This window comes from Microtus pennsylvanicus, chromosome 1, assembly GCF_037038515.1.
Source record: "Microtus pennsylvanicus isolate mMicPen1 chromosome 1, mMicPen1.hap1, whole genome shotgun sequence".
NCBI classification, from domain to species: Eukaryota; Metazoa; Chordata; class Mammalia; order Rodentia; family Cricetidae; genus Microtus; species Microtus pennsylvanicus.
In genome coordinates this window covers 152,021,285-152,165,463 of record NC_134579.1, presented here as the reverse complement: position 1 = coordinate 152,165,463, position 144,179 = coordinate 152,021,285, and the positions used below count along the sequence as shown (strand labels likewise).

General features: G+C 40.4%; 4 protein-coding genes and 1 pseudogene across 16 annotated transcripts in view; all 5 read left to right on the top strand.

Moving 5' to 3' along the window:
• LOC142832090 (leukocyte immunoglobulin-like receptor subfamily A member 5) overlaps nucleotides 1-6,754 on the top strand; it is a 7,513-nt gene extending 759 nt beyond the window's left edge. For both annotated transcript variants that reach the window (XM_075942426.1, XM_075942427.1), the window contains 3 exons: nucleotides 174-479; nucleotides 5,338-5,388; nucleotides 5,516-6,754. In XM_075942426.1, coding sequence (XP_075798541.1) covers nucleotides 174-479; nucleotides 5,338-5,388; nucleotides 5,516-5,691 — 533 coding nt within the window. In that variant the 3' untranslated portion in view covers nucleotides 5,692-6,754. The remainder of the gene's footprint in view (nucleotides 1-173; nucleotides 480-5,337; nucleotides 5,389-5,515) is intronic.
• Nucleotides 6,755-39,031: 32,277 nt separating this feature from the next.
• On the top strand, nucleotides 39,032-44,350 carry LOC142832016 (leukocyte immunoglobulin-like receptor subfamily A member 5). 5 transcript variants are annotated; one of them, XM_075942420.1, is made up of 7 exons: nucleotides 39,033-39,174; nucleotides 39,344-39,379; nucleotides 39,565-39,849; nucleotides 39,988-40,293; nucleotides 42,214-42,341; nucleotides 43,162-43,212; nucleotides 43,351-43,470. In XM_075942420.1, exons 1-6 carry the CDS (start codon nucleotides 39,141-39,143, stop codon nucleotides 43,210-43,212), a joined length of 840 nt encoding a protein of 279 aa, XP_075798535.1. In that variant the 5' UTR covers nucleotides 39,033-39,140; the 3' UTR covers nucleotides 43,351-43,470. The 5 variants fall into 5 exon arrangements, with proteins under 5 accessions (XP_075798537.1, XP_075798535.1, XP_075798538.1 ...); XM_075942422.1 differs by lacking the exon at nucleotides 39,344-39,379 and having other exon boundaries at nucleotides 39,032-39,174; XM_075942421.1 differs by lacking the exon at nucleotides 42,214-42,341 and having other exon boundaries at nucleotides 39,039-39,174; nucleotides 43,351-44,350.
• Nucleotides 44,351-81,230: 36,880 nt separating this feature from the next.
• Nucleotides 81,231-101,526, top strand: LOC142831816 (leukocyte immunoglobulin-like receptor subfamily A member 6). Of its 6 annotated transcripts, XM_075942226.1 has the most exons (10): nucleotides 81,232-81,413; nucleotides 81,564-81,599; nucleotides 81,781-82,065; nucleotides 82,187-82,489; nucleotides 82,800-83,084; nucleotides 83,225-83,524; nucleotides 83,849-84,136; nucleotides 84,273-84,575; nucleotides 87,395-87,445; nucleotides 87,584-88,381. In XM_075942226.1, the coding sequence occupies exons 1-10, from the start codon at nucleotides 81,380-81,382 to the stop codon at nucleotides 87,700-87,702; spliced, it is 2,004 nt and encodes a 667-aa protein (XP_075798341.1). In that variant the 5' UTR covers nucleotides 81,232-81,379; the 3' UTR covers nucleotides 87,703-88,381. The 6 variants fall into 6 exon arrangements, with proteins under 6 accessions (XP_075798372.1, XP_075798341.1, XP_075798357.1 ...); XM_075942257.1 differs by lacking the exon at nucleotides 83,225-83,524 and having other exon boundaries at nucleotides 81,231-81,413; XM_075942242.1 differs by lacking the exons at nucleotides 87,395-87,445; nucleotides 87,584-88,381 and adding an exon at nucleotides 101,483-101,526.
• On the top strand, nucleotides 84,586-85,801 carry LOC142837566 (leukocyte immunoglobulin-like receptor subfamily A member 4 pseudogene; annotated as a pseudogene).
• A 5,728-nt stretch (nucleotides 101,527-107,254) lies between the features above and the next one.
• Nucleotides 107,255-116,044, top strand: LOC142831787 (leukocyte immunoglobulin-like receptor subfamily B member 3A). 3 transcript variants are annotated; one of them, XM_075942187.1, is made up of 15 exons: nucleotides 107,255-107,473; nucleotides 107,562-107,659; nucleotides 107,841-108,125; nucleotides 108,247-108,549; nucleotides 108,860-109,144; nucleotides 109,285-109,584; nucleotides 109,908-110,195; nucleotides 110,332-110,634; nucleotides 111,365-111,667; nucleotides 113,223-113,342; nucleotides 113,651-113,717; nucleotides 113,792-113,829; nucleotides 114,034-114,086; nucleotides 115,441-115,596; nucleotides 115,672-116,044. In XM_075942187.1, the coding sequence occupies exons 2-15, from the start codon at nucleotides 107,581-107,583 to the stop codon at nucleotides 115,780-115,782; spliced, it is 2,691 nt and encodes an 896-aa protein (XP_075798302.1). In that variant the 5' UTR covers nucleotides 107,255-107,473; nucleotides 107,562-107,580; the 3' UTR covers nucleotides 115,783-116,044. The 3 variants fall into 3 exon arrangements, with proteins under 3 accessions (XP_075798302.1, XP_075798318.1, XP_075798310.1); XM_075942203.1 differs by lacking the exon at nucleotides 111,365-111,667 and having other exon boundaries at nucleotides 107,262-107,473; nucleotides 107,624-107,659; XM_075942195.1 differs by lacking the exons at nucleotides 107,255-107,473; nucleotides 111,365-111,667 and having other exon boundaries at nucleotides 107,566-107,659.
• The last annotated feature ends 28,135 nt before the right edge of the window (nucleotides 116,045-144,179 follow it).

The window sequence follows — 144,179 nt, the reverse complement described above, 5'->3', positions numbered from 1 at the left end:
ATTGAAGATTTACCAGAGCACAGTAACCTTCCTGCAGCTGGTGGTGTCACAGAAGGTTATATTTAGGACCTCCAGTTTCAGGCTCTAATCATAGGAAAAGAGTGTTCCCCTCACACCTCACATCTTACTGTGAGACTGTAAGTCCATTAACATATTCTCTCTATCTCTTCTAGGACATACCTACAGCAAACCCAAATTGTCAGCCCTTGACAGCCATGTTGTGAATGCAGGAGGGAATGTGACCCTTCAATGTATCTCATGGCAGAGATATGATGGGTTTATTTTGATCAAGGAAGGAGAACCCAAGTTCTCCAGAACCCTGGACTCACAGTATATTTTCACTGGGCATTTACAAGCTATGTTTTCTTTGGGTCCTATGACCTCCAGGAATACGGGGATATTCAGATGTTATGGCTTCTACAAAAGAGATCCACAAAAGTGGTCTATGCCTAGTGACCCCCTGGAAGTACACATATCAGGTGAGTCAACTCCATCAATGAATCATTTATCGAGACCCTAAACTATATGCCAGGAGTCCTGCTGTCAAGGGAATGGTTTGCTAAGCAGTGTTTCTGACTCCCAAGTAAGATTACCAGAGTGTTAAGTTCAGTAGCACTTCAAGGGAAGAATGGGAGTTGGCAGATTATTTGGCAAAACCACCTCAACCCCAATGTCACATTCCTCAAGATCTGGCTAGGAGTCGCTGTCTTCTGTGAGAACCTTACCCTGTTGTATTCCTTGGGCATTATCAATGATGGAACTATTCTATTCTTTGAAGCAAGATGGGAATTCTCCCAGTGCCTTGTCCTCCAGTCCTCTGTTGGTTTCTCTTAGGTTGATTTCTTCAGAATCTTTTAGCTTCCCCAAAGGGGCTATTACAGAAACTCAGGGTCACATGTCCATTTCCCCAAGTTGTCTGCTCCAGTTACTTACTGGACTTCTTGCCTGCAGACTGAGAGCTCACCACGTCTAACCAGGAACCCAAATCCTACACATACTTTGTGGAGAGAGCCGAAGTGGATACAGCTGTTGTAATGGATGTGACTTTCAGGAAGCAAGAGATGAAGAAAGGGGATGAAATAAAAGAAATAGGTCACAGAAAATAAAGAGACAAAATATTCGTATTTCAGTCATGATTATATCTCAGTTCAGAATAAGGGCAAACCCTCCCCCACTCTCCACCAGGAGAACTCTTTGTCACAATCCTGATCTCAGAAAATCAAATAATACTGCTCTGCTAATCACAGAACTTGAATAGTTCTCTCCTTATGTTGAAATACCCACATGTCTAAGACCCCCAAACATAGCTCAGTCTGACCAGACAGAATTCTCTGTGAGTGCTGTGCACTCTAGACCTGCATATGTTATGAGTCTCAAGGATCTTCTTCATATATCACATTACACACTAGCGACCGATGGTTCTTAAAGTCTCTGACTTAAGTTTCTGAACTTAAAGGTCCACTTATTGTCTATCCCAGAGAACTCTTAGACTGGCAGGAAATGAGAAGTCCTAGGGAATCAGCAACAGGGGATATCCACCATACACCACTTCAATGCCTCCTTGGGTGTTTCTACTCTATTATCTTTGTTATACATGCATATTGTTTCTCTTTTTCAGAAATTTATAATGTGAACTTTTTTTATTGATTTTTGTTGAGCTCTACATTTTTCTCTCCTCCCCTCCCTACCTCCCCAATCCCTTAAACCCTCCCCATGGTTCCCATGCTCTCAATTTACTCAGAAGATCTTGTCTTTTTCTACTTCTCATGTAGATTAGATCTATGTAAGTTTCTCTTATTGTCCTCATTGTTGTGATTGTGATTTGTGGGCTGGTTTTCTTTGCTTTAGGTCTAAAAACCACTTATGAGTGAGTACCTGTGATAATTGTCTTTCTGAGTCTGGGTTACCTCATTCAAAATGATGTTTCCAGGTCCATAAATTTACCTGCAAAATTGAAGATGTTATTTTTTTCTGCTCTGTAATACTCCGTTTTGTAAATGTACCACATTTTCCTTATCCATTCTTTTATTGAAGGGCATTTAGGTTGTTTTCAGGTTCTGGATATGACAAACAATGCTGCTATGAACATAGTTGAGCACATGTCCTTGTGGTATGATTGAGCATCCTTTGGATATATACCCAAAAGTGGTATTTCTGGGTCTTGAGGAAGTTTGTTTCCTAATTTTTTGAGAAATCACCACACTGACATCCAAAAGAGCTGTACCAGCTTTCATTCCCACCAGCAATGCAGAAGTGTTCCCTTTTCCCACAACTTCTCCAGCACAACTTGTCATCAGTGATTTTGATCTTGGCCATTCTTATGGTGTAAGATGGAATCTCAGGGCTTGTTTTGAATTGCATTTCTCTGATGCCTAAGGATGTTGAACATTTCCTTAAGTATCTTTTAGCCATTTTAGATTCCTCTGTTGTGAGTTCTCTGTTTACATCTGTACTCCATTTTTTTTGGATTATTTGTTCTTTTGATGACCAATTTTATGAGTTCTTTGTATATTTTCAATTTTAGACTTCTGTGTGATGTGGGCATAGTGAAGGTCTTTTCCAGTTCTGTAGGCTATTGTTTTGTAAATGTGAACTTTTTTAATAACTTTGAAATTTTTTCCAAAACAGGAAAAAACAAGATATAATTTATTTCTACCATTTCCACAACAGTAAGCTCCTCTTTGAAGGCTTTTCCTACCCAGGAAATTGACAAGCCCATTGGAATTCATTGTTACAGAAGAGTGAATAAGAAGCCCTGAACACATAAAAATAACATTATATAGACCAAATACACTTTTGTATAAATGTGTGTATTTGTTTGTTTTGTTTGTGTGTGAACAACTAAAGAAAAAGAGGCCATGAATTTGAAAGAAAGTAAAGAGGGGTACATGATAAATTTGAAAGGAAGAAAGAGAAGAAACAAAAGATATAGCTGTATTATGATCTCAATTTCTTTTGTTAAAAAGGCTACACTAAACCCAGATTTAGATAGTAATTAATTGCTGACCGTCCAGATAGTTCAGATTGTTATGTCTCCTCCCACCATCAGAGATATGAGTTGGCTACTATTCTCTGACCAGTATTAAAGTCCAAAGATTTTGATCCTTTTTTAAAACTAGTTGCAGATTCTGAGGGCAGAGTCTAGTTCCATTCGCTAACCCAACTAACATAGAATTATCTACTTAGCAAACCAATGGCCCAGCCAAGTACAAATTAGTCTTGGAAATTTTTTTTAAAGGGGGGAGGGTTGGAAAAATGGCTCAGCAGTTTAGAACACTTGATGTTCTTCCAGAGACCCACATGGTAACTTATAACCATCCATGAATCCAGTTCCAGGAGATTTAACATTCACTTCTGGACTTTCTGGGCACCAGGTATTCATGTGGTATACATACATACAGGCAAGGTATTTATATACATAAAATGAAAAAAATATTTTGAAGAGGATGTAAAGTTGGGAGAGGATTGAGGGATTTAGGAGCAGTAATGGGAGGTGAAGGTGATCCAAATATACTGTATGCATGAAAAAAACCAAAATGTATGTATGCAGGACATTCTCAAAAAGATATAATGTATGTATACAAGGTTATAATTTTCTGGCCTTTCCTGTAAGTACCCTGTCCCTTTAAGAGACAAGCTCCACCATTCCCAATCTCTCTCTTCCCCAGGCAAGCTGGCCTCCACTGTCTTCTGTTTCTCTTCACTCCTTCACTTCTTCTGAAGAGGCAGCTTTCTGTCTCTCTTATTTTCCTCCTCTTCCCCCCTCTCTCTGTCCTTCTAATACTGTCTCTTTCTCTCTGCTTGCTGCCATACTCCATGTTTTCTAATCCCCTCCCAATACTCACTAAATAAACCCTACATATCCCTGCAAAAAACTATTGCATATGTTATCTAGCAACATAAGATTGCATAGTACAGTATGGATAAAATTAAAAGTAACTCAAGAATTTTGGTTTTGTCCAGTTGTAGCTTGGTTAATAGACTATTTACCTATAGATTTACAACAGTATAGTTTAACTCTACTAGAATGTTAGTATCACGGGATCAGGTGGATGTAAATTCAAATTGTTCATTCTATGCTGTCCTTAAAAACAGTGTTAAACTTCTAAAGAAACATACAAAATATGTTCCTTTCAGTTAACACCCAGGTTGAATGAAGCATATATGTAATCCCAACATTTAGGAGGCCGAGGCATGAGAACTACAAATTTAGATCAAGCTTGGGTTATAAAGGAAAATCCTAAGCTTATGATTATACTAATAGCTGTATTGCATTATAGAAATTTTACTCATTATCTCAGAGTGAAGTTATAAATTAAAAACAATCAAATGTATTAAGTGACACTAAATAGTACATTCAAGGGCCATACAAAGGAAATATGTGTTTTTTTTTTATCATTCTAGGGAATTTATTAACTCTAGGTTCCTTTTCTTTCTTTCTCCATGCAATGTTTCCTTTAGGAGAAAGTAAGTTATATATGCATGTGCTACTAGACAGTGGTGACATCTTTGTACTAAGAGCAGGAGTCTGATGTCTCTCAAAGCCTCTGTCAATACTATCTTTTCTTAAGTCAGGTGAGCCCTTAACAAGTATCCTGATGGGAAAGACAAGATAACTCTATGAGCTCTTCTTCATTTGAAGTAAATTTTTCATTTTAGTTAAGTGTCCTTTCAACAAACAACTTTGTCTTCTGGGCTAATGCATGCCTAGCATGTGTTTGGGAACATGACTATCTTCAAAGATCTCTCAATGTGTTGTTTGTAGTTCTTCATGGAACATAGATACTTTTCTGCTAAATGGGAAGGATTATTGCCTTACAAATTATCAGATGAAAAATCTATATGTATGCTTTTAATATTAACAAAATTATCTTACACAGAGAAAAAACTAATGTTTAAGCAAGTTTTTTGTTGTTAATTTTTTAATTTTTTTTACATTTGGATTGATTTTTATTGATCTCTACATTTTTCTCTGCTCCCTTTCTTGTCTCTCCCCTCCCATTCAACCCTATTCCTAGATCCCCATGCTTCCAATTTACTCAGGAGATCTTGTCTTTTTCTACTTCCCATGTAGATCATATCTATTTATGTCTCTCTTAGTGTCCTCATTGTTGTCTAAGTTCTCTGAGATTGTGATTTGTAGGTTGGTTTTCTTTGTTTATGTTTAAAAACCACTTATGAGTGAGGACATGTGATAATTGTCTTTCTGGGTCTGGGTTACCTCATTTGAAATGATGTTTTCTAGCTCCATTCATCTGCCTGCAAATTTCAAGATGTCATTATTTTTTCTGCTGTGTTGTACTCTATTGTGTAAACGTACCATATTTTCTTTCTTAGAAGCAGTTGAGCCCCTCAGGCTATCACCAAACATATCCGACCCAAAGACAGGTGAGTAAGAAGAAATCTTAGCAAGAGGACTCAATACAGAAGATGAAGTCCTGTCCAGGGGAAGCAGTCTTCTGGGGTGATTTAATCTGCCCTGACCTCTATGATTCCTTTTTCCTACAATCTCCAGTCTCACAGCCCCAGGATTACACAAAGGAGAATCTCATCAGGATTGGGGTATCTGTCTTGGTCCTTGTACTCCTTGGCATTCTTCTGTATGAAGATCAGCACAGCCAAAGACGGATCCAATCCACAGCCAGTAGAGAAAATAGTGCATCTGTCAAGGTGGCAGAGACCTCAGAATAAGTCCAAGGATTTCAGATAGTTCTGTGAGAAAATCTGGAGCATTCAGTGTGAAACCATTTCAGGTTCCAGGGAGCAAATGTACTTTGAAAGTATGGAAACATCTGGATATTGTGGTGGAGAAGCAAATCATGATGTTATTTCCTCACTGGTATCAGCGGTCCTCAACCTGTGGGTTGCAACCCCGTTGGAAGTCACATGTCAGATATCCAACATACCAGACATTTATATTATAAATCATAGTAGTAGCAAAATTATAATTATGAAGTATCAAAGACAATAATTTTTTGGTTGGGGGACATCAGAATGTGAGGAACTGTGTTCACAGCATTACAAAGGTGGAGAACCACTCACTTAGATGTATACTTAGCTGACTATCTCTCTTTCCATCTCCAGTGATTCAGGGGAGGGATAACCCTGTCCCATGAGTTAGGCTTGGGTCCTCACCTTTGTGAATCTTCTGTTTTCCTCACTCTCATGTAATATTTTCATTTATTATATGCTACCGTATTTTCCACCTGCATCATGAGTCTTCATCTTCTCTACTGAGAACAAAGATCTTGGCTGAAATAGCAAAACCAATGCCCAAAAATCAGATTCCAAAATGGAAAACAAGGTCTGAATGCATGTGGTGACCCAGCACTGTCTCTTGAACCACAACTTTCAACACCTGCTCTTTGTGTGGTTTTCTAGAAATGTGAAGGTGTGCAATCAACACACTTGTGTTTGAAGGAACTCTCTGGTGGAGTACTGCTCACATGGCTTAGAAAATATAATTTTCTTTTTTTTTGTTTTTCAAGACAAAGTTTTCTCTGTGTAACAAGCCTGGCTATTATAGAACTTGCTTTGTAGACCAAAATGACCTCAAACTCACTCAGATCTACCAGTCTCTGCCTCCCAAGTGAAAATATAATTTTATTAATAACAAACAAGAAGAGACCACGAATTTGAGAGAATGTGGGGACACATAGAAGGAATTAGAGGGAAAAGAGCGAGGGGTAAAAATGATGTAAATACAGTACTTATATAATAGATTTGGAAAAAAATTAAATAACTCTTCTCACAATCCTGGTCTAACTCATTTGGCCTTGTCTACTTACTGCATCTAATTACAGCAGCAACTTTACAGAAAACTTCACAACATCAACTGAAGATTATTTATTTGAGTTTAGAACTGATGAATGAAAGAGATGTATTTTTAAATTTTAAATTTCATTAGTTACTTCTAGTATTTATAAAAGCAGCTGCATGTACATGAACCAATTCTGTAAAACCTTCCTATAAGTGCTGAGTAGTTCCACAAAGTCATTTCTGCGTTCCTAATATAATCTTTAATTTACATACTGCCCTTGCTGCAATAGTTAGGGCTTCAAGTACAAAGCTGAACAATATATGGAAAGAAGACATATTGCCATCTTCCTCCTGATTTAAAATGAGATTTTGGGTCAAAATTGTTAAATATAATGATTTTTATTGTTTCTATTGATTTTATTGAGCTATACATTTTTCTCTGTTCCCTTCCCAGCCTCTCCCAGCCTCTTCAACCCTCTTTCAAAGTCCCCATGATCCTAATTGACTCAGGAGATCTGGTCTTTTTCTACTTCCCATGTCAATTAAATCTATGTCTGTCTGTCTTAGGGTCTTCATTATTGTCTAGGTTCTCTGGGATTATGATTTGTAGGCTTGTCTTCTCTGCTTTATGTTTAAAATCACTATTAGTGAGTACATATGATAGTTGTCTTTCTGGGTCTGTGTTACCTCACCCAAAACGATGTTTTCTTGATCCATCCATTTGCCTGCAAATTTCAAGATGTTTTTACTTTTTTTCTGCTGTGTAGAACTCCATTATTTAAATGTACCACATTTTTCTTATCCATTTTTCTGGCTATGACAAACAATGCTGCTATGAACATAGTTGAACACATGTCCTTGTGGCATGATTGAGCATCCTTTGGATATATCCCCAAAAGTGGTATTGCTGGGTCTTGAGCAAGGTTGTTTCCTAATTTTCTGAGAAATTGTGATACTGATATCCAAAGTGTTTGTACCAGCTTGCATTCCCATGAGCAATGCACGAGGGTTCCCTATACCTTACAACCTCTCCAGCATAAGTTGTCATCGATATTTTTGATCTTGGGCATTCTTACAGGTGTAAGATAGAAACTCAGAGTTGTTTTGATTTGCATTTCTCTGATGACTAAGGATGTTGAGCATTTTTTTAAGTGTCTTTCAGCCATTTCAGATTCCTCTGTTGAGAGTTCTCTGTTTAGGTCTGTACTCCATTTTTATTGGATTATTGGCTCTTTTTTATTTTTATTGCTTTGTAAATAATACCATTTAAAATTTCCACTTCCTTCCCTCCTCCCATTTCCCTCCCTCTTCCCTTCTCCCCTCTCCCACTCCAGTCCTAAGAGAGGGCAGGGTACCCTGCCCTGTGGAAAGTCCAAGCCCCCCCACCAAAGTCTAGGAAGGTGTGCATCCAAACAGGCTATGCTCCCACAAAGCCAGTACATGCAGTAGAGACAAATCCCAGTGCCATTATTATTGGCTTCTCTGTCAGCCCACATTGTCAGCCACATTCAGAGAGTCTGATTTGATTACATGCTTGTTCAGTACCAGTCCAGCTGGCTTTGGTGAGCTTCCATTAGATCAGACACACTGTCCCAGAGGGTGAACCAACTCCTCGAGGTCCTGACTTCTTGGGTCATCTTCTCACTCCTTCTGCTCTTCAACTGGACTTTGGAAGCTCAGTCCAGTGCTCCAGTGTTGGCCTCTGCCTCTATCTCCATCCTTCACCAGATGAAGGTTCTGTGGTGATATTCGAGATATTCATCAGTGTGACTATGGGACAAGGCCAGTTCAGGCACCCTCTCCTCTGCTGCCCAAGGACCTAGCTGGGAACATCCCATGGACACCTGGGAACACCTCTAGAGCCAAGTCTCTTGCCAACCCTAAAATGGCTCCCTTAATTAAGATATATTCTTCCCTGCTCCCATATCTGCCCTTCTTCCATCTCAACCATCCCACTCCTCCAAGCTCTTCCCAATCCTCCCTTCTCCCTTCCCTCTCACCCTCTCATTTTACCCTACCCCAACCCAACTCTCACCCCCATGCTCCTAACTTTTCCTGGTGATCTTGTCTGCTTCCAATTTCCAGGAGGATCTACATATGTTTTTCTTTGTGTTCACCTTATTATTTAGCTTCTCTAGGATCATAAATTATAGGCTCAATGTCCTTTGTTTAGGGCTAGAATCCACTAGTGAGTGAGTACATATCATATTAATATTTTTGGGTCTATCTAACTCAGGAAGTATTTTCTAGTTTCATCCATTTGGGTGCAAAATTCAAAATGTCATTGTTTTTTTTTTTTTACCTCTGAGTAGTATTCTAATGTGTAGATGTGCCACACTTTCTTTATACATTCTTCCATTGAGGGGCATCTAGGTTGTTTCCAAGTTCTGGCTATTACAAATAATTCTGCTATGAACATAGTTGAACAAATGGTTTTGTTTGGGCATCTCTTGGGCATATTTACAAGAGTAGTATTGCTGGATCTTGAGATAGGTTGACTCCCAGTTTCCTTAGAAACTGTCACACTTATTTCCAAAGTGGTTGCACAAGTTTGCATTCCCACCAGAAATGGATGACTGTTCCCCTTACTCCACATCCTTTCCAAGATAAAACATATATAAGTAAAACATATATAGATCTTCCTGGAAATTTGAAGCAGGTCAAATGGTTACTAAGTTCACAACAAAGAGTGTTAGTCTATTAGTCCAAAAGGAACATCTGGGCTGAGGCTACAGCTTAGGTAGAACATTTTATTAGCATGCAAGAGGCTCTGGGTTCAAAGGAGAGAATATCCCACCATTTATTCTCAGGCCAAGGAAATCAGATACCCATGAGAAGATGGTACTGTGACATACTGGGGATGACTGGTTATAGGTATATGTGCAATGAAGGGAGTGGAGTGTTGTTGGTACTAATAGATTGTGGGACTACCTCTTTTGGAATGGATCTAGTAAAAAGTTTGGGGTATACTGAGTTGTGTACATTTTCTTTTATACTCAACATATCCAAATGATACACATAGAGAAATAGAAGTTATCGATATAGAATATGAAGTTACTGATATCAGTACAAAGATACATGATGTTGTTTTTTTGTTTTTTTTTGTTTATTTTTATTGAGCTCTACATTTTTTTCTGCTCCCCTCCCTGCCTCTGCCTTCCCCCTTCAACCCTCTCCAAAGGTCACCATGCTCCCTATTTACTCAGGAGATCTTGTCTTTTTATACTTCCCATGTAGATTAGATTCATGTAAGTCCCTCTTAGTGTCCTCATTATTGTATAAGTTCTCTTGGATTGTTCTTTGTAGGCTAGTTTTCTTTGCTTTATGTTTAAACATCACCTATGAGTGAGTACATGTGATAATTGTCTTCTGTGTCTGGGTTACCTCACTTAAAATAATGTTTTCTAGTTCCATCCATTTTCCTGCAAATTTCAAGATGTCATTATTTTTTTCTGCTGTGTAGTACTCCATTGTGTAAATGCACCACTTTTTCCATATCTATTCTTTGGTCGAGGGGCATTTATGTTGTTTCCAGGTTCTGGTTATGGCATATAATACTGTTATGTATATAGTTGATCACATGTCCTTGTGGCACGATTGAGCATCCTTTGGATATATACCCAAAAGTGGTATTTTTGGGTCTTGAGGAAGGTTGTTTCCTAATTTTCTGAGAAATCACCACACTGACATCCAAAGTGGTTGTACCAGCTTTCATTCCCATCAGCAACGCAGAAGTGTTCTCTTTTCCCCACAACCTATCTAGCAAAAGTTGTCATTAGAGTTTTGATCTTGGGCATTCTTACAGGTGTAAGATAGAATCTCAGAGTTGTTTTTATTTGCACTTCTCTGATGCCTAAGGATGTTGAACATTTCCTTAAGTGTTTTTCACCCATTCTAGCTTCCTCTGTTGAGAGTTCTGTTTAGGCCTGTACTCCATTTTTAATTGGACTATATGTTCTTTTGATGACCCATTTCTTGAGTTCTTTTTATATTTTGGATATCAGACCACTGTCTGATATGGGAATGGTGAAGATCTTTTCCCATTCTGTAGGCTATTGTTTTGTCTTGTTGATCGTGTCCTTTGCTTTGTAGAAGCTTTTCAGTTTCCAGAAGTCTTTTGTAAAAATTTATTTTATTAATATTTCTACCTCCTCCCCACCTCCCAATTCTCTCCCCCTCCCCCCTCCCCTCCTCGTACCTCTCCAGTCCGAAGAGCAGTCAGGGTTCCCTGCCCTGTGGGAAGTCCAAAATCCTCCCCCCTCCATCCAGGTCTAGGAAGGTGCGCATCCAAACAGACTAGGCTCCCACAAAGCCAGTACATGCATTAGGATCAAAACCCAGTGCCATTGTTCTTGGCTTCTCAGTCAGCCCTCATTGTCCGCCATGTTCAGAGAGTCCGGTTTGATCCCTTATTTTTTCAGTCCCAGTCCAGCTGGCCTTGGTGAGCTCCCAATAGATCAGCCCCACTGTCACAGTGGGTGGGTGCACCCCTCACAGTCCTGACTTCCTTGCTCATGTTCTCCCTCCTTCTGCTCCTCATTTGGACCTTGGGAGCTCAGTCCAGTGCTCCAATGTGGGTCACTGTCTCTATCTCCATCCATCTCCAAATGAAGGTTCTATGGTGATATGCAAGATATTCATCAGTATGGGTTTAGGATTGGGCCATTTCAGGCTCCCTCTCTCAGCTATCCAAGGAACTAGCTGGGAACACCTCTATGGACACCTGGGAACCCCTCTAGAGTCAAGTCTCCTGTCAACCCTAAAATGGCTCCCTTAATAAACATATATACTTCCCTGCTCCTATATCCACCCTTCCTCCATCCCAACCATCCCATTCCCCCAAGTTCTTCCCATCCTCCCCTTCTCACTTTTCTCTCCCCATCTCCCCTTATCCCCATTCCACCCCCACCACCAAGTTCCCAATTTTTGTCCGGCTATCTTGTCTACTTCTAATATCCAGGAGGATACCTACATGTTTTTCTTTGGGTTCACCTTCTTATTTAGCTTCTCTAGGATTGTGAATTATAGGCTCAATGTCCTTTGTTTATGGCTAGAAACTACTTATGAGTGAGTACATACCATGTTCATCTTTTTGGGTCTGGTTTACCTCACTCAGGATGGTGTTTTCTATTTCCATCCATTTGCATGCAAAATTCAAGATGTCATTGTTTTTTTACCGCTAAGTAGTACTCTAACATGTATATATTCCACACTTTCTTCATCCATTCTTCCATGGAAGGGAATCTAGGTTGTTTCCAGGTACTGGCTATTACAAATAATGCTGCTATGAACATAGGGATTTAGGACTGAACCTCTGGGTTCCTTGCAAGGATCTATTCCCAAGCTATCCTCCGGGTTCAGTCAAGCTTTTTGGTCCTCAGAGATACAAAAGTGACTATCTAATGTGAGGAGACATCAAGGTCTCACTAGTACCATGTATATAAAAAGAGATGCCCCAATCTCCAGCATAAACAGACTCCATTGGATGTTAGGAACTAGATTTTGTTCCTCTATCAAATATCAAATGACAATTGAGGGTTATATGCTGTTATTATGAAAATCTTGATTTATCAGGGCACAGTGACCTTCCTGCAGCTGGTGGTATCACAGAAGGTTATGTTTAGAATCTTCAGTGGAGACTCCAAGCATAGGAAAAGAGTGTTCCCCTCACATCTCACATCTTACTGTGAGACTGTAAGTCCATTAACATATTCTCTCTATCTCTTCTAGGACATACCTACAGCAAACCCAGATTGTCAGCCCTTGACAGTGAATGCAGGAGGGAATGTAACCCTTCAATGTATCTCATGGCAGAGATATGATGGGTTTATTTTGATCAAGGAAGGAGAACCCAAGTTCTCCAGAACCCTGGACTCACAGTATATTTTCACTGGGCATTTACAAGCTATGTTTTCTTTGGGTCCTATGACCTCCAGGAATATGGGGATATTCAGATGTTATGGCTTCTACAAAAGAGATCCACAAAAGTGGTCTATGCCTAGTGACCCCCTGGAAGTACACATATCAGGTGAGTCAACTCCATCAATGAATCATTTATCGAGACCCTAAACTATATGCCAGGAGTCCTGCTGTCAAGGGAATGGTTTGCTAAGCAGTGTTTCTGACTCCCAAGTAAGATTACCAGAGTGTTAAGTTCAGTAGCACTTCAAGGGAAGAATGGGAGTTGGCAGATTATTTGGCAAAACCACCTCAACCCCAATGTCACATTCCTCAAGATCTGACTAGCAGTCGCTGTCTTCTGTGAGAACCTTACCCTCTTGTATTCCTTGGGCATTATCAATGATGGAACCATTCTATTCCTTGAAGCAAGATGGGAATTCTCCCAGTGCCTTGTCCTCCAGTCCTCTGTTGCTTTTTATTAGGTTGATTTCTTCAGAATCTTTTAGCTTCCCCATAGGGGCTATTACAGAAACTCAGGGTCACATGTCCATTTCCCCAAGTTGTCTGCTCCAGTTACTTACTGGACTTCTTGCCTGCAGACTGAGAGCTCACCACGTCTAACCAGAAACCCAAATTTTTCACATACTTTGTTGAGAGAGCCGAAGTGGATACAGCTGTTGTAATGTATGTGACTTTCAGGAAGCAAAAGAGATGGAGACAGGGAATGGAATAAAAGAAATAGGTCACAGAAAATAAAGAGACAAAATATTCGTATTTCAGTCATGATTATATCTCAGTTCAGAATAAGGGCAAACCCTCCCCCACTCTCCACCAGAAGAACTCTTTGTCACAATCCTGATCTCAGAAAATCAAATAATACTGCTCTGCTAATCACAGAACTTGAATAGTTCTCTCCTTATGTTGAAATACCCACATGTCTAAGACCCCCAAACATAGCTCAGTCTGACCAGACAGAATTCTCTGTGAGTGCTGTGCACTCTAGACCTGCATATGTTATGAGTCTCAAGGATCTTCTTCATATATCACATTACACACTAGTGACCCATGGTTCTTACAGTCTCTGACCTAACATTTCTGAACTTAACTGTTCACTTATTGTCTATCCCAGAGAACTTTTAGCCTGGAAGGAAATGAGAGGGCTTACAGAATCAGCAACAGGGATATCCACCATACCCCACTTCAATGCCTCCTTGGGTGTTTCTACTCTACGTTTTACTTGCATATTGTTTCTCTTTTTTTAGAAATTTATAAATGTGAGCTTTTTTTTGATAACTTTGAAAGCAGTAAAAAACAAGAAATATTTTTTGTCTAACACTTCCACAACAGTAAGCTCCTCCTTGAGGGCTTTTTCCTTCTCAGGAAATTGAGAGGCTGTTGGAATGTCTTCTTACAGAAGAGCAAATCAAAAAGCCCTGAACATCTAAAAAGAACATTATATAGACCTAATGGTTTATATATATGTGTGTGTGTGTGTGTGTGTGTGCATTTATGTATTTTGTGTTTGTGTGTGAACATCTGAAGAAAAATAGGTCATGATTTGAAAGAGAGTAAAGAGTTATACATAGACAATTTGAAAGAAAAAAAGGGAAGGTAGAAAGGATATAGCTATATTATGGCCTCAAAATTTTTTTAACAAGCCTACACTAAGCCTAGATTTAGAGAGTAATCTATTACTGACTTTCCAGATAGTTCAGATTGTCTTGTCTCCTCCCAGCATAAGAGATATGAACTGGCTACTATTCTCTGACCAGTATTATAGTCCAGAAATTTTGATCCTTTTTAAAAAGTAGTTGCAGATTCTGAGGGCACAGTCTAGCTCCAATAATCTCTAACCCTACTGACATAGAACTATCTACCTAGCAAAAACTATTGGCCCTGCCATGTACAAATTAGTCTTGGTGAATTTTTTTTGAAAGAGGTGAAGATTGAAAAGATGGCTCAGCATTTTAGAACACAGGATGCTCTTCCAGAGACCTAGGTTTAATTCTCAACACCGACATGGTGACTTATAACCATCCATGACTCCAGTTCCAGAATATTCAACATCCACTTCTGTACTTTATGGGTACCAGGCATTCATGTGGTGCACATACATATATACATACATACATACATACATACATACATACATACTGATAAGACATTTGTATACATAAATTAGAAAATATTTTGAAGAGGATGCGAAGTTGGGAGGGGATTGAGGGTGGATCTGGGATTTAGGAGAAATAATGGGAGGTGAAGGTGATCCAAATATATTGTATGCATGCATGACATTCTGAAAAAACAAAATGTATGTCTGCAGGGCCTTCTCAAAAACAAAGTATACTGTATGTATGCAAGACATTATCTAAAAACAAGATATATTGTATGTAAGCAAGGTTATAATTTTCTTAGCCTTCCCTATCAGTACTCTGTCCTTTTAAGGGACAAGCTGCACCCATTCACAATCTCTCCCTTCCCCAGGTAAGCTGGCCTCCACTGTCTTCTGTTTCTCTTCACCCCCATTCTTCTGAAGAGGCAGCTTTCTGTCTCTTACCCCTTCCCTTATTTTTCTCCTCTCCCCCCTCTGTCCTTATTACTGTCTTTCTATCTCCTTGCCCTCATACTCCTTATCCTCCATTCCCTTTCCAATACTCACTAAATAAACTCTCCATACCACTGCAAAAAACTATTGGCCTAGCAAAATAGGATTATATAGTACAATATGGGTTAATTCAGAAGTAACTCAAGAAGTTTCGTTTTGTTCACTTGTGGCTAGATTAATAGACTATTTACCTGCAGATTTATGACAGTATATGAGAGGGGAACTTGATCTTCAGAAGCTCTCATTTCTGTTCTTTGAACTAAAGTAAGTGAAACTTCTAGAGATAGAGAATATTTTACTTAAAAAAATGACAGAATCAGGATTCACTTCAAAGGAAATTTCCACACAATGACAATTTGATGGACCATTTTATTATTGACTAATGAATGTGTTCAAATGAGGCTTGCATTTTTCTGCTATTAATTTTTCTACAAATAACTACCTGGTGTAGGAGGTCTTCTGTCTATGTGTTTCTTTTATTGGTTAATGAATAAAGAAACTACCTTGGCCTGTTGATAGGACAGAGTAGAACTAGGTGGGGAAAACTATACTGAATGCTGGGAGAAAGAAAGCAGAGTCAAGAAAAGCTATGTAATCCTGCCAAAACTTTATCTTTTAAGTCACAGCCTCATGGCAATACACAGATTAATGAAGATGGGTTAATTTAATATATAAATTAAATAGAAATGTGCTTAAGCTATTGGTCAAACAGTATTGAAATTAATATTGTTTCTGTGTGATTACTTCAGGGCTGAGAAGCCGGGAATAAACAAGTGGCTTTCCTACTATAACCACCTTCTCAGAGAAATCCAAGGATAAAAAGATAAATTTTTTTCCTTTCCTTATCACACAATTAATTTTTAGTTGACTTAATATATAATACAGAACACAGATTGGTCATTTCTTAAAGGTTTTTTTTAAAAAATAAATTGATAATATATTTTTTAACTACCTTTTCTCATGTTACCTACCAATCCCAGTTCCCACTCCCTCCCCTCCTCTACCACCCTCCACATTTCACCCAACCACTCTTCCTATCGACTCTTCAAAGAGGGTAAGGTTTCCCATGGGAAGTCAACAAAGTCCAGCACATTGCTTTGAGGCAGGACCAAGGCGCTCCCCACTACATCTAGGTTGATCAAGGTATCCCTCCAAAGAGAATAGCTTCCAAAACGTTAGCACAAGCAGTAGGGATGAATCCTGGTCTCACTGCCAGTGACCCCAGTTTTCCCCAAGCATACAACTGTCACCCACATTCAGAGGTCCTAGTTTGATCCTATGCTGGTTCCCAGCTGTCAGGTCAGAATTAGCTCAGGTAAGCTGAATCAGTGGATATCCCCATCATGGTCCTGACCTTTTTCTTCATATTATCATTCCTCCTTCTCTTCGACTGAATTTTGGGAACTCAACTCAGTGTTCTACTGTGAATCTTTGCATCTGCTTCCGTCAGTTGCTGGATCAAGGTTTTATGATGACATTTAAGATAGTCATCAATCTGAGTACAGGGCACGGCCAGTGCAGGCACCCTTTCTACAATTGCTTAGAGTCTTAGCTGGGGTCATTCTTGTAGAAATTTGTGAATTTTTCTAGTGTCTGGTTTCTTGCTAGCCCCATAATGGGTCCCTCAATTAAGATATCTCTTTTATTGCTCTCATCTCTGTCCTTGCCCTATCTTGACCATCCTTTCCCCCCAAGTGCTCCTTTCCCTTTCTTTTTCCCCTTCTCCTCCCCTTTCATCCTTCCTTCTCCCCCAACTTCCACTTTTTCAATGTTCTCAGGAGATCTTATCTACTTCCCCTTCCTAGGGAGATTCATATGTGCTTTTCTTATGACCTCATTACCTAGATTCTCTGAGTTCATGAACTATAGGCTTGTTATCCTTTCCTTTATGTCTAATATTCACTTACTAGTGAGTACATACTGTGCTATCTTTCTGGGTCTGGGTTTCTTCACTCAGGATGGTCTTTTTTAGTTCCATCCATTTGCATGCAAATTTCAAAATGTCATTTTTTTTTTTACCACTGAGTAGTACTCAATTGTATAAATGCACCACATTTTCTTTATCCATTCTTCAGTTGAGGGGCATCTAGGTTGTGTCCAGGTTCTCACTATTATGAACAATGCTGTTTTGAACATGAGCAAATGTCCTATAGTATGATTGACCATTCTTTGGGCATATTTCCAAATATATTGTTGGTCTTGAGGTAGGTTGATACCCAGTTTTCATCATCCTATACTCCATACTGGGCAGAGATCAAGCAGGCTTCATTAATTCTGAAGTGGGAGAAGTTTCTTTTTTTTTTCATTCTTAGCTCTTAGGAGTAATGTAAACTTTCTTCCAAAGTAACTTATACTTAATTTCTGACCAAATAGGGAGCAGTGGAATTGTAGAATTTATTAAGAAAACCACAGGAACTCTGCCATAGCAGAAAAAGGATCTTTAAGAAATTTTGTGATGAGAAAATTATGCAAGAAATAACATGAAGCACAAGAGAGAGGCTCAGGTCTCCTAAGTACTTCATGCATCCTACCTCTTTTGCTTGTTTATCAGGAGCATCTGAGATGATCAACTCATCAGAAGTCAAGATAGGTGATTAATGGGAGTTCTTCATTAGGGGATGGATGCAGAAAATTAAGATTTTCTCATCCAATGGAGTCAGGTGCTGAGGGGGGATATCCACTCTTCTGGGAGTGACCTTGGTCTACCCTGACTTATTCATAAACAATCTCCAGCTTTGCAACCCAAGCATCATACAGTGGACAACTTCATCCGGATGGCTATGATTAGCTTACTCCTCCTGCTGTTTGGGATTCTGCAGCTAAAGACTTAGTACAGCCAGAGATGGATCTTACACACACCTGGGAGATAAACAGAAGAGACAACAGCATCCTTTTTGGAGGCAGAAGTGCTCCTGGAGGGAAGATTCTAGCCTAAGTCCATCCTGGGTCGGAGCTTCATAGCGTGTGTCTGCCCGGGAGCGAGGCATGGTGTCTCTCTGAAGGCGTCTGCTCCTGAGAGGAGAACTGTTGAGTCTGACCTCACTTCCTCTTCCTCCCAGCGTTTTGTTCTGTTTACTCCTCCCACCTATCTCCTAACCAATGAGAGCCAAGCAGTTTCTTTTAATTTAACCAATGACCTTCCTCCATCATTTCCCCTTTTTCGGTTTAAACAAAAAAAGGCTTTAACTTTAATATAGCAAAATTACATATAACAAAACAGTTATCAAGTAAAAGTTACATCAGAAACATTTATACATATAACAAAATTGACCGTAAATCTCTATAAATAAAGCAAAACTATACTAATGCAAATTATTCATACCTATATCATTTCCCCCTTTAAATGTAAAAGAACTTATAAACCATATTTGGGAACATGGGCGCAGTTTTTTCTCTCCAAACTGCTTCCTGCTGAATGGGGGTGTCATTAATTAGGTCTTTCATGTTATAACCTGTGTGCCAGGGTCATCTCAGTTGGCAGTTGAGCAAAGCAATTTTCTGAAGATGTTCACAGCAACCCTTCAGGAGGACGTGGTCCATCATACCAAATCAGAATAGAAGAAATGAACAGGGTCTCATCCTCTGTGAAAACAAAATAAGAAACTCCTTTCCAAAGCATCATGTCCTTAGATCCAAATTTCAAAATCGTAATACCCTTATATCCGTTCTGGTTCCACTTGGCAGCCCATATAATGAAATGTCTCTCTGTACTTAGCTCCTTCACTGTCAAAAAATTTAAAGAAAACACAATGTACATAATCCAGACTTTCTGTGAATTTTCCATTTTTACGTAGCTTATTTTTACTCTATCACTTTACTTTATTCTGTCTCTTTAAAGACTTTACCCTTTTTTTTAGCATTAACTTTATTTTCTATATTCTTTTTCTTCTCTCTCCCAAGCCTACGTACATTCATCCAACAGTGTGACTCATTTAGTGGTCTGAATCTGTCCTATTGTGAATCTGCAATTTTTTACTATCCAGGAGCACTTTTGATTTGTGCCTTTAAATCACTAGGCGCTTAAGAATCTAAGCTGTGACATTCCTAGGTTAACTTTTTGCTTTTTGAGCGTATATCTTTGACCTGTAGACCAGGCTGCCTTTGAACTCTCAGACATCTGCCTGTCTCTGCCTTTCAGGCATTGGGATTGAAGGTGTTTGCTACTACACCTTGAACTCACAGAGATCTGTTAGTCTCTGCCTTCTAGGCACTGGGATTAAAGGCGTGTGCTACCACGCCTTGAAGTCACAGAGGTTTACTTTAAGAATTTTAACTTTTAGTCTGCATATATTTTTAACACACTTTAAACCATTCAGAAATTTTCTCTGTCTTTGAATCTCTCTTTACTGTATATCTCTCTTTTTCTGACCACATGAGTCTTTAATTTACCAAGCAATCTCAGTAAGACTAAAGGTATGGCTTTGCCAGCTAGAGCCAGTTCATTCCTTAGCTTTCCAGCCTCATGGCGGATATACAGGCTGCAGCCATTTTTATAGCCACACCTCTATGGCGTTTCAAGGTCCCTGCCAGCCAGCGAGCTACAACAGACAACACTCAAGTCCTCTCTCAGTAGCCGGCCCTCCTGCCTCAAACAGTCAGAGTTTGCCCTGGCAGGATGGCCCAGAAAGCCAGCATTTTTAAACGTGCAGCTTTTTTCCTGCTCCAGCTGAAAACCAAAAAGCATGCGTTCAGCTTTTCATCAACACCATTTAAGTGTTTCGTGGCAGGACCTTTTAATGAGCTGCAGGGTTTTGCAGCTAAAGCTGAGTCAGGAAGCCTCTCTTAGATGAGGCGCTTGCTTGCCTCTAGCAAGCAAAGCAGACCCAAGAAATTGCCATAAGAAACATGCTTTACTCTGTTCTTTTCCAAGCTTTCTCAGGCTTTCTGTGGACTCAGTTAGCCACACGTCTGGGCATCATTTGTAGTAATATGGGTGGCGGGGCTGCGTCCCCAACACCCCAGCCGCCTGCCCGGCTAGCTTATGCCCCAAAATGATTACACAGACACTGTATTCATTTAAACACTGTTTTGCTCATTTCTACCTGGCCTCTTCTAGGCTAACTCTCGCACCTGGACTAGCCCATTTCTTATCATCTGTATAGCACCGGTCTTACCGGAAAGATTCTAGCCTAAGTCCATCCTGGGTCGGAGCTTCATAGCGTGCGTCTTCCCTGGAGCAGGTAGCATGGCGTCTCTCCCTGAGGTGTCTGCTCCTGAGAGGAGAGCTGTCGAGTCTGACTTCACTTCCTCTTCCTCCCAGCGTTTTGTTCTGTTTACTCCTCCCACCTATCTCCTAACCAATGAGAGCCAAGCAGTTTCTTTTAATTTAACCAATGACCTTCCTCCATCAAACATGTGAATAAATCATCATTGAATCCCTTTGATATAGTCACTGTATCAGGGACTGGATAAATAGTTCAGTTCTTAAGAGACCTCAGGTTCAATTTATAGCATCCATATGTCATCTCACAACTCCAGATCCATAATTTAACATCTTCTGGCCTCCATGGATGTGAACATTCATACAGACAAAATATCCATACAGACACAAACAAAAAATAAAATAGGATAAATTATCTCACTGCTTAATTCTATTAATTCTATAAAACTACTTTGCAAAATAGTTTAGAATGTCTATGTAGAAAATCATGCAACAAACAAAATTGACAGCTGTAGACACACCTGACTCAGAACAGATGTGTTCTGAGTATGTGAACCTTAATTTCCTGGTCTTACTTAATTAACTGGGACTTTAAGAACAAGAGTGAATTTTCCTGGAGAGATTGGGCATTGTTGTGTTTTCCCTAATTTAATGTAGAAGCTCTCATTTCTCACCACCAAATATAATGCTAATTTTAGATTTCCTTAATATGAGGTTATTCAATGGAGAAAGTTCTCTATATTTAGTTTACCATGAGAGTTTATCATATACAGATTTGGGGCATTGGCAACTGTTCTTTCTTTATCTCCCTTCATTCCTTAATTATGTTTATTTCTGTTTTTACTTGTTGCAATGGTGGGTGATATTGATGGGCTTTTGCGTTATTGACCCAGCTTTATATAATGATAAACTTTGTTCATTAACGATGTATTAATATTTTCGCACATCATTGGATTAAATTTTCATGACTTACAATAGAATATGCCATAATATGGTTGTATTTGGGAATATTTAACATTATGTAAACATCATAAAATATCACGTGGATACAGTTGTACAGGTGATGTGATCCTGTGGGACCTCCATCTTATGTGTGGTCTGTCATTTTCTGGGATTTTGTTATGTATTGTATAAATGATATTTATTGAGGACTTTTTACTTATGTTTATGGGATATATTCTTTTTTTGAGACAGTGTTTCTTTGTGTAACTTTGATTGTCCTGGTACTTAGTCTGAAGACCAGGCTGGCCTTGAATTCATAGAGACCCACCTGCCTTTGCTTCCTGAATGCTGAGATTAAAGGCATGTGCCACCACTACCCAGCATCATTTTGTTTTGTTATCATGTGTTAGTCTGGGTTTAGTGTTAAATGATGAAGGCCTCACATGGGTTATGTTACATGTATTACTTTTAGCACAGGAGTGCCCAGTTATCTTCTCAGACTTTCTTCTAGCATTTGGCTACATCTTTTCCAAATTGGACAGGCTGGTTGGAACCTTTTATGTACTCTCACAAAAGATATTCCTAATCCTATCCTGATTTTATCAGAGGCTGGAAGATCATACCTTCATCCTGTGGAAAGAAGGTCAAGGCCATGAATTCTAATAGACTCTGTGAATCACAGAGTTTTGAACAAGCAGGGTTGATGTAAAGGATTCCACAAAGCATCCACTCAGCCCAGAAATTGTGGTCTTCATCACTCACTATACAATCAGAATGTATCTCAAGAAATCCAAGCTGTGAGGAAGGAGGAACCTTATTGTTTCTGTCTTAGGGAGAAAATAAGATCATCTTTTTTTCTTTACATTTTATTTATTTATTTTTATTATTTAATTAAAAATTTCCACCTCCTCCCCTCCTCCCATTTCCCTTCCACTCCCCCTATCCCCCTTCCCCTCCCTCTCCAGTCCAAAGAGCAGTTGGGGTTCCCTGCCCTGTGGAAAGTCCAAGGTCCTCCCCCCTCCATCCAGGACTAGGAAGGTGAGCATCCAAACGGACTAGGCTCCCACAAAGTCATTACATGCAGTAGGATCAAAACCCAGTGCCATTGTCCTTGGCTTCTCAGTCAGCCCTCCTTGTCAGCCATGCTCAGCGAGTCCGGTTTGATCACATGCTCCATCATCCAGCTGGCCTTGGTGAGCTTCCATTAGATCAGCCCCACAGTCTCAGTGGGTGGGCACACCCCTCGCGGTCCTAACTTCCTTGCTCATGTTCTTTACATTTTTTAAAATTTATTTTTAAAACAATCTTTTCTCATTTTATGTAGCAAACCCAGTTTCTTTTCTATCTCCTCCTTCAACTCCCCCCACCTTCCACCCACCCCACCACCCATCCACTCCTTAGAGAGGATGGGACTTCCCATGGGGAGTCAACAAATTCTGGCACATCACTTTGAGGCAAAACTAAGTCCCCCCATATTTAGATTGAGCAAGGTATCCCTTCAAAGAGAATGGGCTTCAAAAAGCCAGTTCAAGAATTAGGAATAAATCCTGGTCCAACTGCCAGTTGCCCCACAGACCGCTCCAACAATACAACTGTCATCCACATTCAGAGGACCTGGTTTGGACCTTTGCAGGTTCCCCTGCTGTCAGTCAGGACTCAATGAACTCTCATTAGCCCAGGTCAGCTGTTTCTGTGGATATCCCCATCATGGTCTTGACCCCTTTGCTCACATTATCGCTCCTCTCTCTCTTCAACTGGACTTTGGGAGCTCAGCCTAGTGCCAGTTCTGGATTTCTACATCTGCTTCCAACAGTTGTTGGATGAAGTTTCTATGATGACAATTAAGATAGTCTTGAATATGGTTACAAGGGAAGGCCAGTTCAGCTACTCTCTACACTATCACTTAGGGTCTTACCTGGGATCATCCTGTAGTTTTGTGGGAATTTTCCTAGTTCCAAGTTTCTTTCTAGCCCCATAATGGTCCTCTCAATCAAGATATCACTGTTTTTGTTCTCCATCACTGTCCTTCCCTCATCTCGGCCATCCTATTCTCTCAAGTTCTCCACCCCTTCCCTTCTCCCCTTTTCTTCCCCTTCTGCCGTCCACTCTTATTCCCCACTCCCAATTTTTTCAGGAATTCTTATCTATTTCACCTTCCCAGATCAATCGATTTATACCTCTCTTAGGATGCTCCTCGCTACCTAGCTTCTCTGGGGTCATGGATAATACGCTCATTATCCTTTGCTTTATGTCCACTTATGAGTGAGTACATACTGTGTTTGTTTTCTGTGTCTTGGTTACTTCACTAAGGATGTTTTTTATTTTTATTGTTTTGTAGTTCCACCCATTTGCCTGCAAATTCCAAGATGTCACTGTTTTTTTTCCCCGCTGAGTAGTACTCCATTGTATAAATGTACCACATTTTCTTTATCCATTATTTGGTTGAGGGGAATCAAGGTTGTTTCCAGGTTCTGGTTATTAAGGATAACACTGCTATGAACATAGCTGAGCAAATGCCTTTGTAGTATAAGGCTGCATCCTTTGGGTTTATGCTTAAGAGTGATATTGCTGGGTCTTGAGGTAGATTGAGTCCCAATTTTCTGAGAAACTGCCATACTGTTTTCCAAAAAAATGGCAGATGAAATCTCAATTCTGAACATCTATGCTTCAAATACAAGAGTACCCACATGTGTAAAAAAATCTTTAGTAAAATTTAAATCAAACATCAAACCCCACACACTAATAGTAGGAGACTTCAACGCCCCACTCTCTGCTATTGACAGGTCAACAAGACAAGCAACTTAAAAGAGACATAAGAGAACTAACAGATGTCATGACTCAATGGACTTAACAGACATCTATAGAACATTTTACCCAAACACAAAAGAATATACCTTCTTCTCAGTACCTCATGGAACCTTCTCTAATTGACAACATACTTGGTAACAAAGCAAACCTAAACAGATACAAATATATTTAACTAACTCACTTTATCTTATCAAATCACCATGGCTTAAAGTTAGACTTCAACTACAATACTAATTGCAGAAGCCTACAAACTCATAGAAATTGAGCAATGCTCAATTGATTCACCCCTGGGTCAAGGAAGAAATAAAGAAAGAAAGACTTCCTAGATTTTAATGAAAATAAATGCACAACATACCCAAACCTATGGGACACTATAAAAGCAGTGTTAAGAGGAAAGTTCATAGCACTAAGCACCTACATAAAGATAATGAAGAAAGCTCACACTAGTGACTTAACAGCATACCTGAAAGCTCTAGAACGAAAAGAAGGAGACTCACCCAGGAGGACTAGATGACATGAAATAATCAAATTAAGGACTGAAATAAATAAAATAGAAATAAAAATCAATACAAAGAATCAATGAAACAAAAAACTGGTTCTTTGAGAAAATTATCAAGAGAGACAAACTGTTATCCATACTAACCAAAAACCAGAGAGAAAGTATCAAAATTAACAAAATCAGAAGTGAAATAGGGGACATAATAAGATCATCTTAACTTTACTGACCTCTGACATTCCTTAGTAATTCAGAGACTGCCTTGAGAGGAGGGATCGGGAACACAGAAAGTGAACCAAGAGACAAAGGGATTGATGGAGAAGAAATAACTAGGAAAGTACACTAGTGGTTTTTTTTTTTACTTTTTATTTACTTTTTGTGAGTTTCACCTCATGTATCTTGGTCCCATTCATCTCCCCATCCCTTCATATCTGCCCTCTACATTTGTGACACCACCTTCACCAAAAATAAAATAAAATTTAAGAGAAAAGAAAAAAAGAGCAAGAGAGAGAGAGACAGAGAGAGAGACAGAGACAGAGAGAGAAGTCTCATCAAGGAGCTGTAATGTGACACAATGACTCACACTGTATATCCTTTAGTCCATATATCTTTGCTTGCAAATGTTCATTACAAGGAGACATTGGTTTGGTTTAGGCTTATTGTTTCTATCACACTATGCACACTTGTCCTTCACTGGGACTCTTCTTGGTTATCATATTGTTGTCCTGTGTTGTGGAGATTCTGAAGCTTTGTATCTGCAGGACCACCCCCTTCATGCACCTCAGAATATCATAGATGTGGTGAACATTGGGGTTGGCCAACTCATAGCTGTGATTCTGGTCCTGGGTAGTTGCAAGGTTGGTCAGGCTGGCAGATCTTCCCCATCCTCACCACCAGGGTGGCTTCTCCAGAAAAGCCCTTGCTAGTTCACCTTATGATGCAAGGAACATGAGGAAGTGCTGATTCTCTAGGTTCCACACCTCCAGGGCTGGCTCGTCCACATCTGCACCAATAGAGCCATATCTACAGTGTTGCCTATATAAGGTGGAGGGTCTGCTCTTCTGAGTGCTATAACTGTTGAGGAGCAGTGACAGCTCTCATTTACTCATTACTTCAAGGCCAGTTCTCCCTCTTGCCACAGGCAGTGAGGGGGGCACATCTGCCCCTTTCCCACACCACCATATGGCGGATGAGCGGTGGGGCTACATCTTCCACATTCACATTCTGTCAGTTCTACCGCCATCTCCTCTGGCCAGCTCTACTGTGCTGCCAGGTGTGGTGTAGGGATGGCTCTCTTGAGTGGCAGCTGATGAGCAGCTGGGTCAACTTCCCCTTTGCTGCAGTTTGCATGGGGGGAAGGGGAAGCCTGGCTTGCCTCTTACACCCGAGTTAGGCAATTCTGTATGCAGGACCAGAGAAGAGGAAGTTGCTATTGCAGAAGTTTCCACATGGTTCTCACAGTGAGTTGCATGGGATGGACCGGGGTAATATGTGTTCATGAGTCTCAGCGGAAAGATCTGTTTTTCTCCTGTTTTATGCTTTGGTTTCTCTGCTCTGAGAAGTTGCTGAAGTATTAACATGAAGCCAGAAAAATATAATTTTATACAACAAAGCACTGTTAAATATTGAACTCTGGGTGGGTTTTGAAATGTGCTCAATGAAAGACTGGAACACAAATTATCACTTATTGGGTGAGGAGATTCCTATGATGTATACAGGCTAGATAGATCAACAGAGGCAGAAAGCAGCATCTGAGAAGCATGTTCAATGGAAGTGAATGTGGAATTTGCATGTGGTTCTCTTGAGAATGGTGGCAATGTTCAGACTAGAGATGGATAGTTTTCTGAATGTACACTTCCCTATGTCCAGTATCCTTACATTCTGTAAGTCTTTGCCTTTCTTCCAAGGATTCACTATTGCTTCTCATGTACCCTTGTAGGGGTGGGGGGCACGGATATAGGACATCAGTGAGCCATTCTCACCATATTGGGTGTTGTAGTTTGGGTCCTTTTTTGAGGAATTAGAATACCAAATTAAAGTCTTTCATAACATTGGATTGGCTGACCTTCCCTCTAACACTGAAATAAAGTGTATCATTATCATAGTCTGAGGGAGGAAGAATGGGGGCTTTTACCTGAACATTGATAAATGCTCTTCCCATAGCTTAACGAAAACCAGTGAATATCCTCCAGTGAGCGTTAGTGCCTTGGTGTCATGAGATGTTGAGAACCATGACACAAATATAGAAGATGGCAATTGATAATTCAGATGTCAACCCACCAGATGTATAATTGTGTGGTGGAGAGAACCTCATTTAAGCAAGGCTTATGACACCACTGACTATGGGAACTTACTGCTTCTGTCTGTAAATTCACATGTTCACAAACAACTGTGGAATTTCTCCATACTGTGACTTTTCATGTAATTTGTACATATAATCTCACAGTTACAACTCAATCTACAGGCACATATATCTATGGATAGTTACAAAGATGACTTCTCATTAGTTTGTATAATTGCTTCATAACCAGATCTATAACCACAAGCACTGTTGGACCCTTAGGCCCTTTTTTTTATCACTGGCTCAAACTGGCATAAAGAAAACAATTTCTTCTCAATTCTAAGATAAGCAAAATACAATTAATTGATTGAAAACCTCAAGAGCAAATTAAAAGTAGATTGAATGTCTCTATGAACAGACTGCAAGTCAGACTTTCACAGATTATGCTCAAGGACAGAGGTGCAGGTGTCTTATTTGTTGAATCAAAGTCTTTTAGACACAGAAGTGGCCTGAAAGTGCTGTGCCAGTTTTTCCAGCCAGGCCTGGATGATAACAGAGACCAGCAGCTAGTCCCTACTCAATTCCTTAGCAATTAACACATGGCACAAACTTCTAACCTCATTATGATACAAAATTCAACGCTCAGCTAACTAACTGTTTATGCTTAAGTCCTAAAATTTATATGGAGGACAAGAATAACAACACCTAATTAGCCAAGTCCAGAGAGATTTACATGGGAAAAGTTTCACAGATAGCCAGGGGTACAAAAGATGGTCTGGCCACACAGCCTTGATAGTCAGGGCTACAAAAAATGATCTTAACTCACAACTGTGAGTGAACAAGTTACAAGCTTCTGCCCTTGTGCTCAGGGGCTGCATGCAGAATAAGGAAATTCATTTTTAGGTTTGGGATGCCTTCAATTCCACTGCCCATGGAAGTTGCCAAACACCATGTCCCCACTTATGTGTGGTTGTGATAAATGGCTCTGCTCATTATTGTTGCTTCAAGGAATGCATTGTGATCCTGAGAAGAAGTTTATGTAACCTTTTTTATTAAAAGAAGTTTGTTGTTCTTTTTATATGTATATAAAAGCCAGGTAAACAAGGAAGTTAGAGAGAATTGGAACAAGAGAATTGGAGCTATAGAATTGGAACCAGAGAACAAGAACTGGGAGTAAAAAGAGCATGGCTCTCAGATAGTGTATGTCTTTTTCCTTTAGCTAGAAAATTTTCTTCATCCCTCAGTGTTCTGAAGGTATTCTGTTCTGAAGTTTGTGTGCAGTTCTGGGAGCTGGGCATCTGGCCTGTAGTGTCAGATGAGGAGCTGTGGTCTAGAGAACAGATGGACTGCGGATAGAAATATAGTGAGGAGGTTTAAACGCACAGGGTAAAGAGGAGAGGTTCTCCTTTATAACAGAGTCAGAGGAAAAAAAATAGCTTAGTTGTTTATCACTACTTTGGGGAGCAGTCTCCATCAGCACATTAACCTAAGCCATGATATATATATATATGTGACTTTTCAATTGAAATTCATGTGTGCTAACCATGTGACACTTTCTTGTTCAATTTTTAAATCATCAAAACTTTATTTAAACTAATATTATTATTTATCAATAAGCAAGTACAACTTAAGAAAAAATTATCTTCATTATAATAAACGGGTAAAAATTCCCAGTAGAACAGGATGTTTCCATGAAATAAACACATTACGTTGCAGGCAGGCAGTGGGGATCTCCCCACTCCCATTCATATCATGACAGATACTAGAACAAGATGGCAGCAACAAATATATAAGGGCCACAGCAGAAGCAAAAGGCATTCTGGAGTCTGTGGTCTCAGGGCCTTGCCTATGTGGTATTCATTCATTAGGGATTTTCCTCCTGGTTGGTGGATTGACACCTTGAACTTCAATTGTCAGTTGCAGTTCCTCTGACATGGCCACTGGCATTTGTTGTGCAGTTCAGAGTGATCAGTCATGGTATCATTTACAAACAAGACAAAAACAGACTTGGTTGTTTGTGTGTGTGTAGCATAATAATCAAAGATTTGAAGAAGTGTAGCTGGGAGATGTTGGAAGAAGAAAAGGGAGGAGAAAGTGATGTAATTCTATCTCAATTAAATATGCATTTCACAAAATTTAAAGCAAGAGAAGGGGACTCTCTTTTGTGACCAGAAGAAATAAATAAAAAGCAAGTAAAAATTGCATTCAGTTCAGGAAGTAGGTGATCTCTCCTCAGTGATCCAGCTAGGACTTGTGAACATCTTTTCAACAGGAAAGAAGTAGAGGAAACCCCTCAGCTCCCCATACTTTCAGTTTCATTTTTAGGGATCAATTTCATACAATGTTACTCTGAAATATCTCTGTCATTTGATCATTGGCACAATCAAGACAGTGTGACTCAAGATGTTCTATGGTTACCATCACTTCAATCACCTCTTGTTCTATACTAGGCCTCTGTCCTCACTGAATCCCATTCCATTCACTGGTTTAGAGCCTTTTATGAAAACCTTTTCTGGTCCTCATGATCCACAATGCTGATTTCTTTTACAGGACTCCATTTTCCTGAAATATTTCAAGACTTCTCATCTTGAAATCCATAGCCAATTGAGTTAACCTTTCCCACAATAAACCCTGTTTATTGCCACAAGGCAAGTGATTTACCATGTCTTCCTGCTATACACACCACAATTTATGAATATATTTATGCCTCTTGAAGGTATATTCTGGAGCTAATTGGAGATTAAAAGCATCATTCTCACATCCTCAATGAGATAAGGGAAAAGAATCTCTTGACCTGCTCAACCATAAATATGTCCAGATATATTATGTTTTGAACACAGAAATCCACACACCGTGTAGAATGGTTATGCACATTGTATTTGTGTTCAGACTACTACAGAAGTTTTATCAGTTCTATTGTTGTTGTACTGTCAGCACCCACCTACAGAATCAGCATTGTGGATCATGAGGACCAGAAAGGGTTTTCATAAGGTTATATTCTTTGTGTAGCAACATGTGTGTATTTTCCATTGTTCAGAGATTTCTCATGTATGGAAAGATGCACTGCAGAATAAATTAATTGTTAAAGATTGTGAGAGCCAGAGGGGCCAAGGATACCACAAGAAAACCATAAAATAAACTGTCCTGCATTCACAGGGACTCACAGAGATCAAATAGTTCACCAGAGAGCTTGCATGAGACTGACCTATGTTCTCAGCAAATAAGTTACAGTAGTGTAGATTAGTCTTCTTGAATGCCCTTAACACTAGGAACAGGGGCTGTCTCTGACTCTGTTACTTGATTCTGGGGTCTTTTCCTCCAACTGGGTTGCCTCATTTAGCCTCAATAGCAGAAGAGGTGCCAAGTCTTACTGCAACCTGTTATACATGGCTGACTGCCATCTTCTGAAGAGAAAGGAAGAGGAGTGGCAGTAATTTAATTACTACAATTTCTGCGTGATTATTTCTGGTGTAAGCTAGTGAGGTGGCCAGGATGAAAAGCAGGCCCCCTCGCTCCTGTTACAGATTGGTATAGAAATGAAAAGGGGGACATACCAACAAACACAGAGGCAATTTATAGAATCATTAGGTCTTACTACAAAAGCCTGTACGCCACCAAATTGGAAAATGTCAAAGAAATGGACAATTTTTAAGATAGATACCACATACCAAAATTAAATCAAGACTAGGTGAACAATTTAAATAGACCTATAAGTTGCAAGGAAATAGAAGCTGTCATCAAAAACCTCCGAACAGAAAACCCCAGGGACAAATGGTTTTATGGCAGAATTCTACCAGAACTTCCAAGAAGAGCTAATATCTATACTTCACAATGTGTTCCACAAAATAGAAATGGGAGGGTTATTACCAAACTCTTTTTATGAAGCTAGTTACCCTGATAACAAAACTGCACAAAGATTAAATCAAGAAAGAGAATTACAGACCAATCTCACTCATGAACATTGATACAACAATTCTCAATATAATACTGGCAAACAGAATTCAAGAACACATAAAAATCATCCATTATGATCAAGTAGTCTTTATCCAGAGATGCAGGGCTGGTTCAACATACAAAAATCTATCAATTTGATCCATCACATAAATAAAATGAAAGAAAAAATCCATATGATCATTACATTAGATGCCAAAAAAGCATTTGACAAAATTCAACATCTCTTCATGATAAAGGTATTGGAGAGATTAGGGATACAAGGATCATATCTATATATAATAAAAGCAATACACAAAAAGCTGACAGCCAACATCAAATTAAATGGAGAGAAACTCAAAGCAAATCCATTAAAATCAGGAAAAAGGCTGTCTACTCTCTCACTCTCTCTCTATCTCTTCAATATAGTGCTTGCAGTTCTAGCAATACCAATAAGAGAACATAAGGAGATTAAGGGGATTCAAATAAGAAAGGAAGAAGTCAAACTTTCATCATTTGCAGAAGATATGTGTACATGACCCCAAAAATTCTACCAGAGAACTCCTATAGCCGATAAATACCTTCAGTGATGTGGCAGGTTACAAGATCAACTCAAAAAAATCAGTAGCCCTCCTATACACAGAGGATAAAGAAGCTAAGAGAAAAATGAGAGAAACATCACGTTTCATGATAGCCACAAATATATAAATCTGACCACAGTGAACCTTATAGAAGAGAAAATGAGAAGAAGTCTGCAACACATGGGCATAGGAGACCACTTCCTATATAGAACCTCAGTAGCACAGACAATAAGAGCAACAATGAATAAATGGGACCTCCTGAAACTGAGAAGCTTCTGTAATGTATAGGACACTGTCATTAAGACAAAAAGGCAACCTACTGAATGGGATAAGATATTACCAACCCCACATCAGACAAAGGTCTGATCTCCAAAATATATAAAGAACTCAAGAAACTAGACATTAAAACTCTAATTAACCCAATTTAAAAATGGGGTACTGAACTTAACAGAGAATTTTCAACAGAAGGAGTTCAAATGGCCAAAAGACACTTAATGCCATGCTCAACCTCTTTAGGAATCAGGGAAATGCAAATCAAAATACCTTTGAGATACCATCTTACACCTGTCAATATGGCTAAAATCAAAACAATGATAGCCTATGTTGGAGAGGTTGTGGAGTACGGGAAACAGTTATCCATTTCTGGTGGGAATGCAAACTTGTGCAACCACTTTGGAAATCAGTGTGGGGGTTTCTCAGGAAACTGGGAGTTGACCTACCTCAGGATCCAGCAATTCCACTCTTAGGAATATACCCAAGAGATTCCCAAACATACTACAAAAACATTTGTTCAACTATGTTCATACCAGCATTATTTGTAATAGCCAGAACCTGGAAACAACCTAGGTGCCCCTCAATAGAAGAATGGATAAAGAAGATGTGGCAATATACACTTTAGAGTTCTACTTAGTGGTTAAAAAAAAACAATGACATCTTGAAATTTGCATGCAAATGGATGGAAATAGAAAACACTTTACTGAGATAACCCAGACCCAAAAAGATGAATATGGTATGTACTCACTCATAAGTGGATTCTAGCCATAAATAAAGGACATTGAGCATATAGTTAATGATTCTAGAGAAGCTAAATAAGAAGGTGAACCCAAAGAAAAGCATATAGGTATCTTCCTGGATATTGGAATTAGACAAGATGTCCCATAGCCATGCTGATAGAGACAGAGACTCACATTGGAGCATTGGACTGAGATCCCAAGGTCCAGATGAAGAGCAGAAGCAGGGAGAACATGAGCAAGGAAGTCAGGACTGCGAGGGGTGCATCCACCCACAGAGACAGTGGGACTGATCTAATGGGAGCTCACCGAGGCCAGCTGGACTGGGTCTGAATGAGCATGCGATCAAACCAGACTCTCTGGATGTGGCTAACAATGACGGTGGACTGAGAAGCCAATGATAATGACACTGGATTTTGATTCTACTGCATGTATTGGCTTTTTTGGAGCCTAGTCTCTTTGGATGCACACCTTTCTAGGATGGAGGGGGGCCTTGGACTACCCACAAGGCAGGGCACCCTGACTTCTCTTATGAAGGGAGAGGGAGGGTGAGTGGGGGGAGTGGAAGGAAAATGGGAGGATGGGAGGAGGTGGAAATTTTAAATAAATAAAAACAATAAATAAATAAAATAAAATTTAAAATAATAAAGTATATTGGGGTAACACTAACCAAGAAAGTTTAAGTTTTTGAAGAAAGAAATGGAAGAGTATACCAGAAAATGGAAATATCTCCTATGCTCTATGATAGGAAGTATCAACATAGTAAAAATGTCAGTCCCACCAATGGCAGTCTATAGATTCAATGCTATCTCCTTCAAATTCCCAACATAAATTCTTCACAGACCTTGAGAGAACAATAATCAACTTTATATTGAAAAAAAAAACAGGATAGCCAAAACAATCCTATACAATAAAGGAACTTCTAGAGGCATTACCATTCATGACATCAAGCTATCTTACAGAGCTACACTAATGAAAACAGTTTGGTATTGGCATAAAAACAGAGACATTGACCAATGAAATTGAATTGAAGACCTGGATATTAATCCAGACACTTATGAACACCTAATTTTTGACAAAGAAGCTAAAATTATAAATGTAAAACAGAAAGCATCTTCAACAAATGGTGCTGGCATAACTGGATGTGAACCTGTAGAAGAATGAAAATAGATCCATATCTATCACCATGCACAAAACTCAAGTCCAAATGGATTAAAGTTCTCAATATCAATCTGAACACACTGACCCTGATAGAAGAGAAAGTGGGAAATAGTCTACAACATATGGGCACAGGAGACCACTTCCTATGAATTACTCCTGTAGCACAGACAATAAGGGCAACAATAAATAAATGCCACCTCATGAAACTGAGAAGCTTCTTTGAAGCAAAGGACACTGTCAATATGACAAAAAGGCAACCTATGAAATAGGAGACAATCTTTACCAGCCCCTCATCAGACAAAGAACTGATCTCCAAAATATATATAGAACTCAAGAAATTAGACATTAAAATTCTAAATAGCTCAATTAAAAACTAGGTTACTGAACTAAACATAGAATTCTCAACAGAAGAATTTCAAATGGTCAAAATATACTTAAGGACATGTTCAACTTCTTTAGCAAACTTGTGCAAACACTTTGGAAATCAGTGTGGTGGTTTCTCAGAAAATTGGGAGTAAATCTACCTCAGGATTCAGCAATACCTCTCTTGGGAATATACCCAAAAGATGCTCAAGCATACTACAAAAGTATTTATTCAACTATGCTCATAGTAGCATTATTTGTAATAGTCAGAACCTGGAAACAATCTAGATGCCCCTCAATGGAAGAATGGATAAAGGTGTGGCATATCTACACATTAGATTACTACTCAATGGTAAAAAACAATGACATCTTGAAATTTGCATGCAAATGGATAGAACTAGAAAACACTATCCTGTGTGAGATAAGTGAGACCCAAAAATATGAATATGGTATGTACTCACTCATTAGTAGATACTAGCCATAAACAAAGGCTATTGAACCTATAGTTCATGATCCTAAAGAAATTAAGCAATAAGGTGATCCCAACGAAAAACATATATAGATCCACCTGGAAAATTGAAGCAGACAAGATTGCCTGACAAAATTTGGAAGCATGGGGGCACGGGTTTGAGGGAAGGGGAGAAGGAGAAGATGAGGGGAGAAGGGGAAGAGGAAGGGAGAAGGGAAGGGTTGAGGAGAGCTTAAGAAAATGGGATACTTGAGAACAGTATTCTGGGAAGAAGGCAGCACTTTCCAGAGTCCTGCCTAGATTACAGAAGAAGCAAGATGTGACCTACCCCCACTGAAAAAGATACCAAGCCATGTCGCTAACATAGACTAGAATAATGGGCTAATATGAGTTATAAGAGCTAGTAAGGAGCCTGAGCTAATGGGCCAATCAGTTTATAATTAATACAGATCTCTGTGTAATTTCTTTGGGGGTTACCTGCTGTGGGAACTGGGTAGGACAGAAACCTCAACCAGCAAGCCACCATGTTACATAATGGCGTCCCCGTGGATAACTGTACCCACAGAAGGCCTAAGAAATCTTGGGGAAGAATAGAGTAAAGCATGTTGTCTTGGTAGCAGCAATTTCTCGGGTCTGCTCTGCTTGTTAGAGGCAAGCAAGTGCTCTCATTTAAGAGAGGCTTCCTGACTCAGCTTTAGCTGCAAAACCCTGCAGTTCTTTAAAGAGGTCCTGCCACAAAACACTCAAATGGTATTTAATTAAATGGTATTGACAAATAGCTGACCACATGCTTTTTGCATTTTAGCTGTAGTAGGAAAAAAGCCATGCTGTTTTAAAATGCCAGCTTTCTGGGCCATCCTGCCAGGGAAACCTCTGACTCTTTCAGGCAGGCAGTCTGACTACAGAGCATTTGAATGTGGTTTGTGAGCAGAATGCTGCAGCTTGCTTGCTGGCAGGGACCTTGAAACACCATAGAGTTGTGGCAATAAACATGGCTCCAGCTGGTACCTCCACCATGAGCTTGGAATCTCACAAAGGTAAGGAATGGGCTGGGTCCAGCCATCAAAGCCACAGCTTTAATCCTATTCATATTCCTTAGTAAATTAAAGACTCATGTGGTCAGAAAAAGAGAAAGATATACAGTAAAGATAGATTCAAAGATGAAGGAAACCTCTAAATGGTTTAATGTGTGTTTAAAAATATATGCAGGCTAAAGGTTAAAGTCCTTAAAATAAGAAAGAAAGAAAGAAAGAAAGAAAGAAAGAAAGAAAGAAAGAAAGAAAGAGAGTATTTGGGTGTGGTTGTACACACCTTTAATCTCTGTGAGGCAGAGAGACCTCTGCAAGTTCAAGATATGGCACTCAAGTTCTCCCTCCAACAACAAATTTTCTAAAAAGAGCATGTGAATTTTTCACTAGGGGAAGTATAAAAACCACAGCTTCCTTGGATTGTTTCAAGTCTTTCGTTAATCAGTATTCTCTTGTGAGTTTCAGAACTGATAGGATGGGGTTAATACCATAGTTCCTGTCTTAGTAGTTGTTCGGTTGGAAGTTATAATTTCTTCCTGGCTTACTAGTGAGATATTATTTCTTTATGAGGGAATTTCTAAGGATCTCAGAGTTGAATCTGAACTTTACAGTTATGCCCTGCTAGGATGGTATGCATATCAGGGCCAGAGAAGTTTATAATTTCCCTCTGGAGACAGAGTTTGATCATTGAGTATCCAGATCTTAAGATGATGCTGAGCTTGGTCATAATAATTTTTCCTAGTAAGGGAACAGGGAATGAGGCACAATTAGAAATCAGGAAATAAGAGTTTAATAATATTTTTAAGCTAAAAGAAAAATAAGGTAACATCTCTGCCTTCCACTCCATTGACAGTTGTGAAACCAGAGGGGATGACCATCTGCAAAAACAGTTAACAATGAGTACTCTTCCCTGAATCAATTCCATAGGAAATTGAATTTGCTTGCTTGTGATTGCCAGAGTTACCCAGAGTTCCTTAGGGGTGAGGATGATGTTCTCGAGGCCTTCATCATCATCCTTTTAGTCCATTGCCATCAGGTTTAGTAGTTACCTGGTTCCATTGGAACTTGAGGGTTACCTTTGACCCTCTTATTGTTAAACATTGAGACTCTCATTTCCCAGACTATTGCAATTTCTAGATTCAAGGACCCCAGTACTCTGTTTCTTTGGTGATATAATCTGTGATATTTCTCATCTAGCTACAGAGAAATTTTCTCAAACTTGGATCAAATATATGAAACATCTTATTGATTATATTAGTTACTTTTCTACTTCTGTGAAAAAACTCCATGGCAAAGGAAGCTTATAGAAGTACACATTTAATTTCAGAGGGTTGAAAGGCAAAAGCATGGTGGCAGGAACAACTGAGAGCTCACATCTTGACCTGCAAGCAGGAAGAAGAAAGAGAACACTGGCGATGGCATGAGTTTTTGGAATTTCAAAGCCTGCTCCCAGTAACATGCCTCTTCCAACAAAGTTGTAACTCATTGTCTTTCTCAAACAGTTCAACCCATTGGAGACCAAGTATTTAAATATGTGAGCCTATGGGGCCCATTATCATTTAAAGCAGCATATTGATTATCCTTCTTTTATTTATCATGCACACACTGAATCATGTTACTTGGATGGGTATATCAATTTCCAGGAATTTATCCTTATAATGAATCATCACCCTTAGGGACAGGTGCAATCTCTTCTCTAACTCTAACTTCGAGAGTAGCACAACACAAGGGTCAGTTGGAGGATGTTGTAAAGCCACAGTCAACACCAAGAAAGAGGCCATGCATTATGGGACAACTCCATTTAACCAAAGTATTTATGTTTTACAAGGCTGGAGACATCAGGCATCTAAAGGAGAGAATCTAAAGGGGGCCCAGTCTGAAATAATCAACCTCACCCTGCTCTTCTCTCACATAGAATGCCTGTTTTGGGGAAAGTCAGGCCAAAAACTGCAATTTATTCTACATTGTAAGTCATCATGGCTCTCTATTCTGTCCATTTATGCTTGCAGTGGCCTGTAGAATGAGTTCTGGTACTATTTCCAAAAAAAAAATAATAAAAGTCATTGGTTTAAAGAAGAGTTCCAATTTCTGCTTGGCATGGGGGTACTCCAAGACTCTTGACTCTGGAATCCCAAGTGATTTTCATTGGAGGTATTCCTTTTCCTGGCTCCCCAGCATTCCACAGCTCTTTCTCACTGAAAAAAAAATGGAGTTGCTCATGGTTTCGTTCCTGGATTATAGATTGTTTGGCCTCTGCTTTGAAAGAACTTTCTGTTCTGTTTTGTTTTCTTTCACAACCCAAATGCTGTCTCATTCAGTGGTGCCTTTCGGCTCAATTCAGCTTAGTTTAGTTCAGTTCAGGTCAGTCATACTTAGTTATTTAATGTACTGTGGTGTCTCATTTATTTCAGAGCTCTGTTAGAATGGATAACATGAGCTCTACTTTAGTCAAAAAGTCCTCATGGATGTTCTGAAAAAGGGTTGTGATGATGTTTATAACCCTCTGAAAAGAAATTGAAGCAGTATTATAACCAATCCAGGCTTCTTTATGTTTTGGGCTCCAGGAGAAATGATCAATTACTGTGCTCTATATTATAATGCCATTTTACAACTAGAGTTGGTTTCCAAGGCTTGGGGAAAAGGGAAATATATTAAGCCTACACAGCAAACTCTATTTTCCTACCTTTCAACATTTGCTTAAAGACATTTCTTCTAAGCACTTGCATATTCTACCTCGTTTGTGCCAAATGGGTGGTATCTGAATTACTGCAATTGTTTTATGTCTCCAGTTGTCTCTAAAATGGGATGAGTCAAGACTTCATTTGCCTCAGAATTCCTGAAAAAAGAAAGATAAACAACAGAAAGCCTGTCCTTAGAACCTCTCCTATACCACCTGGATACTTAAAAATTGTCCTTAAAGGGTTGTCTTTGTTCTCACAACCTTGACATCCGTCGTTTGCTCCACCTCTCATACTAGTATTATAGATCCCATAGCAACAAGCAGACAACAGGAAGTGGAGACAAACCACATGGTGAATCAGCATGACTTCAGATAAAATTGTTTAGAGACAAGGGACATGAGGCATTCAAAGTAAGCTCAAGTTATCCATGGTGGAACATGCTTGCGATTTCAAACAATGACACACTGTATTACAGGCAGTGCAGATCTCCCCATGTCCACTCACACCATGCTAGATACAAGAGAGACAGAGAGCTGCAGCAAACATGTAAAGGCATAGCAGAGGATTCTGGGGTCTGCGGTCCCGTGGCCTTGCCTAAATGAGATTGGCACATCAGAGGATTTCCTTCTGGTGGGCTGACATCTGAACTTCAATTGCAACTTGCTGCTCCCCTGGCATGGTCAATGACAGTTCTTGTCCTCAGTGTGATAAGTGAAGTTGGGGTAGATATCATCTCTATAAAAAAGTACTAGAGAGCCTGAAACCAACACAAGGCATAGTACTGGGGAAATGAAAGCCAGTTGCGTGGGAAGATACTTCCTTTTCCTGTGGTGCTGAAGAAATGGCCATCATGTGATGGGGAGTACTGGATTCCCTAGGCCACACCTTGCATTGCTTGTCCATATGGCCAGACACTTCAGCCCTGCTGCTAAGCACAGCTGTGTAGCCACAAGAAGGAGATGCCATGACTATTGCCTTCACTGCCCTGCTCTATCTTGGTGAGATATCAATACTGGACAGGGATACTGTGATCTGGTGGTGGTGGTGAACATGCCTCAAAGCTAGACCCTGATTCATCAGGAAACCCTAGTGGTGCAGGAACTTCTGGAGAGGGGAGGATCTTCTCTGATTTGAGGGGCAAAGGTCACACAGAAAATTCTCTTTCAGGACTGAGCCTGATCCCCATGACCTATGTAGCAGCAGGTGAGTGCGGCTAATGACGCTTCTTCTCCTGTAGATCAGGAGCAAACCCTTGACCAGGGGTTGGGGGAGGGAAATAAAGAATTACAGATGTGAACTACTCCTGGTGCATTCTCAGAGGTTTTTGGGACTGAGGGATGAGATTAGGGTGTCTATGCCCTGTGATCAAGCTGCTGATTTCTCTGCAGAAATTATGGGCAAACCCACACTTAGAGCTCAGCCAGGCTCCGTGATGACCAGAGGCATGCAATTGACCATTTCATGTGAGGGAACCTCGAGCGCTCAGGAATATTATCTCTATAAAGAGGGCAGTCCAGATCCCTGGCGACGACAGAGCCCTCTGGAGCATGGGAACAAGGCCGAGTTCTTCTTCCCGTCTTTTCATCCGAACGAAGCAGGGAGATATCGTTGTTACTATAGGACCCACACTGGCTGGTCAGAACGCAGTGACTTTCTGGACTTGATGGTGACAGGTAAGTGAAAACCCAGTTTCTTCATTCCAAGGTTCTGTCCTCAGGAGAGTATCTTTCCTTTGCTTTGAAAAGTCCCAATTCTGGAGGGTAAATCCCAAGGTGCTGGTTCTTTTAACAGGATGCCATCTTCTTCTCTAGGATTCTACAGAAAACCCAGTCTATCAGCCCGGCCCAGCCCAGTGGTGAGATTTGGAAAAAATGTAACTCTCGAGTGTATCTCACAGCTTGGATATGATGGGTTTTCTTTGACTAAGGAAGAACAGCAGAAAATCTCTTGGACCCTAGACTCACAGTACATATACTCTAAAAACAATGTCCGGGCACTGTTCTCTGTGGGTCCTCTGACCTCCGGACATAGGAGGACATTCAGATGCTATGGCTATTACTTGGATAAACCCCAGGTGTGGTCAGAACCCAGTGATCCTTTGGAGCTCCTGGTCTCAGGTGAGGAAGCCCAGCTTGTGTACTGAAAGATAGTTCATCCGACAAAATACCTAGGGATCTGGGACTCTGAAAATCCCATTGACACAAAGAATGAAGACAATAGGACCCAAGATAATGAAACTGAAGGAGGGTACTGAGAGTGAAACATGAGTTGCCTAGAAGACGGGTGGGTCTTTCTGTCACTCCAGTGTTCCTTCTGCTATTCAAGGATCAGCGCAATGATCTCCATATAATCATGTAATAAGTAGATAAATATGTATATGATAGTTGTATGTTATATGCATTATATATAATTTTATATAACTGTAAATTCAGATACTCATTGGAGAGAAAACATGGTATTTATCTTTCTATTTTCTATTTATGCTGTTTAATATATTGATTTCCATTTGCAGCCAGGTTTTAAAAATTTTCCTGCACAAATAATTTTTCCTTCAAATAAATAAATCTAAAATTGCATGGTTACAATAAACTTATTCATATACAAATATAATATTATTTTGTTATGTTCACATGTATTTATAATTACAGAAATCCATCTACAATTTTATATGGTTATGTATATATATATATGAATATATATATAAATGTTGTTGATTGCCTTGGCGGGCTACTTAGTCTAGGGTTAGTAGCCCGCCTGGCAGTTCAGTTATTCCAGGGTCACGGAGAGGCACTACCTGGAAGATATGGGCTAGGAGACAGGAAGAAGGCCATGCAAAGTTTGTCAAAGCCTCTGTTTATTAGGGACAAGATACAACCTTTTATAGGGCAAGGAGTTGGGGGATGGGCACAGGGTTCTGGGCTCCTGCCGCGTGGTTCACGTTGGTCACATGGTCCGAGTTGGTCACATAGGCAGGAGGTTATCTTCGGTCAGGTCACTGTAGGCCTGGAAGTCACAACTAGGAGATGACACACCTAGTTCTCTAGATAGTTTGGAATGCGGGGTGGGTTCCGCTAACAGATAGCTCTCATTAACAATTTGGGTGTGGGGTAGGCTTTGATTCCTAACACAATTAGGGGTGTGGGGTTCTCTGCAGACTCCCCAGGGTGATGGTTCCTGTAATGATTTTAGGAGGAAATTGGCTCCTGACAGATCCCCCTTTCTTTTATAAAGACAGGCAGCTATTAAGTGAAGGGCATCAGGTCAGAGTCCAACCAAGGTGTCAGATCTAAAGGAGAAGGGACTGGGACAAGGAGAGACCCTCCTCTCGAATGGTGAAGCAATTTACCTCTCCTGGGAACAGAGGGGTGCCTTATGATTCTTAGGTCGAGTGGGGACCAGATCTTTATCCCCCTTACCCGTCCTAGGATTCCCAGTATCCTGTCTTAGGTTGGGGGATTTCCTGCCACAAGTCACCCGTCCTTGGAGCTCCTCAAATGAAAGGTATCTAGCGAGATTTAAAGTAAACAGATCACAGTGTTACATTTAAATCATTTCTACCTTTTCCATTCTTCCTCTCACTCTTTCTGTGTTTTTCAAACCCTTTTAACTTTGGCCTCTGATTTTTAACTGTTATTCTTATACACAACACACACAAGCACAAGGACACATAAATGCACATCTTACAGCCTAGCTTGAGATTCTTTTGATTCTTCTATTTTTTCGCCTTGTCTCCAAATGATTTTATCTGAAGACCTCACAGATTCACCATGTGGTTTGTCTCCACTTCCTGTTGTTCACTAGTTGCTATCTGATTTTGTTAGTTTGATTTGACCCCAGGATATACAGAGGAACAAGAGACTATAGAATTTAGGTGGTCAATATTTTGGTCTTCTTTAAGCAACCATACTGAAATTTCATGGGTGTAGCTTCCCTTTCTTGCCTAGAAGTCTCTATTGTGTAGCAGGAATCTTGTTCCTCTGGCTGTTGTAACCTTCCTATCTCTCTTACTCAATGTTCCCTATATTTTATATATACAGTTTGTGTTGTAGGAGTACCCATTTGGACTGGGCACACCAAGCCATCTTATTTCTGTTTTGACCAGTTGTGGATTTTTATAATCATCCTCATCTGTAGAAACAGATGCTTCTTTGATGAGGAGACACAGGTAAACTTACTTGTGGGTATAAGGATAAACACTTAGAATGAAGTCAGAAATCACATTGGTTTAGGAACATGGAAGAATTGGTTTCTAATCTAGAGTCCAAGCCTCTCCAGATATGGGTAAAAGTAATATATTTTACATCCATTTTAGTGTCGTATTCTTTGATGATTTAGCTTACCTACTTATGAGAACATATCTACTTCTACCTACTTATGAGAACATATCTACTTCATGGACATTGTGAGCACATCTTTAAGTTCTTGTGATCTCATTGTTTGTACTATTAATGCTGTGATGATTATAGAATGAGATGTTAAACAGAAGCATCATGGGAACTGGGTGACTTGAATGCAGGCAGAGAACTCAGACTGTCATTATTTTGTGTAATTCATATTCATGGGACCCTGATGACAAGACATTGTCTGCATCTTGGCATCTCAGCCAGTGAGTGAGTACAAACTAATTTCCAGGGGAATAAGCTTCCAGGATTCTATACTACAGCAGAGCTTGGATCATAGGAAGGCCTTCATATTTTAAACTGGGAGGCTGTATTTTTCCATCTTAGCTTTCTGAAAAACAATGCACTTGGTTCCAATGAAGTTCATTGGCCACAAGTTCTAAACTCAGAGCATAGTCAGGCTGAAGAAATCAAGCAAAAGCCCAGGAGAAAGCCTGCTATAGCAGAGAAATGGTTTGTTCCAGTTCTTTATTATATTTTGTGATGAGTATAATATGCATTTCTAAGGAATAGTAATACACATCTTTGCAAAAATAATCAGTTCTCTTGAGCACTTCATACGTTGATCATGCCTTTGTTTCTCAGAAGTGCCTGAGACCACCAGCCAACCACAAAACATGTCAGAAGCCACAATAGGTGAGTAAGGAAAATTTTGGTTTGGGCATGGATACAGAAGGTCAAATTGTATACACAGGAGGGAGCTACTCAGAGTGAAAATACAATTACATTCTGGTGGCTTTGTTTGTTCCTCACCTGTTTGTCCACAATCTCCAGTCTCACAGCCTCAAGATCACACAGTGGAGAATATCATTCGGATGGGTGTTTCTGGTTTGATTCTCACACTACTCGGGATTTTGCTGTTTGAAGCTTGCTACAGCAGGAGAAGACCTTGATTGCATCTTAGATGTGAAGACAAGAGATGGCCACAGGCTTGCATTGTTATTATCTGAAAAATAAATTTGTGGATCTTAGGGTTTTTTATAAGAAAATTCAATGTTTAATATTGGGAATCACTTGTGAGAAAAGATCCAGGAATCAAATGTGTTTTGGATGTAGGAAAGCACCTAACTATTGAGTTGGAGAGCTCTTCCAACATCACATTAAGGCTTGCATCCTCTACCTTGCCGTGGACTTTGAGAATTTTTTCTCTCCTTCCCTTTCACAGGGGAACTTATTGTTCCATTAGTGAAGTTTGGTCCTGAACTTTGTATATCTTCTCCTTTCTCAAGTTTCTTGTCATATTTTATTATAAATTATCATATTTCCTATTATGAGCATCTGCTTTTGTGGATGTTTTTGTACTAGGAACAAGGAATTTGACTCAATAACAACAACAAAAATATTAATGAACACAATTCAGATTCCCAAATGCTAAAATAACTGAATATAAATGATGCTCCCAAATTCTGTACTCTCCCTTAGGTATTTTACTATGCACATTCATTGTGAGGTTTTTGTTAATTTATAAAAAATTACTGTCTAGTGTTTAAAGGAACTATGAGTGGGACACTGTTCATACGGATTCAAAAATATCATTTTTTTAAATGTTGCTCTGTGACTTTTGCTGATTGATATGTATAATCCTTTGCGTGGATACCTTGTATTCCTGTATTCCAAGGTCAGTCAGATCCATGAAGGGAGCAACAAGGAGCAGTGAAAACAGCAGACATGACCTTTGCCCTCTTTGCCTATTTCTGTGTGAGGAGACAGAACACCACCAAATGCTGATAAATTTTTGCATTCTCACAATAAAAGATATTTGTTTAGTCCTCAATTGATTATTGATATATTTGAGGTCCATATGTACTATCAAAGAGGGCACACATGTTTTATGCATCCCAGCTGTTTTGTTAAGGTCAATTTATACATTTCATTGTTAACTATGTGAAAACTGGAGTATGGGGCTGTGGAGATGCAGAGACCAATGGAGATAAAACTAAGATACTGTTAGGAAGGAGATGGTGAACATGAGGACTTAAAATGATCTAGTCAGCCCAGAGGTATAGAGAGTCTGGACAGACCTTCATGGCTCCTGAACTTTTAATATGTTTCTTATGCATTATCTTCATTAAGATGATTGATGCGGGAAGTCACATTTTAACTGTGGTAGGAACTATTTTGGGGACAAGGAGATACTGGTGTGTATAAAATGAAGATGTGAACTCAGCACCAGCATGTATTCATTCATCCTTCTCTGCTTCTTGTATGTAGATATAAAGCTTCTGGATGCTTCAAGGTTCTGTAGACTTTGTTTCTCTTTTAATCAACTGTACCCTGCAGCTATGAGCTGCATAAGTATTTTCTGCATTAAGCTGCTTCCACTTCTGATGTTTTTATTTTTATTTATTTTTTTTAAATGGGAGGCTGATGTTTTTATTTTATCACAGTAGCAGAAAATGTAACAAAGAGAGATCTTTGATCCCCTCACTTAACAGTATTTGCGTGTTGACCACTCAGGGTTATGCTTGTTTTGTACAGAAAACCACACTTACTATGAGCACATTCCTACACTGTGACATGTGTTCAGGAGATGGTATTTGACAGCACTACTCTTCTTCCCTCATCTGTCTTCTTTAGCATTCCCTGAACCATGGAGAGGGGGATACAGATGTGCTGATTAGGTCAAAGCATTCCATGGTCACTCATTTTCCACACATTTACAAGTTACAAGTTTGTACTATCAATTTATTATTGACAATTGCATACAAAAATTCTGACTAATACTGAGCCCAGTACTAATCTGTTCATATAAATATAACTAATGCAGTATGACACCATGTGAATTTAACAAAATTAAAGTAGAAGATTCCACACGAGGGTGTAAAATTCTTCCTGCCATGGATTTTTGACCCAGTGTTATAATACAATACATAGATGCTATTCTGTTGAACATACCTCATATAACATAAGAAAACAGTCATGTAGCATGATTAATAAAAACCTAGAGATATAAATTAGCATCCAACCTGAAGGTCAGAAAAACAAAACAGCCAGCCACAGCTTTTACCTCTACCTCAGCCTGAAATGATGATCCTTCCTCCAGGAATCTTAGAATGAAACTGTGTGTAAGAGCTGTCTTCTCCTGTTTTATATTCCTTCCTAGTGCTAGGATTAAAGGTGTGCACCATTACCACATGTTTTCTATGGCAAACTAGTGTGGCTACTGGGAATAAAGGTGTGTGTCACCACTGCCTGGTCTGTAAGTCTGATCAGTATGGCTATTTTACTCTCTGAACTTCAGGCAAGCTTTATTTATTTTTTCTTTTTTAAATTAATTATATTTATTTGTTTACTTATTTTTTATCTTTATTATTTTTCCCCTCCTCCCTTCCCCTCCTGCTTCCCCACTCACCCTCCTCCCTCACCCTCCCTCCTTAAGAAAGGGTAGGGAATCCTGCCCTGTGCGAAGTCCAAGGTCCTCTCCTCAACATCCAGGCCTAGGAAGCTGTACATCGAAATAGATCAGGGTCCCAAAAAGCCAGTACATGCAGTAGAAACAAGTCCCAGTGCCTTTACCAATGGCTTCTCAGGCAGTCCCCATTGTCAGCCACTTTCAAAGAGTCCGGTTTGATCACATTCTCGTTCAGTCCCAGTCCAGGTGGATTTGATGAGTTTCCATTAGGACAGGCAATCTGCCTCAGCAGGTGGACCAATCCCTCGTGGTCCAGACTTCCTTGCTCATCTTCTCCCTCCTTCTGCTCTTCAACTGGACCTTTGGAGGTCAGTCCATTGCTCTGATTAGGGTCTCTGTCTCTATCTCCATCCGTCGCTGGACAAAGGTTCTATGGTGATATTCGAGATAATCAAGGCAAGGACAGTACAGGCTTCCTCTCCTCTGCTGCCCAAAGATCTAGCTGTGGACATCCCTGTGGACACCTGGGATCCCCTCTAGAGCCAATCTCTTGCCAACCTTAAAATGGCAAGATATTTTCTTCTCTGCTCCTATATCTGCCCCTCCGCAATCTCCACCCTTCCACTCCCCCAAGCTCTCTCCAGTCTTTCCCTTTTCCCTCTCTCTCCTCCTTTCCCCTTCCCCCAGGCCCACTCCCACCCATACCCCACCCTCATGCTCCAAAGTTTTGCCCAGCAATCTTATTTTCTTCCAATTTCCAGGAGAATTTATATATGTTTTTCTTTGGTCCACTTTGTTATTTGGCTTCTCAAGGCTTGTGAACTATAGGCTTATTGTCCTTTGTTTATGGCTAGAGTCCACTCATGAGTGAGTACATACCATATACATCCTTTTGTCTGGGTTATCTCACTCAGTAAAGTGTTTTCTATTTTTATCCATTTGCATGCAAAATTTAAGATGTCATCGTTTTTTTTTTTTTTTTTTTTTTTTTACAGCTCAATAGTACTCTAATGTATATATATTCCACAACTTCTTTATCCATTTTTCCATTAAGTGGCATCTAGGTTGTTTCCAGGTTCTGTCTATTACAAATAATGCTGCTATGAACATAGTTGAGAAAATGCTTTTATAGTATGATTGGGCATCTTTTGGGTATATTCCCAAGAGTGGAATTGCTAGATCCTGAGGTAGGTTGATTCCCAGTTTCCTGAAAAATCGCCACACTGATTTCCAAAGTGGTTGTACAAGTTTGCATTCCCACCCACAGTGGATGAGTGTTCCCCTTACTTGACATCCTCTCCAGCATAGGCTATCATTGGTGTTTTTGATTTTAGCCATTCTGACAGGTATAAGGTGGTATCTCAAAGTTGTTTTGATTTGCATTTCCCTGATCGCTAAGGAGGTTGAACATGACCTTAAGTGTCTTTTGGCTATTTGAACTCCTTCTGTTGAGAATTCTCTGTTCGGTACAGTACCCCATCTTTTAATTGGGGTAATTAGAATTTTAAAGTCTAGTTTCTTGAGTTCTCTATATATTTTGAGGATCAGGCATTTGTCTGATGTGGGGTTGGCGAAAATCTTCTCCCATTCAGTAGGATGTCTTTTTGTCTAAATGACTGTGTCTCTTGCTTCACAGAAGCTTCTCAGTTTCAGGAGGTCCCATTTAATCACTGTTGCTCTCATAGTCTGTACTACTGGGGTTATATGTAGGAAGTGGTCTGTGCCCATCTATTGTAGTCTACTTCCCACTTTCTCTTCTATCAGGTTCAGTTAGGTCGGATTTATATTGAGATCTTTAATCCATTTGTACTTGAGTTTTGTGCATGGTGATAGATATGGATTTATTTTCATTCTTCTACATGTTGACATCCAGTTATGCCAGCACCATCTGTTGGAGATTCTTTCTTTCTTCCATTGTATAATTTTAGCTCCTTTATCAAAAATGAGGTGTTCATAGGTTTGTGGGTTAAAATCCGGGTCTTCTACTCTATTCCATTGATCGACTGCTTTGTTTTTATGCCAATACCAAGCTGTTTTCATTACTGTAGCTCTGTAATAGAGTTTGAAGTCAGGAATGGTAATGACTTCAGAAGTTTCTTTTTTTTTCACTTTTTTTTTATTGAGAAAAGGAAAAAAAAGTATCCACTTCCTCCAGCCTCCCATTTCCCTCCCCCTCCTCCCACCCTTCTCCCCCTCCCGCAAAATCCTCTCTCCCTCCCTCTCCAGTCCATAGAGCAGTCAGGGTTCCCTTCCCTGTGGAAAGTCCAAGGTCCGCCCCCCCCCTTCGGTCCATGTCTAGGAAAGTGAACAACCAAACTGGCTAGGCTCCCACAAAGCTAGAACATGAAGTAGGGTCAAAACAGCGTGCCAATGTCAGCCTTCATTGTTCGCCATGTTCAGAGAGTCCGGTTTTATCCCATGCTTTTTCAGTCACAGTCCAGCTGGCCTTGGTGAGCTCCCAGTAGATCAGCTCCACTGTCTCACTGGGTGGGTGCACCCCTCATGGTCCCGACTTCCTTGCTCATCTTCTCCTTCCTTCCACTCTTCATTGGGACCTTGGGAGCTCAGACCAGTGCTCCAGTGTGGGTCTCTGTCTCTATCTCCATCCATCACCAGATGAAGGTTCTATGGTGGTATGCAAAATATTCGTCAGTATTGCTATAGGATAGGGTCATTTCAGGTTGCCTATCCTCAGCTGCCCAAGGGACTAACTGCAGACATCACCATGGGCTCCTGGGAGCCCCTCTAGGGTCAAGTCTCTTGCCAATCCAAAGTGGCTCCCTTAACTAAGAATTGTGGTTCCTTGCTCCCCTATCCAACCTTCCTTTATCCCAATCCTCCTGTTTCCCCAAGTTCCCCCCTCCTTCCCTTCTAACTTTTCTTTCCCTATCTCCCCTTACCCCCATCCCACCCCACCCGCAAGATCCCAATTTTCTCCCTGGCAATTTTGTCTACTTCCCATAGCCAAGAGGATAACTATATGTTTTTCCTTGGGCTCACCTTCTTATTTAGTTTCTTTAGGTTCACCAACTGTAGACTCAGTGACCCTTATTTATTGCTAGAAACCAATTATGAGTGAGTACATCCCATGTTCATCTTTTTGGGTCTGGGATACCTCACTCAGGATAGTGTTTTCTTTTCTTTTTTTTATTGAGAAAAGGAAGAAAAAAAACAAGTTTCCACCTCCTCCCAGCCTCCCATTTCCCTCCCACTCCTCCCACCCTTCTCCCCCTCCTCCCACCCATGTCCTCGTCCTCCCACTCCTCTCCCCCTTCCTCTCCAGTCCAAAGAGCAGTCAGGGTTCCCTGCCCCATGGTAAGTCCTAGGTCCTCCCGCCTCTGTCCATATCTAGGAAGGTGAACATCCAAACTGGCTAGGCTCCCACAAAGCCAGCACATTGCATAGAATCAAAACCCCATGCCATTGTCCTTGGCTTCTCATCAGCCCTCATTGTTCGCCATGTTCAGAGAGTCCAGTTTTAACCGATGCTTTTTCAGTCACAGTCCAGCTGGCCTTGGTGAGCTCCCAGTAGATCAGCTCCACTGTCTCAGTGGGTGGGTGCACCCCTCGTGGTCCTGATTCTTTGCTCATGTTCTCCCTCCTTCTGCTCCTCATTGGGACCTTGGGAGCTCAGTCCAGTGCTCCAGTGTGGGTCCCTGTCTCTATCTCCATCCATCACCAGATGAAGGTTCTATGATGATATGCAAGATATTCGTCAGTATTGCTAGGGTCATTTCAGGTTCCCTATACTCAGCTGCCCATGGAACTAACTGGGGACCTCGGCTGGGGCTCCTGGGAGCCACTCTAGGTTCAAGTCTCTTGCCAACCCTAAGATGGGTCCCTTAACTAAGAATTGTGCTTCCGTGCTCCCTTATCCAACCTTCCTTTATCCCAATCCTCCTTTTTCCCCAAGTTCGCCCCATCCTCCCCTTCTCCCTTTCCTCTCCCCTTCTCCCCTTACCCCCATCCCACCACACTCCCAAGATCCCAATTTTCTCCCCGGCAATTTTGTCTACTTCCCATAGCCAAGAGGGTAATTATATGTTTTTCCTTGGGTTCACCTTCTTACTTAGCTTCTTTAGGATCACCAATTATAGACTCTGTGTCCCTTATTTATGGCTAGAAACCAATTATGAGTGAGGACACCCCATATTCATCTTTTTGGGTCTGGGTTACCTCACTCAGAATAGTGTTTTCTATTTCCATCCATTTGCATGCAAAATTCAAGAAGTCATGGTTTTTTACCGCAGTGAAGTACACTAATATGTAGATATTCCACACTTTCTTCATCCATTCTTCCATTGAGGGGCTTATAGGTTGTTTCCAGGTTCTGGCTATTACAAATAATGCTGCTATGAACATGGTTGAACAAATGCTCTTGTCATATGATAGGGCATCTCTTGGGTATATTCCCAGGAGTAGTATTGCTGGGTCCAGGGGTAGGTTGATCCCGAATTTCCTGAGAAACCGAAACACTGATTTCCAAAGTGGTTGCACAAGATTGCATTCCTACCAGCAATGGATGAGGGTACCCCTTCCTCCACAGCCTCTCCAGCAAAGGCTATCCTTGGTTTTTTGACTTTAGCCATTCTGACAGGTGTAAGATGATATCTCAAAGTTGTTTTGATTTGCATTTCCCTGATCGCTAAGGAGGTTGAGCATGACCTTAAGTGTCTTTTGGATATTTGAACTTCCTCTGTTGAGAATTCTCTGTTCAGTTCAGTGCCCCATTTTTTTTATTTCTTTTTTTTTATTGATAAAAGAAGAATAAAGAAAAAAAACAAATTTCCACCTCCTCCCAGCCTCCTCTTTCCCTCCCCCTCCTCCCACTTTTCTCCCCCTCCTCCCATCCCTTCCCTTCTCCCCACTCCTCTCCCCCTCCCTCTCCAGTCCAAAGAGCAGTCAGGGTTCCCTACCCTGTGGTAAGTCCTAGGTACTCCTCCCTCCGTCCATATCTAGGAAGGTGAACATCCAAACTGGCTAGGCTCCCACCAAGCCAGCAGATTGCTTTAGGATCAAAACTGCGTGCCATTGTCCTTGGCGTCTCATCAGCCCTCATTGTTCGTCATGATCAGAGAGTTCAGTTTTATCCCATGGTTTTTTTGGTAATAGTCCAGCTGGCCTTGGTGAGCTCCCAGTAGATCAGCTCCACTGTCTCAGTGGGTGGGTGTACCCCTCGTGGTCCCGACTTCTTTGCTCATGTTCTCCCTCCTTCTGCTCCTCATTGGGACCTTGGGAGCTCAGTCCAGTGCTCCAGTGTGGGTCTCTGTCTCTATCTCCATCCCTGGCCAGATGAAAGTTCTAAGATGATATGCATGATATTCGTCAGTATTGCGCTAGGGTGGGGTCATTTCAGGCTCCCTATCCTCAGCTGCCCAAGGAACTAACTGGGGACCTCAGCTTGAGCACCTGGGAGCCCCTCTAGGGTCAATTCTCCTGCCCACCCTAAAGTGGGTCCCTTAACTAAGAATTGTTGTTCCGTGCTCCCCTATCCAACCTTCCTTTATCCATATCCTCCTGTTTCCCCAAGTCCCCCCTCCTTCCCTTCTACCTATTCTCTCCCCATCTCCCCTTACCCCCTTCCCACCCCACCCCCAAGATCCCACTTTTCTCCCCGGCAATTCTACTTCCCTTATCCAAGAGGATAACGATATGTTTTTCCTTGGGTTCACCTTCTTACTTAGCTTCTTTAGGTTCGCCAATTGTAGATTCTGTGACCCCTATTTATGGCTAGAAACCAATTATGAGTGAGTACATCCCATGTTCTTCTTTTTGGGTCTGGGATACCTCACTCAGGATAGTGTTTTCTATTTCCATCCATTTGCATGCAAAATTCGAGAAGTCATTGTTTTTTACCGCAGTGTAGTACTCTAGTGTGTATATATTCCATACTTTCTTCATCCATTCTTCCGTTGAAGGGCATCTAGGTTGTTTCCAGGTTCTGGCTATTACAAATAATACTGCTATGAACATAGTTGAACAAATGCTTTTGACATGTGATAGAGCATCTCTTGGGTAAATTCCCAAGAGTGGTATTGCTGGGTCCAGGGGTAGGTTGATCCCGAATTTCCTGAGAAACCGAAACACTGACTTCCACAGTGGTTGCACAAGATTGCATTCCCACCAGCAATGGATGAGGGTACCCCTTCCTCCACAGCCTCTCCAGCAAAGGCTATCCTTGGTGTTTTTGACTTTAGCCATTCTGACAGGTGTAAGATGGTATCTCAAAGTTGTTTTGATTTGCATTTCCCTGATTGCTAAGGAAGTTGAGCACGACCTTAAGTATCTTTTGGCCATTTGAAGTTCTTCTGTTTAGAATTCTCTGTTCAGTTCAGTTCCCCATTTTTTAATTGGGTTAATTAGCATTTTAAAGTCTAATTTCTTGAGTTCTCTATATATTTTGGAGATCAGACCTTTGTCTGTTGCGGGGTTGGTGAAGATCTTCTCCCAGTCAGTAGGTTGCCTTTGTGTCTTAGTGACAGTGTCCTTTGCTTTACAGAAGCTTCTCAGTTTTAGTAGGTCCCATTTATTCAATGTTGCCCGTAATGCCTATGCTTCTGGGGTTATACCTAAGAAGCGATCACCTGTGCCCATCTATTGTAGGGTATTTCCCACTTTCTCTTCTATCAGGTTCAGTGTTTTCGGGCTGATAATGAGGTCTTTAATCCATTTGGACTTGAGTTTTTTGCATGGTGATAGATATGGGTCTATTTTCATTCTTCTACAGGTTGCCATCCAGTTGTGCCAGCACCATTTGTTGAAGATGCTTTCTTTCTTCCATTGTATACTTTTATCTCCTTTATCGAAAATGAGGTGTTCATAGGTTTGTGGGTTAAAATCCGGGTCCATTGGTCGACTTCTCTGTTTTTATGCCAGTACCACCCTGTTTTCATTACTGTAGCTCTGTAATAGAGTTTGAAGTCAGGGATGGTAATGCCTCCAGAAGATCCTTTATTGTATAGGATTGTTTTGGCTATCCGGGGTTTTTTGTTTTTCCATATAAAGTTGATTATTGTCCAGTGCCCCATTTTTTAATTGGGTTAATTAGCATTTTAAAGTCTAGTTTCTTGAGTTCTCTATATATTTTGGAGATCAGACCTTTGTCTGTTGCGGGATTGGTGAAGATCTTCTCCCAGTCAGTAGGTTGCCTTTTTGTCTTGGTGACAGTGTCCTTTGCTTTACAGAAGCTTCTCAGTTTTAGTAGGTCCCATTTATTCAATGTTGCCCTTAATGTCTGTGCTGCTGGGGTTATACATAGGAAGTGATCTCCTGTGCCCATCCGTTGTAGGGTACTTCCCACTTTCTCTTCTATCAGGTTTAGTGTGTTCGGGCTGATATTGAGGTCTTTAATTCATTTGGACTTGAGTTTTGTGCATGGTGATAGATATGGGTCTATTTTCATTCTTCCACAGGTTGACATCCAGTTGTACCAGCACCATTTGTTGAAGATGCTTTCTTTCTTCCATTGTATACTTTTGGCTCCTTTATCAAAAATGAGGTGTTCATAGTTTTGTGTGTTAAAATTCGAGTGTTCTATATGATTCCATTGGTCGACTTCTCTGTTTTTATGCCAGTACCACCCTGTTTTCATTACTGTAGCTCTGTAATAGAGTTTGAAGTCAGGGATGGTAATGCCTCCAGAAGATCCTTTATTGTATAGGATTGTTTTGGCTATCCGGGGATTTTTGTTTTTCCATATAAAGTTGATTTTTGTCCTCTCAAGATCTGTGAAGAATTTTGATGGGACCTTGATGGGGATTACATTGAATCTATAAATTGCCTTTGGTAGAATTGCCATTTTTACTATGTTGATCCTCCCAATCCAAGAGCAAGGGAGGTCCTTCTATTTTCTGTTATACTCTTCAATTTCTTTCTTCAATGCCTTAAAGTTCTTGTCAAATAGATCGTTCACTTCCTTGGTTAGATTTACCCCAAGATATTTATGCTGTTTTTGGCTATCGTGAAAAGCGAAGCTTCTCTGATTTCCCTCTCTGCTTCCCTATAATTTGTGTATAAGAGGGCGACTGATTTTTTGGAGTTGATCTTGTATCCTGCCACATTACTAAAGGTGTTTATCAGCTGTAAAAGTTCTTTGGTGGAGTTTTGGGGGTCGCTTATGTACACTATCATATCATCTGCAAATAACGAAAGTTTTACTTCTTCCTTTCCAATTCGAATCCCCTTGATCCCCTTATGTTGTCTTATTGCTATTGCTAGAACTTCAAACCATTGGGTCCTGGGCTTTTTTTGGTAGGGAGGTTTTTGATAACCTCTCTAATTCTTCGCGACTAACAGGTCTATTTAGATTGTTCACCTGGTCCTGGTTTAACTTTGGTATATGGTATTTATCTAAAAAAGTGTCCATTTCCTTTACATTTTCCAGTTCTGTGGCATATAGCCTTTTGTATTAAGCTCTAATGATTCTCTGAATTTCCTTTGTGTCTGGGGTTATGTCCCCCTTTTCATTTCTGATGTTATTAATTTGCAAATTAACTCCCTGCCATTTGATTAGTTTGGATAGGGGTTTGTCAATTTTGTTGATTTTCTCCAGGAGCCAGCTTTTTGTTTCGTTGATCCTTGTATTGTTTTCTGTGTTTCCATTTTGTTGATTTCAGCCCTCAGTTTGAATATTTCCAGTCTTCTACTCCTTCTAGGTGAGTCTGCTTCTTTTTTTTCTAGAGCTTTCAAGTGGGCTGTTAAGTCTCCAATGTGAGCTTTCTCTCTTTTCTTTAAGTGGGCACTTAGTGCTATAAACTTTCCTCTTAGGACTGCGTTCATAATGTCCCATAAGTTTGAGTTTGTTGTTTCTTTATTTTCATTGAATTCAAGGAAAAATTTAATTTCTTTCTTTATTTCTTCCTTAATCCAGGTATGGTTCAGTAGTTGACTGTTCAGTTTCCATGACTTTGTAGGCTTTCTGGGGGTAGCATTGTTGTTGAATTCTAACTTTAATCCATGGAGATCTGATAAGACACAGGTGGTTACTAATATTTTTTTGTAACTGTGGATGTTTGCTTTTTACCGACTATGTGGTCGATTTTTAAGAAAGTTCCATGAGCTGCAGAGAAGAAGGTATATTCTTTCCTCTTTGGGTGGAATGTTCTATAGATGTCTGTTAATTCCATTTGATTCATTACTTCCATTATTTCTCTGTTAGGTTTCTGTCTGATTGACCTGTCCATTGGTGAGAGAGGAGTGTTGAAGTCTCCTACTATTAGTGTGTGTGGTTTGAGGGCTGCCTTGAGTTTTAGCAATGTTTCTTTTATGTACGTGGGTGCTTTTATATTAGGGGCATAGATGTTGAGGATTGAGACTTCATCCTGATGAACTGTTCCTGTTTTGAGTATAAACTGCCCCTCTTCATCTCTTCTGATTGATTTAAGTTTGAAGTCAACTTTGTTGGAGATTAGTATGGCCACACCTGCTTGTTTCTTAGGTCCATTTGTTTGATAAGCCTTTTCCCAGCCCTTTACTCTGAGTAGGTGCCTGTCTTTGTGGTTGAGGTGTGTTTCTTGTAAACAGCAGAATGTTGAATCCTGTTTCTTTATCCAATCTCTTAGCCTGTGCCTTTTTATAGGTGAGTTGAGTCCATTGACATTAAGTGATATTAATGACCAGTGGTTGTTAACTCCGGTCACTTTTTTAGTCATAGAGTTTGTGTGTTTCCCTTCTTTGAATTGTGTTGATGAAATGTCTCTAGATGTCTGAGTTAGTGTGGTCATTGTTGAACTCCTTGGTTAGTGATTTTCCTTCTATTACTTTCTGTAAAGCTGGATTTGTTGCTGTGTATTGTTTAAATTTGTTTTTATCCTAGAAAATTTTATTTACTCCATTTATAGTGAATGAAAGCTTGGCTGGGTGTAGTAATCTGGTCTTGCATCCATGGTCTCTCAGTTTCTGCAGTACATCTATCCAGGACCTTCTGGCTTTCATGGTTTCCATGGAGAAGTCAGGTGTAAGTCTGATAGGTTTACCTTTATAAGTAACTTGGCCTTTTTCCTTTGCAGCTCTTAATATTCTTTCCTTATTCTGTATGCTTTGTGTTTTGATAATTATATGGTAATGGGATGTTTTTTTTTGATCCATCCTATTCGGTGTTCTGTATGCTTCTTGAATCTTCATAGGTATATCTTTCTTTAGGTTGGGAAAGTTTTCTTCCATAATTTTATTAAATATATTTTCTGGACCATTGAGCTGCACTTCTCCTTCTTCTACTCCAATTATTCTTAGGTTTGGTCTTTTTATTGTGTCTCATATTTCCTGAATGTTTTGTGATGAAAGTTTGTTGGACTTGCTGTTTTCTTTGATCAGTGTGCTTATTTTCTCTATGGTATCTTCAGAATCTGAGATTCTTTCTTCTAACTCTTGTATTCTGATGGTTATGCTTGTTTCTGTAGACTCTGTTTGTTTACTTAAATTTTCCATGTCCAGCCGGCCCTCTGTTTTTGTTTTCCTCTTTGCCTTTATTTCAGTTTTCAAGTCTTGAACTGTTTCCATTATATGTTTGATTGTTTTTTCTTGGTTTCCTAGGGTATTATTCACTGTTTTATTCAATTCTTCAAACTTTCTGTTATATTTCTCATCCATTTCTATAAGGGCGTTTTTTACATACTGTTTAAGGGCATCAATCACTTTCATGAAGTCAATCTTTTTTACTTCTTCTTGATTAAGGTGTTCATGTCCTCCCGTTGTGAGGTCGCTGGTTTCTGGTGGCTTCATGTTGCTTTTCAGCTTGTTGGGCGAATTCTTGCCTCGGCTTCTGCCCGTCTCTTCTTCCAAATGCTCCATTATGGATCTTCTTTTACTGCATCAGGTCTCCTTGCCTACCCAATGCTGGCTCTCTCTAATGTTGGCTCTCCCCAACGCTGGCTCTCCTGGTGCCCCAATGCTGTCTCTCCTGGCGCCTAGAGATCAGGCCTCCGTGCTGATGTGGCAGCTCGCAAACAAAGCGCCTACCCTGCTTGGTGCAGGCAGGCCATAGAAGCAAAGGAACTCCCACCTGCATGGGTGCCCCGAGGATTCGGACCCAGTGCCCAGACAGGATGTGCTGGGTGATGTTATGTGCCGAAAGAGGGCGGTGGGGCCGAAGTGGGGAGGGTTCTGGATGGAAGCTGAGTGGGCTAGGAAGAAAGAGGCGGTATGCCGGGATTAGAGGCCCTGCAGAGAGCCCAAGAAGGATAGGGGGCCAAGGAACCTCTGAGCTCCCTGTCCCAGGCTGGCGCCAGGCAGGGCCAGAAACTCACCCCAATGCTGTCTCTCCTGGCGCCGAGAGCTCATGCCTCCGTGCTGATGGAGCAGCTTGCAAACAAAGCACCTACACTGCTTGGTGCAGGCAGGCCATAGAAGCAAAGGAACTCCCACCCGCTTGGGGGCCCCGAGGATTTGGACCCAGTGCCCAGACAGGCTGGGCTGGGTGATGTTATGTGACAAAAGAGGAAGATAGTGTTTTCTATTTCCATCCATTTGCATGCAAAGTTCGAGAATTCATTGTTTTTTACCGCAGCGAAGGACTCTAATGTGTATATATTCCATACTTTCTTCATCCATTTTTCCATTGAAGGGCATCTAGGTTGTTTCCAGGTTCTGGCTATTACAAATAATACTGCTATGAACATAGTTGAACAAATGCTTTTGTCATATGATAGGGCATCTCTTGGGTATATTCCCAAGAGTGGTATTGCTGGGTCCAGGGGTAGGTTGATCCCGAATTTCCTGAGAAACCAAAACACTGATTTCCAAAGTGGTTGCACAAGATTGCATTCCCACCAGCAATGGATGAGGGTACCCCTTCCTCCACAACTTCTCCAGCAAATGCTATCCTTGGTGTTTTTGACTTTAGCCATTCTGACAGGTTTAAGATGATATCTCAAAGTTGTTTTGATTTGTATTTTTCTGATTGCTAAGGAAGTTGAGCATGACCTTAAGTGTCTTTTGGCCATTTGAACTTCTTCTGTTGAGAATTCTCTGTTCAGTTCAGTGCCCCATTTTTTAATTGGGTTAATTAGCATTTTAAAGTCTAGTATCTTGAGTTCTCTATATATTTTGGAGATCAGACCTTTGTCAGTTGCGGGATTGGTGAAGATCTTCTCCCAGTCAGTAGGGTGCCTTTTTGTCTTGGTGACAGTGTCCTTTGCTTTACAGAAGCTTCTCAGTTTTAGTAGGTCCCATTTATTCAATGTTGCCCTTAATGTCTGTGCTGCTGGGGTTATACATAGGAAGTGATCTCCTGTGCCCATCCATTGTAGGGTACTTCCCACTTTCTCTTCTATCAGGTTTAGTGTGTTCGGGCTTATATTGAGGTCTTTAATTCATTTGGACTTGAGTTTTGTGCATGGTGATAGATATGGGTCTATTTTCATTCTTCTACAGGTTGACATCCAGTTGTACCAGCACCATTTGTTGAAGATGCTTTCTTTCTTCCATTGTATACTTTTGGCTCCTTTATCAAAAATGAGGTGTTCATAGGTTTGTGGGTTAAAATTCGAGTGTTTCATACGATTCCATTGGTCGACTTCTCTGTTTTTATGCCAGTACCACACTGTTTTCATCACTGTAGCTCTGTAATAGAGTTTGAAGTCAGGGATGGTAATGCCTCCAGAAGATCCTTTATTGTATAGGATTGTTTTGGCTATCCTGGGTTTTTTGTTTTTCCATATAAAGTTGATTTTTGTCCTCTCAAGATTGTGAAGAATTTTGATGGGATCTTGATGGGGATTGCATTGAATCTATAAATTGCCTTTGGTAGAATTGCCATTTTTACTATTTTGTTTATTTTATTTTATTTTTTTAATTAATTAATTAATTTATTTATTAAGGATTTCTGCCTCCCCCCCATCCACCTCCCATTTCCCTCCCCCTCCCCCGATCAAGTCACTCTCCCTCATCTGCTCGAAGAGCAATCAGGGTTCCCTACCTGTGGGAAGCCCAAGGACCACCCACCTCTATCAAGGTCTCCAAAGGTGAGCATCCAAACTGCCTAGATCGCAATAGAGTCCCTTAAACAACATGTAAAAAATGCCCTTATAGAAATGGATGAGAAGTATAACAAAAAGTTTGAAGAAATGAGTAAATATGTACATGATACCCTGGGAAATCAAGATAAAACGATCAAACAGGTAATGGAAACAGTTCAAGAATTGAAAACTGAAATGAAGGCAAGGAAGAAAATACAAACTGAGGACCAGCCGGATATGGAAAATCTAGGTCAACTAGCAGAGTCTACAGAAACAAGCATAATCAATAGAATACAAGAGATAGAAGAAAGAATCTCAGATGCTGAGGACACCATAGAGAAAATAAACGAACAGATCAAAGAAAACAGCAAAGCCAACAAATTCTCAACACAAAACATTTTTACTATTTTGACCCTCCAAATCCAAGAGCAAGGGAGGTTCATCCATTTTCTGTTATCTTCTTCAATTTCTTTCTTCAATGCCTTAAAGTTCTTGTCAAATAGATCTTTCACATCCTTGGTTAGATTTATCCCAAGATATTTTATGCTGTTTGTGGCTATCGTGAATGGTGAAGCTTCTCTGATTTTCCTATCTGCTTCCCTATACTTTGTGTATAAGAGGGCGACTGATTTTTTGGAGTTGATCTTGTATCCTGCCACATTACTAAAGGTGTTTATCAGCTGTAAAAGTTCTTTGGTGGAGTTTTGGGGGTCACTTATGTACACTATCATATCATCTGCATATAACGAAAGTTTCACTTCTTCCTTTCCAATTCGAATCCCCTTGATCCCCTTATGTTGTCTTATTGCTATTGCTAGAACTTCAAGCACTATATTGAAGAGGTATGGCGAGAGTGGACAGCCTTGTCGTGTTCCTGAGTTAAGCGGGATGGCTTTGAGTTTCTCTCCATTTAATTTGATGTTAGCTGTCGACTTGCTGTATATAGCTTTTATTATATTTCGGTATGACCCTTGTATCCCTTATCTCTCCAATACTTTTATCATAAAGGGATGTTGAATTTTGTCAAATGCTTTTTCAGCATCTAATGAAATGATCATATGGTTTTTTCTTTCAGTTTATTTATATGCTGGATCATATTTGATAGATTTTCGTATGTTGAATCAGCCCTGCATCTCAGGAATGAAGCCTACTTGATCATAATGGATAATTTTTCGGATGTGTTCTTGGATTCGGTTTGCCAGTATTTTGTTGAGGATTTTTGCGTCGATGTTCATGAGTGAGATTGGCCTGTAATTTTATTTCCTGGTTGTGTCTTTGTGTGGTTTTGGTATCAGAGTAACTGTAGTTTCATAAAAGTAATTTGGTAATGACCCTTCTGTTTTGTATATTGTGGAATACATTGAGGAGTATAGGTATTAGGTCTTCTTGGAAGTTCTGGTAGAATTCTGCATTGAAACCATCTGGTCCTGGGCTTTTTTTGGTAGGGATGTTTTTGATAACCTCTTCTAATTCTTCGTGACCAACAGGTCTATTTAGATTGTTCACCTGGTCCTGGTTTAACTTTGGTATATGGTATTTATCTAAAAATTGTCCATTTCTTTTACATTTCCCATTTTTGTGTTATACAGGCTTTTCTAGTAAGATCTAATGATTCTCTGAATTTCCTCTGTGTCTGGGGTTATGTCCCCTTTTCATTTCTGATGTTTTTTATTTGCGTGTTCTCTCTCTGCCATTTGATTAGTTTGGCTAGGGGTTTATCAATCTTGTTGATTTTCTCCAAGAACCAGCTTTTTGTTTCATTGATTCTTTGGATTGTTTTCTGTGTTTCTATTTTGTTGATTTCAGCACACAGTTTGATTATTTCCAGTCTTCTACTCCTCCTAGGTGATTCTGCTTCTTTTTTTTCAAAGCTTTCAGGTGGGCTGTTAAGTCTCCAATATGTGCTTTCTCTGTTTTCTTTAAGTGGGCACTTAGTGCTATGAACTTTCCTCTTAGGACTGATTTCATAGTGTCCCATAAGTTCGAGTATGTTGTTTCTTTATTTTCATTGAATTCAAGGAAGACTTTAATTTCTTTCTTTATTTCTTCCTTAATCCAGGTATGGTTCAGTAGTTGACTGTTCAGTTTCCATGAGTTTGTAGGCTTTCTGGAGGTAGCATTGTTGTTGAATTCTAACTTTAATCCATGGTGATCTGATAAGACACAGGTGGTTACTAATATTTTTTTCTATCTGTGTAAGTTAGCTTTGCTACCGAGTATGTGGTCAATTTTCGAGAAGGTTCCATGAGCTGCAGAGAAGAAGGTATATTCTTTCCTCTTTGAGTGGAATGTTCTATAGATGTCTGTTAAGTCCATTTGCTTGATTACCTCCATTAATTCTCTAATTTCTCTGTTAGGTTTCTGTCTGATTGACCTGTCCATTGGTGAGAGAGGAGTGTTGAAGTCTCCTACTATTTGTGTGTGCGGTTTGATGGTTGCCTTGAGTTTTAGTAATGTTTCTTTTAGGTAAGTGGGTGTTTTTATATTAGGGGCATAGATATTCAGGACTGAGATCTCATCCTGATTAATTGTTCCTGTTATGAGTATAAAATGTCCCTCTCCATCTCTTCTGATTGATTTAAGTTTGAAGTCAACTTTGTTAGAAATTAGTATGGCCACACCTGCTTGTTTCTTAGGTCCATTTGCTTGATAAGCCTTTTCCCAGCCCTTTACTCTGAGTAGGTGCCTGTCTTTGTGGTTGAGGTGTGTTTCTTGTAAACAGCAGAATGTTGGATCCTGTTTTCGTTTCCAATCTCTTAGCCTGTGCCTTTTTATAGTTGAGTTGTGCCCATTAACATTAAGTGATATTAATGACCAGTGGTTGTTAACTCCGGTCACTTTTTTAGTAGTAGGGTTTGTGTGTTTCCCTTCTTTGAGTTGTGCTGGTGAAGGGTCTCTAGATGTCTGAGTTATTGTGGTCATTGTTGGACTCCTTGGTTTGTGATTTTCCTTCTATTATTTTCTGTAAGGCTGCATTTGTGGCTACATATTATTTAAATTTGTTTTTATCCTGGAAAATTTTGTTTTTTCCATTTATAGTGAATGAAAGCCTGGCTGGATATAGTAGTCTGAGCTTGCATCCATGGCCTCTTAGTTTTTGCAGTACATCTATCCAGGACCTTCTGGCTTTCATGGTTTCCATAGAGAAGTCAGGTTTAAGTCTGATAGGTTTACCTTTATAAGTAACCTGGCCTTTTTCCTTTGCAGCTCTTAATATTCTTTCTTTATTCTCTATATTTTTGTTTTTATTATTATATGGTAATGGGATTTTTTTTTGATCCAGCCTATTTGGTGTTTTGTATGCTTCTTGAACCTTCATAGGTACATCTTTCTTCAGGTTGGGAAAGTTTTCTTCTATAATTTTATTAAATATATTTTCTGGACCGTTGAGCTGCACTTTTTCTCCTTCTTCTACTCTAATTATTCTTAGGTTTGGTCTTTTTATTGTGTCCCATATTTCCTGAATGTTTTTTGATGAGAGTTTGTTGGACTTGCTGTTTTCTTTGATCAGTGCGTTTATTTTCCCTATGTTATCTTCAGAATCTGAGATTCTTTCTTCTATCTCTTGTATTCTGCTGGTTTTCTTTTTTTCTGTAGTCTCTATTCATTTACCTAGATTTTCCATGTCCAGCTGGTCCTCTGTTTGTGTTTTCTTCTTTGCCTCCATTTCAGTTTTCAAGTCATGAACTGTTTCCATTATCTGCTTGATTGTTTTTCCTTGGTTTCCTAGGGTATCATTCACTGATTTACTCAATTCCTCAAACTTTCTGTTATACTTCTCATCCATTTCTATAAGGGCATTTTTATATGCTGTTTAAGGGCTTCTATCACTTTCATAAAGTCAGTTTTTTCCACTTCTTCTTGATTAAGGTGTTCATGTCCTCCTGTTGTGAGGTCACTGGGTTCTGGTGGTTTCTCGTTGTTTTTCGATTGTTGGGTGAATTCTTGCCTTGGCGCCTGCCCATCTTTTCCTCTGAATGCTCCCCTATGGATCTTCTTTTACAGGATCAGGTCTTCTTGCCCACTGATGTACCTTCCCAGTGATGTCACTCTTCAGTGGTGTTTTTCCAGGTATCCAGATCGGATCTCTGTGCTGCTTGGGTAGCTCGCAAACAAAGGCCCACCCTGCGTGCTGCAGGCAGGTTATGGAGACAAAGGAACTACCGCCCTCCCCTTTGCCCTCCCGATTTGGGTTCGGTCCTAGCTCCTGAGCATGCTGAGCTGGGAAGTGCCATGCCACCAAAAAAGGGAGGGAGGGAGACAGAGGGTGGTGGGATCTGGATCTAAGCTGGATGGGATGGGAAGAGAGAGGAGTTATTGGGCAGTATAGCCCCTGCAGGATGACCAGGAAGTGTAGGAGGGATGAGGAACGTCTGATTTCCCTGTTTCCGGCTGCCGCAGCACTCACTCACCAAAATGATGTGTCTCCTGGTGCCCAGATCGAAACTCCATACTGCTTGGGTAGGTCGCAATCAAAGGACCCACCCTACTTGCTGCAGGCAGGCTATGGAGACAGAGGAACTACTGCCCTCCCCTTTGCCCTCCCAATTTGGGTTAGGTCCCAGCGCCCAAGCCCAGAACTTTCTTTATTGTAGGATTGTTTTGGCTATCCTGTTTTTTTTTTATTTTTCTATATAATGTTGATTATTGTTCTCTCAAGGTCTGTGAAGAATTTTATTGGGATTTTGATGGGATTACATTGAATCTATAGATTGCTTTTGGTAGAAAAATGCCATTTTTACTTGTTGATTCTACCAATACAAGAGCATGGGCCATCTATCCATTTTCTGGTATCTGCTTCAATTTCTTTCTTCAAATCCTTAAAGTTCTTGTCAAATAGATCTTTCACTTCCTTGGTTAGTGTTTCCCCAAGATACTTTATGCTAGTTGTGGCTATTGTAAAAGGCGAAGTTTCTCTGATTTCCCTCTCTGCTTCACTCTTCTTTGTTATAATTGGGCTACTGATTTTCTTTTTGAGTTGATATTGTATCCTGCCACATCACTGAAGGTATTTATCAGCTGTAGGAGTTCTTTAGTAGAGTTTTCGGGGTCACTGATGTACACTTTCTTATCATCTGCAAATAACGAAAGTTTGACTTCTTTCTTTCTGATATTAGTATAGCCTTAGCCACTTATTTCTTAAGTCCATTTTATTAGAAAGCCTTTTCCCAACCCTTTACTCTGAGGTAATTTCTGTCTTTGTGGTTGAGGTGTATTTCTTGTAAACAACAGAATATTGGATCCTGTTTTCGTATCTGTTCTCTTATCCTGTGCCTTTTTATAGTTGAATTGAGTCAATTGATATTAAGTGATATTAAAGACCAGTAGTTGTTAACTCTGGTTGTTTTTTTTTTGGTGGTAGTGTTTGTGTGTTTCCCTTCTTTGAGTTGTGCTGGTGGAGGGTTGTCCAATGTCTGTGTTTTTGTGGGTGTTGTCATCTTCCTTGGGTTTTGGTTCTTCTTCTAGTAATTTCTGTAAGGCTGGGTTTGTGGCTACGTATTGTTTAAGTCTGTTTTTGTCCTGGAATATCTTGTTTTCTCAATTGATAGTGAAAGAAAGCTTGGCTGAGTATAGCAGTCTGGGCTTGCATCCATGGTCTTTTAGTGTCTGTATCACATCTATAAGATCTTCTGGCTTTCATGGTTTCCATAGAAAAGTCAGGTGTAATTGTGATAGGTTTACCTTTATATATTACTTGGCTCTTTTTTTGCATCTCTTAATATTCTTTCTTTATTCTGTATGTTTTGTGTTTTGATTATTTTATGGTGAGGGGATATTTTTTTGGTCTAGTCTATTTTGTATTCTGTAAGCTTCTTGTACCTTTGAGTAGTACTCTAATGTGTAGATGTGCCACACCTTTATCCATTCTTCCATTGAGGGGCATCTATGTTGTTTCCAGGTTCTGACTATTATAAATAATGCTGCTATGAACATAGTTGAATAAATACTTTTGTAGTATGCTTGAGCATCTTTTGGGTATATTCCCAAGAGTGGTATTGCTGGATCCTGAGGTAAGTTGATTCCCAGTTTTCTGAGAAACGGAGACATTGTTTCCAAAGTGGTTGCATAAATTTCCATTCCCACCAGCATTGTATGATTGTTCCCCTTGCTCCACATCTTCTCCATCATAAACTAGCATTAGTGTTTTTGATCTTAGCCATTCTGACAGGAGTAAGATGGTATCTCAGAGTTGTTTTATTTGCATTTCCCTAATAGCTAAGGAAGTTGAACATGTCCTTAAGTATCTTTTGGCCCTTCTTTTGAGAATTCTCTGTTAGGTTCAGTAAACTACTTTTTAATTGGGTTATTTAAAATTTTATGTTAAATTTCTTGAATTTTTAATATATTTTGGAGATCAGACCTTTTTCTGATGTGGGGTTGGTAAAGATTTTTTCTCATTCAGTAAGCTGCCTTTTTGTCTTATTGACTGTGTCCTTTCCTTTACAGAAGATTTCAGTTTCAGGAGGTCCCACTTGTTAATTATTGCTCTTATTGTCTGTGCTACTGGGGATATATTTAGCAAGTAGTCTATTGTACCTATGCATTGAAGGTTACTTCCCACTTTCTCCACTATCAGGTTCAGTGTGGTTGGATTTATATTGAGAACTTTAATCCATTTGGACTTGAGTTTTGTGCATGGTGACAGAAATGTATCTATCTTCATTCTTCTATAGGATGATGTCCAGTTATGCCAGCACCATTTGTTGAAGATGCTTTTTCTCCCCCATTGTATCTTTTTTGCTTCTTTGTCAGAAATCAGATGTTCATAGGTTTGTGGATTAATATTCAGGTCTTCAATTCAATTCCACCGGTCAGCATCTCTGTTTTTATGCCAATATCAAGCTGTTTTCATTACTGTAGCTCTGTAATAGAACTTGATGTCAGGGACGGTAATGCCTCCAGCAGCTCCTTTAATGTACAGGATTGTTTTGGCTATCCTGGGCTTTTTGTTTTTCCATATGAAGTTGAGTATTGTTCTTTCAAGGTCTGTGAAGAATTGTGTTGTAATTGCATTGTGAAGATTTTGATTGGAATTGCATTAAATCTATAGATTGCCTTCAGTAAGAATGCCATTTTTACTATGTTGATTCTTCCTATCCAAGAGCATGGGCAATCTTTCCATTTTCTGGTATCTTCTAAGACTTCACATTTTTGTGAAATAGGTCTTTTCCATCCTTTTTTAGTGTTACCCCAAGATACTTTATGCTATTTGTGGCTGTCATGAAAGGTGATTTTTCTCTGATTTCCCTCTCTGCTTCTTTATCTGAAGCTGAAAAAGCTTTTGACAAAATATAACATCCCTTCATGATAAAGGCCTTGGAGTGAGGAGGGATACAAGGAACATAACTGAACATAATAAAGGTAATATACAGCAACCCAACAGCCAACATCAAACTAAATGGAGAGCAATTTCCAGTGATTCCACTGAAATCAGGAACAAGAGATGGTTGTACACTCCCTCCATATCTATTCAATATAGTTTGTGAGGTCCTAGCTAGAGCAATAAGACACCAAAAGGAGATAAAGGGGATACAAATCAGAAAAGAAGAAATCAAACTCTCACTGTTTATTGATAATATGATAGTTTACAGAAGTGATCCCAAAAATTCTATTAAAAAACTTCTACAAGCTAGCTCTGTGGAAGCCGGGCAGGACCAAAAGCAGGCCCGCTCCCCTTTCACAACAGAGTGGAGCTCCAACATGGTAACAAACTCCACGTAAAACCTGAGAGCTTAATTTTATACACAGAAAAAAACAGAGTTTAACACAGCTTTTTTCTGTTTGCTAGGGCGTGCTGTAGAGAGATTTTCTGATACAGCAAAAGCAACAGAAAAAAAGCCACACCATTTTAAGACGTGGCTTCCTGGGCCCTGCCAGCGATGCAGTCTCTGGCTATGGAACACTTCTGGGCCCAGATGTTTGTGAGCCCACTCGGGGCTGGGAATAAAGTAGCTGAGTCATATCCACCGCTCAGCTCTTCCTGCCTGAGTAGGCAGCTGGATCAGGTCTACTAGAAAGTGGCAGTTTTGAGATACCAGTTTCTGGGCTCTGCCACCATTGTGATCTTTGTCTGGCTCCTGTGGGAGACAGAGCTTTTGAATGGAACATTTGGTATAAAGTGCTACTATTTGTTTAATGACAACTAGACTCACTGTGTGCCTAAAAAGGGGTCATTGCATGCTGTGGCTCAGAGGCACAAGCAGCTCCTCCACGCTAGCGGTGCAATGTGCAAGGCTGAGAGGCACAAGTGGCTCCACCATGTTGGACTGGGTGAGGCAAGCCCACAATACCTGTTTTTGACCTAGGAATGTCACAGCTTAGATTCTTTTTTTTTTTACAACAGATGGCTCTTTTATTTATTTATTTTTTTAATTAATTTATTTATTAAGGATTTCTGCCTCCTCCCCTCCACTGCCTCCCATTTCCCTCCCCCTCCCCCGATCAAGTCCCCTCCCTCATCAGCTTGAAGAGCAATCAGGGTTCCCTGACCTGTGGGAAGTCCAAGGACCGCCCACCTCCATCCAGGTATCGGGAACTCACCAAGGCCAGCTGGCTTGGGTCTGAAAAAGCATGGGATAAAACCGGACTTGCTGAACATAGCAGACAATGAGGACTACTGAGAACTCAAGAACAATGGTAATGGGTTTTGGATACTACTGCATGTACTGGCTTTGGGGAAGCCTAGGCAGTTTGGATGCTCGCCTCACAACTGAGATTCTTAAGCACTTAGTGATTTAAAGGTGCAAATCAAAAATGTTTCTGGACAGTAAAAAAAATTACAGATTCACAATAGGACAGATTCAGATATAAAATACCTCTAAATGGGTCACAATGTTGGATGAGTGTATGTAGGCTTGGGAGAGAGAAGAAGAAGAATATAAAGAATAAAGTTAATGCCTTAAAAAAGGATAAAGTCTTTAAAGAGACAGAATAAAGTAAAGCGATAGAGTAAAAATAGGCCATGTAAAAATGGAAAATTCACAGAGGGTCTGGATGATGTATTTTATTGTGTTTTCTTTAAAACTTTTGTCTGTGAAGGAGTTAAGTACAAAAAAAAATTCATTAAATGGGCTGCTAAGCTGAACATGCATATATGTTCTAAAAGTATCCTTTTTTATTCTTTTTTTTATTGAGAAAAGGAAAAAAAAGTTTCAGCCTCCTCCCAGCCTCCCATTTCCCTCCCCCTCCTCCCACCCTTCTTCTCCTCCCCTCACTCCTCTGCCCCTCCCTCTCCAGTCCAAAGAGCAGTCAGGGTTCCCTGCCCTGTGGAAAGTCCAAGGTCCTCCCCCCTCCGTCCATGTCTAGGAAGTTGAACATCCAAACTGCCTAGGCTCCCACAAAGCCAGCACATTACGTAGGATCAAAACCCGGTACCATTGTCCTTGGCTTCTGATCAGCCCTCCTTGCTCGCCATGGTCAGAGAGTCCGGTTTTATCCCATGCTTTTTCAGTCATAGTCCAGCTGGCCTTGGTAAACTCCCAATAGATCAGCCCCACTGTCTCAGTGGGTGGGTGCACCCCTCGTGGTCCTGACTTCTTTGCTCATCTTCTCCCTCCTTCCACTCCTCATTGGGACCTCGGGAGCTCAGTCCAGTGCTCCAGCGTGGGTCTCTGTCTCTATCTCCATCCATCACCAGATGAAGGTTCTATGATGATATGCAAGATATTCGTCAGTATTGTTATAAGATAGGGTCATTTCAGTTTCCCTATCCTCAGCTGTCCAAGGAACTAACTGGGGACATTGCCTTGGGCTCCTGGGAGCCACTCTAGGTTCAAGTCTCTTGCCAGCCCTAAAGTGGCTCCCTTAACTAAGAATTATGCTTCCGTGCTCCCCTATCCAACCTTCCTTTATCCCAATCATCCTGTTTCCCCAAGTTGCCCCCATCCTCCACTTCTCACTTTTCTCTCCCCATCTCCCTTACCCCCATCCCACCCCACCCCCAAGTTTCCAATTTTCTCCCCGGCAATTTTGTCTACTTCCCATAGGCAAGAGGATAACTATATGTTTTTCCTTGGGTTCACCTTCTTATTTAGCTTCTTTAGGTTCATCAATTACAGACTCCGTGACCCTTATTTATGGCTAGAAACCAATTATGAGTGAGTACATCCCATGTTCATCTTTTTGGGTCTGGGATACCTCACTCGGAATAGTGTTTTCTATTTCCATCCATTTGCATACAAAATTCGAGAATTCATTGTTTTTTACCGCAGCGTAGTACTCTAATGTGTATATATTCCACACTTTCTTTATTCATTCTTCCATTGAAGGACATCTAGGTTGTTTCCAGGTTCTGGCTATTACAAATAATACTGCTATGAACATAGTTGAACAAATGCTTTTGCCATATGATAGGGCATCTCTTGGGTATATTCCCAGGAGTGGTATTGCTGGGTCCAGGGGTAGGTTGATCCCGAATTTCCTGAGAAACCGAAACACTGATTTCCAAAGTGGTTGCACAAGATTGCATTCCCACCAGCAATGGATGAGGGTACCCCTTCCTCCGCTGCCTCTCCAGCAAAGGCTATCCTTGGTGTTTTTGACTAGCCATTCTGACAGGTGTAAGATGATATCTCAAAGTTGTTTTGATTTGCATTTCCCTGATCGCTAAGGAGGTTGAGCATGACCTTAGGTGTCTTTTGGCCATTTGAACTTCTTCTGTTGATAATTCTCTGTTCAGTTCAGTGCCCCATTTTTTAATGGGTTAATTAGCATTTTAAAGTCTAGTTTCTTGAGTTCTCTATATATTTTGGAGATCATACCTTTGTCAGTTGCGGGGTTGGTAAAGATCTTCTCCGAGTCAGTAGGTTGCCTTTTTGTCTTGGTGACAGTGTCCTTTGCTTTACAGAAGCTACTCACTCATAATTGGTGTCTAGCCATAAATAAGGGTCACGGAGTCTACAATTGGTGAACCTAAAGAAGCTAAGTAAGAAGGTGAACCCAAGGAAAAACATATAGTTATCCTTTGGCTATGGGAAGTAGACAAAATTGCTGGGAAGAAAATTGGGATCTTGGGGGTGGTGTGGGGTGAGGGTAAGGGGAGATGGGGAGAAAAAAGGGAGAAGCGGAGGATGGGGGGAACTTGGGGGAAAAGGATGATTGGGATAAAGGAAGGCTGGATAGGGGAGCATGGAAGCACAATTCTTAGTTAAGGGTGCCACCTTAGGGCTGGCAAGAGACTTGAACCTAGAGTGGCTCCCAGGAGCCCAAGGCGATGTCCCCAGTTAGTTCCTTGGGCAGATGAGGATAGGGAACATGGAACGACCCTATCCTATAGCAATACTGACGAATATCTTGCATATCACCATAGAACCTTCATCTGGTGATGGATGGAGATAGAGACAGAGACCCACACTGGAACACTGGAGTGAGCTGCTAAGGTCCCAATAAGGAGCGGAAGGAGGGAGAAGATGAGCAAGGAAGTCAGGACCATGAGGGGTACACCCACCCACTGAGACAGTGAGGCTGATCTATTGGGAGCTCACCAAGGCCAGCTGTACTGGGACTGAAAAAGCATGGGATAAAACCGGACTCTCTGAACATGGCGAACAATGAGGGCTGATGAGAAGCCAAGGACAATGGCATGGGGTTTTGATCCTACTTCATGTTCTGGTTTTGTGGGAGCCTAGCCACGTTGGATGTTTACCTTCCTAGACATGGACGGAGGGGGCAGGACTTGGACTTTCCACAGGGCAGGGAACCCTGACTGCTCTTTGGACTGGAGAGTGAGGGGGAGAGACATGGGGGGAGGGGGAAAAGGATGGGAGGAGGGGCAGGGGAATGGGAACCTGGGAAGAGCGGGAAACTTTTTTTTTAAATTCGTTTTTATCCTGGAATATTTTGTTTTCTCCATTGATAGTGAATGAAAGCTTATAATTTTACTAAATATATTTTCTGGACCGTTGAGCTGCACTTCTTCCCCTTCTTCTACTCCTATTATTCTTAGGTTTGGTCTTTTTATTGTGTCCCATATATCTGAATGTTTTGTGATGAGAGTTTGTTGGACTTGCTGATTTCTTTGATCAGTGCGTTTATTTTCTCTATGGTATCTTCAGAATCTGAGATTCTTTCTTCTATCTCTTGTATTCTGCTGGTTATGCTTGTTTCTGTAGTCTCTATTCATTTACCTAGATTTTCCATGTCCTGCCAGTCCTCTGTTTGTGTTTTCTTCTTTGCCTCCATTTCAGTTTTCAAATCTTGAACTGTTTCCATTATCTCTTTTATTCTTTTTCCTTGGTTTCTTAGGGTATCATTCACTGATTTATTCAAATTTTCAAACTTTCTGTTATATTTCTCATCCATTTCTATAAGGGCATTTTTTACATGTTGTTTAAGGGTGTCAATCACTTTCATAAAGTCAATTTTTTTCTGCTTCTTCTTGATTAAGGTGTTCATGTCCTCCTGTTGTGAGGTTGCTGAGTTTTGGTGGTTTCATGTTGTTTTTCAGATTGTTGCGTGAATTCTTACATTGGTGCCTGCCCATCTCTTCCTCCGAATGCTCCCCTATGGCTCTTCTTTTACATGATCAAGTCTCCTTGCCTCCTGATGTACCTTCCCAGTGATGGCACTCCCCAGTGATGGCTTTCCTGGTGCTCCAGTGATGTCTCTCCTGGTGCTGAGATCAGATTTCTGTGCTGGTTGGGTAGCTCGTAAATAAAGCTCCTACCTTTCTTGCTGCAGGCAGGACATTGAAACAAATAAACTCCTGCCCATCTGGTCACCCTCAGGATTCGGCCCCAGGGCCCAGACAGGCTAAGCTGGGTGATGTTATGTGCCCAAAGATGGAAGGGAGGCAGAAGGGGGGAGGGTTGTGGATGCAAGCTGGGTGGAATAGGAAGAGAGAGGCAGTATGCGGGGAGTATAGGCCCTGCAGGAAGCCCAGGAAGTATAGGGGGGATGAGGAACTTCTGAATTTCGTATCCCATGCTGCTGTTGAGGGCCCGAAACTCACCCCAATGATGAAACTTTTCAACTTTTATATGTTATTTTATCTGATTTTGATAGCAAGGAAAACTGAAAACTATAACTATCTTGTCTTCAATCTTCATGAGAACTCAAAAAGAAGAAAATATTACCTGAGTAAATAAAAAGTTTAGGACAAAGAACTCCAAAATTATAGTAACAGTTGAGATATCTGGCTTCATAGACAGTCACCCCCAAGATCCCTTTACAATATTGGGGCATCTATCCTCAGCTGATGGGTTTAGAATATCTGATAGACTTTTCTGTGAAGCAGGAAGTATGAAGGACCATCCTATCTTGTATTGACAAATTTTGGCAGTTGCCTTCTTTCGTGTCATGCTTGTCCAATTTGGATAGCATACTGTCAGCAGAGGAGACAATGGCTTTCTTACCCAGTGGATATCTTGTTACAATAAAACCCAAACTCTATATGTAGGTTCTTCAATGTTCTTCATCCTTTTTTGAAGTAAACTGGTACTTCCAGGAGCAGACATGTCTCACTGTCATGAAAAGCCTTAGGGTATTAAAATATCTTAAATCCCATACTCTGTAGATTTATGAAGTGTTTGAAGACCAACTATTCATCTAAAATATGTCTTTTTTAACTTTAAGACATATTTAATATAACTACGAGTCTGATTATTATATATGGTTAACTATTAACCTGTATTTATCAATTATACATTACATTATTAAATGTTTGGCATAGGTACAATACCTTAAAGAAGAGTAGAAATATTTACCCTACAGAGCAAGGTGACTCTCAATTTGTTTCAATATATAAAAGTAAATATCAATGTAACATAGTTGAGACTAGTATTTGCTTTTTAGTCTGACTGTATATTCAATCATTTACCCCTTTATCCTATTATTATATACTGCCTTTTTTGTTTTTAGAAAGAATCATTAAATACACCTCCCTTGAATAGTTCCTTACCTTACCATGACCAGTAGCAATTTACATCCAACCCCCGAAATGATGAGAAACATTCACAAATCACTGAATACTGTAGAAAGTTTTACAGCTTATGGTTACTTGCCTACTGTGGTGTTGGGTCTTATACTATATGTCTGATACAGAGCCTGCATCTACCCCATCTTTCCCTTGCCACTTTTTCGGGTAGCTGAATTCAATCTCTGTTCTCTGTTCAAGAAGAGAATTCTGATTTGTACCTTGGGAGCTCAGACAAGTGCTCCAATGTGGGTCTCTGTCTCTATCTCCATCCATTGCCAGATGAAAGTTCTATGGTGACATGCAAGATATTCATTAGAATGGCTATAGGATCGGGCCATTTCAGGCTTTCTCTCCTCAGCTGCCCAAGGACCTAGTTGGGTACATCTCTCTGGACCCCTGAAAACCCCTCTAGAGTCAAGGCTCTTGCCAACCCTAAAATGGCACCCATAATTAAGATATATACTTCCCTGCTCCCATATCCATCCTTCCTTTATCCCAACCATCCCATTCTTTCAAGCTCTCCCCATTCTCCCCTTTTCACTTTTCTCTCCCCATCTCCCCTTACCCCCATCCCACCCCACTCCCAAGTTCCCAATTTTTGCCCAGCAATCTTGTCTACTTCCAATATCCAGGAGGATAACTGTATGTTTTTCTTTGGGTTCACCTTCTTATTTAGCTTCTCTAGGATCGCAAATTATAGGCTCAATGTCCTTTATTTATGGCTAAAAACCAATTATGAGTGAGAGAACATAAGCAAGGAAGTCAAGACCGCGAGGGGGGCACCCACCCACTGAGACAGTGGGGCTGATCTAACAGGAGCTCACCAAGGCCAGGTGGACTGGGACTGCAAAAGCGTGGGATAAAACCGGACTCTCTGAACATAGAGGACAATGAGGGCTGCTAAGAAGCCAAGGACAATGGCACTGGGTTTTGATCCTACTGCATGTACTGGCTTTGTGGGAGCCTAACCTGTTTGGATGCTCACCTTCCTGGACCTGGATGGAGGTTGGAGGACCTTGGACTTTCCACAGGGCAGGGAACCCTGACTGCTCTTTGGACTAGAAAGGGAGGGGGAGGGGAGTGGGACATGGGGAGTGATAGGAGGGAAAAGGGAGGTGGGGAGGAGGCAGAAATAAAAAAAAAACCCACTAAAAAAATAAAAAAGTATTCAGTGGTGGGAATTTGGACTGTTTTTTTTTTTTATTTTGATTTTTCGAGACAGGGTTTCTCCGTAGCTTTTGGTTCCTGTCCTGGAACTAGCTCTTGTAGACCAGGCTGGCCTCGAGCTCACAGAGATCCGCCTGCCTCTGCCTCCCAAGTGCTGGGATTAAAGGCGTGTGCCACCACTGCCCAGCTCTGTTTTTTTTTTATTGAAAAAAATTTCTGCCTCCTCGCAGCCAGTTTCTAAATAGTTCTTACAGCTTATAATAACCTATTTTACTTATCTATGTCATGTTACATGCTTCAGTTGCCTCTATTCCATTCTGTATCTCTGACTTGTTCTGAGTTTTCTAGAATCTCTATGGCACTCTGCATTATTAGATCGTCTCCCCCTTTCTCCCCCCCCCCCCAGAAATCCTGCCTATCTCTCCTACCTAGCTAACATGGCATAGCCTTTCTTCCATCTTCCAGCTGCAGTGTCCTGTCTGTGTCTAGTGTCTGACTGTTGACTCTGCCTTTCTTCTTCCCAGAATTCTCTCTCTGACTGATGTCCCACCTATACCTCCTGCCAGCTATTGGCCATTCAGCCTTTAACTACACAAATCAAAGCAAAACTTTGTCACACAATGTAAAAATATCCCACAACAAAACTGATACCTACACATGAAAGAACAAACCTGTGGATAAATGTAGGTATTGACCTATTTTAGTGTCAATGTGTGCAGCAGACAGCAATATGAAGCATTTGCAATATCTGTCTACAGAAATATCACAGAACATACATAAATATCAACAGACTTGGAGCCCTGATCCTATCTCAGATATCATGAAGGAAAAACTACCCCTTGTAGATTCTTCCCAAGGGTAGGTAAAGGCACTGAACAATGTTAGCCTCTTTTCTTGAATAAGGAACTGTCTGAATTTTGGGAACCTTCATTTTGGGGAAGTTTTCAGTTTTATTTTTCAGCTCCCTATTGTGACTGTAGGAATGTCTGTGACACTCTCTTGTACCTCAAAACATTCATACAACTGGTTTATTTTAACTAAGGATGATCAGAAGTTCTTTCACAGTCAGAGTTCACAAGATAAACACACTGGATTGTACCTTGCTGAGTTCCAACTGAGTCGAATGACCTCCAGCCAAAGGTTGAGGTTCAGATGCTATGGCTATTACACAAGTAATCCTCAGGTGTGGTCAGAAGAGAGTGACGTTTTGCAACTTCTGATCTCAGGTCAGGGCACCTCAGGCTGTCTAGAATCATATTCTACTAGACACAGGTTTCCACTGGAGACTGTGGTGTGTTATGTGTTTGAGGATTTAGGATTCATGAGTTGGTTGACACAGTATACAAACCATGAGAGTCACTGTATAGAAAATGAGGGGAGGGCATAATAGGAATGGAACCTGGGACAGTCAGGAGAATGATATGTCTTCCCATGACATTATTGGATCTTTTTTATTTTAGGGGTAAAGTTCAACATCAGGAGTGAGTTTGATATTTACTCTGAAACTGTTTGATTGGCCCCACATCTTTCTCTTCTACTTCCTTGTAGGAAGACTCAAGAAACCCACTTTGAAAGCTGAGCCATGATCTGTGATTACCTTAGGGAATAATGTGACAGTTTTGTGTGAGGGGACCAAGGGAATGCAATCAACGTATTTCCTCAATAAAGAAGGAAGCCCAGCACCCTGGGACAGTCAAACTCCAAAAGTTCCTTGTACCAAGGCCATGTTCTCAACAGCATCCATGGAACAGCATCATGCAGGAAAATATCGCTGTTACACTTACAACTCTGCAGGTTGGTCAGAACGCAGTGACATGCTGGAGCTGGTTGTGACAGGTGAGAGGGCACTTCTGTATCCCTGCGAATGCTCACTGTTGTGTCTCCTCCTCACTTCTGAGAAGGGGGAAATGTTTACCTTCTGTTTCCACTTAACAGGCTTCCTCTTCACTCCTAGGAGTCCATTCTATTAATGTCACCCTGTCAGCCATGTTGAGTCCTGTGGTGACCTCAGGAGGGTATGTGACTCGTCAGTGTGTCTCACAACAGGCATATAACAGCTTCATTCTAGTGAAGGATAATGAGAAGTTCTCCAGGCCTGTGCCCTCACATGATACATACCCTAAGCTATCAGGAGCTCGTTTCACAGTGGATCCTGTGACCCACAACCAGAGGTGGAGATTTACATGCTATGGCTTTTACTGGAGTAGTTCCCAGCTGTGGTCAGTTCCTAGTAATGACCTAGAGCTCCTGGTCTCAGGTAAGTAAGCTCCAGCCTTTACTTTGAATATTGCAAGAGACAAGGATCCCAGGAAAGGAGTTCATGTGTGTGGGGTGGGTGATGGAGAGGCAGGACAATTTAATCTAGTGTCATAGAATGTGTGATACAGCTGGATTTGAGGTGCAGACATCTGTCTGGATAATAACAGTGGACCTAATGGGTCAAGGGACAAGGCAGGTCTTTATATGACCTTCCACTGTTATATATCAGCTTAAGTGTCATTTCCAATTGTGACCTTTTGTGTGCAACTGTCTTTAAAAAGATGTTCCTATTTTTCATGCTTCTTTTCAGGGACCCTTCACAAACCCACTATCAGGGCTCTTCCAGGCTCTGTGATCACCTCAGAGAGTCCTGTTACCATCTGGTGTGAGGGAACCCTAGAAAGCATTATGTATGTGATATATAAAGAAGGAAGACCAGAACCCAGTTACACACAAACCCAAATAGACCACAACAATAAGGCACAGTTCTCCATTCCATCAGTGACAAGATTGAATGCAGGGCGATACAACTGTTACTCATACAACTTTGCTGGCTGGACAGAGCGCAGTGAAAATTTTGTTTTCTCCATTGATAGTGAACAAAAGCTTGGCTGGGTATAGTCGTCTGGTCTTGCATCCATGGTCTCTTAGTTTCTGCAGTACATCTATCCAGGACCTTCTGGATTTCATGGTTTCCATAGAGAAGTCAGGTGTAAGTCTGATAGGTTTACCTTTATAAATAACTTGACCTTTTTTTTGCTGCTTCTAATATACTTTCTTTATTCTGTATGCTTTGTGTTTTGATTATTATATGGCGAGGGGATTTTTTTTTTGATCCAGTCTATTCAGTGTTCTGTATGCTTCTTGAACCTTCCTAGGTATATCTTTCTTTAGGTTGGGAAAGTTTTCTTCTATAATTTTATTAAGTATATTTTCTGGACTGTTGAGCTGCACTTCTTCTCCATCTTTTACTCATAATATTCTTAGGTTTGGTCTTTTTTTATTTTTTATTTTTATTGAGAAAAGGAAAAAAAAGTTTCCGCATACTCCCAGCCTCCCATTTCCCTCCCCCTCCTCCCACCCTTCTCCACCTCCCCTACTCCTCTCCCACTCCCTCTTCAGCCCAAAAAGCAGTCTTGGTTCCCTGCTCTGTGGAAAGTCCAAGGTCCTCCTCCCTCTGTCCATGTCTAGGAAGGTGAACATCCAAACTGGCTAGGCTCCCACAAAGCCAGAACATGAAGCAGGGTCAAAACCCCGTACCATTGTCCTTGGCTTCTCATCAGCCCTCCTTGCTCGCCATGTTCAGAGAGTCCAGTTTTATCCCATGCTTTTTCAGTCATAGTCCAGCTGGCCTTGGTAAACTCCCAATAGATCAGCCCCACTGTCTCAGTGGGTGGGTGCACCTCTGGTGGTCCTGACTGCTTTGCTCATCTTCTCCCTCCTTCTGCTCCTCATTGGGACCTTGGGAGCTCAGTCCAGTGTTCCAGTGTGGGTCTCTGTCTCTATCTCCATCCATCAACAGATGAAGGTTCTATGATGATATGCAAGATATTCGTCAGTATTGTTATAAGATAGGGTCATTATAGGTTCCCCATCCTCAGCTGCCCAAGGAACATCTTAAATGAAAAAAATCTTAAATGACACATTATGTAGATTTCTGAAGTGTTTGAAGACCAACTATCCATCTAAAATATATCTTTGTTAACTTTAAGACATATTTAATATGACTACAAGTCTGATTATTATTATATATGGTTAACTATTAACTTATATCTCTTAATTATTCATTACATTTTTAAATGTGTTGCATAGGTACAATACCTTAAAGAAGAGTAGAAATGTATATACAACATAGCAAGGTAATTTTAAATTTCTATTAATATATAAAATTCCATACCAATGTAAAATATTTGAGACTAGTGTTTGCTTTTTAGTCTAAGTGTATATACAGTAATCTACCCTTTTATCCTGTTATTGCCATACACTGCCTTTTTTTTGTTTCAGACAGTGATATTTGAATACACATCACTTACTTAGTTTGCACCCTTACCATGACCAGTAACAATTTACATCCAACCCCCACAATGATGTCAAACATCCACAAACCACTGAAGGAACAGAAACCACCAACCCCCCACCTCTTGGAAATACAGGCATTGTACTCTCTAGATGGCTTCCTATTGTCTGGAGATGATGGATCTTTAGGGATCCCTAAAAAATTAAGATAACGGTCAAGTCCTGAGACAGCTACTAGCTATTGTCTATCCCAGTGTGATGGGGAAGTGTAGGATCTATCTGAAGTATGACTTGTGTTGTCTGTGAAGCTGAACCTTCTTACCTAGCAGATCTGAAGTTGTTCTAGAAGCAGAATTTTGAGGAAACTGCAACAAAGACAGTCTGAAAGGCTGGATTACCTGTGTTACTTCTCTTTTTGGTGTCTTATCTTTTTGTTTTAGAAACACACAAGCCTTAAACCTATCATGAATCTCCATACATGGTGCTGGCTGGCTCAAGCCGTCAGGCAGTGGCCACCTAAAGATCGTAGGAATAAGAAGTGACATCTGGTTCCACGTTTGGTACTTTTTAAAATTTTTTTTGAGAACTATGTGAAAATACCTAGCCCCACAATGGACGCCATTAGTAAGGAGTCTTTCTCTGACTTTTTATCCAGCCTCCCAATAATGACATAAAGACTTTTATCAATTATAAAAAATCAGCATATAGGTTAGGCTTGTTTCTATCTAGTTTGTAGAGCTTAAATTTACCTATTTTATTTATCTATGTCATGTTACATGGTTTAGTTACCTCTTTTCTATTCTGCACCTCTGAATTGCTCTAAGTCTTCTAGAATCTCTATGGCACACTCTGCATGATTACATCTTTCTCTCTTTCTTCTGTCTTCCCCCAGAAATCCTGCCTATCTCTCTTACCTAGCTATCATGGCATAATCTTTCGTCCATCTTCCAGCTCCAGTGTTCTGTCAGTGTCTAGTGTCTGGTGACTCTGCCTTTCTTCTTCCTAGAGTTCTCTCTTTGCCCTGATGTCCTACCTATACCTCCTGCCAGCCCTTGGCCATTAAGCCTTTAATTACACCAATCAAAGAAAACTTTGTAACACAGTGTAAAAATATCCCACAACAAAACTGATACCTACACATGAAACAAAAAACCTGTGAATAAATGTAGGAATTAACCTATTTTAGTGTCAATATGGACCCAGACAACAATACAAAGTATTTGCAGAATGTGTTTACAGATATAGCACAGAGCAACAACAGTCTTGGAGCCCTGACCCTACCTCAGACACCATGAAGGAAATACTACCCCTGCAATGATCCTTCCCAAGGGTAGGTTAAGGCACTGAACAATGTTAGCTTCTTTTCTTGAATAAGGAACTGTCTGCATTTTGGGAACTTTCATTTTGGGGAAGTTAGATTTTGATGACCTTCACAGTTTAGATGCAATGTATTATCCATATGAAAAACATGAGAGCAGAGAGGGGCCGTTTAACCATAACATTTACATAACCAGATCCCTCTTGCATGCCAACTACATTGTAAAACTGTCTGTAGGTTAATCATTTCTTGTACATCCAAATCCCAGGCAATCATGAACTTTTGAATATGGTGAAAATGACACTGATATTAGACAATCAGGATGGTGCTGAGGCTCAGAGTTGAGATGCCAATAACACTAATTTGGAATAGACATTTATAATTGAATAGGCACTAAATTAATTTCAGCCTTTACAAAAACCAGAAGGATTCTGAACAATAAAAGAGGAACACAAAAGAAGAGAGAATGCTGAGAGTTTGTTCCTATGTTAGTCATGTATGTTGGTAAGAAAAGAGCAATCAATCTTTGAGGGATTATTTTTTCATTACCATGGATTATTTAGCAGAATAGAATCAAATGAAGCCATGAGTATACACTGTTTCTTTCTCTATTTTCATGCATGTCTTGTCCATGTTCATGCATGAGAAATAAAGGGTCATGTGCTCAGTGTGTCCCTTCTCGTCTCCATGATCCCAGCAGCATCAGCCTGCATCTTTCTTTGTTGTAGAACACTGCTCTCCACCATGGAAATATTCTGGTCCTATTGAAGTCTCTGTAGCTGTTACTACATACAAGTGACCTGTAGAACATTGATCCCATCAGTATTCTTTCTTGGTGTTGAGGCTCCTAAGGTCACCCCCTTCCCATCAGAACTATAGGCAGTTAAAAGTTGCAGGCAGTTTTTTTTAAGTGGCATAACCATTGAAATGTTTCCAATATTACAGGGCATAGCAGAGCACACTGTTCTCAACAGTTGGGCGTGAAACTGGTTGTTGATTCAAGTCTGGTCTACAGAGAGAGTTCCAGTACAGCCAGTGATCATAGTAAGACCCTGTCTAAACATTTAAATAAACAAAATCAAAACACAAAAATTTCAACATTGATGACAAGCTTCTACAGAGCCATAATGTAACTCATTGTTTCACCAGCTAGATTTGTATGGAGTCTTGTCTTTGTTTCTGTTACCATTGTTCCATATGACCTGTGTAAACATTGTTCTTGTATCCCTAGGAAACATTGATACAACATCCCAAAGCATCTTACAGACACATTAGGAAACTGACCACGAGATTGGTCTGTATGAAGGAGTAAAGGAGAACCAAGAGCTAAGAGAAAAAGAACGAGCACCATATCCCTCAAGTGAAGGTGCTAGGTCTGGAAACCAGCAGGCTTATTTTGTGTTAAGTCCTGGTCTGTGATGACTGAGAGCATTTATCCAGATGGAGATGGTTACAGTGGAGATGTTCTGCAGGAAGAGACCACAGTCAGACTTGGGTTTGTAATACTTGTATACGGAATGCTGAGGAATAAGAAGGAGAAATCTGAGACCTGGATGAGGTTTAAGAAGTTCTGTCCCAGAAACAAAAACAAAAACTAAAGAACCACAGAGAGATAGAAGCCACAAAATCTTTAGCCCAACCCATCATAGCCCAGGAAGAAAAGAGTCAGGCAGTAAGTTAGAACAGTTCCTCTTTCAGGGGCTGCCAGTATGAAAACCTCATGACTGGAACCAGAAACCAGTTTGCATAGGCCACACATTTTGTGTTTGTGTGTTTGGAAAGGAGATCATCTATCTGCAAACTTGTGTCAACTGGAAGATGCCATGACCCCATTTCTTATAGTGCTACTGTTTCTTGGTGAGATACCACCTGGGGAGGGAGAAATATTCTCTGAGAGGGAATCCACCTCGCAATCATGATTTGTGCAATTGGGATGTCTCAGCAGTTCCAGAAGGCACTGGGAAATGGAGGTCCTGCTCATGTTTCATTGTAAACACTCTCTTCCAGGACAGAGCCTGAACCTCTGGAACCCAGCATCAGCAGGTAAGTTTCTTCCCAGCTATACTAGTTTGGACATCCTTATTGGGGATCAAAGGGCACTCATGAGCAGAGCAGATGGAGAACAGCAGGTATTGCATGATGTTGGGGATCCGTGAAAGGTTCTGGATAAGAAAGCTTGTATTAAAGGGGGAGTTCTGGGGAACCAATTGTCAATTTCTTTCAGGGGTCCTCTCTAAACCTACACTGAGAGCAGTGCCAGGAAATGTGGTAGCCACTGGGAGCCAGGTGACATTCTTCTGTGAAGGGCCTTCAGAGGCCAAAAAATATCGTCTCTACAAAGTAGGAAGTCCAGACTACCTGAAACCAACAGCCCTTCTAGAAACTGAGAATAAGGCCAAGTTTTCTATCTCTTTGGTTCAATGGAACAATGCAGGCCAATATTTGTGTAATTATACAAGCACCAATGGCTCATTAGAAAGCAGTGACATCGTGGAGCTGGTGGTGACAGGTAACAGAACCCTCTCTCAGCCCCTGGATTTGCCTTAAGGGGGCTCCTTTCTCAATTATGAGAAGTGGGGAACAATGTTTCTAATGAAAGTTCACCTAACAGGCTTTCTCTGCTCTCCTAGGAGTTTACCCCAGCAATGTTGCTCTGTCAGCCATTCCCAGCCCTGTGGTGACTTCAGGAGGGCGAGTTACCCTTCAGTGTGAGTCACAACGGCCGTATAATATGTTCATTCTAATGAAGGATGGTGAGAAGTTCTCGAGTCCTGAACCCTCACAGAAAATATACTCTGACATATTTAGAGCCACGTTCTTGGTGGATCCTGTGACTCCCAACAAGAGGTGGACGTTCACATGCTATGGTTATTCCTTGAGCAGCCCTCAGATGTGGTCATTGCCCAGTAACCAACTGGAGCTCCTGGTATCAGGTAAGGAAGTGCAGTACGTTCTTTTCAGTATAATTGCAACTGACACAGGGTCCCTGGAATATACCTGATTTGTGCTGGGTGATTGACAACCAGGGCTACTGGACTCAGTGTCAAAGAATTTCTGATACAGCTGGTCTTGAAGTGTAGAAACTATGGATGATACTATAGTGAAATCTAAGATTCATGTAAATGTATGGTCTTTATGTGTACCTCTGATATTGAAGATCAGCTTATGTGTCAGGGGCAATTTTGACTTTCTCTGTGACATTTTAGTGACAGATGTACCTACTTTCTTCCTACTTCTTTGCAGGGACCCTTCACAAGCCCACCATATGGGCTGAGCCAGGCTCTGTGATCACCTCTGGGAATTATGTTACCATCTGGTGTAAGGCAACACTACCAACCCTAATCTATGTGATATATAAAGAGGGAAGCCCAGATCCTTGGGACCAAAAGAACCAAATAGTCTACAATGATAGTGCAAAACTCACCATTTCATCTATGACAGAATTGAATGCAGGGAGATATCACTGCTACTCATACAGCTCTGCTGGATGGACAGAACGCAGTGACACCTTAGAGCTGGTGGTGACAGGTAAGAGAAACTCAAATATCTTTTCCCCAGAAGTCACTCTCCTGAAACACTGCTAAGCACTATTTCCCATAGAAGGAAAGCCATGGGCGGCAATTTAGACTGTGTGGTCTACTTTTATTTTCCGTGTGTATTTCTTTTAGGAGTCTACAACAAACCCATACTGTTGCCACTGCAAGACCCTGTTGTGACTGTAGGAATGACTGTGACGCTCTCTTGTACCTCAAATCATTCATACAACGGGTTCATTTTAACTAAGGATGATCAGAAGTTCTTGCACAGTGAGCGTTCACAAGATAAACACACTGGGCCATTTTTTGCCAAGTTCCAAGTGACACCAGTGGCATTCAGCAAAAGGTGGAGGTTCAGATGTTATGGCTCTTACAGAAGTAATCCTCAGGTGTGGTCAGAAGGGAGTGACCTTATGGAACTTCTGATCTCAGGTGAGGGCACCTTGGGGTCTCTGTAGAATCATATTCTACTAGACACAGGATTCCAGTTTAGATCATGGTGTGTCATGTGTTTGAGGATTCAGGGTTCCTGAGTCAGTTGACACAGTATGCAGACCATGAGAGTCACTGTATAGAAAATGAGGGGAGAGCATAATAGGAATGGAACCTGGGAGGGTCAGGAGAATGATGTGTCTTCCCATGACATCATTGGTTGTTTTTCTATTTAGGAGTAAAGTTCAAGATCAGGAGCAAGTTTGATCTTTACTCTGAAACTGTTTGATTGACCCCACATCCTTCTCTTCTACTTCCTTGTAGGAAAACTTAAGAAACCCACTTTGAGGGCTGAGCCGGGATCTGTGATTGCCTTAGGGAATAGTGTGACCATCTCGTGTGAGGGGACCAAGGAGGAGCAACCAATGTATTTCCTCTATAAAGAAGGAAGCCCAGCACCCTGGGACAGTCAAACTCCAAAAGATCCTAGTAACAAGGCCATGTTCTCAATAGCATCCATGGAACAGCATCATGCAGGAAAATATCGCTGTTACTCTTACAACTCTGCTGGCTGGACAGAGCACAGTGATTCCCTGGAGCTGGTGGTGACAGGTGAGAGGACACTAAGTGAAACAATCTCTGCCTCTGTCCTCTAGAAATAATCTTCCATAGGTGTGCTTTCTCAGCTTTTCTTCTGGATATGCTATGGGCTGTCTTTCATTAAACAGGCTGCCTCTTCCTCTCCTAGGTGTTCACCATGGTAAACCTACTCTGTCAGCTTTGCCCAGCCCTGTGGTGACTCCAGGTGGGAACGTGACCCTTACGTGTGTCTCATCTAAAAAATATGATTGGTTCATTTTGACTGGGGCAGATCAAAATTTCTCCTGGTCCCTAAAGGCACAGCTTATACACACTGGACAGTTCCTAAGTCTGTTTCCTGAGATCACCATGGCATCCAGCAAGAGTGGGCCCTTCAGATGTTATGGATACTATACAAATACCTCACATGTGTGGTCAGAGGCCAGTGACCCTTTGGAGATACATGTCTCAGGTAAGGAAATCTCATTTACTCTACTGTTTGGCACCAGAAACCCTTTGTCATATGTTGTTCTGCCTCGAGGAAGGTTTAAAGCCATAATGGCTAAAGGATACTGTTGAGTGCTAATGGCCACGGTACTGTAGGGCAGGATGGGGTGTGGAATGTATAGAAAGATCCAGCTGTATGGCTTCCTGAGTCTCCTGCTCTTAGGACTGTCAAAGAATCTCTCTCTGCCAACCTTCAAAGGCCCTGTCCTGGATTTTGGAGAGAACAAGATCCTCAAGTATTCCTCTGAGATAAGTTATTACAGATTTGCTCTGTTTAAGAAGGGGGAAAGTGGCCTCACCCAGGCCTCTGTCCATCAGTCTCAGGATGGACATTTTCATGACAATTTCACATTAGGCTCTGTGAATTCCTCCGTTGGTGGTCAGTATAGATGCCTTGGTGCATGCAGTTCATCCTCTGAGTGGTCAGCTCCCAGTGACCCATTGGACATCCTGATCACAGGTGAGGATTTTAGTGCATTCAGTTGGGACCTATCTTGGCACAGGATAAGCTGGGAGGAGACCTGGAATTCATCATCAATATGATGATGAATATCTCACAGAGAAATAGGTCCAGGTACAAGGATTGCACAGTCTGTTAAAATATAGAGAGACTAGGTTCTGAAATGGGGACTCAGACCAATGGCTGCAGTCCTTCACTCACCAATTTTCATCTCTTTATGGTACTCTGCAATTATACCAAATCTCTCTGTGCATCCAGGCACTATTGTTTCCTTAGGAGAGAATTTGACCCTGCGGTGTCAATCATCAGTCCTAATGGATATTTTCCTTCTGTTCAAGGAAGGTGCAGCCCATCCCTATTTGCATCAAAAATTACAGTCTCAAAATCAGTCAGAATTCTCCATGAGTGCTGTGACTTCAGCTCTTAAGGGTTTCTATGTATGCTTTGGTTCCCAAAGCTCATCCCCTTGCTTGTTGTTACACCCCAGTGTCCCTGTGGAGATCATAGTTTCAGGTGAGATGACCCAGACCTCTTTGAGCTCAATTAAGACAGGATAATTGACCTAGGAATTGACCTAGAGATTTAGAAGTAAACGGTTCCTCTTTAATTAGTCATCATCTCACCTTCTGCATGGGAGTCCAGAAGATTTCTGGTAGGAATTCTCATTTACTCAACATTTTGGCACCAGAAACCCTTTCTATAACTGTTAACTAAGAATCATAATCTTTGCCTTTTAGGAGTCTACAACAACCGATACTGTTGACACTGTAAAACCGTGTTGTAAACTTAGGAGTGTAAATTGCATGGTTCCATGTAAACTTATTCATATGCCTGTATAATATTATTTTGTTATGTTCACATGCATGTATAATTGCAGAAATTGATACAATTTTATATGGTTTTATATATATATTATGTAACTTACTAATATATGAGTGTTACATTTAAATCATTTCTACCTTTTCCATTCTTCCTCTCACTCTTTCCGTGTTTTTCAAACCCTTATAATATTTAAGTTTGCCCCTGATTTTTAATTGTTATTGTTTTACAAAAACACACACATGAACACATAAATGCACATCATACAGCCTAGCTTGAGATTCTTTTGATTCTTCCATTTTCTAGCCTTGTCTCCAAATGGTTTTATCTGAAGACCTCACAGATTCACCATGTGGTTTGTCTCCACTTCCTGTTTTCCACTAGTTGCCATCTGATTTTTTTTAGTTTGATCTGACTCCAGGACATACAGAGGAGGAAGAGACTATAGAATCCAGGTGGTCATTATTCTGGTCTTCTTTAGGCAACTATACTTTTGAAATTTCATGGGTTTAGCTTCTTTCTCTTGCCTTGAAGCCTCTATTGTGTAGCAGGAATCTTGTTTCTCTGGCTGTTGTAACCTTTCTACTTCTCTTCTTTATATTTTATATACACAATTTGTGTTGTAGGAGTACCCATTTGGACTGGGCAACCAAGCCATCTTATTTCTGTTTTGACCAGTTGTGAATTTTTATAATCATCCTCATCTGTAGAAAAATATGCATTTTTGATGAGGGGACAGAGCTAAACTTATCTGTGGATATAAGGATAAGCACTTAGAATGAAGTCAGAAATCACATTGGTTTAGGAACATGGAGATATTGCTTTATAATCTAGAGTCCATAACCTCTCCAGACACATGTATAAGTAATATATTTTACTTCCATGTTGGTCTCATATTCTTTGATGATTTATCTTACCTTCTTATGAGAACATATCTACTTCATGGACATTGTGAGCACATCTTTAAATTCTTGTGGTTGAACTCTTTGTGCTACTAACGATGTGATGATTAGAGAATGAGATGTTAAACATCATGGGAACTGGGTGACTTGAGTGCAGGAGGAGAACCCAGACTGTCATTATTTCGTGCAACTCATACTCATGGGACCCCTATGACAAGACATTGCATCTTGGGATCTCAGCTGGTGAATGAGTGAAAACCAATTTCCAGGGAAATTAGCTTCCAGGATTCTTTACTACAGCGGAGCCTCTTTATTTTAAACTGGGAGGGTGTAATTTTCCATCTTAGCTTTCTGAAAAACAATACACTTGATTCCAAAGAAGAACTTTGGCCACAAGTTCTGAACTCAGAGCATAGCCATACTGAAGTAATCAAGCAAAAGCCCAGGAGAAAGCCTGCTATAGCAGAGAAATGGGTTGTTCCAGATCTTCATTATAGCTGTCATGAGTATAATATGCATTTCTGGGAAATAAAAACGCACAGCTTCACAAAAGAATCAGTTCTCTTGAGCACTTCACACATGGATCATGCCGTTGTTTCTCAGAAGTGCCTGAGACCACCAGCCAACCACAAAACATGTCAGAATCCACAATAGGTGAGTAAGGAAAATTCTGGTTTGGGCATGGACACCAAAGGTCAGATTGCATACAGAGTAGGGAGCTACTCAGAGTGGAAATACAGAATTATTATGGTAGCTTTGTATGATCCTGACCTGTTTGTCCACAATCTCCAGTCTCACAGCCTCAAGATCACACAGTGGAGAACATCATTCGGATGGGCATTTCTGGTTTGATTCTCACAGTTCTTGGGATTGTGCTGTTTGGGACTTGCCCCAGCCAGAGAAGACTTTGATTGCACCCTAGAAGTGAGGACGAGAGATGGCCACAGGCTTACATCATTACTATCTGAAAATTAATTTGTTAATATTTAGTGGTTTTATTTACAAGAAAACTTAATGTTTAAAATGAGAATGAATTATGAGAAAAGATTCAGGAATCACATGTGTTTTGGATGCAGGAAAGCATCAAAATGTTGGATTGGATAGCTCTTTTATCACCACGTTAAGGCTTGTACCCTCTATTTTACTGTGGACTTTGAAGAATTTTTTCCTTGGACTCTATTTTAGAGGGGAACTTATTGTCCCTTTAGTGTGGTTTGGTCCTGATCTTTACATATCTTCTGCTTTCCCCAGTTTCTTGTCATACTTTACTTTATTTTAAATCATCACATTCCCTATTAGGAACATCTGCTTTGGTGTAAGTTTTTACTACTATGAATATAGAATTTGACTCAATAAGAACAACAAAAAATTAATGGACACAATTCAGATTCCCATTTTCTAAGATAACCGAATATAAATGATGCCCCCAAATTCTGTACTCTCACTTAGGTATCCTATTACCCACACTCATTGTGAGTTTTCTGCTAATTTATAAAAACATTGCTGTCTAGTGTTTAAAGGAACTATCTGGTGGGACACTCTTGATGTAGTTTCAAAAATATTCTCTTAATAAAGGGCTGCTCTATGACATTTGCTGATTGATGTGTATAATCCTTTGAATGGATACCTTGATGTCCCAGATTCTTCCTGTATTCCAATGTCAGTTAGTTCCAAAATGCAAGCAACAAGGAGCAGTAAAAACAGCAGACATGGCCCCCTTACCCTCTTTGATGTTTCTGTGTGAGGAGGAAGAACACCACCAAATGCTGATAAATCATTGCATTCTCACAATAAATTTGTTTAGTCCTCAATTAATTATTTGAAATATTTGAGATCCATGAGAGGAGACACTTGTCTCATGCATCCCAGCTGTTTTGTTAAGCTCAGTTGTGTACACTCCATTTTTACAATCCCTTGTTCTCATTAATTGTATGAAAACTGGAGTATGTACTTGAGACTCTGAAAATGCATAGACCAAGAGAGATAAAACTAAGACACTGTCAAGAGGGATATGGTAAGAATGAGGACTTAAAATAATCAAGTCATCACAGAGGTATAGAGATCCTGGTCAGACCATCATGGCTCCTGAACTTTCAATATGTTTCTTATGCATTATCTTCGTTAAGGTGATTGATGTGGGAAGTCACATTTTAACTATGATAGGAACAATTTTTGGGATGAGGAGATAATGGTGTGTATAAAATGAAGAAGTGAACTCAGCACCAGCATGTATTCATTCATCCTTCTCTGCTTCTTGTATGTGGATATAATGCTTCTAGCTGCTTTAAGGTTATGTTGACTTGGTATCTCTTTTAATCAACTGTACCCTGGAGCTGTGAGCTGCATAAGTATTTTCTGCATTAAGCTGCTTCCACTTCCTACTTATGTATTTTATCACAGTAGCAGGAAATGTAACACAGAGAGAGATTCCTGACTGCCTCATTTAACAATACTTGCAAGTTTACCACTCAGGGTTATGCCTGTTTTCTACAGGCAACCACACTTACTATGAGCACATTACTACACTGTGACATGTGTTCAGGCAATGGTATTTGACAGCACTACTCTTCTTCCCTCACCTTTCTTCTTTAGCATTCCCTGAAACATGAAAAGGGGTATACAGATGTGCTGATTAGGTCAAAGCATTCCATGGTCACCCATTTTCCACACATTTACAAGCTACAAGTTTGTACTATCAATCTATTATTGACAATTTCATACACAGATATTTGACTAACACTGAGCCGAGTACTAATCCCTTCATTTAAACATAACTAATGCAGTACGACACCATGTGAATTAAGCAAAAATAAGAGTAGCAGATTCGACACAAGCGTGTATAATGTTTCCTGCTGTGGATTTTTGACCCAGTATTATAGTACAAGGCATAGATGCTATTCTGTTGAACATAATTCATAAAACATAAGAAAACAGTCATGTAGTACAATTAATAAAAACCTAGAGATATAAAATGGGGTCCAACTTGAACGTCAGAAAAGCAAAAGAGCTAGTCACTGGCTCTTACCTCTACCTCAGCCTGAAATGATGATCCTTCCTCCAGGAATCGCAGAATGAAACTGTGTGTAAGAGCTGTCCTCTGTTTTATATTCCTCCCTAGTTCTAGAATTAAAGGTGTGCAACATTACTGCATGTTTTCTATAGCAAACTAGTGTGGCTACTGGGAATAAAGGTGTGTGTCACCACTGCCTGGTCTGTATTCTTGTCAGTATAGCTGTTTTACTCTCTAAACTTCAGGCAAGCTTTATTTCCTAAAACACAAATGAGCCATCACTATACAGTCATGTCACTGCTGCGCCAGTAGGCGGATGGAGCCTTTCCAGGAGGTATGATAGGTCATAGTCTTCACAGATGATAGGATCATTGTTGACTTTCCTCCCTTAGCAGTCTACACAACACATTCTGGATTATAAATGTAGTGAAAATAGGAAACTTCCAGATCATTTTTCCAGTTTATTTCTTAATGATCTGAAACCAAAGTTCATGATATCTTCATTATTTGATAAGAAACCAAAATTGATGACAGTACTTTGTACCATTTTTGTTGGTGTTTCTGTGTTCCCCTTGACTGACAATTCTGACTCTGAAATACCTGATAGGGAAAGTTCTTTTTAATAACCAGTTGCTTCTGGGAATTATCCATCTAAGCAATTTTCTACTATTTCAATTCTTTTTAAATTTTATTGGTGAAGATGATAAAAATATCATGTTTCTACAATCTTTTCAATTAAACCTTTGTTTTCTTAACCCACTCTATTGACTTTTTCTCAAAGTCAGAATTGAAAGTCAGATTGTAAAAGTCGTCCAATTCATCAGACTGATAGATTCCTACAGCAACCCAGAAAGAAAGGGAATTGGCATAATCTTACCCTGTGGAAGGAGCAAGGAGTTTATGGTCTACTTGAGGTTGAATAGTTTTGTGTTATCCTTTTCTTAAATGGAAGCTCGAAACATTTGTCAAGTGAGCATAGCACCTGGAGTCTTTTTTTTTTATAAATTTATTTATTTATTAAAGATTTCTGTCTCTTCTCCGCCACCGCCTCCCATTTCCATCCCCCAACAAAGTCCCCCTCCCAGCCCGAAAAGCAATCAGGGTTCCCTGTCCTGTGGGAGGTCCAAGGAACCCCCACCTCCATCCAGGTCTAGTAAGTTGAGCATCCAAACTGCCTAGGCTCCCACAAAGCCAGTGCATGCAGTAAGATCAGAAACCCATTGCCATTGTTCTTGAGTTCTCATTAGTCCTCATTGTCCGCTATGTTCAGAGAGTCCGGTTTTATCCCAGGCTTTTCCAGACCCAGGCCAGCTGGCCTTGGTGAGTTCCCAGTAGAACATCCCCATTGTCTCAGTGTGTGGGTGCACCCCTTGTGGTCCTGAGTTCCTTGCTCATGCTCTCTCTCCTTCTGCTCCTGATTTGGACCTTGAGATTTCAGTCCGGTGCTCCAATGTGGGTCTCTGTCTCTGTCTCCTTTCATCACCTGCTGAAGGTTAATATTCAGGAGGATGCCTATATGTTTTTCTTTGGGTTCTCCTTATTTAGCTTCTCTAGTATCACTAATTATAGGCTCAATGTCCTTGGTTTATGGCTAGAAACCAAATATGAGTGAGTACATCCCATGTTGCTCTTTTTGGGTCTGGCTTACCTCACTCAGGATAGTGTTTTCTATTTCCATCCATTTGCATGCAAAATTCAAGAAGTCCTTGTTTTTTATTGCTGAGTAGTACTCTAATATGTATATATTCCATACTTTCTTCATCCATTCTTCCACTGAAGGGCATCTAGGTTGTTTCCAGGTTCTGGCTATCACAAACAATGCTGCTATGAACATAGTAGAGCATATACTTTTGTTGTATATAGGGCCTCTCTTGGGTATATTCCCAAGAGTGGTATTGCTGGATCCAGGGGTAGGTTGATCCCGAATTTCCTGAGAAACCGAAACACTGCTTTCCAAAGTGGTTGCACAAGTTTGCATTCCCACCAGCAATGGATGAGTGTCCCCCTTTCTCCACAACCTCTCCAGCAAAGGCTATCATTGGTGTGTTTGATTTTAGCCATTCTGACAGGTGTAGATGGTATCTTAAAGTTGTTTTGATTTGGATTTCCCTGATCGCTAAGGAAGTTGAGCATGACCTTAAGTGTCTTTTGGCCATTTGAAGTTCTTCTGTTGAGAATTCTCTGTTCAGCTCAATGCCCCATTTTATAATTGGGTTGGTTAGCCTTTTGCGGTCTAGTTTCCTGAGATCTTTATATATTTTGGAGATCAGACATTTGTCAGTTGCAGGGTTGGTGAAGATCTTCTCCCAGTTAGTGGGTTGCCTTTGTGTCTTTACGACAGTGTCCTTTGCTTTACAGAAGCTTCTCAGTCTCAGGAGGTCCCATTTATTCAATGAGGTCTGGCCCGAATGTAGCACCTGGAATCTTAAGATAGAATCTGCAGTGCACTAGAAGGAGCTGTGACCAGCAGGTTAGGGATGAGGAAGAAGCATTGATGAGGTTTAGATGAAGAAGGTTGATAAGGAGAAGAAGCCTTCTCTAGCAATGAGGAAGTCAGTGCAAGAAACTTACTGGAAAGTAAAGCACAAGCCAGACCATGAGATGGGTGAACTTCCTTCAGTAGGTCAGTTCTTTCTTGTCAGCATTTCCAGATCTCCTTCTCCTATGATCTTCTGTCTTGTAATGGTCCTATTTACTCCTTAATCAACCCAGGAAGATTGTGACCTTTAGCTCTTGTTTCCCCACTATTACTGCTATTAACTCTATAAAAATTCTGTCCTGACAGATGTCCCTGTTGCTGTCTTCCAGTTTCTGTGCTAACTTTGAAAGGCTACTCTCTAACCTGTTGACTACAGGTTGCTCAGGGTACTCCAGGATTCTAGCGTTTGTGAACCATCACCCCTTCTGTGATTTAGTGATTCAGCTACCTTTTAGTTTTTTTGTTTCTGTAACAACTCCCAACTTTGGTTTTCTCCCCACTTTAATCACTATAATCTATCATATGTTCCCTATCTAGCATGAACAGATGTTTGTTCATAGCTCCCAGGGAATAGTTTCATACACTGGGCTTGCCTGTCAAGTTTCACATGTGGACATATGGACTTCAAGTGTGTGTGTACATTTTGGAGAGATCTTTAACGTCATGCCTAAATTGAGAACACTAAATACATATGAGTATTATCCTTCTAAGTTATTACTGTAACTCCCTGAGACCCCGATGACTTCTTATTGGAATATATTGGAACACAATTCAATGTCTACAATACAGTTTTCTTTTCTGTACCTGGGCATTTCCTTTTAGCTCCTCTAACATTTAGTGGCTCAGAAAACAGCATCGTCATCATCAGAGGATGAGCAGGTGAAGTTACCTGATGCTGAACTTATATCTTCCAAAATTATTAGCTAAGTTAACCAGGTTTCTTTATAATGATAGAGTGTTAATGGTCAAGTTATAGAAATAGAAAGTGAGCAGATACATATTTAAGGAAAAATAAAGCTTGAGATTGGCATTTTTGTTGTAAATCAGTAGATATTGAGATGGAGCTAATACTTTAGTTTACCTATATGAAGTGCTGGCTGTTCTCCTGCCAGGGGTGGGTACAGTGTGACTTTTAAACTGAAATTGTGTATTTGGACCTCCCTTTGGACTGTCATCTCACAAATATGACATGTACAGGCTGATTATTAACTAGCTAGCTCAACCATACAACAGGCATGTCCCACTAGCTCTTATAAATTAAATTAACCCATATTTTTGTTAATTACATATTACCACAAGAATTCTATCTCTCTCCCGTTATGTGTGTTCAACTCATTCTACCTCATGATGACATCTCCTGCATTCCTCAATTATTTCCTCTTCATCTCTTTGCCTGGAAGTCCAACCTATCTCTCTGGCCTATGTTTTGACTGTTCGAGTTTTTATTATCCCCATCATAGCAATACATCTTCACACAGTGCACAAATGACCCACACCATTTCCCCAATTTGTCTAAAAAAAGTAAGGCTTTCAACTCTAACACAATAAAATTATATACTATAAGAACTACTATCAAGAAGAATTATATTCACAACATCCTGTCTACTTGTATTCAAAAAATTTGGAGAAATTACTCTATTATCTCTTTTATCTTGATGAGTACAAGGTTTTTACCTAATCTGTCTTCTATTATAACTCATAAAATATCTTTTTAGACTTAAAATATCTTCTTAGATAAACAACTTAAGTTTTTATGTTTTTTAGACTTCAATATGATTTATTTATTTATTTATTTAATTATTTATTAAAAATTTCCACCTCCTCCCATCCTCCCATTTCCCTCCCACTCCCCTCACTCTCTATCCCCCTTGCTCTCCAGTCCTAAGAGAAGTCAGGGTGCCCTGACCCGTGGGAATTCCAAGCCCCCCCTTCATCCAGGTCTAGGAAGGTGTGCATCTAAACAGACTAGCCTCCCAAAAAGCCAGTACATGCAGTAGAATCAAAATCCGGTGTCATTATCATTGGGTTCTCAGTCTGCCTTCATTGTCAGCCACATTCAGAGAGTCCAATCTGATCACATGCTCGTTCAGTCCCAATCCAGCTGGCCTTGGTGAGCTCCCATGAGATCAGTTGCACCGTCTCCATGGTGGACGCACACCTCGCAGTCCTGACTTCCTTGATCTTGTTCTCCTTCCTTCTGCTTTTCATATGGGCCTTGAGAGCTCAGTCCAGTGCTCCAATGTGGGTCTCTGTCTCTATCTCCATCCATCGCCTGATGAAGGTTCTATGGTGATATGAAAGATATTCCTCAGTGTGGCTATGGGATAAGGTAGTACAGCCACCCTCACCTCTGCTGCCCACGGACCTAGTGGGGGAAATCCCCTTGACACCTGGGAACCTCTCTAGAGCCAAGTCTCTTGCCAACCCTAAAATGGCTCTTTTAGTTAAGATTTAATCTTCCCTACTCCCATATCCACCCTTCATCCATCTCAACCATCCCATTCCCCCAAGCTCTCCCCAATCCTACCCTTCTCCCTTCTCTCTCCCAATCTCCCCTTCCCCAATTCTCTCTAACCCCCCTGCTCCCAACTTTTGCCTGGCGATTTTGTCTACTTCTATTATCTAGGAGGATAAATATATGTTTTTCTTTGGGTTCACCTTCTTATTTAGAAATTGAAGAGGATACAAGAAACTGGAAGGATCTCCAATTCTCTTGGATTGTGAGGATCAATATAGTAAAAATGGCAATTCTACCAATAGCAATCTATAGATTCAATGCAATCCCCATCATAATCCCAACAAAATTCTCCACAGACCTTGAGAGAACAATAATCAACTTTATATGGAAAAACAAAAAACCCAGGATAGCAAAAACAATCCTATACAATAAAAGTACTTCTGGATCCCATCAGGACGGGTGAGTGTGTGCTATCCAGGGGCCGACTGTCCCGGAAGAGAGCACAAACCCCCTCCCCCAGCTCCTTCTGCAGGGCTGTCTTTCTTTTGCACGACCCAGCCCCCCCAGCACCCCTCCCCAACCCTGCCCTGCTGTATGCTAGGACCAGTGCTCAAGTACAGTTTTAAGCTCCTAAACTAAGGCGACCCACCCAGAGTGGTGAGTGCCTGCCTACCGGGCAGGCCTCAGGGTCCCCTGTAAGGGAGCCGGGAACCTTAAGCTCTGGCGCCAGGCTTCCTGCGCGTTCCTGGATCCCCCCCCCCCCGTTTCTCCATTCATCCTGTTGGCCCTGGATCATTGGGCTACTGGCGGCCCTGTTTAGTTGCTGAGGAATCTCATCAGGACGGGTGAGTGTGTGCTATCCAGGGGCAGACTGTCTCGGAAGAGAGGACAAACCCCCTCCCCCAGCTCCTTCTGCAGGGCTGTCTTTCTTTCGCACGACCCAGCCCCCCCAACACCCCTCCCCAACCCTGCCCTGCTGTATGCTAGGACCAGTGCTCAAGTACAGTTTTAAGCTCCTAAATTAAGGCGACCCACCCAGAGTGGTGAGTGCCTGCCTACCAGGCAGGCCTCAAGGTCCCCTGTGAGGTTGCCGGGCACCTTCAGCTCGGGCGCCAGGCTTCCTGCGAGCTCCTGGTTACCACCCCCCCCCTTGCTCCATTCATCCTGTTGGCCCTGGATCATTGGACTACTGGCGGCCCTGTTTAGTTGCTGAGTAATCCCATCGGGTCGGGAACGGTTCCTACTTCTACACTGAAGAGATATACCCAGAGAGTCAATCACAGCAAAGACTGGACCAAGAGACCAGGCCTCTCCTGGCTCCATTTGAAGGAAGAGATGGGAAGGCGCCAATACAAGAACTCCTCCAACAACCTGAAAGGCAACATGACACCACCAGAAACCAGGGATCCCGAAATAAGAAGAATTGTACACCCTACTCCTGAAGAAATAGAAGAAATCGACTCAAAAGTTAACTATATGAAAATAATAGAAGACCTTAAACAGGAGGTGAAAAACTGCCATAAACAATTAGAGATTACAAACAAAAAGGTAGAGGAAATGAATAAATCGCTCAAAGACACGCAAGAAAACCAAGAGAAACAAGAAAAAGCAATCAAACAGGTTAGGGAAGCGGTTCAAGACATGAAGAATGAAATGGAAGCAATGAAGAAAGCACAAACCGAGGGAAGAATGGAGATGGAAAATCTGGGTAAATGAACAGGAATGACAGAGACAGGTACTAACAACAGATTACAAGAGATAGAAGAGAGAATATCAGACACTGAAGATACCATAGAGAAAATAAACACACTGATCAAAGAAAACAGCAAAACCAACAAATTCTCATCACAAAACATTCAGGAAATTTGGGACACAATAAAAAGATCAAACCTAAGAATAATTGGAGTATAAGAAGGAGAAGAAGTGCAGCTCAACGGTACAGAAAATATACTTAATAAAATTATAGAAGAAAACGTTCCCAACCTGAAGAAAGAGGTACCTATGAAGGTTCAAGAAGCATACAGAACACCAAATAGGCTGGATCAAAAGAAAACATCCCCTCGCCATATAATAATCAAAACACAAAATATACAGAATAAAGAAAGAATATTAAGAGCCGCAAAGGAAAAAGGCCAAGTTACTTATAAAGGTAAACCTATCAGACTTACACCTGACTTCTCTATGGAAACCATGAAAGCCAGAAGGTCCTGGATAGATGTACTGCAAAAACTAAGAGATCATGGATGCAAGCCCAGACTACTATATCCAGCCAAGCTTTCGTTCACTATAAATGGAGAAAACAAAATTTTCCAGGATAAAAACAAATTTAAACAATACGTAGCCACAAATCCAGCCTTACAGAAAATTATAGAAGGAAAATCACTAACCAAGGAGTCCAACAATGCCCACAATAACTCAGTCATCTAGAGACCTTTCACCAGCGCATCTCAAAGAAGGGAAACACACAAACCCTACTACTAAAAAAGTGACCGGAGTTAACAACCACTGGTCATTAATAACACTTAATGTCAATGGGCTCAACTCACCTATAAAAAGGCACAGACTAAGGGATTGGATACGAAAACAGGATCCAACATTCTGCTGTCTACAAGAAACACACCTCAACCACAAAGACAGGCACCTACTCAGAGTAAAGGGCTGGGAAAAGGCCTATCAAGCAAATGGACCTAAGAAACAATCAGGTGTGGCCATACTAATTTCTAACAAAGTGGACTTCAAACTTAAATCAATCAGAAGAGATGGAGAGAGACATTTTATACTCATAACAGGAACAATTCATCAGGATGAAGTCTCAATTCTGAATATCTACGCCCCTAATATAAAAGCACCTACGTATGTAAAAGAAACATTACTAAAACTCAAGGCAGCCATCAAACCACACACACTAATAGTAGGAGACTTCAACACTCCTCTCTCACCAATGGACAGGTCAATCAAACAGAAACCTAACAGAGAAATTAGAGAATTAATGGAGGTAATGAAGCAAATGGACTTAACAGACATCTATAGATTATTCCACCCGAACAGGAAAGAATATACCTTCTTCTCTGCAGCTCATGGAACCTTCTCGAAAATTGACCACATACTCGGTAGCAAAGCTAGCTTACACAGTTACAAAAAAATATTAGTAACCACCTGCGTCTTATCAGATCACCATGGATTAAAGTTAGAATTCAACAACAATGCTACCCCCAGAAAGCCGACAAACTCATGGAAACTGAACAGTCAACTACTGAACCATACCTGGATTAAGGAAGAAATAAAGAAAGAAATTAAAGTCTTCCTTGAATTCAATGAAAATAAAGAAACAACATACTCAAACTTATGGGACACTATGAAATCAGTCCTAAGAGGAAAGTTCATTGCACTAAGTGCCCACTTAAAGAAAACAGAGAAAGCACATATTGAAGACTTAACATCCCACCTGAAAGCTCTAGAAAAAAAAGAAGCAGACTCACCTAGGAGGAGTAGAAGATTGGAAATAATCAAACTGAGGGCTGAAATCAACAAAATAGAAACACAGAAAACAATCCAAAGAATCAATGAAACAAAAAGCTGGTTCCTGGAGAAAATCAACAAGATTGATAAACCCCTATCCAAACTAATCAAACGGCAGAGAGAGAACACGCAAATAAATAACATCAGAAATGAAAAGGGGGACATAACCACAAACACAGAGGAAATTCAGAGAGTCATTAGATCTTACTACAAAAGCCTGTATGCCACTAAACTGGAAAATGTAAAAGAAATGGACACTTTTTTAGATAAATACCATTTACCAAAATTAAACCAGGACCAGGTGAACAATCTAAACAGACCTGTAAGTCGCGAAGAATTAGAAGCTGTTATCAAAAACCTCCCTACCAAAAAAAAAGCCCAGGGCCAGATGGGTTCAATGCGGAATTCTACCAGAACTTCCAAGAAGACCTAATTCCTATACTCCTCAATGTATTCCACAATATAGAAACAGAAGGGTCATTACCAAATTCCTTTTATGAAGCTACAGTTACTCTGATAACAAAACCACACAAAGACTCAACCAGGAAAGAGAATTACAGGCCGATCTCACTCATGAATATCGACGCAAAAATCCTCAACAAAATACTGGCAAACCGAATCCAAGAACACATCCGAAATATTATACATTATGATCAAGTAGGCTTCATTCCTGAGATGCAGGGCTGGTTCAACATACGAAAAGCTATCAATGTAATCCAGCATATAAATAAACTGAAAGAAAAGAACCATATGATCATTTCATTAGATGCTGAAAAAGCATTTGACAAAATTCAACATCCATTTATGTTAAAAGTCTTGGAGAGATTAGGGATACAAGGGTCATACCTAAATATAATAAAAGCTATATACAGCAAACCGACAGCTAACATCAAATTAAACGGAGAGAAACTCAAAGCCATCCCGCTTAACTCAGGAACACGACAAGGCTGTCCACTTTTGCCATACCTCTTCAATATAGTGCTGGAAGTTCTAGCAATAGCAATAAGACAACATAATGGGATCAAGGGGATTCGAATTGGAAAGGAAGAAGTTAAACTTTCGTTATTCGCAGATGATATGATAGTGTACATAAGCGACCCCCAAAACTCCACCAAAGAACTTTTACAGCTGATAAACAGCTTTAGTAATGTGGCAGGATACAAGATCAACTCCAAAAAATCAGTCGCCCTCTTATACACAAAGGATATGGAAGCAGAGAGGGAAATCAGAGAAGCTTCTCCATTCACGATAGCCACAAACAGCATAAAATATCTTGGGGTAAATCTAACCAAGGAAGTGAAAGATCTATTTGACAAGAACTTTAAGGCATTGAAGAAAGAAATCGAGGAGGATACCAAAAAATGGATGGACATCCCTTGCTCTTGGATTGGGAGGATCAACATAGTAAAAATAGCAATTCTACCAAAGGCAATTTATAGATTCAATGCAATCCCCATCAAGATCCAGCAAAATTCTTCACAGATCTGGAGAGGACAATAATCAACTTTATATGGAAAAACAAAAAACCCAGGAGAGCCAAAACAATCCTATACAATAAAGGATTGTCTGGAGGCATTACCATCCCTGACTTCAAACTCTATTACAGAGCTAGGGTAATGAAAACAGGGTGGTACTGGCATAAAAACAGAGAAGTCGACCAATGGAATCGTATAGAAGACCCGGATTTAATCCCACAAACCTATGAACACCTCATTTTCGATAAAGGAGCTAAAAGTATACAATGGAAGAAAGAAAGCATCTTCAACAAATGGTGCTGGCACAACTGGATGTCAACCTGTAGAAGAATGAAAATAGACCCATATCTATCACCGTGCACAAAACTCAAGTCCAAATGGATTAAAGACCTCAATATCAGCCCGAAAACACTGAACCTGATAGAAGAGAAAGTGGGAAATACCCTACAACAGATGGGCACAGGTGATCGCTTCTTAGGTATAACCCCAGAAGCACAGGCATTAAGGGCAACATTGAATAAATGGGACCTACTAAAACTGAGAAGCTTCTGTAAAGCAAAGGACACTGTCACTAAGACACAAAGGCAACCTACTGACTGGGAGAAGATCTTCACCAACCCCACAACAGACAAAGGTCTGATCTCCAAAATATATAGAGAACTCAAGAAACTAGACTTTAAAAGGCTAATTAACCCAATTAAAAAATGGGGCACTGAACTGAACAGAGAATTCTCAACAGAAGAAGTTCAAATGGCCAAAAGACACTTAAGGTCGTGCTCAATCTCCTTAGCGATCAGGGAAATGCAAATCAAAACAACTCTGAGATATCATCTTACACCTGTCAGAATGGCTAAAGTCAAAAACACCAAGGATAGCCTTTGCTGGAGAGGCTGTGGAGGAAGGGGTACACTCATCCATTGCTGGTTGGAATGCAATCTTGTGCGACCACTGTGGAAGTCAGTGTTTCGGTTTCTCAGGAAATTTGGGATCAACCTACGCCTCGACCCAGCAATACCACTCTTGGGAATTTACCCAAGAGATGCCCTATCATATGTCAAAAGCATTTGTTCAACTATGTTCATAGCAGTATTATTTGTAATAGCCAGAACCTGGAAACAACCTAGATGCCCTTCAATGGAAGAATGGATAAAGAAAGTGTGGAATATCTACACATTAGAGTACTACACTGCGGTAAAAAACAACGACTTCTCGAATTTTGCATGCAAATGGATGGAAATAGAAAACACTATCCTGAGTGAGGTATCCCAGACCCAAAAAGATGAACATGGGATGTACTCACTCATAATTGGTTTCTAGCCATAAATAGGGGTCACGGAGTCTACAATTGGCGAACCTAAAGAAGCTAAGTAAGAAGGTGAACACAAGGAAAAACATATTGTTATCCTCTTGGATAAGGGAAGTAGACAAAATTACTTGGGAGAAAAGTGGGATCTTGGGGGTGGGGTGGGAAGGGGGTAAGGGGAGATGGGGAGAGAAAAGGTAGAAGGGAAGGAGGGGGGACTTGGGGAAACAGGAGGATCGGGATAAAGGAAGGTTGGATAGGGGAGCACGGAACCACAATTCTTAGTTAAGGGACCCACTTTAAGGTGGGCAGGAGACTTGACCCTAGAGGGGCTCCCAGGTGCCCAAGCGGAGGTCCCCAGTTAGTTCCTTGGGCAGCTGAGGATAGGGAACCTGAAATGACCCCATCCTAGTGCAATACTGACGAATATCTTGCATATTATCCTAGAACTTTCATCTGGTGATGGACGGAAATAGAGACAGAGACCCACACTGGAGCAATGGACTGAGCTCCCAAGGTCCCAATGAGGAGCAGAAGGAGGGAGAACATGAGAAAAGAAGTCGGGACCACGAGGGGTGCACCCACCTACTGAGACAGTGGAGCTGACCTACTGGGAGCTCACCAAGGCCAGCTGGACTATTACCAAAAAAAGCATGGGATAAAACTGAACTTTCTGATCATGACGAATAATGAGGGCTGATGAGACGCCAAGGACAATGGCACGCAGTTTTCATCCTACGCAATCTGCTGGCTTGGTGGGAGCCTAGCCATTTTGGATGTTCACCTTCCTAGATATGGACGGAGGGGGGAGGATCTAGGACTTACCACAGGGCAAGGAACCCTGACTGCTCTTTGGACTGGAGAGGGAGGGGGAGAGGAGTGGGGGGAAGGGGAGAGGGGTGGGAGTAGGGGGAGAAGAGTGGGAGGAGGTGGAGAAGAGTGGGAGGAGGGGGAGAAGAGTGGGAGGAGGGGGAGGGAAAGGGGAGGCTGGGAGGAGGTGGAAATTTGTTTTTTTTCTTTATTCTTCTTTTATCAATAAAAAAAATTTAAAAAAAAGTACTTCTGGAGTCGTTACCATCCTTGACTTCAAACTCTATTACAGAGCAACAGTAAAGAAAATAGCTTTGTATTGGCATAAAAACAGAGATGTTGACGAATGGAATAGAATCGAAGACCCGGATTTTAACCCACAGACCTATGAACACCTGATTTTTGACAAAGGAGCTAAAATTATACAATGGAAGAAAGAAAGGATCTTTAACAAATAGTGCTGGCATAACTGGATGTCAACCGTATAAAAATCTAAATATATCCATATCTATCACCATGCACAAAACTCAAGTCCAAATAGATTAAAGACCTCAATATAAATCTGAACACACAGAACCTGATAGAAGAGAATGTGGGAAGTAGTCTACAGCACATGGGCGCAGGAGACCACTTCCTATGTAGAACCCCAGTATCACAGACAATAAGAGCATCAATGAATAAATAGGAGCTCCTGAAAATGAGAAGCTTCTGTAAAGCAAAGGTCACTGTCATTAAGATGAAAAGGTCCGCATCAGACAAAAGTCTGATCTCCAAAATATATAAATAACTCAAGAAACTAGACATTAAAACTCTAATTAATACAAATGAAAAATGGGGTACTGAACTGAACAGAGAACTCTCAACAGAAGAAGTTCAAATGGCCAAAAGACACTTAAGGCTATGTTCAACCTCCTTAGTAATCTGGGAAATGCAAATCAAAACAACTTTGAGATACCATCTTATGCCAGACAGAATAGCTAAAATTAAAACACCAATCATAGCCTATGCTGGAGAGGTTGTGGAGTAAAGGGAACCCTCGTTCACTGTTGGTGAGAATGCAAACTTGTGTAACCCCTTTGGAAATAAGTGTGGGGGTTTCTCACAAAACTGGGAGTCAACCTACCTCAGGATCCAGCAATTCCACTCTTGGAAATATACCCAACAGGTAACCAATCATACTACAAAAGCATTTGCTTAACTATGTTCATAGCAGCACTATTTGTAATAGCCAGATCCTGGAAACAACCTAGGTGCCCCTCAATAGAAGAATGGATAAAGAAGGTGTGGCAATACACACTTTAGAGTTCTACTCAGCAGTAAAAAACAATGACATCTTGAATTTTGCATGCAAATGGATGGAAATAGGAAACACTTTACTGAGTGAGATAATACAGTCCCAAAAGAGGAATATGGTATGTACTCACTCACAAATGGATTCTAGCCATAAATAAAGGACATTGAGCCTATACTTCATGATCATAGAGGAGCTAAGTTTCTTTGTCTTTCAATTTATAAACTTTTCAACTTTTATGTAAGTTATTTTTTTGAATTTGCTAGCAAGGAAAACTATATGTATAAATATCTGGTCTTCACTCCTCATTAGAAACCCAAGAAGAATAAAATATTACCTGAGTAAATAGAAAGTGCTGGGCAAAGAACTCCAAAATTATAGAAACAATTGAGATATCTGGCTTCCTAGACATTCACCCCAAGATCCCTTTACAATATTGCGGCATCTATCCTCAGAAGGCAGGTTTAGAATATCTGACAGATTTTTCTGTGAAACAGGAAGTTTGAAGGACCATCCATCCTGTATTGACAAATTTTGGCAGTTGCCTTCTTTTGTGTCCTGCTTGTCCAATTTGGATAGCACACAGTCAGCAGTTGAGAAAATGGCTTTCTTACCCAGTGGCTATCTTGTTACAATAACACTCAAACTCTATATGTAGGTTCTTCAATGTTATTCATCCTTTTTTGAAGTAAACTGGTACTTCCAGGAGCAGATATGCCTCACTATCATAAAAAGCCTTAGGTTATTAAAATATCTTAAATGAAAAAAATCTTAAATGACATATTCTGTAGATTTAGGAAGTGTTTGAAGACCAACTATCTATCTAAAATATTTTTTGTTTAACTTTAAGACATATTTGATATGACTACAAGTCTGATTATTATATAAGGTTAACCTGTATTTCTTAATTATTCATTACATTTTTAAATGTGTTGCATAGGTACAATACCTTAAAGAAAAGTAGAAATGTATACACAACATAGTAAGGTAATTTTAAATTTGTATTAATATATAAAAGTCCATATCAATGTAAAATATTTGAGACTAGTATTTGATTTTTAGTCTAAATGTATATTCAATAATCTACCCTTTTATTCTATTATTGCCATATAATGCCCTTTTTCTTTTCAGAAAGAGATCTTTGAATACACCTCCCTTGATTAGTTTTCTCCCATACCATGACCAGTAACAATTTACATCCAACCCCCTAAATGATGTCAAACATCCACAAACCACTGAATGACCAGAAACCACCGACCCCACCTCTTGGAAATACAGGCATTGTGTTCTCTATATGTCTTCCTGTTGTCTGGGGATGATGGATCTTTAGGGGACTTTAAGAAAATTAAGATAATGGTCAAGTCCTGAGAGAGCTACTAGCTATTGTCTATCCCAGTGTGATGGGGAAGTGTAGGATCTATCCTACATTTGACTTGTGTTGTCTGTGAGGCTGAACCCTCTCACCGAGCAGATCTGAAGTTGTTCTAGAAGCAGAATTTTGAGGAAACTGCAACAGAGACAGTCTGAAAGGCTGGATTACCTGTGTTACTTCTCTTTTTGGTGTCTTATCTTTTTGTTTTAGAAACACACAAGCCTTAAACCTATCATGAATCTCCATACATGGTGCTGGCTGGCTCAAGCCGTCAGGCAGTGGCCACCTAAGATCGTAGGAATAAGAAGCGACATCTGGTTCCATGTTTGGTACTTTGAAAAATCTTTTTTGAGCACTATGTGGAAATACTTACTACAATGGACGCCATTTGTAAGGAGTCTTTCTCTGACCTATTATCCAGCCTCCCAATAATGACACAAAGACCTTTATCAATTATGAAAAATCAGCACCTAGCTTAGGCTTGTTTCTATCTAGATCTTATGGCTTAAAGTAACTTATTTTATTTATTTATCTATGTCATGTCGTGTGGTTCATTCACCTCTTTTCCATTCTGTACCTCTGACTTGTTCTGAGTTTTCTAGAATCTCTATGGCACAATCTGCATGCTTAGATCCTTCTCCTCTTCCTCTCTCACCCCAGAAATCCTGCCTATCTCTTCTACCTAGCAATCATGGCATAGCCTTTCTTCCATCTTCCAGCTGCAGTGTCCTGTCTGTGTCTAGTGTCTGACTGTTGACTCTGCCTTTCTTCTTCCCAGAATTCTCTCTCTGACTGATGTCCCACCAATACCTCCTGCCAGCTATTGGCCATTCAGCCTTTAATTACACAAATCAAAGCAAAACTTTGTCACACAGTGTACAAATATCCCACAACAAAACTGATATCTACACATGAACTATTTACCCTGTGGATAAATGAAGGAATTGACCTATTTTAGTGTCAATGTGGGCAGCAGACAGCAATATAAAGTATTTTCAGAACCTGTTTACAGATGTAGCACAGAGCATACATAGCTACAAACCACCTTGGAGTCCTGACTCTACCTCAGACACCATGAAGGAAAAAGTTCCCCTGCAATGATCCTTCCCAAAGGTAGGTTGAGGCACTGAACAATGTTAGCCTCTTTTCTTGAATAAGGAACTGTTTTAATTTTGGGAACCTTCATTTTGGGGAAGTTTTCAGTTCTGTTTTCAGCTCGAGATTTTGATGACCTTCACAGTTTAGATGCGATGTATTAACCATCTGCAAAACATGAGAGCAGAGAGGGGGCCCTTTAACCATAACATTTACATAGCCAAATCCCTCTTGCTTGCCAACTACATTGTAAAACTGTCTTTAGGTTAATCATTTCTTGTACATCCAATCACAGCAATCATGAAGTTATGAGTATGGTGAAAATGACACTGATATTAGACAATCAGGATGGTGCTGAGGCTCAGAGTTGAGATGCCAATAAAACTAATTTGATATAGACATTTGTGATTGATCAGCCATTAAATCAAATTCAGCCTTTATAAAAGCCAGAAGGATTCTGAAGAATAAAAGAGGAACACAGGAGAAGAGAGAACGCTGAGAGTTTGTTCCTATGTTAGACATGTATGTTGGTAAGAAAAGAGCAATCAATCTATGAGGGATTATTTTTTAGCAGAACAGAATTAAATCTAAGCCATGAGCATACCTCATTTCCTTCTCCATTTCTGTACATGTCTTCTTCATGTTCTTCTAGGAGAAATAAAGGATCATGTTCTCAGTGTATCCTTTCTGTTCTCTATGATCCCAGCAGCATCAGCCTGAATCTTTCTTTGTTGTAGAACACTGCTCTTCACCATGGCAATACTCTGGTTCTATTGAAGTCTCTGTAGCTGTTATTACACACAAGTGACCTGTAAAACATTGGTCCCATCAATATTCTTTCTTGGTGATGAGGCTCCTCAGGTCACCCTTTTCTTACCAGAACTATAGGCAGTTAAAAGTTGCAAACAAAGCTTTTTTCCCTCAGAGACATAACCACTGAGAATTTTCCAGTATTTCTGGGCATAGCAGAGCACACTGTTCTCATCAATGGTGTGTGAGACTGGCTGCTGGATGTAGTCTAGTCTATAGAGTGAGTTCCAGAACAGCCAGAGTTCACAGTAAGACCCTGTCTAAACACTCAAATAAACAAAAACAAAACACAAAAATCCCATCATTGATGACAAGCTTCTACAGAGCCATAATGTAACTCATTGTTTCACTAGCTAGATTTGTATGGAGTCTTGTCTTTGTTTCTGTTACCATTGTTCCATATGACCTGTGCAAACATTGTTCTTGTATCCCTAGGAAACATTGATACAACATCCCAAAGCATCTTACAGACACCTTAGGAAACTGACCATGAGATTGGTCTGTATGAAGGAGTAAAGGAGAACCAAGAGCTAAGAGAAAAGAACAAGCACCATATCCCTCAAGTGAAGGTGCTAGGTCTGGAAACCAGCAGGCTTATTTTGTGTTAAGTCCTGGTCTGTGATGACTGAGAGCATTTATCCAGATGGAGATGGTTACAGTGGAGATGTTCTGCAGGAAGAGACCACAGTCAGACTTGGGTTTGTAATACTCGTATACAGAATGCTGAGGAATAAGAAGGAGAAATCTGAGAACTGGATGAGGTTTAAGAAGTTCTGTCCCAGAAACAAAAACAAAAACTAAAGAACCACAGAGAGATAGAAGCCACAAAATCTTTAGCCCAACCCATCATAGCCCAGGAAGAAAAGAGTCAGGCAGTAAGTTAGAACAGTTCCTCTTTCAGGGGCTGCCAGTATGACAACCTCATGACTGGAACCAGAAACCAGTTTGCATAGGCCACACATTTTGTGTTTGTGTGTTTGGAAAGGAGATCATCTATCTGCAAACTTGTGTCAACTGGAAGATGCCATGACCCCATTTCTTATAGTGCTACTGTTTCTTGGTGAGATACCACCTGGGGAGGGAGAAATATTCTCTGAGAGGGAATCCACCTCGCAATCATGATTTGTGCAATTGGGATGTCTCAGCAGCTCCAGAAGGCACTGGGAAATGGAGGTCCTGCTCATGTTTCATTGTAAACACTCTCTTCCAGGACAGAGCCTGAACCTCTGGAACCCAGCATCAGCAGGTAAGTTTCTTCCCAGCTATACTAGTTTGGACATCCTTATTGGGGATCAAAGGGCACTCATAAGCAGAGCAGATGGAGAACAGCAGGCATTGCATGATGTTGGGGATCCGTGAAAAGTTCTGGGTCAGAAAGCTTGTATTAAAGGGGGAGTTCTGGGGAACCAATTGTCAATTTCTTTCAGGGGTCCTCTCTAAATCTACACTGAGAGCAGTGCCAGGAAATGTGGTAGCCACTGGGAGCCAGGTGACATTCTTCTGTGAAGGGCCTTCAGAGGCCAAAAAATATCGTCTCTACAAAGTAGGAAGTCCAGACTACCTGAAACCAACAGCCCTTCTAGAAACTGAGAATAAGGCCAAGTTTTCTATCTCTTTGGTTCAATGGAACAATGCAGGCCAATATTTGTGTAATTATACAAGCACCAATGGCTCATTAGAAAGCAGTGACATCGTGGAGCTGGTGGTGACAGGTAACAGAACCCTCCCTCAGCCCCTGGATTTGCCTTAAGGGGGCTCCTTTCTCAATTATGAGAAGTGGGGAACAATGTTTCTAATGAAAGTTCACCTAACAGGCTTTCTCTGCTCTCCTAGGAGTTTACCCCAGCAATGTTGCTCTGTCAGCCATTCCCAGCCCTGTGGTGACTTCAGGAGGGCGAGTTACCCTTCAGTGTGAGTCACAACGGCCGTATAATATGTTCATTCTAATGAAGGATGGTGAGAAGTTCTCGAGTCCTGAACCCTCACAGAAAATATACTCTGACATATTTAGAGCCACGTTCTTGGTGGATCCTGTGACTCCCAACAAGAGGTGGACGTTCACATGCTATGGTTATTCCTTGAGCAGCCCTCAGATGTGGTCATTGCCCAGTAACCAACTGGAGCTCCTGGTATCAGGTAAGGAAGTGCAGTACGTTCTTTTCAGTATAATTGCAACTGACACAGGGTCCCTGGAATATACCTGATTTGTGCTGGGTGATTGACAACCAGGGCTACTGGACTCAGTGTCAAAGAATTTCTGATACAGCTGGTCTTGAAGTGTAGAAACTATGGATGATACTATAGTGAAATCTAAGATTCATGTAAATGTATGGTCTTTATGTGTACCTCTGATATTGAAGATCAGCTTATGTGTCAGGGGCAATTTTGACTTTCTCTGTGACATTTTAGTGACAGATGTACCTACTTTCTTCCTACTTCTTTGCAGGGACCCTTCACAAGCCCACCATATGGGCTGAGCCAGGCTCTGTGATCACCTCTGGGAATTATGTTACCATCTGGTGTAAGGCAACACTACCAACCCTAATCTATGTGATATATAAAGAGGGAAGCCCAGATCCTTGGGACCAAAAGAACCAAATAGTCTACAATGATAGTGCAAAACTCACCATTTCATCTATGACAGAATTGAATGCAGGGAGATATCACTGCTACTCATACAGCTCTGCTGGATGGACAGAACGCAGTGACACCTTAGAGCTGGTGGTGACAGGTAAGAGAAACTCAAATATCTTTTCCCCAGAAGTCACTCTCCTGAAACACTGCTAAGCACTATTTCCCATAGAAGGAAAGCCGTGGGCGGCAATTTAGACTGTGTGGTCTACTTTTATTTTCCGTGTGTATTTCTTTTAGGAGTCTACAACAAACCCATACTGTTGCCACTGCAAGACCCTGTTGTGACTGTAGGAATGACTGTGACGCTCTCTTGTACCTCAAATCATTCATACAACGGGTTCATTTTAACTAAGGATGATCAGAAGTTCTTGCACAGTGAGCGTTCACAAGATAAACACACTGGGCCATTTTTTGCCAAGTTCCAAGTGACACCAGTGGCATTCAGCCAAAGGTGGAGGTTCAGATGCTATGGCTCTTACAGAAGTAATCCTCAGGTGTGGTCAGAAGGGAGTGACGTTTTGGAACTTCTGATCTCAGGTGAGGGCACCTTGGGGTCTCTGAGAATCATATTCTACTAGACACAGGATTCCAGTTTAGATCATGGTGTGTCATGTGTTTGAGGATTCAGGGTTCCTGAGTCAGTTGACACAGTATGCAGACCATGAGAGTCACTGTATAAAAAATGAGGGGAGAGCATAATAGGAATGGAACCTGGGAGGGTCAGGAGAATGATGTGTCTTCCCATGACATCATTGGTTGTTTTTCTATTTAGGAGTAAAGTTCAAGATCAGGAGCAAGTTTGATCGTTACTCTGAAACTGTTTGATTGACCCCACATCCCTCTCTTCTACTTCCTTGTAGGAAAACTTAAGAAACCCACTTTGAGGGCTGAGCCGGGATCTGTGATTGCCTTAGGGAATAATGTGACCATCTCGTGTGAGGGGACCAAGGAGGAGCAACCAATGTATTTCCTCTATAAAGAAGGAAGCCCAGCACCCTGGGACAGTCAAACTCCAAAAGATCCTAGTAACAAGGCCATGTTCTCAATAGCATCCATGGAACAGCATCATGCAGGAAAATATCGCTGTTACTCTTACAACTCTGCTGGCTGGACAGAGCACAGTGATTCCCTGGAGCTGGTGGTGACAGGTGAGAGGACACTAAGTGAAACAATCTCTGCCTCTGTCCTCTAGAAATAATCTTCCATAGGTGTGCTTCCTCTGCTTTTCTGCTGGAGACATTATGGGCTGTCTTTCATTAAACAGGCTGCCTCTTCCTCTCCTAGGTGTTCACCATGGTAAACCTACTCTGTCAGCTGTGCCCAGCCCTGTGGTTACCTCAGGTGGGAACGTGACCCTTAAGTGTGTCTCATCTAATGGATATGATTGGTTCATTTTGACTGGGGCAGATCAAAATTTCTCCAGGTCCCAAAAGGCACAGCTTACACACACTGGACAGTCCCTAGCTCTGTTTCCTGAGATCACCGTGGCATCAGGCAAGAGTGGGCCCTTCAGATGTTATGGATACTATACAAATACCTCACATGTGTGGTCAGAGGCCAGTGACCCTTTGGAGATATATGTCTCAGGTAAGGAAGTCTCATGTATTCAACTGTTTGGCACCAGAAACCCTTTGTCATATGTTGTGCTGCCTCAAGGAAGGTTCAAAGCCATGGTGGCTAAAGGAAACTGTTGAGTGCTAAGGCCCAGAGTATGAATGGCCATGGCACTGTTAGGGCAGGATGGGATGTGGAATGTATAGAAAGATCCAGCTGTATCGCTTCCTGAGTCTCCTGCTTACAGGACTGTCAAAGAAGCCCTCCCTGCTGACCCAAAAAGGCCGTGTCCTGACCTCTGGAGGGAACCTGATCCTCTAGTGTTCCTCTGAGATAAGTTATGACAGATTTGCTCTGTATAAGAAGGGGGAAAGTGGCCTCACCCAGTTCTCTGTCCATCAGTCTCAGGATGGACATTTTCATGCCAATTTCACCTTGGGCTCTGTGAATTCCTCCATTGGTGGTCAGTATAGATGCCTTGGTGCACACAGTTCCTCCTCTCAGTGGTCAGCCCCCAATGACCCATTGGACATCCTGATCACAGGTAAGGATTTTAGTGCATTCAGTTGGGACCCATCTTGGCACAGGTTAAGCTGGGAGGAGACCTGGAATTCATCATCAAGATGATGATGAATATCTCACAGAGAAATAGGTCCAGGTAGAAGGATTGCACAGTCTGTTAAAATATAGAGAGACTAGGTTCTGAAAGGGGGACTCAGAATAATGGCTAAAGTCCTTCACTCAATAATTTTCTTTTCTTTAGGGTACCCTGCTGTTGCACCATATCTCTCTGTGCATCCAGGCACTACTGTTTCCTTAGGAGAGACTGTGACCCTGCAGTGTAAATCATCAGTCCCTGTGGATACTTTCCTTCTGTTCAAGGAAGGTGCAGCCCATCCCTATTTGCATCAAAAATCACAGTTTCATGATTTACAAAATCAGGGAGAATTCTCCATGAGTGCTGTGACCTCAGCTCTTGGGGGTTCCTATGTATGCTTTGGTTCCCAAAGCTCATCCCCTTACCTGTTGTCACACCCCAGTGTCCCTGTGGAGATCATAGTTTCAGGTGAGATGACCCAGACCTCTTTGAGCTCAATTAAGACAAGATTATTGACCTAGGATTTGACCTAGGTAGAGATTTAGAAACAAACTGTTCTTTCTCAATTAATCATCATCTCACCTTCTGCATGGGAGTCCCAGAAGATTTTAGGTAGGAAATTGGAAGGTTCTGAAGAGGCTGAAGTGTAGGTAGAAGACTGATAAAAGATGAGATAACAGAGTATCATTCTCCCTACAAACTTCCCACAGTTCCCTTGTGTCCAAAATTCCATTTCCACAGAGGTTTTAGATTTTCTTGTCTAGGGATTTTGTTTCATCATGAGTATGTGCTGACACTCTGTCCCCATGCATCTTCATTCATTTATCAGCTTGGGTGATGACCAACATACTAGGTGTGAAGCAGAGATTCCTAACATGGTTCCTAGAAAACCAGAGGTTCAGAAGCTAGGCTGCAGAAGAAATGCTCTGATAGAAGGTGATATTGTTGATCTGTCCTAGATTGAATCACTGAAAATGATAGCAGGTGATAATTCCCCAGAATTTCCCCATCCAATTGTGTTAGGCCATGAAAAACAGATCTTCATTCCTGTTGTGTCTGACTACTGAGGTCTAGGCAACAACTCTTTTGCAGGGTGGGTTTGGGAAATATCAAGCTAGTTATGTAGTTGGTAAATTCTTGTTTAGAGAGGTTGACATGTACTAGCCCCTCTCTTATGTGATTCTCAGTTTCTACAAGTATAAATGGGAGACCCTGACACAGACATTAAATGCCTTTTAATGATGATCTTATCTGTTTCATCTACTTACAGAAAACAATCCTAGAATTCTGTTCTGCAGTGATTCTGTTCCATCTGCCATTGTGTTGGTGACATTGTCTAGGAGTATGGTACAGGGATAGGGTAGGACATTCAGGATCCTTCCTTCCAGTTAATGAGGTTTAGCTCAAGGATAGGGAATATGGTGAAAGGCCGGATAACCTGGGTTCAATCCTCACCTATGTACCATCCTTCAGGGTGATCTGTGGCAGGAACACTGACTGAAAGTGCTCAGAGATGGTCCCAGGTTACATGACTTTGAAAATGATAGCAAGTAACAAACCCCTAACATTGAGCAACCACATAGTCAATTCTCTCTTTATTTATTTATTCTTCTCTTATACAATACATCCCAATTGCAGCATTTCTTTCCTACACTCATTCACATCTCTCACACATCCAGTCTCCTTCACTACCCCTGCACCATATGCCCCAGGAAAGAGTAGACCACACAGGCACATTAGTTGAAAATGGCACAAAAGAATACCATAACATCAGGCAGAAACATGATCAACATTGGGTGAGGTCATCCAGCAGGAAGTATATGTCCCAAGTGCAGGCAAAAGTATAATATACCCCTCACCACCACTGTCAGAAACTCCCGACCAAAAGCAAACCAACCAACAATAATAACTTATATGCAGAGGGCCTAGTGAAGACCCATTTTGGCTCTATGACTGCCTCTTCAGCCTCACACAGGAACTTCTTATTCACAATTCTTCATTCATGATGTTACCTGTCTCCTAGGACCGGCAAGTTACCAAAAGGCTGTGATTGGCATCTCTGTGGCCTTCTTTCTACTTCTCCTCTTCCTCACCATCATCCTTATCCTCAGATTCAGGCATCAGAACAAAGACAGGGAGGGAGGTGAGTAGGGTGTGGGAGGCCTGGGTCTCAGAGGTTAGTAGGTCCCACTGTGGAGTATCCAAGCAGGAGCTCAGGGCACTGACCCTCAAAGTAAGTCAGTCTGGGATATGTCAGCTTAGAAACACTTCTGCAGATGCTGATTGCAAAACATCATCTGGCAACAAGTGCAATGTTCTGTATTGTATGGACTTTTCCATCTCCTGGGAGATTTTTACACATACACAATGAGCCGTAAAGGTCCCATCTTTTCCTGAATGTGCTAGGTAAAAGGTTATAGTCTCCCCATTGAGGGACTTTCTCTCTTGCAGTCCAGACAGAGACTCATTTGCAATATCATGCAGATTCGGTGACCAGAGACAAAAGCCACCAGAAGAGGTAAATCATGTTCAGAAACAGACTCTACCTGCTTGACTTTCCTTCTGTCATTTGACACCCTCTTGTTTCCCCAGCTCCAAGCCAGCTCCTGCCATCCAGGAAGAAGTCTTATGTGAGAGGAAAAGGGCCTGGGAGGGAGATACCTGAGGTTTCACCATCACAGGAGTGGTGGAGTATCTGGGACACTAAATCCTCTTTATGCACCCCTACTCCACTACATCTTCTGTTTCTCTATCAGGGATAGGGAGGGGGTCTGGGGAAGTGAGATATCCTGGGAATCAGGACAGGGGAAGACCTGCATGTTTTGTTATGACAGATGCTACTGTGAAGGTCACACAGCATGCAGACAGCATGGAGCTGGATGTTCTGGTGAGACTCTTGTTTATCCACAATGCTAAGAACTTATGATAATATGATGGTCAGAAATTGTCGCTCAGTATTTAAGTGATCACTTCAGATGTATAGGGCCTTGAGTTTAACCTGTAGTTATAAAACTAAGAAGTAAATTAATAGGAAACACAAGTAAATGAGAACCATGTATATGGGAATGTGTAGGCACGTTTGTGTAAGTACAGGCAGAAAGAGGGCCAACATCTGATTTCTTCTAGTTTTCTACAACTCATCCTCTGTGACAAGCTCTATTAATGACCCTGTAGCTGTCTCTTTGAGTGAACTGGTACCATTGAACCCTTCACACCATTGTCTACATCAGTGTCCCCTAAGTCCCAGGCATGTGCATTCTTGTTTGACTTTTTTATGTGGGTACTAGGGACCAAAGTTAGGTGCTCATGTTTACACAGCAAACATTCTTTCGCTTGACTCATCTCTCCAGTTCCTGGATTGCCCCTAGACCATGCTTCATGTAAGGGCTGCAGATATAGCATGACACAGGTCTTCCTACCCACTGGAATAAGCTCTGGATGGGAGACAATACAGGGACAAACACACAGACTGAGCAGTGCAAAGTGTGTGAGGGAAATGAGCTAGAGGATGCATGTTGAGGTTGTGTGAGGCACAGTGTCAATTTAAGGAAACTTGAAAGAGGCCTTCTAAGGTGAAGCTTGAGTTAGGATGTTCATACAAACCTGTGAGGAACTGGCACATTGGTGTGGGAGGTCCTTCTGTCTATCTATTGCTTTTATTGGTTAATGAATAAAGAACTGGCTTGGCCTATAGCATGGGAAGAGAAAGTCCGAGTGAGAGAGAAACCATGGAGCTGCTAGAGATAGACACTGGAAACTTTACCCGGTGGGCCACAGCTGCATGGTGATATACAGATTAATAGACATGGATTAAATTAATATAGGAGTTAGCTGGTGGGAAGCTAGCATTAGTGGGCCAAGCAGTGATTTAGTTGATGCACTTTCTGTGTGATTATTTTGGGTCTAAGCTAGCCAGGTGGCCGGGAACCAACAAGCAGCTCTCCTCCAACAGTCAATCTGGGTAATGGACATGGCAGATTCAAGTGTCCTGGGGGCAGGGACATTCTCTTTTTAAAAGATGAGGCACTGTTGAGGAAATCAAAGTGTCAGAATAATATGTCAGAAGTGCATGGAGGAAATTAACAAATACTCCATGTCCTCTGGAATTTTCAGAAGACCACATCAGCAATCATTTAGTTTTATGTAAATGTCTGAAATATCACTCGTGCACCCAGCAGAAATATGAAAGTAGAGCCTCTGGTGAGTCATAATGATTTTCTCTGTCTCTCCCTCATTTGCAGAGAAAACATGAAAAAGACTCCTCCAAAGACTTGTATGCCCAAGTGAAACCCTGCAGACTCAGAAGGGCAGACACCACCTCTTCTTCCCTCATGCCAAAGGAATTACTGGTTTCAAATGACACACAGGGAAAAGGAGGCCAAGTGCTAACTGAGCAGGTGAGTCCTGATATCTTTAGTATCCCAGGCTCCCAGTTCCCAATATAAACCTTCTTTTACACTTTCATACTGCAGGCTGATACAAGAGATGAGGCAAATTATATGACCTATGCCAAGCTGTGCATCCTGACACCAAGCCATGGGCAGGTGAACCTTTTAGCTTCCAGGCAGAAAAGTTCCTCCTGAGAACCTACCCTTGTGTCGATCAGCCTGGGAAGATCCAGACTCTGAATTCCATGGAAGAAGGGTGGATTCAGAAATTTCATATAACAAAATCTCCCTCAAGTGCACAACCATTGGGTGGACATAATCAGTCTCTAGGAAATTCTGAGAACTCTGGGAACTCTGATTCTGTTGTCCCTGCATTTTATAAATAATGGAAATGCTTTGTCAGTGGCCAACAGAGAAAATGAGAAAAAAGAAGAGGAATAAAGAAAGTTTTTGGTTTTGTGTTTTTCTTTGCTTGTTTTTATTTTTGAGCCACAAGGCTCACTTGGAGTGTTTTATATTGCAGAAAGGGAATGGGAAAGTGGGGAGGGGAGATGGAAGAGACTAGCCTCTGGAGACAGGAGTTGATGTGAGAGTGATTTTTTATTAATAAAGAAACTGCCTAGACCCATTTGACAGGCCAACCCTTAGGTAGGCAGAGTAAACAGAACAGAATGCTGGGAGAAAGGAACTGAGTCAAGGAGTCACCATGATTCTTCCACTCCAGGCAGATGCAGGTTAAGATCTTTCCTGGTAAGCCAGCTCGTGGGCTAAACAGATTATTAGAAATGGGCTAGTCCAGGTGCGAGAGTTAGCCGAGAAAAGGCTAGATATAATGGGCCAAGCAGTGTTTAAAAGAATACAGTTTCCATGTAATTATTTCGGGGCATAAGCTAGAGCTAGCCATATGGGTGGCCAGGTGCTGGGGACACAGCCCCGCCGCTCCTATTACAACAAGGAGTGGTAGAGGAAATGGAGAGAAATGGGCATAGCTTGCTTTTAAAGGGGCTTAGCACATTTATAGTGGCTTACATGGCCACACAGCATATGTGTATAGATTGCACAGTGACATACAGCCACAGGACCCTGGGGCTGAGTAGGTATTTGCCTGAATACTGACAAAGCATGCACAGCCATGGGACCCTGGGGCTGGTTAGGTGATGTTGGAAATATTTGTAAATGTTTTATCTCATTAAAGCTGAAAATTGAATGATGAAGTAACCTTAATATTTTCTGTAGTATGAACCAGAAAAAAATTAGAGCTGATATGAACAATCAGGAATAAGGGTCTTGAAAATCAGGGGGTTCTATAAGAAGATATGGTCTAAGAAATAAAGAAAATCAATAATTGTATGAGAAGTATTGCAAAAGTTGATGCATTACGCCAAGCAAGTTTATTAAGAATACACTATCTCAGTTACTATTAGCAGGGGGAAAAGGGCCAAGGTTAGCAGAGAGACAGGTCAGACAGTGTTGACAAGGAAAACATGGGGAGCCTCAGACAGATCTCTTAGGATGAGAATCAAGCCTAGGAGGAAAAGTCCTGGCCCTAAAAGCAGCAACTTCATCTCCTGGGAGGCACTGGCTCCAGTGTCAGACTGGCTTCATGTCTGATTCTGGACAAGGACACAGAACTAAAATTTCCTTTGTCTATTCATCAGGGTCTCTTAGAAAGTCTTCAGTTGTTGTGACTTCCTAGACTGAACCATGAATAAACACAAAAAAATATTTTTTAAATAAATGTTTTCATCATCATATTGAGAATATAGCATATTCTGTATTGGGAATAGGGATGGAAGCGATACAGGAAGAAGTTACAAGACTTGGACACAGGCAGTTCCTTCTAAGTAGAAGACACAGCAGAGGAAGCACTTATTTCAGGCCTCCCTGGGTGACATAGTTCTTTCAATGCCAACATGGGAGAGAATGACATGCTGGCACTGATTGTATGACTTAGATCATTTTGCAGTTGTGCTGTATTATTATTTTAAAAAATTAATTTAGTTCTCTGTCAATATCTTATAATCATCCACGTTACGTGGCCCTATTTGTTAATTGTTGGTCTTAAGGTCTATTTAACATAACATTATAAGAGGATCAGCCTAGGGTTTTCAGACAACCAACCTTAATATATCCAGTAACCTTACAGAAATTGTCAAATGGATGTGGCTCTGTTACAGCTAACTGGACTCCTTCATCATTGTTAGAGTTAAAGAGATTCAAGGAAGCAATAGTTTTATATGACATTCATTTGCCTTTTGTTAAGCAAATTTAGACTCATGGTTGGATTATAATAGAATTATTACTAATGACCGGAAGGATTTGGATAATGGTGTTTTAGAGCCTGTTCACAATTATAATGGAGTACCTGGTTCAGAAAAGAAGATAAGATTATTGAACAATGGAATAAAGCTGGAGGTAGGGAAATCTCCCAAGATCAAATTCTTGGAGAAGGAAACTCTGCTACTATAAAGAGGAAGGCTGTATATAATGGCCACACCCTGAATTTATACCATTCAGCAGCTTGGGACAGAATTGGAGAAATGGGAAAAAAATAAATCATGTACTAAAGCTATGCACGGCTCAAAAGAAGACTTTATGGATTTCTTACAAAGACTGAATTAAGCAGCAAATGGAATAATACCAAATTCAGAAGTTAGACAAATGAAAATTGAATCTCTGACCTTTAAGAGTGTCAGTTCTCTATGCCAAAGTTCAATTAGGTCATTAAAGGCAAGGTCAGCACATTTGGAGGAATGCATCTGAAATACAATTAATATAGAATCTCATGAACATGGTGATACATGGATATGAAAGGTGATTTCCACGGGTTTGAGGAAAAATCAAAATGTCAAATGTTATAATTATGGCAAACAGGGTCACATTAAAAGGAATTGGAGACAGGACATTTCTACAAACAATATTTTTCTAAGAATAATCCATTCAAAATGCTCCCTCTTTTGGATTATGTAGAAAGGGTGGCAAAAGCAGGATTTGAACTAATTAATGTAGGTCAATGAGGTATATTCATGGTAATCCTTTGCCATCAGGAAATTCTGTAAGGGTACTCTTGCAGGCTCCTATGCCAAATCCAGTTCGGTTGTTTCCTGCCATTGTAGAGGAAACTCCTTACCAGAGTGTTGCAAGGAGGGGCTGCTTGTTGGTCCCAGGCAGCTGGTTAGCTTAGCTCCAAAATAAGCACACAGAAACTGTATTCATTAAAGTACTGCTTTGCCCATTAGCTCTAGTTTATTATTGGTTAATTCTTACATCTTAATTTAACGCATTTCTTTTAATCTGTGTATCGCCATATGGCAGAGGCTTACTGTGTAAAATTTCCAGCCTCGGTCTCTGTTGTATTCATGGCATATCTCTGCCTCGCTCTCTTCCACCCAGAATTCATTTCTGTCTTCTATGCTATCGAAGTTCTGCCCTATCAGGCCAACGCAGTTTCTTTATTCATTAACCAATACAAGCAACACACAGAGGGAACTCCAACATCACCAGAGCAGTTAAAAAAATGAACATCTTTTATAAGAAATCATACTCCTGTGGATAACAGTACAGCTATAGAAGAGAAAACAAAAATTCAAAAAACCATAAAGTGAGCTTTGAATGGAAGTTTCTGTCTGCCATTAAGTTCCAATTAAACACATTGAGGCTTTATATTAATTATAAACTGTTTGGCCTATTATCTAAGGCTTATTATTATTTTATTTATTTATTTATTTATTTATTTATTTATTAAAGATTTCTGCCTCCTCCGCGCCACTGCCTCCCATTTCCCTCCCCCTCCCTCGATCAAGTCACCCTCCCTCATCTGCTCGAAGAGCAATCAGGGTTCCCTGCCCTGTGGGAAGTCCAAGGACCACCCACTTCCATCCATGTCTAGTAAGGTGAGCATCCAAACTGCCTAGGCTCCCACAAAGCCAGTACGTGCAGTAGGATGAAAAACCCATTGCCATTGATCTTGAGTTCTCAGGAGTTTTCATTGTCCGCTGTGTTCAGCGAGTCCGGTTTTATCCCAGTCTTTTTCAGATCCAGGCCAGCTGGCCTTGGTGAGTTCCCGATAGAACATCCCCATTGTCTCAGTGTGTGGGTGCACCCCTCGCGGTCCTGAGTTCCTTGCTCATGCTCTCTCTTTTTTTGCTATGCATGGAAATAGAAAACACTATTACTGAGTGAGGTAAGCCAGACCCTAAAAGAGGACCATGGGATGTACTCACTCATATTTGGTTTCTAGACGTAAATAAAGGACATTGAGCCTATAGTTCGTGATCCTAGAGAAGATAAATAAGGAGAACCCAAAGAAAATCATATAGGCATCCTCCTGAATATTAACCTTCAGCAAGCGATGAAAGGAGACAGAGACAGAGACCCACGTTGGAGCACAGGACTGAAATCTCAAGGTCCAAATCAGGAGCAGAAGGAGAGAGAGCACGAGCAAGGAACTCAGGACCGCGAGGGTTGCACCCACACACTGAGACAATGGGGATGTTCTATTGGGAACTCACCAAGACCAGCTGGCCTGGGTCTGGAAAAGCCTGGGATAAAACCGGACTCTCTGAACAAAGCAGACAATGAGGACTACTAACTCAAGAACAATGGCAATGGGTTTCTGATCCTACTGCACGCACTGTCTTTGTGGGAGCCTAGGCAGTTTGGATGCTCAACTTACTAGACCTGGATGGAGGTGGGGGTTCCTTGGACTTCCCACAGGACAGGGAACCCTGATTGCTTTTCGGGCTGAGGGGGGGGGGACTGAAGTGGAGGAGGGGGAGGTAAATGGGAGGCGGTGGCGGGGAAGAAACAGAAATCTTTAATAAATAACTACATTTAAAAAAAGAGTTGCCATGATCATGCTGTCTTTTCAGAGTCATAAAAACCTTAAGACATTGAAAAAAAAACAAAAAAAAGGAGAACCCAAAGAAAAACATACAGGCATCCTCCTGAATATTAACTTTCATCAGGCGATGAAAGGAGACAGAGACAGAGACCCACATTGGAGCACCAGACAGAAATCTCAAGAACGTTGAATTTTCTTAGTGCTAATGAGAAAGGAACATCAGCAGCAGAGAGGTATTGGATAATTGGAAAAACTTCTGAACTGAATCAACCAGTGTATTTCAAGGATGTGTTGATCTCACAATGGAAACCAGGAGATGCACTATGTTGGGAAAGGGGTTTAGCTCTTGTTTCCACAGGAGAATAAAAATTATGGATACCACCAAAATTAATAAAGATTCCCTTTTAAAAGCAGAAACCTATTGAAACAGAGAAATGATAGCTCATCCACAATGGTGACAACCATACAGGTGGTAAGGAAAGCCATATAGGGTTGGAGCAGGGTTCTGCTCTCATCTTTGCAGGAAAATACAGATCATCAAAAATTCAAGAGACCCTGGATGTTTGAATGCTAACAGAAGAAAAATTAGCTATCCACTAAGGAGCACCTAGATAACAGAATATGGTTTATGAATCCAGGCATGGGTTACACTTACATTTACATACACACACATAATATATTCAGCTGGCTTTGGAGTTGGACAATGGCTCTGTACTTCTCTATATCCAAGTGTGTTGTGAAAAGGAACATTCAGAGTTTCTGTCTCTTATCCAGAGCCATCTGGTATGGGACAGAAGAAAGACTTTAGGAAAAATTTTTACTTTCTCCATGCCTTTTTTGTCTATATCATATTCTTCATTGAATATATGTATATATGAATGATGTTTAAGTTTTTCGTGATGAACAATAGATTTTCTTACAGATCCTTTTCTTGCATTAATCTTTGAAGTTTCCAGAAAGAAGATGGGGCCCCACAGCATCAACTCTACCTAGTTAAGATGACATCGTGATGCAGACAGCACTACTATAAGGCCACCTTTTTTTTAAGGGTACCAGCTGCTGAAATGATGCACCTTCTAATGACATTCTGGCCAGAATTCCTAAAAAGAAGTTTGAAAAAAACCTTATCAACTGCTCAGAAATTGTTTGCAAGTATAAGAGAGAGTAATTTTGAAACTTACCCATCCTTCACTTTAACTTTGCAGAATCCCATTAAGAGAACATCACCCCCATGACAGTGGGAAGTAATTCTAGATAATGACACTCCCATCCCCAAAAAGTTTGTCCATAGGGTTGGGAATACTGTTTAGGGGTTGTTGATTTTTACTTGTATTAGATAGAGGGTTAGGGTGAAAACTATGTTTTTTAAAATGGGGGAATAGTAATAGTGGGTAATAGAGTGAATACACGTGAGCTATTATTCATGGATAATTTACATTGGTATAGCTTTTGTATACTGATACAATTTTAAATTATATTTTTTACTTTTGTTGATATTATTTGTATACCTATACAAAGTTATTTTGTCAGATTGTATATATGTATCTTATTATCTCTGTTTAGGACAATTTGTATATTGATATAACTTTTAGGATATATTTTCATATTGCATTATATATTACTCCTACCTCTCATCAAGATACTTATATATTGTTTACATTTTGTGGTCATTGTCCTCATTTGTTGCACATTTGTTTACAGGTTATTTCATATTCTGACACGAAGTTTTAGTCTTTAAGTTATACAAGTATTAATAGGTCAATAGTTTTCATGCTTGCTCTACATACAGTTAGATCAATTAGGCTCTTTAGATATATTGAGTTTGTATTCTGTCTAGATAGGTATTCTTCAACCACTTCAAGGATCTGTGGAACATGGCATTTAAATAACTTGGGTTCTGTTGACATGAGACATGACTGCTTCTGACAGCACCAATCTATTCCCAAGAGAATGTTGAACATGAAAGACACTCCACTTGGAGCTTGTTTTCTTCTTGGCAAAACTGGCCTTTGAGTAAGGAACTTACAATGCCTCAACTACTGACAAGTTACATGATATCCAGAAATAGATAATCAGGACCGTCAAATCTTACCAAGACAGGGTAAGACAGTTTTGAAAAATTTCCTGCCTCTGAAAATGGTCTGTCAATTATACTAGGCCATAGCTAAAGTTGGTTGCTTCAACATTGCAAAATAAGATTTTGGATGATTGCTCAGGTAGTTAATTGTCTCTGTTTGGAAGCTACTTGATTGTACTTACTGCCTGCTCAAGTAATATTATCTCCCTCCTCAGGCCTTTGATGGGGTTGAAGATTAGATAGTCATAGTTACTGTACTCTTATGATCTAGCCAAAAGCAATTTCTAATAAAAGACTTGGACTCCTTAGGATAGAATGTTTACTAAAACATTTACCATGTGTTCCTTGCTTAATATTGTTCATGCTTATTGTAATTCTAATCTTATACTTGATATCTGTTCCTAGTGTATATTGTTTTGTTTTGGGTTTGGAACTCTCTTATTCAAACAAAAAGGGGAGTTGCTGTGCAAGTTCCTTCTGCCCCTTCAGCCAATAGCCTTTAAGATATCAGCCTACTTGGGCATGGTCTCTTTTGCTTTAAAAAGCAGTGGTAGCCCTGCTCTCTCTCTCTCTCTCTCTCTCTCTCTCTCTCTCTCTCTCTCTCTCTCTCTCTTGCTTTCAGCTCCACTTCTGGCTTGTGAAGAGGGCTGTTGTCTAGGACAGTGATCTGTAAGTTTTCCCTTTAAATAAATAACCCTTTTATTAATCATAATTCCAAACTGATGTGGGATTGATTTGTGATTTATGTCTACACTTCATTGTCAAAATTCAGGTGTTGAAAGGTGTGTGGATTAATATTCAGGCTTTCTATTTGGTTCCACTGGTCCTCCCGTCCACTCTTATGGTAATACCAGGCTGTTTTCAGTACTGTTGCTCTGTAATAGAGTTTGAAGTCAGGGATTGTGATGCTTCCAGAAGTTCTTTTACTGTACATAATTGTTTTGGCTATCCTGGGTTTTTTGCTTTTCCATATGAAGTTAAGTACCATTCTTTTAAGGTCAATGAAGAATTTTGCTGGGATTTTGATGAACATTGTGTTGAATCTGTAGATTGCTTTTGGTAAAATTGCCACTTTTTCTGTGTTAATTCTGCCTACCTAAGAGCATGGAAGATCTTTCCACTTTCTGGTGTCTTTTCAATTTCTTCCTTCAAAGATTTAAAGTTCTTATCATACAACTCTTCCACTTGTTTGGTTAGAGTTACTCTGAGATATTTTATGCTATTTGTGCCTATTGTGAAGAATGTTGTTTCTTTGATTTCTTTCTCAGTCCTTTTATCATCTGTGTACAGGAGGGCTACTAATATTTTTGAGTTAATTTTGTATTCTGCTATTTACTGTTTATGAGTTGCGGGAGTTACCTGGTAGAATTTTTGGTGTCGCTTATGTACACTATCATATCATCAGTAAATAGTGAGAGTTTGACTTCTTTTCTGATTTTTATCCCTTGATCTCCTTTTGATGTCTTATTGCTCTAGCTAGGACCTCAAAAGATATACTGAATAGATACAGAGAGAGTGGATAACCTTGTTTTATTCATGATTTCAGTGGGATTGCTGGGGGTTTCTCTCCATTTAGTTTCATGTTGGCTGTTGACTTACTGTATATTGCCTTTATTATGTTTAGGTATGTTGCTTGTATCCCTGATCTCTCCAAGACCTTTATCATGAAGGGATGTTGTATTTTGTTGAAAGTTTTTTGGCATATAATGAGATGATCATATGGTTTTTATTTTTCAGTTTATATGGTGGATGATGTTGACAGATTCTCGCAAATTGAACCATTCCTACATCTTATGAATGAAGCTTACTTGATCATGGTGGATGATGGTTCTGATGTGTTCTTGGATTCAATTTGCCAGTTTTTCTATTTAGTATTTTTGCATCAATGTTCATTAGTGAGATTGGTCTGTAATTCTCTTTTTTAGCAATGTCTTTCTGTGATTTGGGTATCTACTCTGATGAATTCTTATTGGAGAATATTGGTACATATTTCAATGCCCACAATGAATGTTTGTACTTTCTGTTCCTGAGCAATTCCTTTTAGGTCATCTAGCATTTTATGACAGAGTAAACTAATGGTGGAATATACAAAATAATCCCACACTAGTTCAAAATTATGTATAATAAAGGGTTATTTATTTAGGGAAGACTTACAGATCACTGTCCTAGATCACAATCCTCTGCATGTATAGAGAACAGGAACAGAGTCTAGCAGATGGAAGAGAGAGCTGGAAGCAAGAAAGTGCAGGCTTTACAGATACATTCATAGTAAAAGACACCATATCCAAGTGGGCTGGTATCTTAAAGGCTATTGCCTGAAGGAGCAGAAGTAGCAGAAGTAGCAGAAGGAGCTCCCACAGCACCTCCTCCTTTTGTTTTAATAAGAGAGTTTCAATACCAATATAAAACTATATACACTAGGAAAAGATATCAAGTGTAAGATTAGAATTACAACCAACATAAACATTATTAATCAAGAAATATATGCTTAATGTTTTAATAAATATTCTATCCTAAGGAGTCTAAGTTTTGCATTGGAAATGACTTGGCTAGATTATAAGAGGATGGTAGCTATGGCCATCTAATCTTCAATCCCATTGAAGGCCTGAGGAGGAAGATAATATTAGTTGAGTAGGCAGGAAGTTGCAATGAAGCAACTTCCAAAATATGCAGTCGATGACAGAGACAAATGGCTGTCTGAGCAATTACTTAAAGTCTCATTTGCAATGTTGAAGCAACCAACTTTGGCTAAGGCCTAGAGTAAATGACAAACCATTTTCAGAGGCAGAACATTTTTAAAATCTGTCTTGCCCTATCTTGGCAAGATTTGACAGTCTTTTTTTTTTGTATCCTGCTTGTCCAGTCCAGACACTGTGCATTTTGTCAGTGGTTGAGGCATGGGTACTTTCTTGTCCAAAGGCCAGTTTTGCCAAGAAGAAGACAAACTTCAAGTGGGCTGTCTCTGGTCCTCAACACTCTCTCAGGAATAGATCAGTGCTGCTAGGAACAATCATGTCTCATGTCAACAGAATCCAAAGTTATTTATATGTTATGTTATACAGATCTTTGAAGAGGTTAATGGTTACCTATCTATGCAGAATACAATTTCTATGTATCTAAAGAACCTAATTAGTCTGACTAAAAGTATAACACTAATTAGTTTGACTGAAAATATAACAAACATGAATGACTATTACCTATAATACTTAATACCTATATAATTTAGAGATTAAGACTTTATATCAGAATATTAAACAATCTTTAAATAATTATGTAGTAAAGGTGGACAATAACATCAAATGTAAACAATGTATAAATATCTTAATCAAAGGCAGAAATATATAACATGATAAATATATCCTAAAATTGTATCAATATACAAAATGTCTTAAATAGAGTTAGAAACATGCATACGTACACTATGACAAAATAACTTAGCATTGGTGTGCAAATATTGTAAGAAGAAATAACAAATATAATTTGAACTTATATCAGTATACAAGAAACTATACCAGTGTAAATTGTCCATAAATTATAGCTCACTAGTATTCACTCAATTATTCATTATTATTATTAGTATAAATAAGTTCACATTAAATTAACTATTATCCCATTCAATCTTCCTTTTTTGAGATCTATAGCCCTACATAATTTCCACCCCAACCCCAAAACTATTAGAGTAATACTCAAACCCTAAATGGTGTCTCTAACCATGAGGACGTTTGTTGAAAGAGGGGACATTTCTTTCTAGAATTGCTTCCTGTTGTCATGGGGGATGATGTTTTTTTTTTTCCTATGGGATCCAGTAAAAGTAAAATGATGGTTAAGTTTCAAGATTGCTGTTTTGTATAATTACAAATAGTCTCTGATTAGTCAATAGGGTCTTTTTGTTTTTTTTTGTTGTTTGTTTTGAAGTTCTTATTTGGAGTTTTGGCCGTAACATTGTAAGAAGGTGCATCATTTCCACAGCTGGTACCCAAACTGGTCTTATAGTAGGGCTATCAGCATCATGACATCATATCAACCAGGTGGAGACATTGTTGTGAAGCCCCATCCTCTTCCTGGAAGCTTCAAAGATTACTGCAAGAAAATCTACTGTTCATTGTGGAAAACTTAAGCATTATTCATATAGACATATATTCAGTGAACGATATAAACAAAATGAGCATAAAGAAAAGTAAAATATATCCCATCCCAGCCTGCACCCTGGCAAACCCTCCCTTCTTCCTCCCTTTTTCAGGGCCATAAGATCCTTCAGCTCAGCCTGTTTGGGCGCTGGATCAGGGTGGTAAATACAAACGGACGGGTGGGAGTTCCTTTGATTCAATAGCCTGTCTGTAGAAAGGCAGGCCTTTTGTCTGTGAGTTGCCTGGCCAGCAAGGGGATCTGATCCTGTACCAGAAGATCCATCAGGGAGCATTTGGAGGAAGAGATAGGCAGGCACCAATGCAAGAATTCCTCCAACAATCTGAAAAACAACATGAAAACACCAGAACCCAGTGAACTTACAACAGGAGGATTTGAACACCCTAATCCAGAAGTAGTAGAAAAAATTGACTTTATGAAACTGAAAGAGTCCCTTAAACAGGGGGTGAAAACTTCCTTAAAGATATGCTTGAGAAAAATAACAAAAAGTTTGAAGAAATCAGTAAATCCATAAATGATACCCTAGGAAACCAAGAAAAAAAACCCGATCAAACAGATAATGGAAACAGTTCAAGAATTGAAAACTGAAATGCAGGCAAGGAAGAAAACACAAACTGAGGGCCAGCTGGATATGGAAAATCTAGGTAAATGAATAGAGACTACAGAAACAAGCATAATCAAAAGAGTGCAAGAAATAGAAGAAAGAATCTCAGATGCTGAAGACACCATAGAGAAAATAAATGCACTGATCAGACCAAACAGTGTTAATTAGCATTTTAAAGTCTTGTTTCCTGAGTTCTTTATATATTTTGGAGATGAGACCTTTGTCTGTTGCAGGGTTGGAGAAGATCTTCTCCCAGTAAGTAAGTTGCCTTTTTGTTTTATTGATAGTGTCCATTGCTTTACAGAAGCTTCTCAGTTTCAGGAGTTCCCATTTATTCAATGTTGCCCTTAATGTCTGTGCTGCAGGGGTTATATGTAGGAAGTGGTCTCCTGTGCACATGTGTTGCAGAGTACTTCCCACTTTCTCTTCTATCAGATTCAATGTGTTCTGACTGATAGTGAGGTCTTTAATCCATTTGGACTTGAGTTTTGTGCATGGTGATAGATATGGGTCTATTTTCATTCTTCTACAGGTTGTCATCCAGTTATGCCAGTATCACTTGTTGAAGATGCTCTCTTTTTTCCATTGTATACTTTTAGCTCCTTTATTGAAAATCACGAGTTCATAGGTTTGTGGGTTAATGTCAGGGTCTTCTATTCGATTCCATTGGTCGACTTCTCTGTTTTTATGCCAATACCAAGCTGTTTTCAATACTGTAGCTCTGTAGTAGAGTTTGAAGTCAGGGATGGTAATGCCTCCAGACGATTCTTTATTGTATAAGATTGTTTTGGCTATCCTGGGTTTTTTGTTTTTCCATATAAAGTTGATTATTGTCCTCTCAAGATCTGTGAAGAATTTTGATGGGACCTTGATGGGGATTGCATTGAATCTATAAATTGCTTTTCGTAGAATTGGCATTTTTACTATGTTGATCCTCCCAATCCAAGAGCAGGGGAGATCCTTCCATATTCTGGTGTGCTCTTCAATTTCTTTCTTCAATGCCTTAAAGTTCTTGTCAAATAGATCTTTCACTTTTTTGGTCAGAGTTACCCCAAGATATTTTATGCTATTTATGGCTATCGTGAAAGGTGATGCTTTTCTGAGTTCCTTCTCTGCTTCCTTATCCTTAGTGTATAGGAAGTCAATTGATTTTTTTGTAGTTGATCTTGTATCCTGCCACATTACTAAAGGTGTTTATCAGCTGTAGGAGTTCTTTGGTAGAGTTTATGGGGTCGCTAGTGTACACTATCATATCATCTGCAAATAACGAAAGTTTAACTTCTTCCTTTCCAATTCGAATCCCCTTGATCTCCTTACGTTGTCTTATTGCTATTGCTAGAACTTCAAGCACTATATTGAAGAGGTATGGAGAGAGTGGTTTGAATATCTGAAATTTCAAAGCCCAGTCTGAAGGACACATTTTCTCCAACAAGACCAAACCTTCTTATTGTGTCACTCCCTATGAGTCCATGTGGGACATTTTCATCAAAACCTCCATATCCATGATTGCATAAGGTAACTATGTTACTTAGGATTATGTTGGCAAGGGCTTCATGATCATCCTTTTATTCTATGGTGATCTGTTTTAAAATTCTTCTGGCCTGTTTGTAACTTGATACCTATTGATGTTTATGTTGGTGTTAAATCTCACTAAACCTCCCAGGATTCAGAAGGATCATGATAGTAGGTGAAAACTGGCAAAGATATCTGAAAGTAAATAAAATAAATTAACTCACACAAGTCTTTTTAAAATCATGTTTCATTTATTCTTCCTATGCTTTCTCCAATGCTCTCTTGATGTTTTCTTTTCAATGTTTCTCACTATTGTTCACTGTTCACCTGCTGCTCTCTTTGCTCTCTGCTGTTCTGCCCATCCACAAGGTCTCCAGTTTATACACCCATACAAACAATTAGAAAGCATGAATTTTACACAATCACAAAAACAGGTAAAGAGGGTGCCTGATGTCTTAGAAGTGTGTAACTGTGAAGCTTACCAGCAGATATCAGGAGGATTAATTAGAATCAATACAATTTAAGACCAGCTTGGTCTACAAAGTGAGTTCCAGGACAGTCATGGCTGTTACAGAGAAACCCTGCCTAGGAACAACAACAAAAAAGAATCAATGCAAAATTCTAAGAAGAAGTTTCTGTGACCACTTTTTTACAAAAGTGTAACTAGTTAAGTTAGAAGTTTATGATTAATAATCGCAGAAAATACAACAGAGATGTACTCTTTGGCATTTCCACTTCCTTTCTTGGTGGCAGGGAACATAATGTTGGTAGCCATAGTTATGCATGGGTCTGGGACGAAGGCAAAATTGCTTGATTTTCATTAGTGTATAACTAGCAGAGTTAAAGGAAATTTCTTTGAAGACTTTGCTTTAAGCTCAGGGTGTCTGCCAGCACCCAGGTGAGAAGAAACTTTTTCTCAGTGGATGGATTAGCAATTCAAGATTTTTTCCTCTCTCTATAGGGCATGAACAGTTAATCTCCTGGATTTTAAAACCAAGGTGAAGGGTACAGAATACTAGTAGCTTGTTAGATTAAAGCAAAGGCCAGTAGATTACACCTTCCTGAGTCTGCTGTTCAGGGCCACCCAGACCTGTTTATCAGTAACAGCAGACATATTGTCTCTCTGCTCAGTGCCTCCTTTTTGAGCTCCCTCTTCTCAATAAGTCCAATTGTGGGGGACTAGCTTTATATAGATTTGACTACAAGAGCAATGGTTTGGCTGGGTTAATACTTTCACACCAGGCCTCCATGGTGTGGAAAAGTCATCTAGTTGCCAATACAGGGAAAGCCAGGCTTAAAGAATGACTTATACACTGCTGGCATATTTTGAGATGAATTCCATTAAGGGAGAAGCATCATGATTTTACAAGATTTCTACAGAATTGACAGTGATTATCCAAAAGACAAGTGTTCCTGGAGGTCTGAAAATACTGTTCTCTACCAGGTCATACTCCTGTGGATCTGTACACAGACCTGTCAGCTATACCTTTACTATATAAAATTTGTGGCTCACATAAGATACAGATGACCCTCTAGTGTCAGGAACGTTCTTTGACTGTCTTATTATTAAACTGATGTTTTCCAGGCAAAAACATTCTCTAGATTCAAGGACCTCAAGTCCCAGTTTCTTTTGTGATATAACCAGGGAAATCTTTATCTATTTATAGAAAAAATACTTTAATTGTATCAAAGATATTAGTTATCTCAATATTGTATTAGTTTAAAAAAACTCCAGGAGCAAGACAGCTTATAAATAAGCAGGTTCAACTGGGCTTTCAGTTTCAGAAGGTTATAAAGCAAAGGCATGATGGCAAGAACAACCAAGCACTTACATCCTGTTTTGCAGGAAGAAGGAAGAGAATACTGGAAATGGCATGAGACTTTTGAAACCTTAAAGCCTGCCCCCATGAAAAAACCTCCTTCAACAAGGTAGTGATTCCTAAATTTTCCCAAGTAGTTTAACCAATGGGGACCAAGTGTTAAAACATGTGAGCCTATTGGGCTCAACTCTTATTCAAACTGATGTATTGATTGTCTCTCTTCCATTCTTATACAGATCCCAAAGAAGAAGGCACTATTAGATCATGGCACTTCATAAAGCATTGATTGGGCAAGTGGCTTTCCAAGACTGTATCCTTACACTTCTTACAGACAGCTTCTCCTCCAACTCTTATTTAGGAAATAGCACAGCACCTGTGACAATACCTTTCCCAAGAAGTACATGGGAAGGAGACTAGGTTATCTAATTGTAAGGTGATGGAAGGCCAGTGTCAACATCAAGGAGTACTCCAGCTATAAAGGGGTCATGCATTACAGAGAAACCCTGTTCAACCAAAACATTGATGTCTTTATGAGTCTGGAGTCATTCCAGTCCAAATGAGAAATTCTGAAGGTAGCTCACCCTGGACCAGTGAACCTCAAACTGTTCTTTTCTCACAGAGTTTACCTTTTCTTGGGAAAGTAAGGTCAACAACTCTCCATTTTCTTCTCCATTGTAAGTCATAATGGCTCTTGACTCTGCCCGTTTATGCTTACAGTACCAGGTAGTATGACCTCTGGTTCTGTTTACAGATCTGTGTGACTCTCTAATAAGTCACTGAGTTAATGAGGAGGTTCAAATGCCTTATGCTTTGGGATTCTTTACTCTGAAATCCCATAGTGATTTTCACTGGAGATGCTCACTTTTCTGGCTCCCAAGTACGTTTTCTCAACTGTCCCACTGAACAAGTGGAAATCCTGTATCACCTGGTTTTGTTCATGCTCATTGTTTACCCTTTGTTTTGAAAGCATTTTCTGTTCTGTTTACTTCTCTTTCACAACTCAAAGATGCCTTTCAGTTTATTTTAGTCATATTTAGTTACTTTTTTGTAGGGTGATGAATAGTTTATATCAGAACTCTGCAAGTGTGGACAACGTGGCCTCTAATTCAGTCAAAACTCACTCAGTGAAGGATCTAGAAAACTATCATGATGATATTGATAGCCCCATGAAAAGAAAAAAAAAAGATGTATTATTGAACCATAGATGGGCTCTTTGTTTTGGGCTCCAGTAGAATTGACTAATTATTGTGTTCTACAATCTTATACCAATTTCCAAGTAGAGTTGTTTGCCAAGGCTTAGGAAAGAGGGAAGTGTTTTAACCCTTATATAACATACTCTGTCTTCTGACCTTTCAGCTTTCACTGAAGGAAGTTTCATTTAAGCATTAGAATATTCTAACTTGCTCGTGCTTATGAAAGACCCTACAGACCCCCTCCTCAAAACCCACAGCTAGCATGCTCCTGGGGGAATGTCCTGTTTGCTTTAAAAAAAAAAATCTCCAGATCAGCAGCCAGCCTGCTCTCGTAAGAACATCCCACATGCTTGAGAGAGCAGGATATCTATGAGATAGGAAGACTGCAGGACAGTATGTCAATAAGATAGGACATCAACAAAGCAGGTTGACTGCAAAACAGGAAATCTATGAGATAGGAACAGTCATTCCCCCTTCTCATTCCGATAACCACGCTTTTGCTTCTGTAAACTTGCTTTTTGCTCTTCCCTATAAAAAGCCCGCTCTCCAGTTGGCAGGTGCGCAAGTCCTCCGAAAAACTTTGCTGCCTGCAGGTACCTGTGTTTACTCAATAAACCTCTTGCTAATTGCATCCTGTGGCCTGGTCTCGGAGTGTCCTGGTTCTGGGGTCTTCATCAGAGAGGAAAGGTCCTCTCTGAGGGTCTTTCACTTAAAGGTGCTATCTGAATGACTGCAATTGTTTTGTGTTTTCCTTTGTCTCTAAAATGGGAAGAGTCAAGACTTCCTGAAAGAAAACCAGCAAGGGAAGGCATGTTTTTAGAGTCCTTCCTTCAGTGTCTTCACCCCACTGGTTCCCTCCTGTTCCCTTCCCCACTTGCCCCCAAACCACCTGCAAAATCTATTTTCTCTATCCTTCCAGTGAGACCCATGTTTCTTCCTTGAATATTACTTGTTACTTAGCCACTCTGCGTTTCTGGATTGTGACAAGATAATCCTTTCTTTTACAGCTACTATCCACTGATAAGTCAATACATACCATGCTTGTATTTCAGGGTCTGGGTTACGTCACTCATGATGATTTTTTTTATAGTCTCACGAATTTGTATGTAAATGTCATGATGTCATTCCTTTCCACTAACAAGTAATACCCTATGTTGTAAATGTACCATATTTTCTTTATCTGCCCTTCAGATTAGGGACACTAGTTCTCCTCCCCTCTTCCTTCCTGTTGAATTTTATATATTTTACCTCTTGTCTTCTCATTCTATGGTGTGGGAAAACAATTGACCCATCAGTGAGGTTTGAGTCTTTATCTAGTTGAATTTTCTGCTTTTCCTTATTCTCATGTAATGATTTCCTTTGTTTTAAATGACCACATTCCCAATTGTGGATTATGAAACATTGTTGTTACTCTTTGTTTTGCCATTGTTATTATCTGAATCAATTAATATAAAATTTATGAGCAAAATTTATATTCCAGAAAGAAAATACCTGAATATAAATGGGACACCCAAACTGCATTAAAAGCATTTGGTTAATTTTCTTTTAACATATAAAAATTTGATATTCAGTCTTCTAAGGAATTATCATGTTATTCACAGTGATACTGTTTTTTTAATATATTTAGTTTTTTAAAAAACAAAAAACACAAACTATCTTTTTTATTATACATACCAACTGAAGTTCCCACTCCCTCTCCTTCTCCCATTCATTCCACATACTCTCCCACCATACCCTCATTTAGTTTTCAGGGAGTGTAAGGCACATTGCCTTGTGGAAGGTCTAAGGCCCTCCCTACTATAAGTAGGCTGAGCAAGGTATACATCTAGAGAATGGGTTCCCATTAAGCCAGTACATGCAGTAGGCATAAATCCTGGTGCCACTGCCAGTGGCCCCTCAGTCTGCCCCAGCCATGCAACTGTCAACCACATTCAGAGGGACTAGTTTGGTTCTATGCTTGTTTCTTCCCAGTCCAGCTGCAGTTTGTGAGCTCCCATTAGTTCAGGTAGATTGTTTCAGTAGGTGAACTGATCATGGTCTTGACCTCTTTGCTAATATTCTCATTTCTTCTACTGCTCTAGTGGACTTCAGTCCAGTGCTCCAATGTGGATCTCTGCCTCTGTTTCCATCAGTTGATGAATAAAGGTTCTATGGTGATATTTAAGATATTCATGAGTCTGACTATAAGGCTAGTTAAGATCAGGCCCTCTCTCCTCTATTGCATAGGGTCTTAGCTGGGGCCATCTTTGTGGATTCCTGGGAATTTCTCTAGAGCCAGGTTTCTACTAACCCTATAATGGCTCCCTCAGTCAAGATATCTCTTTCCTTGCTCTCATCTCTGTCCTTCCCCAAACTTACTATCCCCTTCCCTCAAGTTTTACTTATTCCCTCTTTCCCCTCCCCTTCCACCTACACACACTTTTCTCCCCAACCCCCATGCTCTCAATTTTGTCATGCGATCTTGTCTGCTTTTAATTTCCAGGTGAATCTATATATGTTTTCTTTGGATTTACCTTATTACTTAGCTTCTCTAGGATCATGAAAAATAGGCTTAATATCATTTTTTATAGCTAGTGTCCACTTATGAGTGAGTACAAATCATATTCATCTTTTTAGGTATTAGGTACCTTACTCACCATAGTGTATTCAAATATCCGTTTGCATGCAAATTTCAAGATGTCATTGTTTTTTACTGCTGAGTACTACTCTAATGTGTAAATGTGCCACATTTTCTTTATCCATCCTTTAGTTGAGGGGCATCTAGGTTGTTTTCAGGTTCTGACTATTACAAATAATGCTGCTATGAAAATAGTTTAAGAAATGCCTTTTGTAATATGATTGAACATCTTTTGGGTATATGCCCAAGAGTGATATTGCAGGATCATGAAGTAGGTTGATTCCCAATTTTCTGAGAAGCAGCCATACTGATATTGAAAGTGGTTGTACAAGTTTGCATAACCCATCAGCAATGGATGAGTGTTTCCTTTACTCCACATCCTCTCCAGTATAAGCTTTTAGTACTGTTTTTGATCTTAGCCATTCTGACATGTGTAAGACAGTATCTCAGAGTTATTTTGATTTGCCTTTCCTTGATGGCTAAGGACATTGAACAATTGCTTAAGTATCTTTTGGGCGTTTGAGATTATTCTGTTTAGAATTCTCTGTTTAGTTCTATAACCCCATTTCTTTTTTTTATGTATTTTTTTATTGATAAAAGGAGAATAAAGAAAAGAAAGAAAAAAAAAACAAATTTCCACCTCCTCCCAGCCTCCCATTTCCCTCCCCCTCCTCCCATTCTTCTCCCCCTCCTCCCACCCCTCTCCCCTTCCCCCCACTTTTCTCCCCCTCCCTCTCCAGTCCAAAGAGCAGTCAGGGTTCCCTGCCCTGTGGTAAGTCCTAGGTCCTCCCCCCTCCGTCCATATCTAGGAAGGTGAACATCCAAACTGGCTAGGCTCCCACCAAGCCAGCACATTGCATTGGATCAAAACCGCGTGTCATTGTCCTTGGCGTCTCATCAGCCCTCATTGTTTGTCATGTTCAGAGAGTCCAGTTTTATCCCATGCTTTTTTTTGGTAACAGTCCAGCTGGCCTTGGTGAGCTCCCAGTAGATCAGCTCCACTGTCTTAGTGGGTGGGTGCACCCCTCGTGGTCCCGACTTCTTTGCTCATGTTCTCCCTCCTTCTGCTCCTCCTTGGGACCTTGGGAGCTCTATCCAGTGTTCCAGTGTGGGTCTCTGTCTCTATCTCCATCCATCGCCAGATGAAAGTTCTAGGATGATATGCATGATATTCGTCAGTATTGCTCTAGGATAGGGTCATTTCAGGTTCCCTATCCTCATCTGCCCAAGGAACTAACTGGGGGCCTCAGCTTGGGCACCTGGGATCCCCTCTAGGGTCAAGTCTCCTGTCCATCCTAAAGTGGTCCTTTAACTAAGAAATGGGGTTCCGTGCTCCCCTATCCAACCTTCCTTTATCCCGATCCTCCTGTTTCCCCAAGTCCCCCCTCCTTTCCTTCTACCTTTTCTCTCCCCATCTCCCCTTACCCCCATCCCACCCCACCTCCAACATCCCACTTTTCTCCCCGGCAATTTTTTCTACTTCCCTTATCCAAGAGGATAACTATATGTTTTTCCTTGGGTTCACCTTCTTACTTAGCTTCTTTAGATTCGCCTATTGTAGACTCCGTGGCCCCTATTTATGGCTAGAAACCAATTATGAGTGAGTACATCCCATGTTCATCTTTTTGGGTCTGGTATACCTCACTCAGGATAGTGTTTTCTATTTCCATCCATTTGCATGCAAAATTCGAGAAGTCATTGTTTTTTACCGCAGCGTAGTACTCTAATGTGTATATATTCCATACTTTCTTCATCCATTCTTCCATTGAAGGGCATCTAGGTTGTTTCCAGGTTCTGGCTATTACAAATAATACTGCTATGAACATAGTTGAACAAATGCTTTTGACATATGATAGAGCATCTCTTGGGTAAATTCCCAAGAGTGGTATTGCTGGGTCGAGGGGTAGGTTGATCCCGAATTTCCTGAGAAACCGAAACACTGACTTCCACAGTGGCTGCACAAGATTGCATTCCCACCAGCAATGGATGAGTGTACCCCTTCCTCCACAGCCTCTCCAGCAAAGGCTATCCTTGGTGTTTTTGACTTTAGCCATTCTGACAGGTGTAAGATGATATCTCAAAGTTGTTTTGATTTGCATTTCCCTGATCGCTAAGGAGGTTGAGCATGACCTTAAGTGTCTTTTGGCCATTTGAACTTCTTCTGTTGAGAATTCTCTGTTCAGTTCAGTGCCCCATTTTTTAATTGGGTTAATTAGCCTTTTAAAGTCTAGTTTCTTGAGATCTCTATATATTTTGGAGATCAGACCTTTGTCTGTTGTGGGGTTGGTGAAGATCTTCTCCCAGTCAGTAGGTTGCCTTTGTGTCTTAGTGACAGTATCCTTTGCTTTACAGAAGCTTCTCAGTTTTAGTAGGTCCCATTTATTCAATGTTGCCCTTAATGTCTGTGCTTCTGGGGTTATACCTAAGAAGCGATCACCTGTGCCCATCTGTTGTAGGGTATTTCCCACTTTCTCTTCTATCAGGTTCAGTGTTTTCAGGCTGATATTGAGGTCTTTAATCCATTTGGACTTGAGTTTTGTGCACGGTGATAGATATGGGTCTATTTTCATTCTTCTACAGGTTGACATCCAGTTGTGCCAGCACCATTAGTTGAAGATGCTTTCTTTCTTCCATTGTATACTTTTAGCTCCTTTATCGAAAATGAGGTGTTCATAGGTTTGTGGGATTAAATCCGGGTCTTCTATATGATTCCATTGGTCGACTTCTCTGTTTTTATGCCAGTACCACCCTGTTTTCATTACTGTAGCTCTGTAATAGAGTTTGAAGTCAGGGATGGTAATGCCTCCAGACAATCCTTAATTGTATAGGATTGTTTTGGCTATCCTGGGTTTTTTGTTTTTCCATATAAAGTTGATTATTGTCCTCTCCAGATCTGTGAAGAATTTTGATGGGATCTTGATGGGGATTGCATTGAATCTATAAATTGCCTTTGGTAGAATTGCTATTTTTACTATGTTGATCCTCCCAATCCAAGAGCAAGGGATGTCCATCCATTTTTTGGTATCCTCCTCAATTTCTTTCTTCAATGCCTTAAAGTTCTTATCAAATAGATCTTTCACTTCCTTGGTTAGATTTACCCCAAGATATTTTATGCTGTTTGTGGCTATCGTGAATGGAGAAGCTTCTCTGATTTCCCTCTCTGCTTCCATATCCTTTGTGTATAAGAGGGCGACTGATTTTTTGGAGTTGATCTTGTATCCTGCCACATTACTAAAGCTGTTTATCAGCTGTAAAAGTTCTTTGGTGGAGTTTTGGGGGTCGCTTATGTACACTATCATATCATCTGCGAATAACGAAAGTTTAACTTCTTCCTTTCCAATTCGAATCCCCTTGATCCCATTATGTTGTCTTATTGCTATTGCTAGAACTTCCAGCACTATATTGAAGAGGTATGGTGAAAGTGGACAGCCCTGTCGTGTTCCTGAGTTTAGCGGGATGGCTTTGAGTTTCTCTCCGTTTAATTTGATGTTACCTGTCAGTTTGCTGTATATAGCTTTTATTATATTTAGGTATGACCCTTGTATCCCTAACCTCTCCAAGACTTTTAACATAAATGGATGTTGAATTTTGTCAAATGCTTTTTCAGCATCTAATGAAATGATCATATGGTTTTTTTCTTTGAGTTTGTTTATATGCTGGATTACATTGATAGATTTTCGTATGTTGAACCAGCCCTGCATCTCAGGAATGAAGCCTACTTGATCATAATGTATAATTTTTCGGATGTGTTCTTGGATTCGGTTTGCCAGTATTTTGTTGAGGATTTTTGCGTCGATATTCATGAGTGAGATCGGCCTGTAATTCTCTTTCCTGGTTGAGTCTTTGTGTGGTTTTGGTATCAGAGTAACTGTAGCTTCATAAATGGAATTTGGTAGTGACCCTTCTGTTTCTATATTGTGGAATACATTGAGGAGAATAGGAATTAGGTCTTCTTGGAAGTTCTGGTAGAATTCCACATTGAACCCATCTGGTCCTGGGCTTTTTTTGGTAGGGAGGTTTTTGATAACAGCTTCTAATTCTTCGCGACTTACAGGGCTGTTTAGATTGTTCACCTGGTCCTGGTTTAATTTTGGTAAATGGTATTTATCTAAAAAAGTGTCCATTTCTTTTACATTTTCCAGTTTAGTGGCATACAGGCTTTTGTAGTAAGATCTAATGACTCTCTGAATTTCCTCTGTGTTTGTGGTTATGTCCCCCTTTTCATTCCTGATCTTATTAATTTGCGTGTTCTCTCTCTGCCGTTTGATTAGTTTGGATAGGGGTTTATCAATCTTGTTGATTTTCTCCAGGAACCAGCTTTTTGTTTCATTGATTCTTTGGACTGTTTTCTGTGTTTCTATTTTGTTGATTTCAGCCCTCAGTTTGATTATTTCCAATCTTCTACTCCTCCTAGGTGAGTCTGCTTCTTTTTTTTCTAGAGCTTTCAGGTGGGCTGTTAAGTCTTCAATATGTGCTTTCTCTGTTTTCTTTAAGTGGGCACTTAGTGCGATGAACTTTCCTCTTAGCACTGCTTTCATAGTGTCCCATAAGTTTGAGTATGTTGTTTCTTTATTTTCATTGAATTCAAGGAAGACTTTAATTTCTTTCTTTATTTCTTCCTTAATCCAGGTATGGTTCAGTAGTTGACTGTTCAGTTTCCATGAGTTTGTCGGCTTTCTGGGGGTAGCATTGTTGTTGAATTCTAACTTTAATCCATGGTGATCTGATAAGACGCAGGTGGTTACTAATATTTTTTTGTAACTGTGTAAGCTAGCTTTGCTACCGAGTATGTGGTCAATTTTCGAGAAGGTTCCATGAGCTGCAGAGAAGAAGGTATATTCTTTCCTGTTCGGGTGGAATAATCTATAGATGTCTGTTAAGTCCATTTGCTTCATTACCTCCATTAATTCTCTTATTTCTCTGTTAGGTTTCTGTTTGATTGACCTGTCCATTGGTGAGAGAGGAGTGTTGAAGTCTCCTACTATTAGTGTGTGTGGTTTGATGGCTGCCTTGAGTTTTAGTAATGTTTCTTTTACATACGTGGGTGCTTTTATATTAGGGGCGTAGATATTCAGAATTGAGACTTCATCCTGATGAATTGTTCTGTTATGAGTATAAAATGTCTCTCTCCATCTCTTCTGATTGATTTAAGTTTGAAGTCCACTTTGTTAGAAATTAGTATGGCCACACCTGATTGTTTCTTAGGTCCATTTGCTTGATAGGCCTTTTCCCAGCCCTTTACTCTGAGTAGGTGCCTGTCTTTGTGGTTGAGGTGTGTTTCTTGTAGACAGCAGAATGTTGGATCCTGTTTTCGTATCCAATCCCTTAGTCTGTGCCTTTTTATAGGTGAGTTGAGCCCATTGACATTAAGTGATATTAATGACCAGTGGTTGTTAACTCCGGTCACTTTTTTAGTAGTAGGGTTTGTGTGTTTCCCTTCTTTGAGATGCGCTGGTGAAAGGTCTCTAGATGACTGAGTTATTGTGGGCATTGTTGGACTCCTTGGTTAGTGATTTTCCTTCTATAATTTTCTGTAAGGCTGGATTTGTGGCTACGTATTGTTTAAATTTGTTTTTATCCTGGAAAATTTTGTTTTCTCCATTTATAGTGAACGAAAGCTTGGCTGGATATAGTAGTCTGGGCTTGCATCCATGATCTCTTAGTTTTTGCAGTACATCTATCCAGGACCTTCTGGCTTTCATGGTTTCCATAGAGAAGTCAGGTGTAAGTCTGATAGGTTTACCTTTATAAGTAACTTGGCCTTTTTCCTTTGCGGCTCTTAATATTCTTTCTTTATTCTGTATATTTTGTGTTTTGATTATTATATGGCGAGGGGATGTTTTCTTTTGATCCAGCCTATTTGGTGTTCTGTATGCTTCTTGAACCTTCATAGGTACCTCTTTCTTCAGGTTGGGAACGTTTTCTTCTATAATTTTATTAAGTATATTTTCTGTACCGTTGGGCTGCACTTCTTCTCCTTCTTCTACTCCAATTATTCTTAGGTTTGGTCTTTTTATTGTGTCCCAAATTTCCTGAATGTTTTGTGATGAGAATTTGTTGGTTTTGCTGTTTTCTTTGATCAGTGTGTTTATTTTCTCTATGGTATCTTCAGTGTCTGATATTCTCTCTTCTATCTCTTGTAATCTGTTGTTAGTACCTGTCTCTGTCATTCCTGTTCGTTTACCCAGATTTTCCATCTCCATTCTTCCCTCGGTTTGTGCTTTCTTCATTGCTTCCATTTCATTCTTCATGTCTTGAACCGCTTCCCTAACCTGTTTGATTGCTTTTTCTTGTTTCTCTTGGTTTTCTTGCGTGTCTTTGAGCGATTTATTCATTTCCTCTACCTTTTTGTTTGTAATCTCTAATTGTTTATGGCAGTTTTTCACCTCCTGTTTAAGGTCCTCTATTATTTTCATATAGTTAACTTTTGAGTCGATTTCTTCTATTTCTTCAGGAGTAGGGTGTACAATTCTTCTTATTTCGGGATCCCTGGTTTCTGGTGGTGTCATGTTGCCTTTCAGGTTGTTGGAGGAATTCTTGTATTGGCGCCTTCCCATCTCTTCCTTCAAATGGAGCCAGGAGAGGCCTGGTCTCTTGGTCCAGTCTTTGCTGTGATTGACTCTCTGGGTATATCTCTTCAGTGTAGAAGTAGGAACCGTTCCCGCCCCTGGATAGCACACACTCACCCGTCCTGATGGGATTCCTCAGCAACTAAACAGGGCCGCCAGTAGTCCAATGATCCAGGGCCAACAGGATGAATGGAGCAAGGGGGGGATGGTATCCAGGAGCGCGCAGGAAGCCTGGCGCCAGAGCTGAAGGTGCCCGGCTCCCTTACAGGGGACCCTGAGGTCTGCCCGGTAGGCAGGCACTCACCGCTCTGGGTGGGTCGCCTTAGTTTAGGAGCTTAAAACTGTACTTGAGCACTGGTCCTAGCATACAGCAGGGCAGGGTTGGGGAGGGGTGCTGGGGGGGCTGGATCGTGGGAAGGAAAGACAGCCCTGCAGAAGGAGCTGGGGGAGGGGGGTTGTGCTCTCTTCCGGGACAGTCCGCCCCTGGATAGCACACACTCACCCGTCCTGATGAGATTCCTCAGCAACTCTATAACCCCATTTCTAATTAGTTGGGTTATTTAAATTTTTGATTTTTAATTTAAGTTCTTTATAAATTTTGAAGAACAGTTCTTTGTCTGATGTGGGGTTGCTGGAGATCTTTTCCCATTAAGTAAGCTGCTTTTTCATCTTATTGTTTGCATCCTTTGCTTTACAGAAGCTTCTTAGTTTCAGGAGGTACCATTTATTTATTGTCTGTTAGTGTCTGTGTTACTAGAGTTATATTTAGGAAGTGGTCTTACATACACATGCATTGAAGACTAATACCCACTTTCACTTCAATTAGGTTTAGTGTGGTCAGATTTACATTGAGCTCTTTAATCCATTTGGACTGAGTTTTGTACATGGTGATAGATATGGATCTATTTTCATCCTTCTATATATTGACATCTAGTTATGACAGCACCATTTTTTGAAGATATATTCTTTTCTCCATTGTATAATTTTAGCTTCTTTGTCAAAAAATCATGGGGGTGGGGAGAAACAGGGTAGAAAGGGAAGAGGAGGGGAGAAGGGGAGGGTTGAGGAGAACTTAATGGAATGGGATAATTGAGATAGAAAAGTACAGACATGAGAGTAAGGAAATAGATATCTTGATTGAGGTTGCTATTGTAGGGTAGCAGAAACATGGCTCTAGAGAAATTCTCATAAATCCACAAGGAATATCCCGCCTAAAACCCTAAGCAATAGAATTGAGCAGACTCAATATTGACTTGCCCTGTAGTCAGACTGATGATTATTATAAATATCACCATAGAACCTTCATCCAACAACAGATGGAAACAAAGGCAGACACCCATATCAGAGCATGGGACTGAGCTCCCAAAGTCTAGTTTAAGAGTGGAAGGAATGAGAATATGAGCAAAGAGATCAAGACCATGAAGAGTTCATCCACTGAAACAATTTACCTGAGCTAATGGGAGCTTACCAACTCCAGATGGGCTGGGAAGAAACAAGCATAGGACCAAACAAGTCCCTCTGAGTGTGGTTGACAGTTGTGTGGCTGGGGTAGACTGAGGGGACACTAGTAGTGGCACCAGAATGATTCACTATGGCATGTACTGGCTTTGGGGGATCCTATTGTCTTTTGATATATACCCGCTCAGCCTACATATAGTAGGGAGGGCCTTGGACCTTCTACAAGGCAATGTGCCTTACCCTTTCTGAAGAGTATATGGGGGTGGGGTGAAAAGTGTGTGTGGAGGAAATGGGAGGAAGGGAGCAAGTGGGATCGTAGAGTGGTATTTTTTTAAAAAAAATCTAATAAATTAAAAAAAAGGTATATTGCAGATGCTGAAGACTCAGTAAATATTCAGAGATGTTGCAAATTGACAAACACATATTGAATTTTGGATGGACCTATGCTAAATTTAATAAATGAAAATGCAAATAAAGATAGATAAAAACAAACAAAAAAGACATTGGAGAGAGAAATAGATTCATGGATCAAAGAAAATATTAAATCTAACACAACATGAGCTCTGACTCTGGAAGTCTGGCTATGAAGCATTTAAATGGGGTTTGTGAGCAGAGTGCTACAAATAGCTTAATGGTGACACAGACTTGCTGTGCCCCTGGATATGAGGTGGAGAGAATGGCTCTCAGAGGCAGCAAACTTACCATGTTTTAAGGGGCAGAGACAAAAGGCAGAACCACAGATTTGGTCCTAGCTACACCCAATTAACAAAAAGAGAGGTGTTTCTAATCAGAAAATGATTACAGATGCACACTGAAAACAAATTCAGATAAAAAGATCTAAATGAGTCACAATGTTGGATAAATGTGCGTAGGGTTGGGAGAGAAAAGAAGAAGAGTATAGAAAGTTAAAAAAGAAGTAAGTTATTGTTTTAAAAGCAAAACAAATTTTTTAAAGAGGGAGAGTACAGACAGTCATATATAAAAAGGAGTAAAGAAAAGTAAACCTTGTAAAGACAGAAAATACACAGAGTCTGGATTATGCATATTATTATGTTTTCTTCGAAATTTTTGACTGTGAATGAACTAAATACAGAAGGACATTTCGTTGTATGGGCTGCTAAGCTAAACTAACCTATTTATTTTAAAGTTATCTTGATTCCAAAATTTGGGGCTGTGGATTTTTTGCTTTGTAAAAGAGGTTCTGGTCATGTGGCGATACACAGGTTAATAGAAATGGGTTAAATTAAGATGCAAGAGCTAGCTAATAAGAAGCTAGAACTTATAGGCCAAGCATTGATTTAATTATTTTAGTTTCTGTATGGTTATTTCAGGAGTCTGAGCAGCTGGAAAATGAACAAGCAGCCTTCCTATAACAGCCATGTATCTTATCGAATCATGATGGCTTAATTAGAATTTATAGCAACACTAATTTTAGAAAGCTCACTAACACATGGAAATTAAACAATTCTCACATGAAACTTCAATGAGTCAAGGAAGAAATAAAGGGAGAAATTAAAGACTTTTTAAAATTCAGTGAAAATGACCACACAATATACCCAAATGCATGGGATACAATGAAAGCAGTATTAAAAGGAAAGTTTATAGCACTAAGTGCTTACATAAAGAATTGGAAAAATCCCACCCTTGTGAGTTAACAAAACATTTGAAAACTCTAGAACAAAAAGAAACATACTCACCAGGGAGGACTACACATCAGGAAATAATCAAATGGAGAACTGAAATCAACAAAATA

What these genes read in the sequence shown, in the direction of transcription:
- LOC142831816 (XM_075942226.1), top strand. Translation starts at nt 81,380, where the DNA reads ATGACCCCATTTCTTATAGTGCTACTGTTTCTTG. An exon ending in CGTGGAGCTGGTGGTGACAG is followed by an intron (nt 82,066 to 82,186) that starts GTAACAGAACCC and finishes CTGCTCTCCTAG; the next exon opens with GAGTTTACCCCAGCAATGTT. An exon ending in CTTAGAGCTGGTGGTGACAG is followed by an intron (nt 83,085 to 83,224) that starts GTAAGAGAAACT and finishes TATTTCTTTTAG; the next exon opens with GAGTCTACAACAAACCCATA.
- LOC142831787 (XM_075942187.1), top strand. Translation starts at nt 107,581, where the DNA reads ATGGAGGTCCTGCTCATGTTTCATTGTAAACACTCTCTTCCAGGACAG. An exon ending in TGTGGAGATCATAGTTTCAG is followed by an intron (nt 111,668 to 113,222) that starts GTGAGATGACCC and finishes CCTGTCTCCTAG; the next exon opens with GACCGGCAAGTTACCAAAAG. An exon ending in GCCAAGTGCTAACTGAGCAG is followed by an intron (nt 115,597 to 115,671) that starts GTGAGTCCTGAT and finishes TTCATACTGCAG; the next exon opens with GCTGATACAAGAGATGAGGC.
- LOC142832016 (XM_075942420.1), top strand. Translation starts at nt 39,141, where the DNA reads ATGACTATTGCCTTCACTGCCCTGCTCTATCTTG. An exon ending in CATGACCTATGTAGCAGCAG is followed by an intron (nt 39,380 to 39,564) that starts GTGAGTGCGGCT and finishes ATTTCTCTGCAG; the next exon opens with AAATTATGGGCAAACCCACA. An exon ending in TCTTTGATGAGGAGACACAG is followed by an intron (nt 42,342 to 43,161) that starts GTAAACTTACTT and finishes TTTGTTTCTCAG; the next exon opens with AAGTGCCTGAGACCACCAGC.